The 124758-nt window shown below is 43.3% G+C and overlaps 2 protein-coding genes, 1 long non-coding RNA gene and 1 pseudogene across 4 annotated transcripts; 2 read left to right on the top strand and 2 right to left on the bottom strand.

The window, feature by feature from the left end:
* Positions 1-8455: 8455 nt before the first annotated feature.
* On the top strand, positions 8456-21604 carry LOC146894790 (uncharacterized). 2 transcript variants are annotated; one of them, XR_015001205.2, is made up of 3 exons: positions 8456-8734; positions 15972-16432; positions 19267-21604. It is a non-coding gene; the product is annotated as an uncharacterized LOC146894790 (long non-coding RNA). The 2 variants fall into 2 exon arrangements; XR_015737833.1 differs by lacking the exon at positions 19267-21604 and having other exon boundaries at positions 15972-16836.
* Positions 21605-22308: 704 nt separating this feature from the next.
* On the bottom strand, positions 22309-79350 carry Ints7 (integrator complex subunit 7). The gene is made up of 20 exons (XM_048439401.3): positions 79042-79350; positions 74095-74224; positions 73265-73411; positions 68145-68282; positions 60372-60418; positions 57827-58026; positions 57303-57425; positions 48931-49048; positions 45247-45381; positions 43955-44052; positions 40490-40729; positions 38534-38671; positions 37193-37399; positions 32909-33103; positions 32066-32169; positions 30585-30653; positions 28937-29069; positions 26923-27021; positions 24971-25156; positions 22309-23590 (listed from the first exon to the last, which is right to left on the bottom strand). Exons 1-20 carry the CDS (start codon positions 79133-79135, stop codon positions 23297-23299), a joined length of 2895 nt encoding a protein of 964 aa, XP_048295358.3. The 5' UTR covers positions 79136-79350; the 3' UTR covers positions 22309-23296.
* Positions 79351-79465: 115 nt separating this feature from the next.
* Dtl (denticleless E3 ubiquitin protein ligase adapter) lies at positions 79466-120109 on the top strand. Its single transcript, XM_048439403.3, has 15 exons — positions 79466-79654; positions 85005-85130; positions 85752-85850; positions 86567-86628; positions 86707-86827; positions 91056-91121; positions 92240-92352; positions 94259-94332; positions 95901-96001; positions 96236-96340; positions 100314-100426; positions 106425-106514; positions 109232-109367; positions 116083-116921; positions 118210-120109. Exons 1-15 carry the CDS (start codon positions 79603-79605, stop codon positions 118306-118308), a joined length of 2196 nt encoding a protein of 731 aa, XP_048295360.3. The 5' UTR covers positions 79466-79602; the 3' UTR covers positions 118309-120109.
* Positions 104324-104878, bottom strand: LOC125403802 (dynein light chain 1, cytoplasmic pseudogene; annotated as a pseudogene).
* Positions 120110-124758: the final 4649 nt, after the last annotated feature.

A 124758-nucleotide genomic window follows, 5' to 3' on the forward strand; every position in this document is an offset into this window, starting at 1 on the left:
CCTGTAATATGCTTTATATTATAATAAGCAAAAAATGTTTCTTTTTCTTAGATATATATGCTGGACCATTGTCTGTTTTTATTTGTGCAGGTATACCCATGATGACCATAACCTCTTTGTAGTGAGGGGCTGCGGGCAGGCCTGCTTTTCATCCTGCCCGGCTCCCGCACAGCTAGCTTAGCCCCAGAAATAATAGCACACAAATTGTATTCATTTAAGCACTGCCTGGCCCATTATCTCTAGAGAGTTAGTTACTGACTAACTCTCATATCTTGATATTAACCCATTTCTATTAATCTGTATCACACCACGAGGTGTGGCTTACCGGGAAAGATTCAGCATGTCTGACCTGGTGGCTGGCTCCATGGCATCTGGCTCATTGCCCTCTTCCCAGCATTCTATTCTGTTTACTCCGCCTACCTAATTTTCTGTCCTATCAAAGGGCCAAGGCAGTCTCTTTATTGACCAATGAAAATAACACAATAGACAGATAACCCTCCTCCATCACCTCTTATAAATGTATGATTACTGAATGAGCCTTTTCTGAGCTCAAAGCAGTTGCCTATTGAAAACATGAATAAGTGTCAGTGGTGTGGTGCATATATTTTAATTTTGAAAATTCTGTAAAGTGGAACACATCTCCAGATCTCATTCCTTTGAGTACCCTTTGGGTTACTCCCTGCAGGCAATGGTGATTGGTTATGGAAAGAGCAAGTAGGACATCTTTTATAATCTTCTTAGCTTGTTGCCACGTAATAGGAAACTCATCTTTAAACCTTTGCTACTGACATGATTTTTTTATGAAATTCTGAGGCCTTCAACACATTTCCAATCAATAATTGATCAATTTCTGCATTACCTGTGCTAGAGGACCTGGCAGACCCGTATGGAATCATATGTGTGCTATGTATATAGGACAAAGCCTGTTCCTGATTATGTCTTGCATCTGAATGAATAATGAAGTCAATTCCATATTATCTGGTATAAATTCAACCATTTCAATATGCAAGACAATTCTTTCTGCATATTGTGAATCAGTAACTATATTGAGAGGTTCTTTCAAATCCCTTAGTGCCATAAGAATAGCATATAATTCTGCGTTCTGGACAGAATTATAAGGGCTTTGTTCCACCTTACTTAATTCTTCTGATTTTTAACCTGCCTTCCCTGATTTATTTGCATCAGTATAAAATGTACAGGCTCCAGTTATTGGTGCATCATGTACAATTTGGGGAAGAATCCAAGAAGTTCTCTTTATAAGGTTAAGTCTATTGCTTTTGGGATAATTGCTATTAATTTCTCCCAAGAAATTAGCACAAACTGTTTGCCATGGTTCATTGTCTTCCCATAACTTTTTATTTCATCAATAGTAAAAGACACTATAAACTCTGCTGGGCATATCCCTGCAATTGACAAAATCTCAATTTACCTTTTATAATTAATTCAGAGACTTTTTCCACATAAAATGTCAGCTTTGCCACGCCTCCTACATATATCTGAAGGTTGAGTCCTCCTATTCTTGCCATTCCCAAAGGAGATATTATTCATAGGAATCCCTTGTCAGATGCCCTATTCTACCACAATTAAAACATTTGGCATTTTGATGTCTCCTCATACCACTGGAAATTGCTTCTCCTACCCAAACTTCAGTACCATAGTCAAGTGTCTCGACATTCATTGTTTGCAAGATTCATTCATCCATTGGTGCTGATCTGACCTTTAAAGGTCCAAGGATCTGGACCCAGAAGCCATCTGAGATGTTTAATGAGAAAATATGAAGGACTGCATTTAGCGGCTACCCAGAGCCACTGCCTGAGAATTCTATACCCATAAGTATGGCGTGGAGCCTGATGGCTCTGGCTGGAGCCACTGGAGAGTAGATCCCCATGAATCGGGTACCAACTGTAGATGCTAACTCAGTTCAGGAAATAACCAGGCTACCTAAAAGATAAATGTAAAAATGTAACATGAGGGCCAGCTTGTTGGGGTTTCTGTCCCGCCCGGTACCCCACAACCGGCAAGTCCCAAAGAAAATCAATCACACAGAGATCTCTATAAGTTATAAAGCTGATTGGCCCATTAGGTCAGGCTACTTATTAGTTCTTATAACTTATGTTAATCTATTATCATTATCTATGTTAGCCCATGGCTCAGTACCTTTCTCAGTGTGACAGCTCACATGTTGCCTCTTTGGTGATCTGCGCAGGAACTGCAGAGGAACCTTCCTGCTTCCCAGAATTCTCCTGTTCTCATTGCATCACCTCTACTTCCTGTCTGGTTTTCCCACCTATACTTCCTGCCTGGCCAATCAGCATTTTATTAAAATACATGATTGACAGAATACAGACAATTCTCCCACACTATTTCCCTCTTTTTTTTTTAAACAAAGGAAAATATTCATAGTCCATTTGTTGGGAATGTGGGCGTAGTATTTCAGGCTACTTCCTGCTGGTTGGGGGCGCTGATAATCTTATGGGGACCTAAAGAAAATTTAGAGTTATAATCAAGTCCTGACTGGAGTATCCTGTGAGTCTTGATCATCTCAGGCAGCAGTCTTGAACCTGTTCTGGATGAAGAACTCTGTCATCTGGGCCATCTGTTCCTATCGGAGATTTCTCAGGTGGTCTTCCTTTATGGAACCTGATTTTTCTAAACTCAGAATGAATCCACAGCCTCTTATTTTCTGTGGAAACAAAAGCAAAATCTCTTCTCCAAAGTAACATACCTTTTGACTTCAGTTTTGAAGTCAAGGTATTTTCAAAATACCTATCTTGGATTAGTTCAGCAGCATTTATAAACAAAAGTCTTTTAGCAGCTGTTGCTCCTTCCTCATCAATCAAACAATTCAAAGAGAGCATAATAGCATACAGTATCAAGATTCTCTGTGTATTTTCCATCTTTATGCGGCTTTATTTCAACCTCTATTTCTTTTATTTTTACTTTTACTTTTTGAGACAGGTTCTCTGTATATCTTTGTCCTGGAATAACTCTGTAGACCAGGCTGTCCTTGAACTCACAGAGATTCCTCTGTCTCTGCCTCTCCAGTGCTGGACTCAAAGGTGTATGCTACCACACCTTGAACTCACAGAGATCTGTCTGTCTCTGTCTCCCAGGCATTGGGATTAAAGGCGTGTGCTACCACACCTTGAAGTCACAGAGGTCAATCTCTACCTCTGTCCCTTGAAGTCACAGAGGTCAATATGCCTCTGCCTCCTAGGCATTGGGATTAAAGGTGTGTACCACCACACCCTATATCTCCCTTTCTTTCTTTTTTATTTTTAATGACTTTAACCTTTTAGCCTGCATATATTTTTTAACACACTGTAAACCATTTAGAAGTTTTCTTCGTCTTTGAATCTCTCTCTACTGTATATCTCTCTTTTTTTGACCACATGAGTCTTTAAGGAGAGGACTAAAACTGTGGCTTTTACGGCTGGAATTAGCCCATTCCTTAGCTTTCCAGCCTCATGGCTGAGGTACCGACTGCAGCCATTTTTATTGCCACAACTCTATGGTGTTTCAAGGTCCCTGCCAGCAAGCAAGCTGCAGCATTCTGCTCACATATCACACTCAGTCAGACTGCCTGCCTGAAAGAATCAGAGTTTGCCCTGACAGGACAGCCCAGAAAGCCGGCATTTTAAAACAGTGCAGCTTTTTTCCTGCTGTGGCTGAAAACTGAAAAGCATGCATTCAGCTTTTCATCAACACCGTTTAAGTTTTTCGTGGCAGGATCTCTTAATGAGCTGCAGGGTTTTGCAGCTAAAGCTGAGTCAGGAAGCCTCTCTTAGATGAGAGCCTTGCTTGCCTCTAGCAAACAGAACAGACCCGAGAAATTGCTGCTACCAAGAAAACATGCTTTACTCTATTCTTTTCCAAACTTTCTCAGGCTTTCTGTGGATGCAGTTATCCACGTGGGCGCCATATGTAACATGATGGCAGGCTTGTTGGGATATCTGTCCCTCCTGGCACCCCACAGCTGGCAAGTCCCAAAGAAAATCAATCACACAGAGATCTCTATAAGTTATAAAGCTGATTGGCCCATTAGGTCAGGCTACTTATTAGTTCTTATAACTTATGTTAATCCATTATCATTATCTATGTTAGCCCATGGCTCAGTAACTTTCTCAGTGTGACAGCTCACATGTTGCTGCTTTGGTGATCTGCGCAGGAACTGCAGAGGAACCTTCCTGCTTCCCAGAATTCTCCTGTTCTCATTGCATCACCTCTACTTCCTGTCTGGTTTTCCCACCTATACTTCCTGCCTGGCCAATCAGCGTTTTATTAAAATACATGATTGACAGAATACAGATAATTCTCCCACACCAGATAAACAATTATATTTTATTTATTATAAGGAGAAAATTCATGAAATTGGAATGAGAAGTCCAAGCTCAGCTGTGCATCAAGGGAACCAGAGAGAGAGAGAGAGAGAGAGAGAGAGAGAGAGAGGACCTGGGCCGTCTGCCCATTTTTCTCTGGGTCCCAGAAAGCCAAACCCTAATTTGGTCCCACCTCTTAAAGAGAATAGTTAACAAGGCTTCCACCTGGATGTAAGAGAAGAAGGTTTGTGCTACCAGGAGCTCACGTCTTGACTATCCCGGATTTGTCACCAACTCTTCTTTCTTTGGGCTACTCCAGAATTCCTCAGAAGTTGTCTGTCTGCTTGCCCATCTCTCTTTCTCCCCATTGCCCTGGATTTAGTTTTTCTACCAACCAAGCATCTTTTAAAAAATACATTTAAAAAATGTTTTATTTACTCTTATTGTATGTGCATTGATGTTTTGCTTGCATATAAGTCGGTATGAAGGAGTCAGATCCCCTGGATCTGGAGTTAAAGACAATTGTGAGATGCCATGTGGGTGCTGGAAACTGAACTCAGGTCCTCTGTAAAGCATCCAGTGCTCTTAACTGCTGAGCCATCTCTCCGTCCCCAACCTGGAGTCTTAATGAACAAAAGCCCTCCAAAAGTTTTCCTCTATATGGTACAACATCTTCCCTCTATAAGGTACAACAGCCTCCCTCTATACAGTACAACAGCCTCCCTCTATACAGTACAATAGCCTCCCTCTATATGGAACAATGGCCTCCCTCTTTATGGCACAATAGCCTCCCTCTATACAGTACAATGGCCTCCCTCTATACGGTGCAACAGCCTCCCTCTATACGGTACAATGGCCTCCCTCTATAAGGTACAACAGCCTCCCTCTATACGGTACAACGGACTCCCTCTATACAGTGCAACAGCCTCCCTCTATACGGTACAACGGCCTCCTTCTATAAGGAACAATGGCCTCCCTCTATATAGTACAATGGCCTCCCTCTATACAGTAGAACAGCTTCCTTCTATAAGGAACAATGGCCTCCCTCTATATAGTACAATGGCCTCCCTCTATACAGTAGAACAGCTTCCTTCTATAAGGAACAATGGCCTCCCTCTATATAGTACAATGGCCTCCCTCTATACAGTAGAACAGCTTCCTTCTATAAGGAACAATGGCCTCCCTCTATATAGTACAATGGCCTCCCTCTATATAGTACAATGGCCTCCCTCTATATAGTACAACAGCCTCCCTCTATATGGTATACTCGACTAAAAGGACATCAGAAAAAAACAAACAAACCAAACAAACAAATCCCTCGGGCTCTTTATATCTAAAAATTGTCTTTCTCCCTCATCTTGATAGCGTCGGACTCTTTTCCACCACCTTAGCATTGCTGTGCTAGACTCCATTACATGGACCTGCCCCAGATGTGCAGCTGTGGGTTACAGTTGTCTGAAGACACAGGGCCGCATGATGTGGGAAGCAGTAGGAAGCCAGATATTGCATACCTGGGTTACTAGGTGAGCGATCTTCATCTCAACTGTGACCCCACAGCCACCCCCGGAAGCCTCGGGAGCTCCCAGCGGCAGCAGGGCACACCCTTCCCAAGGAGGTCCAGGAGGGCAATCCGCCCTGCCTTGCTATTGGGAAATGTTCAGCCAGGCCAGGCTGAGCGTGGTGACACATGATGCTTGTGACCTTTCACCCCCTTTTCAGACTGCTGCATCCGTCTTCTCCTCCCTGTCCGTCTACTTGTCCTGAATCCCTTACTCCCCAGCACCCGGCTGGCACATAGGTTCTGCTCCCATGGTCCAGTGATGATGGACTGGGAGAGAACCGGGTGGGTCCTGCAGGGGGGCTCCATCTCTTTTCTGCTGGCACCAGGCCCTTTGTGTCCTTTGTCCCCCCTCACCAGCTGCCTCCCCTCCAAGTGTGCCAACCTCTGCCTGGTTCCCTTTCCCACGGTTTCCTGCTCTGTGTCTGGCAGGGTTTGAAGGTGAGACACAGGCTGGTGTCAGGAGAAATTTCCTAGACAGATTTCCAATTAGAAAATACTCTCAGGGCACTCAGGAGGCAGAGGCAGGTGGATGTATACGAGTTCAAGGCTAGCCTGGTCTATAGAGTGAGTTCCAGGGCAGTCAGAGCTACACAGAGAAACCCTGCCTCAAAAAACAAAACAAAAAAAGAAAGAAAGAAAAAGAAAGAAAGAAAGAAAGAAAGAAAGAAAGAAAGAAAGAAAGAAAGAAAGAAAGACAGAAAGAAAGAAAATACTATCGGGGAAGGGAGCCCATGCCCTCAGAGTGAACTCAGTAAACAAAGAGAACATAAAGTTATGGCATCTTAGGCTTGGGAGACTCTGTGGACTCTGCTAGTTGGGGAAGGTGATCCCTGTTGGCCCCCGTCTAGCCATTCTGACTTCATTTGCCCCATGGCTAAGCTGGACCATGGAGACCATTTGTTTCTGTGCCCTGCTGATTCCCCAGGGGTGATAGGGGAGTTCAGCCAATCACATTCTGTTTTGGGGGCGTGCCGCCCTTAGGCTAAAGCTTGCCTATAAACCTAGCAAGCGCTCCTGCTATCTCTCTCTCTCTCTCTCTCTCTCTCTCTCTCTCTCTCTCTCTCTCTCTCTCTCGCCGTATGGATCGTTTGGATTCTGGTCTAAACTGGTGTAAGTCTTACTTCTGCTTATTAAAGCTGTATATTTTGTATTAAGATAGTCTGGGGACTTTTTCATTACCAATCGCCCTGCAGCTTCACAGGGGCCTCACTCGTGCCTGGCTCTCCCTGATGTTGTGATGACAGGACGTACAGAGGCCCAGGCTGCTGGAGGAAGCAGTAGATGATGTCCCAGTATCACTCGCCCTACTTCACACACAGACAACGCTGTGATTAGAAAACAGGCATCAGGTAAAGGCCTGTGCTTGTTAGGTTTTTAGCTAGCTAGTTTTATTTTTGAGGTGGGGTCTCCTGTAGCCCAGACTGGCCTCAAACTCGTTAAGAATGACCCAGAACTCCTGACTTCCTGTCGGTACTCAGTACAGAAGCCTCACTGCTCTGAGCCATCATTCCCACCTGTGCAGCACTGGGGGTCAGACCCGGACCTTGGTACATCTTAGACAAGTCTCTGCCACTAAGCTCCACTCTGGATCCTGTGTCTTCTCTCTGTTCTTGTGTGTGAGTGTGTGTGTATATGTGTGTGAGTGTGTGTGTCTATGTGTATGAGTATGTGTGTATATGAGTGTGAATATGTGTATGTGTATGTGTGTCTGTGTGCATCTATGTGTGTATGTCTATGTGTCTGTGTGTATCTATGTGTGTGAGTATGTCTATGTGTGTGTGTCTGTGTGTACCTATGTGTGTGTGTCTATGTGTGTTGAGTATGTGTGTATGAGTGTGTGAAAGTGTACGTGTAAGAGTGTGCATCTGTATGTATGTGTGTGCATGTGTCTGTGAGTGAGAGTGTGTGTGCATGTGTGTGTGTAGACCAGAAGAGGGAGTTGGATGGTATGGGAGGTCCTTCTGTCTATGTGTTGCTTTTATTGGTTAATGATTAAAGAATTGCCTTGGCCTATAGCATGGGTGGAGGAAGGCCGAGTCAGGGAGAAGCCATGGAGTCTCTGTTGGAGACAAGACATGCCAAAACTTTGCTGGTATGCCACAATCTCGTGGAGATGCACAGATTAATGGAGATGGGTCAAATGAAGAAGTAAGAGTTAGCTAATAAGAAGCTAGAGCTAATGGGCCAAGCAGTATTTTAATTAATATAGTTTCTCTGTGGTTATTTTGGTTCTGGGCAGCCAGGACGGTGGCCTCCATACAATGGTTGGATCCCTTAGTACTGGAGTTAGGTAACTATGAGCTGCCTAATGTGAGTGCTAGGAACCAAACTCAAGTCCTGTAGAAGAGCACAGGCACTCTTCACTGCTAAGTCACCTCTTCAGCTTGTTTTATGTTTTGCGTTTCTACGTGAAGAAAGAACTAGCGGTTTAACTCAACGGTAGTGCCAGAGCTTCCTTGTCTGAGGCTCTGGGTTCTGCCCCCAGCGCCAGAACAAGGAAATGAGACGGAGGAGGATGGAGAGGTGACTCCGCTCTTCTCCATGTTTGATTTTAATGTCTTTTCTCGGCCCAGCCCTCCTCCATGTTGGATGTGTCCATCCTGGGGCAGTACCCTCTCCAAAGTCTTCCTGACAATGGACACTTTGAGAGGTGTCTTGGAATGACACCATTTGGAGAGATTTCTGAGGGGAGCCCACGGTTGCTTCTTTAGACCCCTCATCATGGAGTAGACATTCATCAGAGCCCCAGCGACTATGCTAAGCCCAGGAAAGGACCACAGGACCTTATGGAAAGTACAGAAGATCGGGGAAGAGGAGACAGGAACCGGGGGACCGTGTGACCCAGCACACAATGGTGAGCTCGTGGGATGTCCCACAGCCCACAGGCCTTTCGGGGAGCTCCTCTGTCCACGAGGTTTTTCTCGGGGAACCCACTGGTCACTCTGCTTGTCTCTGAAAGCTCTCCTGAAGGCCTGGGCGATGGACTTAGAGAGAAGGGAAGGACTGAATTTTGTAAGGACTAGCAATCTCATGTTCCGATCTGCCAGCCCATGCCCTCCACACAAGTGTAGCTCAGGATAGCCCTCCACCCGCCAGCACGGCTCCCTGTCCATCCTCTCAGCTGTCTGACCCCAAGAGGCGTGGCTGAGGGCTGAGGGCTTCAGATGCCTTGCGCACTGACATCATCCCAGAAGGAGGCTGGATTGAGGAGAAGGGGCAGCCCCAGACACCCTGAACAGGAGTTTGCAAGCCTGTTTCCGGCTGTGTGCTCTGTTACGTGCCCATCTACATGTAAAGGGCCCAGCACGCTGTGGCTTCTGCTTATGTTTCAGGGCGTTCGTCATAAGAAATACACCTTTTCCATCCCTGTGGCCTATCTCAGCAAGTAAGCAGTAGAAGTGAGTCCATTTCTTACTGTAGGCCTATTAAAAACTAAATCTTACAAATGTTTTCTTTACTTAAGTAAACATGTACCATTAAGGGTTTCATTATTTTTTTTTCAGTTTTTCTACTTTGTATTTTATTTTATTTTTTTTCTCAATGTTTATTAAAATATAAAAGTCTCCATTTCCGCCCCTCCTCCCAACACTCTCCCATTCCCCCCACTCCCTCCCCTCCTCCCTCTCCATCCCCAATAGCAGTCAGGGTCTCCCGCCCTGTGGGTAGTTCAAGTTCCTCCCCCCTCCCTCCAGGTCCAGAAAGGTGAGCATCCAAACAGACTGGATCCCAAAAATCCAGTATATGCAGAGGAAACAAGTCCCAGTGTCATTGTCAATGGCTTTTCAGAAAGACTCCGGGCCAGCCACATTGAGAGAATCCGGCCTCATTCAGAGAATCTGGCTGGATTACATGCTCGCTCAGTTCCAGACAACTGGCCTTGATGAATGCTCATTAGATCAGTCCCCTTGTATCAGTGGGTGATTGCATCCCTCGCGGTCCTGATTTCCTTTTTCATGTTCTTCCTCCTTCTGCTCCTCGTTTGGACCTTTGGGGACTCAGTCCGGTGCTCCAATGTGGGTCTACGTCTGTATCGCCATCCCTAGTCGGATGAAGGTTCCCTCTGATCTTGCCTTCCTTGCTCACATTCTCTTTCCTTCTGCTTCTCGTTTGGACCTAGGGAGTTAAGTCCAGTGTTCCAATGTGGGTCTCCGTCTCCAACTCCATCCATCGCCATATGAAGGATCTATGGTGATAAGCAAAATATTCATCAGTATGGTTATGGGCCAAGGCCAGTTCAGGCACCCTCTCCTCTGTCCAGAGAACAATCTGAGGATCTCTCCTTGGACCTGGGATCCCATTTATAATCAAGTCTCTAGTAAACCCTACACTGACTCCTTTAGTTGAGATATATTCTTCCCTGATCCCATATCTATCCTTCCTCCCTCCACCCCTCCCAGTCCCCCGAGCATTCCCCATTCCTCCCCTGCTCCCTTCTCTCTAACCCTCTCCCCTTCCAGCAACCCTCCCACCCCCTCCCAAGCACCCGAGGTTACCTGGGACTCTTGTCTATTTCCAATCTCCAGGAGGAAAACTACCTGAATTTTCTTCAGGTTCACCCTCCTATCCAGCTTCTCTAGGATCACGAATAATAGGCTCGAAGACCTTTAATTATGGCTAGAAACCACTTATGAGTGAGTACATACCATATTCCTCTTTTTGGGTCTGGCTTACCTCACTCAGTAAAGCGTTTTCTATTTCCATCCATTTGCATGCAAAATTCAAGATGTCATTGTTTTTTACCGCTGAGTAAAACTCTAATGTATGTATGTTCCACACCTTCTTTAACCATTCTTCTATTGAGGGGCACCTAGGTTGTTTCCATGTTCTAGCTATTACAAATAGTGCAGCTATGAACATAGTTGAACAAATACTTTTGTAGTATGATAGGGCATCTCTTGGGTATATTCCCAAGAGTGGAATTGCTGGGTCCTGAGGAAGGTTGACTCCCAGTTTCCTGAGAAACCGCCACACTGATTTCCACAGTGGCTGCACAAGTTTGCATTCCCACCAACAATGGATGAGTGTTCCCCTCACTCCACATCCTCTCCAGCATAGGCTATCATTGGTGTTTTTGAGTTTGGCTATTCTGACAGGTGTAAGATGGTATCTCAAAGTGGTTTTGATTTGCATTTCCCTGATCGCTAAGGAGGTTGAGCATGACCTTAAGTGTCTTCTGGCCATTCGAAGTTCATCTGTTGTGAATTCTCTGTTCAGTTCAGTACCCCATTTTTTAATTGGGTTAATTAGAGTTTTAGTGTCTAGTTTCTTGAGTTCTTTGTATATTTTGGAGATCAGACCTTTGTCTGATGAGGGGTTGGTGAAGATCTTCTCCCAGTCAGAAGGTAGCCTTTTTGTCTTACTAACAGTGTCCTTTGCTTTACAGAAGCTTCTCAGTTTCAGTAGGTCCCATTTATTCATTGTTTCTCTTATTGTCTGTGCTACTGGGGTCCTACTTAGGAAGTGGCCTCCTGTGCCTATATCTTGTAGACTACTTCCCACTTTCTCTTCTATCAGGTTCAAAGTGGACAGATTAATGTTGATGTCTTTAATCCATTTGGACTTGAGTTTTGTGCATGGTGATAGAAATGGATCTTTCATTCTTCTACAGGTTGACATCCAGTTATGCCAGCACCATTTGTTAAAGATGCTTTCCTTCTTCCATTGTATACCTTTAGCTCCCTTGTCGAAAATTAGGTGTTCATAGGTTTGTGGGTTAGTATCCGGGTCTTCTATTCGATTCCATAGGTCGACTTCTCTGTTCTTATGCCAATACCAAGCTGTTTTCAATACTGTAGCTCTGTAATAGAGTTTGAAGTCAGGGATGGTAATGCCTCCAGAAGTTCCTTTATTGTATAAGATTGTTTTGGCTATCCTGGGTTTTTTGTTTTGCCATATAAACTTGATTATTTTCTCGCAAGGTCTGTGAAGAAGTTTGATGGGATTTTGATGGGGTTTGCATTGAATCTATAGATTGCTTTTGGTAGAATTGCCATTTTTACTATGTTGATTCTCCCAATCCAAGAGCAGGGGAGGTCTTTCCATTTTCTGGTATCCTCCTCAATTTCTTCAAAGACTTAACGTTCTTGTCAAATAGGTCTTTCACTTTCTTGGTTAGAGTAACCCCAAGATATTTTATGCTATTTGTGGTTATCGTGAAAGGTGATGTTTCTCTGATTTCCCTCTCTGCTTCTTTATCCTTTGTGTATAGGAGGGCCACTGATATTTTGGAGTTGATCTTGTATCCTGCCACGTTACTAAAGGTGTTTATCAGCTGTAGGAGTTCTTTGGTAGAGTTTTTGGGGTCACTTATGTATACTATCATATTGTCAGCAAATAACGAAAGTTTAACTTCATCCTTTCCAATTTGAATCCCCTTGATCTCCTTATGTTGTCTTATTGCTATTGCTAGAACTTCAAGCACTATATTGAAGAGGTATGGAGAGAGTAGACAGCCTTGTCATGTTCCTGATTTTAGTGGAAAGGTTTTGAGTTTCTCTCCATTCAATTTGATGTTAGCTGTCGGTTTGCTGTATATTGCTTTTATTATATTTAGGTATGATCCTTGTATCCCCAGTCTCTCCAACACCTATATCATAAATGGGTGTTGAATTTTGTCAAATGCTTTTTCAGCATCCAATGAAATGATCATATGGTTTTTTTCTTTCAGTTTATTTATATGATGGATTACATTGATAGATTTGCGTATGTTGAACCAGCCCTGCATCTCTGGGATGAAGCTTACTTGATCATAATGGATAATTTTTCTAATGTGTTCTTGGATTCGGTTTGCCAGTATTTTATTGAGAATTTTCGCGTCGATATTCATGAGTGAGATTGGCCTGTAATTCTCTTTCTTGGTTGTGTCTTTGTGTGGTTTTGGTATTAGGGTAACTGTAGCTTCATAAAAGGAGTTTGGCAATGACTTTTCTGTTTCTATATTGTGGAATACGTTAAGGAGTATAGGTATTAGCTCTTCCTGGAAGTTCTGGTAGAATTCTGCATTAAAACCACCTGGTCCTGGGCTTTTTTTGGTAGGGAGATTTTTGATAACAGCTTCTAATTCTTCGCGACTAAAAGGGTTTCATTATTAATTATTTTTTTTAAATTTATTTTATTTATTTATTGAGACAGGGCTTCTACATATCTGTGACTGTTCTAGAACTTACCGTGTAGACCAGGCTGGTCTCAGATCCATCTGCCTCTGCCTCCTGAGGGTTGACACTAAAGGTGTGAGCCACCAGGTCCAGCCAGGACTGGAATTTTAAAAATAACTCAATAATTGTTTTCATCAAGTATTAAATAAATATAACATTTTTACCTTATATAATAATAAAGCACACACACAAGAAAAATAAAATATCCATGAAGCCATCATCCAGTTTTACACTGCTACTGCCCCAGAAGGCCCTGTGACTTGTCCAGCTCCGTCTTCCTGAACTGGATTTCCCCAGCCCCTCTTTTCTTTGGACACATTTAACAATGCGTGGCTTAGTACTGTATTGCTTCCTGCATAAAAACAGAACCCCACTTACATGCTCTTATATAACTTACTTTTAAAAAGCCTTACATTTATAATTATAATCGAGTTCATTCATAATTAAAAATTAAATTTGTTGTTTAAATTTGTACTTCTTATATTGTGTGTGTGTGTAAGTGTGTGCATGCGCACACACGCTCCTGTGCTCTGTTCATTAACCATTTTTGTACTCAGACCATTTTTCCATTGGGTTGCACGTCTATTTATTGTTGAGTTTTTGTTGTTGTTTTGTCTTTTTTGTTTGTTTGTTTTTGTTTTTTGAGACAGGGTCTCCCTAGGTAGCTCCTCTAGTCTGGACATCACTATGTTTTCAGAGTGTCTTGTCTTAGTTTCCAAGTGCTGGGATTACAGGCGTGTGTGTGACCACATCTAACCTGACGGCTGATGGGCACTGTAAACATTTCCCCCATGGTTTCCTGTGTTGGTTGTGGTGATTTTTGTCATACCTGCTGTGTGGGCCAAGCGTGAAGACACGGGCAGTTCCGTGTGTGCAGCCCAGGGTGATGGGACTGTTCAGATGAATTTTATTTCATACGGACGCAGAGCGCCCGCGTGGCCCTGTGTTTGCTAAGCAGCATGGGAACTCACGTCTGCTTTGCAGATTTCAGAGACAAGTGTGGTGGGAGAGCTTCCTCCACCCAGAGATGTTTCTGTCCTGCAGAGCAAGGAGAATGAACTGAGTGGTGTGATAGCCAATTCTTTGCTCTTTCTAGAAAAAGTAGAAAAGGGTAGCAGTCACTGTAGTCCCCCCCACCAGGAGCACTGCAACGCTGTCACTGCTGAGGACACCTGAGGGGCGACCCAGTCCCCAGAAACACAGAGTGAGTCTCAGGCAGGGCCTGGTGTGTGGCTCCCTCCCTTGGGGTTGCTGACTGCTCCGACTTTTACAATTCTCAAGCCTCATTCCAAAGAGCTTTTGTGGTTTAAATCAATGTGCTTCTGGGAATCAGCCCTTATTATTTCCTCGTTCACATTAATTGCCTCACTCTTACACCACTGTGACACAATGCCCTTTGTCCTACAGCGTGGTGCAGAGTGCGAGTTCTTTCAGGGATCTCTGAGAGCTTTCTAATTAAGACCCACAACCTCAGGGCAGAGGAGACACTGAAAGCTAGAAGCAGGGACGGAGCTGTGCCTTGGCCACAAAGGAGACAAGCCCAAGTCCAGCTGTTCAAGAAGCAGCCTCCACTGCCTCTCAGACTGCCAGGGCCACCCCAGGGGATGATGTGCCCTTGTGGCCCTGCCTAGCATCAGCTGCTGTTGACTTGAGGCCCAGCAGAGCAGTACCAGGAAATGGTTAGGCAATAATAGCTCTCACATTTATAGTCAGTTGTCAGGGGCCCCGGCATGGAGGACCAGAAACTACATTCAATGCTAGATCATTTGAATCAGACTCCTAAGTAATTAAATATCACCAACAGCCCGGCTATATGCCAGGCACCATCTAGGCACCAAGAATGCCAAGGTGTACCACCAACACCTCTGTGAGGAATCATCTAGGAAAGGACACAGGGAAGTGTCAAGGAAGGGTGGGGGCTGGGCAGCTCCAACTCTGGGGGCACTGGGAATGGCTTCTGGAAAGGACTTTGGATTTAGTAAAGAGTAAAGATTGCTACATCGTGCTGGAAAGAGGTAGAGGGAGCCGCCCCTGCACACTGAGACGCAAGTGGCCCAAAGGCTCGGGGTGTGCACTGTCCTGGGATTCTGGGAATGAACTGGGAGTCAACACGTCACAAGTGGCCATGGCCAGCCCGCTGCCGCCTTATTCTGCAGCCAACATTTACTCCTGGCGTTTCGCAGTGTTTTGGATGTTACAGTGCTGGCTGTTTTCCCTTCTTTGCCTTGTTGCTTTAACACTCCACTCCCCCAGGTATCCCTCAGGCTGGGAAGACCTGGTGTTGGAGACCAGGCTATTCAGGAAGCCTTGGGCAGGAACTATGCTGGACTACCTTCTGTTGGCATAGGCAGAGAATAGGAGCTGGGGCACTGGCAAGGCTTCCTATTACTGGGCTAGTTACCCAGATAAAGGTCCTGAGAGCCATAATTCTTTGCAGAAACTTTAGGTGAAAGCAGGTGGGTTGGGGGTTCGAGGGGACGTGCAGTAACAGGGTAGTGACAGCTTGGAGCCTTAGGAATCTTGGTGCCTCTTATGGGCTGGGCTTACAGAGATGAGGCGAAGCCACTGCTTGGCTTCCTCTCCTTTCTCCTTATTATGAAGCGTTTATCTAGTTATTCTTTATCAATAAAATCGTGGGAGTCAGATATCAGGTAAGAACCTGATTGATCAGAGAAACGATGGAGAAGGCGCCAAGTGAACTCCTCCCTCCTCGATCTGAAAGGGCAGAGCCTTTTTCTCAGCCCCTTCCTACAACTTCTGTGTCTCTCTGTACATCCTTGGTCCTCCAAAGCCTCTGTGGCTGATTTTGGTCGGCTAGTAGCTATCTCCGCCCTCTGATTCAAAGTAAACTTTATTGTCAGTCTTGGGAGTGTCAAGAGTGTGATCAAAATATCCCACAGCGTTGTTATTTACTTTTGTCCTCTCCACATTCCACAGGGTCTTCTGAGTGGTGGGTCACAGATCTTGGTTGATGGTGTCCTTTTCACGCCTCCCAGACCTAAGCACCATGGATGAATAGATTCCCGATATCATGAGCGTCCTAAGGGACTGAGTGTGTCACCTAATACCCCGAGGACCTTGTTGTAGCAGGGCCTCCGTCAACTCATGAGACCGTCGCTGGACTTCCAAAGATGACGTTCTACATTCTGACCAGGAGGATGCTGCTGCCCGAGGCCAGTGAGGGTCAACTAGCACCAGTGCCTGCTGCTTCTCTTGGGTGTGCCTGTGTTGTGTGCACGTGTGTGTGGTTGTGGAGGTTTTCTTCCTTAGTCACCCTTACTTAAAGACAGGGCCTCTCAGTGAAACGGAATTCAACAGCATTCAACGGCATCTAGACTGGCTGGCCAGCAAGCCCCAGGGCTCCTCCAGTCTCTCCCTCCATGGGGCTGGGACTACAGGTATTTCTGGAGGCCCAGGTTTTCTGTGGATGCTGGGGATGCTTGTGTGGCAAGCACTTTATTGATTGTGCCATTTCCCAGCCCCATTTTCCACCTCTTTCGCTCCTTCCTTTCAACAAGGCCTCGTTATATAACCGAGGCTGGTTTTACAGTCCTGCTTCTGGGTGTGCTGGGGACAGTTGTCCGGCATCACACATGGCTTAAAGGAGAAAGGTTCTTGAAAGCATTAGCTTTACTACGGGGCACTTCATCCCATTTCAGACTCAGCCCTTGGTACACTGGGTCTGCACTGGCCTCTCGGGCATCTGTGAGCCATGCCCTCTCGGGCATCTGTGGACCATGCCCTCATCTTTACACTGGTGTGGTACCCAGAACACTAATAAAGTTTGTCTCTCTTCCTCTGACAGTGAGGGGAGTAGCAAGAAGCTCACTCAGAACAGCCAGCATGCGGGGTCGGGGAGGGAAGGAGCATGGAGAGCCAGACGAGTCTGTGCCTAGCAACAGGAAATAGTAATATTAGCCACCACTCTGTCCAGCGAGGCCAGCCTCCAGGGCCCGGTGGTCTGAGCAGTTTGGGCAAAAGTGAACGAAGCAGGCTGTGGAGGAACACGGAGAGAGAGAGACAACCTGGCAGAGGAACACGGAGAGCTGACATGGAGAGACAACCTGGCTTTTCTGGGCTGGAAAAAGGAGTTGAACAAAGATACACAGCACGCTCATGCTGTGCCCAGGGTGCTATTTTTGCAGTGTGGTCACACCTGGAGGGTGTCAAGAGCGAGTGTGGCTGCTGTGCTGGATCTGAGTGTGCAGGCTCTTGAAAGAGTTGTCTTTGAGCTGCACCAGGAATCTAGTGGCAGAATCCCCCAACCCCAAACTGGAATGAATTAGGACAAGATAGAAAGTCATTTGCGCTCCAGGAAGGTGTGAGGCTGGGAACCAGGGTGCTGGGACTAAGGGGGAGGGAGTGCTGTGGACAGCCCCTTCTTTCCACAAGTAGGCCAGTCCCTCCCTGTCAGGGTACAACTCACAGAAACAAGGAACAGCTTCCTCACCCTACTCTCCCCAGCAGTCAGGGACCCTCCCCACCTCACCCTACCTCCAGGGCTGCTCTGTGCATCTTCTTTGGGTCCTTCCTTCCCTTCTGGGCCACAGCCCTAGCTATTTGCTCTAAGGATAAGTAGTCTCTTGGGTTACTTATATCTGTCTACAGGCCAGACCCCTCTGGAGGGCAGGTACTTGGTGGGGAGACTATACTCAACCCCCCAGGTAGTCCCGGAACAGAAGCCTTCAGCTGAAGCCTGCACGTGAGGGTGTGGGACCAAGGTCATATTGTTTATCCTCCTGCCTTCCCAGGGGCCTTGGGAAACTTGGATGGTGGCTGGGCAGACCTGTCCTTCAGGAACACATGATCTTTAGTATAGATCTCCTCCACAGACTCCCAAGCTGTTCCTCACCCTCAACCTATGTATCTCTGTAGAAGCCGTCTCCTCCTTTCACGCTGTGTTTGGAGGGGATAGCTAACTGTAAAACATGAGAATGGAGCTGTTGTGATGTTAGCAGTGCAGGATCTACCAACTAGCTGTGGGTATAAGCTGAGGTGTCTGGAGATACCTCAGACCCAGAAAGCCCCAGTTAGCTGGCCGTGCTGGCGAAGCACCTATGGCCCCAGATCTGCCCAGGGCTGTGCCCACAGTTAAGTCTGAGGAATGGAAATGTAAGAGCAGAGAATATATTCCTCCCCAACCCTGGGTCCTTTAAATGGCCCAGAACATTCTTGGTTTGATGTGGCTGATGTTTCTTTCCATGAAGCCTCTTGGTTACCAGGGCACATGGGAAAGGTGAGTCAAGGTGAAGACTCCAGACACTAGGGTCTGCATGGTACCTAGCATGAGTCTTCACAGAGCTTTATGGCAGGGAGTTACTAGCTCCACGGCAGATGACACCAAGAGTCAGAGGTGTGAGATGGGAGACTCCAAGAAGTGCCTGGGGCTGCTGAGGGGCACAGGACATCAGAGGATATCAGTGACCTATGCCACCATGTACCCAAGACTCCATGTTCAAGCCAGCCCTCTCAGTAGCTGACTCTACACACTTTAGGCATGATGTTGGTCACGGAGGCTAACAAGAGAGCTTGTCTGGAAGATTTGGCTGAAGGTCTTCCAGGAGGTACAGAAAGGCCTTGGGATGTTCACCATGAGGCAGTTGGAGACAGGAGAGAACCCAGGCTTTGAAGGACTTCCCATCTTCCCCAAACACAGAGGTTGGAGGCATGTTCAAGAGCGAGGAATGGCTCAGAATGGACAGAGGGAAACCTGGGCATGTGGGGCTGAGCAACACTGCAGGAAAGGCACTGGCTGAGTGGACGCACTGGCTGAGTGGCTTCCCAGAGCGACCAGCAGCTACCTGGAGATCCCCATCCAGAGGGAGAAATCAGCCAGGTTCTGAGGAAGCAGGTTTAGTCAGCTGTCAAGGCCAGAGGAGGCTTCTCATTAGCACCTGGCTCACCCCAGGGGTGAGAAGCAGCAAATGGCATGGCCCTGACCTCAAAGAGCTCGTCCACCACTGTACCTCCAGCATCCGGTACTTGGTATGTGCTCGGTAGTTAATAAGTTCAAAACTGTGGATCTTGTTGGCCAAGCTTTGGGCACAATCTGGGAACTAGCTGAGTTCACAAACTTTTGCTTGGACAAAGCTGCTGTCTAAGCAGCAGAGTTGGGATGCCAGCGAGTGACTTTCCCTGCTCAGCGGGAGGCGGGAGGTGGGGCAGTGCTGAGGGCAGGCTCTTCCCTAACAAGGGCCCTCAACTGAGCCCAGCTGCGTTTCTTCCCTGACAGTGCAATCTTAGCCCGGCTAACAGACTCTGGAGCATCCCAAGGGACACAGCGAACATTGATAGATCTGATGATGCCCACGTGGTCCTGTGATTACAGTCTCTTGCAGTGTGACACTGAAGGGCTCAGGTCACCCAGCAGTCTGGCAAGAGCAGCAGGCATTGCATCAGGAGAGCGGCTCCAGCTGTCTCTATGAGACACTTTCCAAGCCAAAGGAAGGAATGTCAGCAATGGCCGGTTTCCTAATGCCCCGTGATCATCTCTGGCTACACGGAGGATGCTATTAGGATTTCAGAAAAGGGTTGGAGAGATGGCTCAACGGTTAGGAGCTGGCTGCTTTTCCAAAGACCCTGAGTTCAATCCCCAGTACCCACACAAGGCCAATTACCATCTGTAATTCCAGTTCCAGGGGATCCCAACACCCTCTTCGGACCTAGCTGTTCTTCAGGACCGAGTAGCCAGTGTGGCCAGTGGCTGATGGAGCACTTCCAGAACATTCCCACCATCACCACCTAAGGCTGGCTGAGTTCTAGATACCAACAAGCAGTAACCCAATTCTCCAGAGTCACGTGTTAAGGTAAAGAGTGACGCTTACAGTTTGGCAAATCGCCGCCACCTAGGTCATTCTGAGCTCCGCAGGTCACACAGGAAGACCTCATCTACACTGGAATATAACCAGTCAATGTATCATCATGGCCACTGAAGATGGCCAGCAGAAACCACTCTGTATGATTTTTTTTGTATATTTGCTTTAAAATGCTTTGATTTATAACAGGCAGTGGTAAGAAACCCCACTTTGATTATTTTATCTTATTATTCAGTGCAGCCTGAAGTGTGTTGACAGGAAATTTAAAAACTGACCCAGCCAGGCAAAGTGCATGTGTGCAGTGCCAGCACGAGATAGGTGAGGAGGGAGGCCACAGTCACCTCCACCACAGGGAAAGCTCAAGGCCAACCTGGGCCCTCAAATCCTGGAACAGGGAGGACAGTGACAACACCGCAGGAATGCCCAGAGCAAGCGGCACACCTGCTGCGTGGCAGGACACTGGGTCCTCCCGTCCGTGCTGGCTGGTTTAGGCCAGCTTGACTTCAGCTAGAGCCCTCAGAGGAGGGAGCCTCACCAGAGGAAATGTCTTCCCTACAGGGCTGTTGTTGGCAGGCCTGGGGACATTTTCTTAATCAGTGATGGATAAGCGAGGGCCCAGCCCATTGTGGGTGGTTCATCCCTGGGCTGGTGGTCCTGAGTTCTCAAGGAAAGCCGGCTGAGCAAGCCCCATGAAGCACGCCAGGAAGAGGTGCCCCTCCATGGCCTCAGCTTCAGCTCCTGTCTCCAGGCTCCTGCCCTGCTTGAGACAACCTCAGCTTCCCTAAACAGCCTGTGATTCAGGATAAGTAAGTCAAATAAACCCCCTTGTCTCCAGTTGCTCTTAGTCATGGTGTTGCATCACAGCAACAATAACCCAGTACTTAGCTTTTCTAAGGCCACAAACTTAGGTAAATTCGAATGTGGGCAGTGTGGGTGCAAGGACTACGCCCTCACAGCCACGAGGCCGCACAATATTTATGACCAAATTGGGAAACACGCTTATTTCCTAACTAGCATGCTCATTTTTTTTTTAAAATTCTTTTCATTCATCAGTGTTAAAAATATAAACGCGTGCTGTCCCTGAATAACAGCACAAGGCACGCTGCACTGCAGAGAGCCAGGCGACCCGCACCTGGGTCTGCTCCACAGTCAGTCACTTTTCCACTCCCAACTATCTGGACCTGCTTTGATTTTAATTGTTTTCCAACCTTGTAGGGGGTCCCAGTACACAAAATCCAAGAGTTTATAACCACAACTATCAAAACCTCTTTTTTGTTTTCTTTTGTGTTTTTCATGACAGTGTTTCTCTGTGTAGTTCTGGCTGTCCTGGAACTCTCTGTAGACCAGGCTGGTCTCTACCCACCCCAGCAACCCCCATGCTGGGATTAGAGGTCTGCACCATCATGCCCACCTTATCCTTTTTACTTTTAAGTGGCCTGGATTGCGGAGGGAATTTCAGGTCTCTAGCACTGTTTCATGTAGAATTCTCCAGAAAGAAAACAAATATAGTAAGCCACCAATTTCTTTTGTGACCTCCCCACATTTTATGTTATTAAAAGAGGTTTTGAGGCCGGGCATGGTGGCATACACCTTTAATCCCTGCACTCAGGAGACAGAGGCAGGCAGATCTCTGAATCTGAGACCAGCCTAGTCTACAGACTGAGCTCCGGAGTAAGTCTGAGTGACACAGAGAAACCCTGTTTCAAAAAAACAGAAAAACAAAAACAAGCAAACATAAATTGGGAGCATGGGGAGCTTGGGAGAGGGCTGAAGGGGAGGGGAGAGGCAGGGAGGGGAGCAGAGAAAAATGTAGAGCTCAATAAAAAATAAATTAAATTAAAAAAAATAAAAGAAGGTGTGCGCCACCACAAAACGTCTTTTCTGAGGACTCAGTCAGGCTCATGGTAGAGTAAGTGGGATGGCGTCCTTGGCCCTTAGCTGATCAGTCATCGAAGACATTATTTCCCCAATTTTTTCATCTTTAGTTCTTCAGTCACCTGATAAACCGAGTTAGACTGAAGGAGTCTAGCCCGATTCAGTCATTTTGTAAAGAGACTAAAGTCTGACTACAGACACAGACGCAGACTCACTGTAGAGCCAAGGTGGAACACCGACTCAGCAAAGGACAGCGGGCTCCACACAGGTCTTCCCTGGAGCTCTGGAAGTGTCCCCAGACGCTGACCAAGTGCAGACTGTGCCCTCTGTGCTTTTGGTGGCTCTGGGACATCACTTACAGTGGAAGCTGTAGACTTGCACATGCTATGACAAGCAGAATTTGCTATTCAGGTGCAACATCTCATAAAGCAAAGTGACCTCAGGGGAACCCAAGTTGTCAATCACTTCTCAGCCCCAGAGGTAACGTGACAGGAAAAACAAACAAAAACCCAAACAGCATTTAAAAACAGCAACTAAGTCTTCTATCAGAATGTCTGTGGAGAGAACAAAGTAAGACCCAGGCATAGAAATGAAGAGATTTATTCACATAGGAATCCAGGTCTCACACTCTCAGTGGCTGCACTGCACCCCACCCACTGACCACACACACCGCTATCGGCAACGCTCAGGTCTAATGTCTACTAACCGTGGTCTCCAAACACTGAGCAATTACAAAGGACAGCTGAAGATGCCTGGTATAAAGTTCAAGCATGTTGTCACACAGTTTTCAGCCAGGACTAAAACACGAAAAGGGCTTCTCTGGCTAACCTTCAGTCGCTGTTCCCTGAGCATCCCACTGCGCATCCCAGCCACGCAGACTGCTGTCTAGACATCAAGTGCAGAGTCTGTACCTCGTTCAGTAGAGACAGGGAAGGATCTGTCCCTTCTACATTAAAATGAAGACATTATATGGGAGCCATGTTCACTTCGAGAAAAAATGTAAGACGTCTGCGTTATAGTCACATGTCACAAAAACACCAACACACTATATAGAAATTAAAGACCAAAACAAACATTGCTCTGGTGCAGGAGACGGACAGGAGGTGGCAACAGTGCAGCAGGAGCCAGAACTGTGGACCACAGGTTCCCAGTCGAGAAGGCAGGGGCCACAGATTTCCAGTCTTTTTTGAAGGCCTCAGTCTCTGGCCCTGGATGAACCCTGCACGCACTAGACAGGATTTCCCACTCCAGGTCTGGGCTGGTCAGCACAGTCATTCTGGTAGAGACCCAGTCAAATCTCCCACTGATCTGTGACCACCCTTGGAAGAAAAGCTCACCAACTAGAAAGAACACTACAACAGAAATGCTAAGTGTGAGGCAGAAGACTGGGTTTAAGAAGTGAAAAAGATGTAATCTTCTGACTGGGAGCCAGGTGATTTCTTAACCACCAGAATGCCCCATTACAGAAATTAGTGAGTGATGGATTTTACACTGTGACATTTACACTTAATGCACATGAAGATACAGACTCTTCTTGCAGCTTGATGGCCGTGCAGTGTGCTTGGAGCACACTTAAAACCGGGTGTAGGCACTGCGAGGCTGTGGCTGTGGCTGTGGCTGTGGCTGCTGGGCTTGCTGCTGCTGTAGACGGATCTGCTGGGAATAGGGATCCTCCAGGGATTTGACAAACATGGTAGTTCTGGGGCCAGTCTTCCACACGATGCCATTGGCGTCTCTCACCGAGGACTCCACTGTAATGCTGTGTGTTCCAAGGACAGCGAAGTTCAACAGGAACTGGGTGCTGAAGTAATCATTGTGTGGCTCAACCCTCTGCTCCATCTCATTGGTCACGCTATCAATGGGGGTCTGGAACACAGGAATTGTTAAACATCAGCACGAGCGCTTGCTCAGTGTTCTCCAGGAGCCAGGCCCTGTCTGAGGACAACCTACATGAATTCTCATTCCAGTTTCCAGCGATCTGAGATCACTCAACCATGTGGGTATTCTAAACACAGCCCATACAGTCCTCCGGGCGTCATTCCCCAAGTATTTATGGGGAGGTTAAGGGCTCCGTATTCTGTGTCATCAAACAAAAGAAAGATGGGGAGAGAATGGAGGCTGGGCCTTCTCAGAGTAGTCAGCGTGCAGGGTGAGAGGACATCCCCCAAGAAAAGGAAGTGACGATGGTGACCACGCCAGTCCTTCCCACAGCTTTTTAGCCTAAAATTCTGATGATAAAGAAATGCTTGTGTGTGTGTTTGTGTGTATACACGTGCACAAGCATGTATATGGGAGCACATACGCATAATGGAGGCCAGAGGACAATGCTGCGTTTTTTTCCTCAATCACAGTCCACCTTTATTTTCTGAGACAGGGTCTCAGTGAACTTGGTTCTCATGGATTTGGCCAGGGTGGCTGGTCATTGAGTTCTAGGCATTCACTCAGGGTTAGCTTTTTACATGGGTTGTGGGAATCAAGACTCAGGTCCTCGTGGTTGCAAGCAGGTACTTTACTCACCGAGCCATCTCCCCAGCCTTGAAATGCTCCTTTTAAACCTTATTTCTTGTTCCATAGACTTAGACAAGCCAGAGTAGCCTGGGCACATACTGTGGATTAAACCAGCACAAAACTGCAAAGAAATGTCTAAGCAAAGAGACAGCGGTACTGCATGTGAACATGTGCGCTAGCCTGGTTTTGGATGGCAGTTATTAATCGCCGAGTGACGCTGATGGGGAACCCTATGGGGCAGACGTCACACAGCACATAGCCTGACTGATGCTGGCGAACACTTACCTACTTCGTGACACCTCAAGGAAGAGAACTCCCAAGATTCCCTGTATGCGCCACAGAGGCAGCACCCCTCCTGAGGAGGAGGTGGGTCTTATGAACAAGGTTTCAGGAAAGGAAGCAGGCATGAGGAGGTAAGGTCTCTGAGTTGAATGGGACTAGGCGGGGTGGGAAACCCGACCAGGGTCACATGGTCACATATTTCTTGCTGTGTGGACCTCAGATAGTTCCCACACTGCTCTAAGAGTCACAGAGCTTGTGCTTTGATCCCGGCTGGAATGCTTTGCCCACTATCTGGTTCAAGCAGAGAAAAAAGAAACACCGAGTAATAGTCTGCCCAGGCCTCAGCTGTGCTGTTGTTATTATGACACCCGTCCAATGGAAGTGAAGTTGTCAGAACAGAGGAGAGCCCCACCTGGGGCCAGCACGCTGCACACAGTTCTTCCTCACGCGAGTTACCTTATAGTCTTGGCTGGATTTACTCTGCAGTGTGGAAGAAACACTCAGACACACAGACTGAATTCTGCGGAAGAGTCCTGGTTTGGAGCCATGCTGAACAACGCCTTCCACTTTCAAGGCCAGCTGCTGGTTATTCTGGACAGCAATGGGCTCTGCTGGGTTCCGGGGAGACGGTGACAGCGCAAGCTGGGGAAACAGTAGCGTAAGTGCTGACAGCCTGAACCAAGCTTCCTTCAACACCTGGCTGCACTGAGCACAGAAGCAGACGAACACACAAGCCATTCCAGGACCTCCCTGCAGAGGAACTTCCCACGTCAAGTTTCCCTTGGGCTCCTTTTCAACACCTGTGCCGTGTGAGGGGCGCAGGCAAAGGTGCTGTCTGCCAGGGCTCTGCTCAGGGAGGGGGATGTAATTAACACTCCCTAGGTGAAAGGCTATGTATAATTTTTATGTCCACTGGAGACCTCTTTATTCTAGGAAAAAAAAATCTGTGCAACTGTCTTAAGTAATTTAAAATAGACTGGATTCAAATGCAAACAAACTTAAAATTCTAAGACAATTCACAGAACTAAGTTAATATGTTATTTTTTTTTTTTAAAAAAAAGTTTCCACAATGAACCCTGTAGCATGACTAATAAAAATCCAGAGACAGAAATTGAGGTTCAACATGAAGGTCAGAAAAGCAAAGCAGCCAGTCACTGGCTCTTACCTCTCTACCTCAGTCTGAAATGGCGGCCTGCCTCCAGGAATCTCAGAATGAGACTGTAAGTGAGGCATGCACCACTATCGCCTGGTTTCTATGGCAAACTAGTGTGGCTACTGGGATTAAAGGTGTGTGTCACCACTGCCTGGTCTGTAAGGCTGACGAGGGTGACTGTTTTTCTCTCTGAACTTCAGGCAAGCTTTATTTATTAAAATACAAATGAAACGCCACTACAGAACCCAAGCAATTTGGGTGTTGGGGATTGAGCCCGAGGCCTCAAGGTTGCTGAGTAATATTTTTAACTTACAGCTTTTCTTTAAAAGCACAGTGTAAGCCCCAGATGCACCTCAACTGTAGAAAGCTCAAGTTTGGCTAAAGGTGAAGGGAAGGAGTTTCCTGACAGTGCTGAGCCGCTGGCCTTGTCATCGACTGTGCAGACGCTTGCCTTAGGCCTGCTCCCTTCCATAATCAGCTTTTCTGATGATTAAGGTCTTTTTGAAATGCTAGTTCCAACCAAAAACATTAAATGGATGCAAAAGTTCACTGACAAGCAGAATCCAAGCTCTCTCTGGGGACAATCTCCTTCTTTCCCAACAATTCAAAAATAGCTTTTGAATTCTGAGTGGCTGAAGTCTTTCAATGCACTAACTCTCTTTGTGGGTTAGTTCTCCAAACTCATCCTCCAAAGGCAAGAGTGACTGGAAGGTAGGTTGGGGATGCTGCACTGGCCTGCTCTGACCAAAGCTGGGTCTGCTCTCACACAGACTCAGTTCAAGATGCGGGCAGGCAACTGCAATAGACTTCTAAGAACTCATTTCTGGAGTTAAGAGACAACGATGGGCTCCCATTACCCCAAGGCCTGTCTGACAGTAACTTTCAAGCCCCTATCCTTCGTCAAATCATTAAATAAAGGGGGGAAAGGCAGCCAACTAAAGTCTTAGAACTAAATTTTTGTCTATGCCAAAGTGAAGATACTAAACCTTAGCTAAGTCCCATTACATCTTCAGAAGCTAGCTAGCTGATTCTTACTACATTTGTGTGCGTGTGTGTGCGTGTGTGTGTGTGTGTTGGGGTGTGGGTGCCATGCACACACATGCAAGTCAGAGGACAACCTGTAGGAGTCACTCCCTTCTACTGTGCAGACCCTGGGGACTGAGCTTGGATGTCAGGTGCTGTTATTACTCAATAAAGCCATCTCTCCAGCCCTGCTTAGCTGGTCTTTAAACCTTACGGGTTCTTTCTGCCCTACCTTGATGCTGGTGGACTGCAGTTTCTGAAAGAAGTATCTCTGAAATGAAAGAGGAACTTTCAGCAAGGCGATGATGGCATTGCAGAGGCATGCTGTGTGCTGTGGGAAAGAGAAAGTCAGCTGAAAAGAAACCTGCAAACTTACAACTTAGCATGTTCAGGGCAGAGCTGGAAACACATGTGCTCATACAAATGCTTCAAGAGCACACACCATTCAGCAAGAAGGGGCAACGTCCAACAAGCACACATGAACTCAATCATTCATGTCAAGAGATGCGATCAGTGGGCTGGAAAGATGGCTCCAGTGGCTAAAAGCACTGGCTGCTTCTCCAGAGGACCTGGTTTCAATTCCCTGCACACATGGAAGCTCACAACCATCTGTAACTCCAGACCAGAGGATCTGACACCCTTCTCTGGCTTCCTTCAGGTACCAGGCACACATGTAGTACACAGACTACAGTCAAAATACACACACACACACACACACACACACACACACACGCATACACAATTACAGATTTCTACCTTTTATTTTAATTTATTTTTTTTCAAATTAGACTTACTAGTTTTATTTCTATGTGTTTTCACCACTGCAGCATGACAGAATCACATGGAAGCTTCTAAAAAGTGTTCTCCCTTGCCTTATGACAGAATCATACTGATTAAACCTGCCAAAGGCAGGCCGGGTGTGGCACACACCTTCAAACCCAGCACTTGGGAGGCAGAGGCAGGTGGATCTCTTTGAGTTCAAGGTCTACAGAGCTAGTTCTACGACAAAAAAAACAAAAACAAAAACAAAAACAAACAAAAAAACAAAAAAACGGGTTGGGGGTGGGGGTGGGGAGGCTGGAGAGATGGCTCAGTGGTTATGAGTACTGGCTGTCCTTCCAAAGGGCCTAATTTCAATTTTCAGCACCCACATGGTAACTCACAACCATCTGTAATGGGATCTGATGCCCTCTTCTGACATGTAGGCATACATGCAGATAGAGCACTCATAACTAAAAAAATGCATAAATAAAATTAATTGGAAAAAAAAGAATAAGACAAAAACAAACAAAAACCCTACCAGGCTGAAAGTATTGTAAGCCCAAGTTGTATTCAACATGTGTAAATACACTGAACATGATACAGAGTTTAGGTCAGCCCAGGCATTTTTTTTAGTCACTATTTGGGCAAAACCAGTCATCTACCACAAAGCCTGTTTATAAGGAGGTAGTGAGTACATCGTGTCGCTTACTCAGTGCTGTACTGAGACGGACCGCACCTCTGAAACTCCACTGTCTGCACCTCTATGGGGCTTAAACTCTGAACTCAGGTACCACCTACACGTGCCGGACCTCCAGCCTCACTCCGGTACCACTGTACAGGTGGTAGACCTCTACCCTAACTCCGGTATCTCTGTAGGGGTCCAGGCCTCCACCCTAACTCTGGAACCACTGTATGTGTGCCGGGCCTCCATTCCAGATTTGGAGTCAATGGTCTTTGGGGGTGGTCAGGAAGGGATGAATTTTTAAAAGTTCCCAAAGTGATTCTAGCTTGGCGACAGAGTTAAGAATTACCACAACTTCAATTTGGTTGTTTCAAAAGAGTAAATAAAACATACTGGTCTGCACCTAGGCAAGTCAGATTTGATCAAAGCTGCCTGCACCTGGACACGTGAGACTTGATATGTTAGTGTGGTCATCAAGTCAGGAGACGGGCTAAGTGCTGCCATGGATGGGTCTATTTAATCCTTATCACTGATACCGTGCTGGCTGAATGCATAAAATAGCTTCAATAGTGAGAGCGTAAAAATCAACAAACAGCCCTGCGACTTCAGAACAGTTACTCTAAGTGCACAGAAGTCCAATGACAGGCACAGAGTGTGGGTTTAGCTAACCTCTTTGTGTGACATTTTTAATTTGCATGTTCCTTACAACTATGTTTTAATAAAAAATAAAAGTGTTGGAGATGTATTAACTAAATATCCACCTTCTCAATGATAAAAACTTAGCAAAACAAACGCCACTTGCCATGTGGGAAACGGGGGCGTATTTCCGGTTCAGCGCCTCCACCTCTTCCAGGACACGGCTGTACACGGCCATCATTCTTCTCTCGTACTCACTGTCTGCATGGGCAGCCCCAGTGGATCCATACTCCTGGAAGCTGAAGCAGAGACCTGCACAGTTAACCCTTCAAGCAGTGATCCCTTCAATACCGCACACATTTGCTGAACATGGTCCACACTCTCACTTCATCTTTTAAACACGGAAATTGTTTCCGATCACAGATGAGGAGAATGACATTTGGAAAAGCGCACCTGCCTCCATTTGTACTACTGTTCACCGACAAGCTGGAATTTAAACCCAAACCGGACTACAAATGTAATTCTTAACTACCCACATCAAGGTCTTTAAATTTGTTAGCATATGAGAAAAAAGATACTGGAGAAGGGGAGCAAGTAACATACTTAAAAGACATCATATAAGAGACAGATGGGAATTCAGACAGAAGAGCGGGCTAACAGACTCGGGGCGATGGCTGAGGGAACGGTGTCAGCACCAAACAAGCAGGAGATTCTGGGACAGAGCATGCTGGGAAAGCTTAGCACAGATTCCTTCCTGTCCTGACAGAGGGAAGGAGCAAAACTCTTGAGTCCTATATAAACTTGAAGAGGGCTATCTGGAAGTGGGTGCAGCGTAGGTGATTTACACCAGGCACACACCCGTTCCTTTAGGTCCTTTCGGAGCTACTACTGATGTGTAAGGCACTCAGCTAGGCACACCAGACAGCGGGGCCTGGGAAGGAGGGATTGTGCCTACAGCTTGGGCACATGTTCCTAAGTGAGAACAAATGCATTCTCAGAGTTAGTAGTGAAGAATGAGACATTGTAGTCACATCTGCCTGACTCCGGGGCTCTGTTCTACACTTTAAATTTCATCAAGAAATAAACATATTACAATGGATGCAGGACGTGGAACAAAAACAGCTGCACCACTGAGACTGACATTCTAACAGACGGGACTGACGACCTGGTGAGCCAAGCCTGTGTGCACTCTCAGCTTCCCTGGCTTCCCACAAGGGTGACGTGCAGAGTGAGACAGAAGGAAGGCTCTCATGGTCGTCTTTAATGAACACGACTATTCTGAATAATTAGTTATTGGGGGAAGGAAAAGGAATTTTTAATAAAGCAAATAAGGAGCATCTTCTGGTTTGGGGAAAGTTCAACTTTCAGGGGCTGGAGAGATGGCTCAACAGTTAAGAGCACTGGCTGCCCTTCCAGAGGACCAAGGTTCAATTCCCAGCATCCACATGGCTGATCACAGCTGTCTGTAACTCCAGTTCCAGGGGAACCAACACCATCATAGAGACACATATGTAGGCAAAACATACACACACACACACACACACAAATGAAGTTCAATTCTGAGTTATTAACTCAATTCCCAGGCACAGCATATTAAGCCAATTTTGTCTCTCAGTTTTCTTTCTAGGTCAATGCTGTAAATGCAGAGGGAAGCAGCTCCTCTACATCTTGTCCTAGCTCTCTGACCCTAGGCAACCAGGAAGAGTTCTCTGGCTCTCTTTTCTTTTCTTTTCTTTTCTTCCCAAAACACTACTGTGACTGATCATTTATAAAATGCATTTGCAATTTTATAAAGCAAGCATCATTCAACTCACCTTGCTGACTCTGGATCCAAAACCAGGGCTTCTATGGCATGAGATATCAGTAAGCAGCTCTGCTGCTGTCTAGAGCAGCGTTAAGTCACACAGGAGAACACACAGACCTGCCTCAAGCTTTCTGCTATCAGAGTATTAAATGGTAAACATGAGCACGGCACTTTTACAGTTATCCACTCCATGATGTAGGGGGCTTTTCCCCTTACAGCGTACACGCTGTCTACACCAGCAATTTAAACCCCTTTCCAGGCAGGGTGTTTCAGATCCCAGCGTGGGACCCCACCCCTCAGGGACTGAACCCCGGGCCCTGTACATGCTGCACACACGCTCCCACCACTGAGCTACCGACGTACCCCCACCTTTAAACTGCTCTCGTAGGGAGCCAGTTGTGCCACACAGTTCTGAGCCTAGCACCCAGGAGAAAGAACCAGATGCATCTGTGTGAGTTTAAGGCCTGCCTGATCTACACAGGGAGTTCTAGGAGAGTCAGGATTACATAGAGACCCTGACCCTGTCTTAAACATTTTTTTTAGGGGGGGGGGAACAATAAGGTCTCAATTCTCCTGCCTAAGCCTCCCAAGCAGCTAGGGCTACAGGCACACCCTTTCATGGCCAATTACAGCCCTGTTGATTTTTACTTTAAATAAAGCAGCACTTCCTGGGTGTTTCAAACAATGAAACAACAATGAATTTCCATTGATATAGGAAAGGGGGGGGGGGGAGGAAAGAAGGAAGAAGGTACGAGAGAGAAGAAAGGAAGCGAGGAGGGCCAGCTGCTGAGTTTTTGTTTGGATGGCACTCAGTTGTGATCTGAGTGTGTGTGCAGACTAGCCTGTATGCACTCCTATGGCAGATGATCCTGAGCATTCATTAAGCTTCAATCAATCAATCAATCAATCAATTAAAACTCCAACAACTACGAACTCACAAGTCTGACAACTTCAGAACAGTTTTCCCCTCTTTCCAATGAGATTGGGAGTTGTAAATAAGAAAAGATGAACGGTTTCCGGAGGATCAAGAGAACAGATGTGCTGGTAGCCATAACCAAGGGGACAGCCCAGGGTTGTTAGCCACAGCCATGTACTATGCTGTGGCTGCTCAAGCGAGCACAAGGTTCCTGGTTCGACTGGCACTGTCCTGAGAAAGGCCTTCCAGAATTGCTGGCTGGTTTCCACCTCCTGGCCCAACCAATCCTCAGTCTCCTTAGCACTGGGGACAACAGGCTTATGCCACTACCCCAGGCATGACTCAGGGCTGTGGTAGATCTTCCTAAGGTGGACTGGACCACCAGGAAGCCAGCCCTTTTAAAAAGATTAAATTTAAGAGTAGAGCTATGTGCTCCTATTGAATTTCTAAGGAAGAAATTACCAATTAATTGTAACAAAATAAGGATTAGCAAATTTGTATTTTTGATTGAGCAAATTTACTCTGTATTTGAGAGAACACGTCAAGAACAAGGTCTTCCGAGTGACAGAGGATACAGTTCCACGTTCCTCAGAGTTGCTGAGTCAGCATCAAAGGATGCCTGATAGAGATCTCGGTACCGGGAAGCAAGGTTTCGGAACTCTTCCATGGATTGCTTCATCTAAAAAGAAGAGGAAAAACATAAAAATTAAAGCACAGAAAACTCATCCTCAGTAACAGTTCAAATAAAAATTGTGTTATCATTTTCATAACTTTATTATATAAAATCAACAAAGATGGCAAAGGAAGCTATACATGCTCACGGTGTGTAAGAATTTGCTAATGACATCTATACATGCTCAGTGTGTAATAATTTGCTAACGACGTCTATACATGCTCACGGTGTGTGATAATTTGCTAATGACGTCTATACAGGCTCACGGTGTGTGATAATTTGCTAATGATGTCTATACACGCTCACGGTGTGTAATAATTTGCTAATGACGTCTATACATGCTCACGGTGTGTGATAATTTGCTAATGATGTCTATACATGCTCACAGTGTGTGATAATTTGCTAACGATGTCTATACATGCTCACAGTGTGTGATAATTTGCTAATGACATCTATATATGCTCACAGTGTGTGATAATTTGCTAACGATATCTAGAAACAAGACACTTGTGTTCCGGTCTCTTCAAGTGTCACTGAGATAACTAATGCTATGACTGACATTCCCAACTCCCAATGTCACTCCTTCTCTTGGGACCAAGGCTGTCTAAACAGCGCATCATCCTAACCTGCCACACAGATGAGTAAGTATCTGACACACACCACTGATTTTAACCGTACAACCTTTCATCTTCAAAAATTTCTGAAATCCAAATAACATCCACAATAGAGAGAAATCAAGACATGCCTGATTGGAGATCCTGCCGCACCTCTGCAGATCATTGCCTAAGGTCATGGCAATTGTGGTGGCGATTGCAGGGGGAGGGCTTGTCTTCAGGCTGTTACAAGTACAAATGAGCTGCGAGAAGGCTTGGAGAAGATCGATCCTGAGTTTTACAAATTCACACTGAAAACTTAGAGGGTTCAGTGGTGTGCTGGCAGCCTGGAATAAAGGAAGAAGTTTAATACAAAGTAACTCGCCACTCTACTCAACCAAATCTAATTAAAATATGCCCAGGAAAAACTGCACTTGAATGGAACATGAACAGACTGTTTCTTGCCTTTTCTCCTTAAAACATCCCAGGACAGCACAACAGCATAACAGTTATCTACACAGCACTTGCTGTGCGAGGCTTGTAAGAAAGCTGAGATGGTGAGAGCACAGAGAACCTGGAAGAGCTGCACCCGTTTAATGGGGGACGCGCGCATCCAAGGACTTGGACACCTGAGGCTGTTTGAACGTCTTGGAATCTGTCTTCCTGAAAGCCAAGGGAGGACTGCATTTGTCCCAGTTTATGCACAGGTCATAGTAACACTGATGGGGAAATACCTACACCACAATGAGAATGACGTAACAACATCAGAGAAACTCACCGTTGTGGCATCGCCTGAAAACCTTGTTGACATTCAGAGGTTCCTCGCTGCCTGCACTTAGCATGCAGCTTGCTAAATAAATTATCACCAAGACACCACCTCAAAAGATTCAAAGACATCATCTCCCCAAATCTTTCCACTCTCCTACCTTTCCAGTCTGTGGTTTTCATCACCAAAACCATTACTAGTGTGCCGAAAAGTTGGGCAGTGAGGAAAGGAAGATAAAGCAGACAGAAACATGCTTCTAGACAGCCTCACTGCCTCAAAGCTGCCTTATAGTCCACAGTAACTTAAAAGAGTTTCTGAGCTGATGCTGTAGAGAGAACACCAGAGAGTGGCTTGTCACACACAGATGCTCAGGAGGACGGAAGCACAAGAGGGAAGTGTGCAAGAGCACAAAGCAGCAGTCACAGAGTGGGTAGGGGTTAAGTCCCAGCAGCACAGGCAGAGCTATCACAGCCTCCAACTGGTTAGCAACTGTTCTAGGGAGAACACAGCAATGTGTTTTCAATAAAAAGCATATACTAGAAATGTGCTCATTTAATAGTAAACAGAGGCATGGTGGGCACATCCTCTACAAGATGGCTGTTTCGAATACACTGATGTGGTTTCTTAGCGCCACCTCACACTATTCTGCTAGCAGGGAAGCTGGGCACGGGAGCTGGGGTCTGGGAGTCCCGATGGCATTTCCATCTGGCTGAGCTGCGCACAATGTCCTCAGTGGAGCTACCTACAAAGGACAAACAGAGCTTGCACAGCTGCTCCTGCATCCTCTATGGAAGCACACATTTGCCTGCACCCTTCTCCAACTGCAAGGACCCTTGTGGCACTGTATGCGACGGAAAAATATCTATCCTCAATATTTGGCTGTATTGACGTTTTCAACCTTTCAATATTTTGTTCTAGTTACAAAATAGCTTGCATCAAGACACTACAGAGACTATTTCAATTGTGTTTAACGTCTTAGGTTTTATTTGCTCTTGTAGTAAGATGGAAGGAGATCCCCTATTTCTTCTGCCTCTTTACTACTACTTGTAAATTTAAAAAACTTATCAATGGGCTCATCTGAGAGATGGCTCAGGTCAGCAGCACTGGCTGCTCTTCCAGAGGACCCATTCACATGGCAGCTCATAACCACCTGTAGTTATAACCACCCAGTCCCCGGTGGTCAGGACACCCTTTTTTAACCTCCTTAGGCACACAGGTGATCCACAGGCATACATGCAGGCAAAACACATAAAATAAAAATAAACCTAATCAAAAATTAGTATTTTTACTTAGTGTGTGTATGCCCTGTATGTGTGAGGTACCCAAGGAGGTTAGAAGGCTTCAGATCTCCTAGAGCTAGAATTACAGGCAGCTGTGAGTTACCTGTTGTGGGTGCTGGGAACCAAACTTGGGTCCCTTACCAGGGCAGCAAGTGTTCTTAACTAAGTTATCTCTCTTACCCTACCTGTTATTATCAACTTACTAGATGCTGAAAATACTAGAAGAGACAGGAGCACAAGTAAGTTTATATGACAGGGATATATAATTGAAAAACAAAAAGCCCTGACATTAAGGCTCTAACATGCATTCTAAAACCAAAGGAGAAGCCAGATGCAGTGATCGGAGAACGCTGGCCATGCTGGGAAGACGGGCGCCTAGGAAGCCACTGTATGAGTTTGTATGCTATGCGGAGAGAAAAGCAGCCTTACTGCGGAACACACAGCCAGGAGCACAGCGCCTGCACGGCGGACATCTGAGAGACACAGTTTTGGCTATGAGAGTCTGACCACCGGCAAAGAGAGAAGGGGACATCATTTACTCTTCTCAACTCTGGGGCCAAACCTTAGATGAGCTGGGTGTTAAGTTCAGCAGAAATAGCAAATACTGGGCACAGTCAAAACTGCCCCAAATACTCCCCAAGAAAAGGAAAAACAAACTTCCTTTCACCCCGGGCCGAGGTAAGCAGTTGGCAGGGTGGTCCCAACTCACTTCAGTAGCTGTTCCCTCCCGACTATTCCACCTATTTCACCATTATGTGAATCTAGTTACCTAGCAGATTCTTTAAAATCATTTTTATTTTCATGTGAATGAGTGTTTTGTCCACATGCATGTCTGTGCGCTGTGTGCAATGACTGCAAAAGCCAGAAGAGGGTGTTAGATCCACTGGAACTAGAATGATAGAGGGCTGGGAGCCACTGTGTGGGTGCTAGGAACCAAAGCTAGATTCTCTGAAAGAGCTGCCAGGGCTGAGCATCAAGACACTGCCTAGCACTTTTTACCACTGAATAATCTCCCATTCTACATGAACTAGAAAAATCAATTTTATTGAGCCAAACCAGTAATTTTACCTTTAAATTTTCTATGGCATTTATTAACCTATCAACCTTTTCCTTCTCTAGAAGGTCAGGAGAGAAGAGCTGCCCTTTGAAATGGAGAGGCAGCTCAGGACTTAGCTGGGTCTGGGGTATGAGAGGGACGCATGAGTGGGGACGAGGGAGGAAGGGTAATGGTCTTTAGATATGCTTGTTTTAAATACCTGACAATCAATTTTAGTAGATCTCAAAGGTACCACACAGTCTGCATAGCTACAGTCTCTCTACGACATTGATTCTTAGTTTCATTTGGCACACTGCTTTTGGGATGGCCCAGGCTTAATAATAGTTAAAATATGTTATAAACATATGCAAATAGGTCCCAGCTCAATATATACATTTTTTTTAAGTCTGTCACAATGCTCTAAAAATGTTTAATGCTGAATAAATAACCTCCTCACTTTTAGGGAGAAATGCCCTTGACTAATACAGAAAGCACTACTTTAGGGAATATGTTATTTAGGGATGCAACTCATTTCAAGAAACTGGTGAAATTTCAAAGAATAAGAAAAATTAAGGACCTCCTTTTTGAGATCTTTTCTTGGTAGACAGAGTAAGCGTTGTAGAGCGTTGATTTGGAAACCACAGAGGATTAAAACAGTGGTGCATTAGAATTTTCAACATTTTCTTTCTTATTATAAAACAGCAGTTCTCAACCTGCGGGTCACTACCCGTTTTTTGGGGTTGAACAACCCTTCCACAGGAGTCACCTAAGACAACTGGAAAACAGAGGTATTTACATTGTGATTCAGAACAGTAGCAGAATTACCATTATGAAGCCGCAATGAAAACACTTTTACCACAGCATGAGGAGCTGCATTAAAGGGTCGCAGCCTTAGGAGGATGGAGAACTGCTGCCAAGCAAGACTTCCACGTCATCACAACGACAAAACACTCACCTAGCAGGCACAAGGCTCCAGGTTCAAGCCCTAACATTACAAAATACCCTGCAAACCTCTACTTATGAGTGGCCAGACAGGATTGGAGAATGTGCCTGTGCCTGGTAGTGGCACTGGGCCAGCTAGTATTTTACCAATTGAGAATCTGGAGGAAGAGGCTATTTCTACTCCACTTAACTTTGTCTGCCCTGATTCGGCAATTGTCAGAATGTGTGGTACCCAGTGCTTTATGAAAACGAAACATTAACTTCCATTAGTCTAAGAACACTAGCAAGAGTCTTATTTCTGTGCACATGTATTATTCTGATAATACCACCAGGTCTCACCAAGTTGTCAAAAGAGAATAACCCAAAGCAGAAAGGATAGCACCCACACCAATCATGACAGGAAGGGACTCACTGTTAAGGAGGCGATCCCTTTGTGGTAGAATTTCAAAGATTCAGCAATGCAAGAAAGTGCTGAACTGAAGCTCTCCTCCTGCAGCCCAGTGAGACACTGCTCGGCATGCGAGAACTCCTTCAAACTGTTCAGCCAGAAGTAGAAGTGTTCCGACGCAACCTGTGTCAGCAAACTCTGGTAAAGCTCTCGGGCCATGTCATGGTTGCCCTAAGGAAGTAAGGGGCCAGAAGTGAGGCTAGGTATTCACACTATTCCTATAGTAGACAGCAAACCCAGAACAAGTCCAAATATCACGGCTCATATTACATAATTCCTTGAGAGAGTCTAAATACTTCTTCAGAAAAACTACATCCAGTTGCTTTTATAACATAACGCCTTAAGTTCTTTACTAAAACAGTTCCAAAGAGAAAACACATGGAGTGAACTGTAACTCAAGTCTAGAACAGAGAAAATGTAAGTACTTGTGTGTCATTCTGCACAAGCTATTGATGGGGCTGAGTTAACTGGTGGTCGGGGAATGTGCGTGCAATGACCCTGCGGTGCCAGCATGCCATGCCATGGCACTGAACATCCGGCCAACAGTGCTCCTCCCTGTGGACGATGGCAGGAAGCGGAGCACTGCTTCCACCACTGTTGAGGACAGCCGTGCTCCTCACTCTGTTCTCTGCACTCTGCCTCAGGTTTCTGGTCTGACTACACTTTGAATTTCTTTAAAAAAATTCAATGATCAGGTTGGAGAAAGAATGGTAGGCCAGAAAGAGGAGGGGGTGGTGGCCCTGGTTCCGACAACCTGCAGCAGTACAGTGTGCACCGACACGAAAGACCACTGCTCATGAGGAAGGTTGTTAGGTGCTTTCCTTTGGCATCCTAAGAGCCCATGAGTAACAAGAACTTCTTGAGAATGGCCCCATGGGCTCAGAGTCTGAACACCTTAGGGAGCGAAATTGTCTGAAGTGATTACAAGGGTTAGGGGTGTGGCTTTGTTGGAGTAGATGTGTAGGGAGTGGGCTCTGATGTTTCAGAAGTCATGGCTCAGTGTCTCTGCCTGCTGCCTGTGGATCGGGATGTAAAGCTCTCAGTTACTTCTTCAGCACCTTCCTGCCTACAGCCACGCCTGCCATGATAATGGACTAAGCCCCTGAAACTGCAATCAAACCCCCAGTTAAATGCTCTTTTCTAAGAGCTGCCTAGGTCATGGTGTCTCTTCACAGCAGTAGGACAGTGGCTAGGACAACTTCCATCTTTACTTGGGTTCTGACTATGACAAGGACCACATCATTTTAGGTATGTGCACTGACATCCCACCAAGCACCATCATTCAGAAGGGAAAGAAGCCCATACCATTCTGGACGCCTGCCTGGCAATCCGGTATACAGTCCACCCACTGGAGACGCTTTCAAGCTGCTGCTTGATTACTGCCTTTACTTCCGCAGACAATGCTTTCTGGCTGGCTACAAAAATCACAGTAGCCAAGCTTACCTAACAGACGACAAGTAAGAAAGACATGTAATTTTACTCAAAGACAAAAGTTAGAGATCACCAAAATAGAACAGAATTTAAGACCAATGACATGGCTAAGCAGGTAAACATGTCTGTTGTCAAGCCTGATGAACTGAGTTCAATACCTCAGACCTGCATGGTGGAAAGAGAGGACTGACTTCTGAGAGACGCCCTTGGACCGCCACACATGAATGTGCACACCTACACAAAGTAACTGAATAAGCATGACAAAAAGGAACAAAATGGGTTCTCTTTTGACATTATTTCATTCATCATTTTTAAGCCAGTAAGCAACCTTTTTCATTAACTCAGAGCACTATTTATAAAGCAAGAAATTAGAAAAAATGCTCACAACTGAGAACAAATAAATTATGATACGCTCACATAGCAAGCTATGTCAGTAAAATGCAGAGAACACTATAAATCACTAGCAAGATGGGCAAACCATGAAAGCTGAATTGTAGCATGACGTTCACATAGAGCTAAGATAAGTAAAGCAATCCATATATCACTTTGGGGCATCTACTGAGGTTATCCAAGTACAGCACACAAAGAAAGACGGAGGAGGAGCTAACGCAGGGCTAACCCTGACCGCCAACTTGTTTAGAATCCCATGTGTGCTGCCTGGTTTACGTCAACTCGATAAAAACTGAACTGGAGGAACTGAGAGAAAGCCTCTATAAAATGCAGGCAGGTCTGTAGAGCATTATTTCAAGTAGTGATTGAGAGGAAAGGGCCAGTACATTGTGGGCAGTGCTATCCCTGGTCTAGTGGTCTTGGGTTGTGTAAGAAAACAGGCTGAGCAAGCTATGAGGAGCAAGTCAGTAAGCAGCTCCCCTCCATGGCCTCTGTGTCAGCTCCTGCCTCCATGTTCCTGCCCTGCTTGAGTTCCTGTCCTTACCCTCTTTATGACAAACAATAAGAAAATGTAAGCCAAATAAACCCTTTCCTCCCCAACTGGCTTTTTGGTCATGGTGTTTCATTTCAGCAATAGGAACCCTATCTAAGGCAGCACGGAACCACATCTCAGGATGCAGCTATAAAGGTGTTTCCAGAAGAGTATAAGGTGAAGGTGGGGTAGATTTTAACTATATAATAATACTGTTTTCTTCTCTTTTGAGACGGGGTCTCTATATAGCCCTGTCTGTCCTAGAATTCACTGTGTAGACCAGGCTGCCCTTGCTCTTAATCCCTAGTCCTGGTATTAAAGGCAGGTACCACCATGCCTGGTCTAGCACTGCTTTCTTCAGCTAAGTTATAGATGCAAATGTTTCACTGTATTCTTTCAGGTAAAATAAATAAATAAATAAACCTTCCAAAAAATCAAACCCCTATGTTCTGCATTTTAAAGTTTCTTTTAGTAATGCTGATAAAAAAAATGAGAGAGAGAGAGAGAGAGAGACGTTAATTCAAATTGGCCATGGCATTCTGCAGAGTAAGAAACCCCGGAACACTCAGCACTAAATGGGATGCCACTATCAAATCTTAGGGCTCAGGGTACCCTTGGAAGAGGAGGCAGAAGAATAACAGTCAGAGGGGACGGAGGCTCCAAGGAGACAACTCTCTACAGAATGTGCAAAGCTCATGTGAACTCAGAGACTCATGGGTCTGCAAGGGCCTTCCACATGCCGAGCACGCGCTGTACCACTGTGCTATCCCCAGACCTACATGATGACTCTAGCCTGCCATCTGCTTGCTTTGCTTTTCAACTAAGGTTTAACAGCAGTGCTGGCATTCTTAAGTTCTCAGCAGACTGGCTCCTAGTCATTTATAGCAGGCTTAAAAGCGATTCTTTACCAGAAGTTCCTGTTGCTTGTCCGTGGCTGATCGTCCAATCACCTTGTAGAGTTCCACAAGGTCACCAAGCATTCCATCACCCAGTACTGGCAGCTGCATGGCAATGGCTGCCAGGCAGTGGCACATGAGAATTCGGGCAGTATCCTGAGAGCTATGCAGTTGAGTTAGTAGAGTGTCGACCACTGACCGGCTCAAATGAGGCCGGCCTTTGGCCAGCTTCACCATACAGTTGAGAGCAATCTGCACACCAAAGAGAAAACGCACTGGTTATTGGCCGAGGCTATTAGTAGAGGGCTGCCTAACATCATGACAGATATTTCATGTTTGATTTCAATGGTGGTCTCATCTCACATTTTATGAACCTCTTAAATATATTTTTAATGGTTTCTATACTTAAGACGAAAATTCCCAGGCATGATAGCACACACCTTAAATCCCAGCAAGCACAAGGCAGAAGCAAGCAGATCTCAGCAGATCTGACACCAACCTGGTCTACTTAGTGAGTTCTAGAGCAGTCATGGCTATATAGAAACCCTGTCTCATAAAAAAAAAAAAAAAAAAGTGGGAAAAAAAAACCTTTTAAAAGACAGACTCTTACTATGTAATCTGGCTGGCTTAGAACTTAACTCTGTAGATCAGGACAGCCTCAAACTCAGTGTGGGCAAAAGGGAATCCTCACTCACTGTAGGTAGCATTGTAAACTGGTTCAATCATTGGAACTGGTGTGGAAAACTCTCAAAAAGCTAAAAATAAATATGACCCAGTTACACCACTCCCTGCAGATGCCCAAAGGACTCAGTATCCTACCCCATGGACACTTTCTCAGACATAGACACTGCTTCTCTATTCACAGCAGCTGAGAAATGGAACAGGAGCATGGTGCATACACGCTACCAAATACTACTCAGCTGTAAAGAAAACGACATCTTGAACTTCACAGGTGAAGGGATGGTGCAGGGTCATATTGAGTGAGAAACTGAGACCATAAAGACCAAGACTGCATGCTGTCATCTGAGGCATCTAGCCCCAATCCTTTAGAGGTGAGCACAGACCCCGGAGAAACTACAGAGAGGAGAATAACAGGATACAAGTGGTCTAATCAAGAACAGGAAATTTCAGGAACTCCTGAAATAGAAAACAGGGGGTGAGGGGCTCTGGTCAGGGAGAAGTGAGAATAGGTAACAGTCTCCCTAGGGAAAACACACCGACTGGTTACTGAGTACCAAAGACCAGTCCTGAGTGAGCAGACTACATTTATATATTTAGGAATATACATATAAAATATATAATAATTTCTATATATAAATATATGCATATTCCTAATAAATTTATATGTACTATAATTCTAATATAGTCCTAAATATATAAATATATATATGTGTGCATGCACCAACAATTAATGAAAATAGGCCATGTCAATTATCCACCTAAATAAAACAAAATAGAAAAACCTACAACACATGTAAGTCTATCTATAAAAATACACACAAACTTCCAAAGTATGGAAGTAATCAACAGACCTGCTCAGCTACGACACCTATGAACCACAGCAACAACCAACAGGGTTCAATACACCTAGGATGCAATGGTGGCATACCCACCTTTTTAGTTCCCACTGGTTCTCTAATTAAACTTGAGACCCTTCAACAAGAGGGAAACCCAGCCAACTACCCAGCTAGTAAAGTCACGTACCTTGGATGAGAACCTATAACCACCACTTTACTAAACCAGCATAATCCCTAACTACCTTTCGATATCCTTATACCCACAGATAAGAGTGGTCCTCACCCCTCACCAAGAGAATGTCTCTTTACAACAGAAACAACAACAAAACAACAAACAAAATGCACAATTATGGACCCAGTCTCAATGGATACATCTACAACTACCACACCTAGAGCTCAGAGAACACTGTGGGAGAGAGGCGGAATGAGAGGTAAGTGCCAGCGGATCAGGGAGTTGCTATGAGAATGTATCCCCTCAGAAGGTCAGAAACTACGCCCATGAAGTCTCACCAACATGCCTGCCTAAACATGACCTGAACAGGGACAACAACAGACATGCTAACATGAAATGGGGAAAGTCCAAGAGGCCTCAGCCCTAAACCTATAGGTGCTTAAGAAATGCTGAGAGCAGGAGAAATACTCTCCCCCAGGTAAGAGCACACCAATCGGTTACCTAATGCCAAATGGTCAGCCTTGGAAAGACACACATAAGTAACAGTATACATATATGCATGCAACAACAATTAATGAAAAATAGAGGTCATAAATTTTGAAGGGAACAGGAAGAGTATACGGGAGGTTTGGAGGGGGAAAGGAAAGGGAGAAATAGTATAATTATATTATAATCTCAAAAATAAAATTAGTAACATAACAACAAAGACAGAGCTTACTGATACAGCTACTTTGCTAGCCAGCTTGCTAACAAGGATCCTGTTTTCATCTTCTGAGCTGGAACTACAGCTGGGCCACCACATCACCCTGGCATTCGTGAGTTCTTGCTCGCACAGCAAACACTGTAACTGCTACGCCATTTCACCAGGTCCTAAAGGTGAAAACTCTTAAAGGGACTAAATTGTCTATGCTCTGGACACTAATAAATGCTTAGACATTAATGGCTAGTAATTTCACCTGGTTTTTATTTCATGGTTTTATCAGGGGTACCTCAGATTAAAACGTGTAAGAGATCAGGAGTTCTGCCTATTTATGTTGCCAGTGAGCACCATGAGAGTTCACAGCAATTTAATAAACAGCTCACAGCAAAATGCAGCAAGTCTCAGATTTCTATTTTGACTTCCTTTTGGGCTATTAGCAATCAAACCAAGCTAGGCATGGTAGTACATGCTTCTGATTCCAACGCTCTGGAGTGCAGGGATGGGAGAACGGTTTCAGATTCAAGATAATCCTGGGCTACATACATAGTAAGTTCCAGACCAGCCTGAGCTACAAAGTGACCTTCTTTTTGTGGGTAGAAGCTGGATTTCAAGACAGGGTTTCTCTGTGTAGCCCTGGCTGTCCTGGAACTCATAGATTCACCTGCTTCTGCCTCCTGAGTGCTGGGATTAAAGGTGTGTGCCACCGCCCAGTCATAGTGACAATTTTCTTTGTTTTTGCTTTTCAAGACAGGGTTTCTCCAGGCAACAGCTCTGGCTGTCTTGGAACTTGTGTTGCAGAGCAGGCTGGCCTTGAGAGCCAGTGCTGCGATCACAGGTGTGACAATTTTCAAAGTGAAGACCAACAGCAAACTTTTAAACCAGGGGTGACAAACTATGACCTGTGGGCTAAGTCTAAGTCCTGTGCTGGTGCAGTGGCATCATCCCCTCCAACCTTCATTTTGTTCATGCTGCTCTGCCCTGTAACACTGTGACTGAGGAGCTACGACAGAGTCTTAGGCCTGTGTCTTAGGGATTATTCCTAGTGAAGCTATGGAAACAGGAAGCGTACTAAGTGATGTTATCTTCACCTTCACAGTAGATTGAGCACCTGGGCTGTCATCCTGACTACAAAGCACCAGAAGGGATTCCAGGCCGAAGACAGCGTCTTGCTCCAGGGACAAGAGATCTGGAAGAAAACACTGGATTTTAGGGTGATCAGGAGGATGAGCACGCGCGCGCACACACAGAAAGATACATCAAGTCTAAGACAGGAAACAAAGATGTAAATCTAACAAAATATCCTGTATGAAAAATTTAAAGAATAATTTTGCAAAAGCACACTGTTTCTGAAATATAAAGATTATCTTCAGATACCTTCTTTAACTCCACTGCATTACTGACAATTATAAAATATTCACATTAAATCAACAGGTAAAATCACGAGAACCTGAAATATTACTACCAGCTCAACTAAGGAAAACACTAGGAGCAGAGACCCAGGCTCCATCAGACATATGTATTTTCAGTTAGTCTAACAGCCTTCAGCTTCTCGTGAAAGTCAGCCACTCTTACAAAGTTCTGGCCCTAAGAAGCCAGCTCTAGGTGTGTCCTGCAGCTGCAGCACCACACCAAACACCTGAAGGTGCCTGGGGCTGTAAACACCACGCGTAACTTAGGTCACTGAGAACGTACTGCAGTTTCCTATGCATCGCATCCAAGAAATGTTTTTTACTAGACTCAGTTATTCAAATCAACCAAATGGTTAAGAATGTTTCCCAAGTTACTGCAGGACCTTGGCAAACTGAAGAATCACTAGGACTAGGAGCACACGTTGCTGAGGCAGGAGGAGGAATCGTGAGCTTGTGGCCCTCAAAAGGTCAGCATGAACACTATTCAAAATGCACGTCCCATTCTTGGATGCAGGCATGAAGAATTTCTAGCCTATAAGTTAAAAAGGTTCCAGGAAGATAATATAATACACCCTCCTTATTTGTGCAAGTCAGCTCAATGTTGCATGTCCTTAGAAATGAGTTCTGTGAAAATGCAATCATGTTCCTGAGAGCTCAACCACCACTAAGTGAAAGCACTTGCCACCTGGACAATCCGAGTACTTTTCCAGATGCTGTGTAAGTGAATCTTATGCGGGCTATCCCTGTCCCCAGCACCACACACCACAGTACACAGAGGAAGGAAATGGGCAATGCCCAGGCAGATATTCCAACCCCACACTGCAATCGTAAGTGCTCACACGGGTCAGGCTGCCCTAGGACACTTGCTTTAGAACACTGTAGATGGATGCAACTGCACATCAGTGCACACAGGCTGAAAATAACGGACACAACCACACCCACAGAGCCCTGTCCAGGCTAGGCGCACTTACCTTTCTCTTGACAAGACACGGTTATATTAGTTAGCACTCTCACTCCATGAGCTGCAATGCCCCTGTTGCTATGGTAACAGCACTCTTGGGCTAATTTGACTAAATCGGAAGATCTGGGGGAAGAACCTACATTTCCTAAACGAGCATAAAAAAGCAACATAGATTACAATTCATTCATATGGTTCAAGGAAGCAGTCATCCTGGAGGTTCAATTTTCTGTTTTATGAGAAAATTTCTAGTAAGCTAACAGCATTTTCTGCCTCAATTCTATTAACAACACAACACGACCATTTTCTTGTGCTTGGTGAGGGTAAATTAGGGTGTGCCATCCATTTTTCAATGATTGCATTTAAAATCAATATAGGACTTTCCCCATAAAAACATTAATGAAAATTGACCAAGAAACAGCACAGAAGCCAAGACAACTGCAGGCTGCATCACCGGAGCTGGATTCTCATCCAAACGATGACCCCACTGTCATTGTCATCTCAGATAGAGCAAGGTCAAAGAACACTGTGCTTGCTTTTCCTTGCCCCAAATTGCTGGTTTTACCTCAAAAGGTTCACATAAGAATCCATGCCATGACCACACACGCAGCTGTCAAAGATACAGGGATTCTGTGAATCAACCCGATTTTTATACAAGAAACCAGTTCAAAGACTTCCAGTTGCCATTAGCAGGGTCATAAAACTAGCTAACCACGCGGAACTCTTCCACACTATCTCTTAAAACTCAGATTCCCGCGCCTGTGTTTAAGTCCTACACAGCAGATATTTTAATTTACAAATTTGAAGCTCTTGGTTGTAAGTGGGTGAGCCACAAGAAAAATCAGATCGCTGTCTTCTTCATTCCTCTTATGACTCCTGCTCACTTCAACTTGTCTCTCACACCAAGAGGACCTCATTTCTTGAGTATGAAGTTGACACTGTTGAAAATTACAAGAGGCATGAGCCAAGGTGATTCCAGACAATGTAAGACATGGAACCACTTACTGACTGGATGTGACAGTACTAGTTAGATAAAATCTTTGCGCTTTAAGATGGACAAAATATTACAAATTGAAACTACACAGATTTTTTTTTTTCAGAATTGTGGAAAATGAACTCCTAGAATGATGAGCTATTCTTTTTCTTGCCCATGTAATGTTTTATAACTTTATTTTCCCCCTCTATTAAAATTTATTGTAAGAAAACTTGTGATGGGGGAGGCAGAAAAGCCCAGAGGAAATCGAAGCTTCTCCAAATCTCATAAGCCAGCATAACTATTGCTGACTTTTACAATACTCCTTGCATAATTTTAGTACCCTTTATGCACATCTATGGAACCCGAGATTCTATACATCACAAGGATATACAGATATTGGCAATTATCATGCTTTTAAGGCATAAAATCTATTTTATTTTTATTAAATCTACCTACCTACCTACCTATCCATTTATTTATTTTGAGACAGAGTCTTTTTATCCCTGGCTGTCCTGAACTCAGAGAGATTCCCCTGCCTCTTGGCCTCCCAAGTGCTGTGGTTAAAGGTGTGCACCACCATGCTTGGTGATTTTTTACAAAAAAATTTAAATTATAACTCATTTAATTCTCCTAAGCAAAGTCACATGGTTCCAGAGGGAACCTGTCAGCTAAAAACTAAGAGTAACTACTGATAGAAAAAGAATAATGTGCCAGGCAGTGGTGGCCCACGCCTTTAACCCAGCACTCAGGAGGCAGAGGCAGCCAGATCTCTGTGAGTCTAAGGTCAACCTGGTCTACAGAGTGAGTTCCAGAACAGCCAGGGCCACACAGAGAAACCCTGTCTTAAAAACTCAAGGAAAGGGGCTAGAGAGATGGCTCAGCGGTTAAGAGCATTGCCTGCTCTTCCAAAGGTCCTGAGTTCAATTCCCAGCACTACATGGTGGCTCATAACCATCTGTAATGAGGTCTGGTGCCCTCTTCTGGTCTTCAGGCATACACACAGACAGAATATTGTATACATAATAAATAAATAAATATTTAAAAAAAGAAAATAAAACTCAAGGAAAAACAGAACAAAAGAATTATTTATTGGAAGCAAACTGGGTACTGATATGCCGTTCATAGAGAAAGCTATGACAATCTCTCCCACCCCACGTGATTTTCTTGTTTTATTTTTTATCAAGGGTTACTTATTTTTTCACACCTAGCTGGGCTTTGTCATATGATCTGCTTTGGCTTATAAGTCAATGAATGAAACACAACACTAGCTGAGAGTTAAACAAAGGAGAAAGAACCTTCAGGCCCTCTCAGTTAAAAGCCTTCACCTTCTAGAATCCTTAGGGGGTTCAGTGACCTCTTTCTTCCACTGGGGTCAGCTATCAGACATTCTGCATATCAGATATTTATATTATGATTCACAACAGTAGCAAAATTACAGTAGCAAGAAAAATTATCTTATTGTTGGAGTCACCACACCGTGAGGAACATTAAAGGGTCGCAGTGTTAGGAAGGCTGAGAACCACTGTTCTCGACCACTAATGTGGTGGCCTTTGACTGTCCAATCCCATCGCGTCTCCAGAGGACTGCACCATGAGCGACTCTGGAGACACCAGAACTACTGGTGGAATCCAATTAAAACTGCTGACTGACGGAAGAGGTGTAAAGACAGCGTCATAGCTTTAAACCATAGAATCGTGTAGTCCTTGTTACACAGAACAGGTGACAGCAATTAGCTCACAGGACCACTAGAAAGACTGCAACCCTAAGGTTGGAACATGGAAGGGGAGGCCAAAGAACAGCCAAGATCAAAGCCCCTAGACCCATACATAATCCACCCACACACTGTGGCCTCACTGTTGGTTCTAGGTCACGGTTCATATGGACACACAGGTTCCATGGCAGTTCCTTGCAGAAAATGAATGTCTCATGTTCACCATTGATGACCATAATAGAGTCTCTCACACTTCCACTTATTACTGGTCCCCAATCCAGTCTGTTGTATGGTGTAGGAGGTCCTTCTATTTGTGTGTTGCTTTCATTGGTAAATGAATAAACAAACTGTCTTGGCCTAGTTGATAGGGCAGAACTTAGGTAGGCGGAGAAAACAGAACTGAATTCTGGGAGGAAGAAAGCTGAGTCAGAGAGCCACCATGGAGCTGCCAGGTCAGACATGCTGAATCTTTCCTGGAAAGCCATGACCTCATGGTGATATACAGATTATTAGAAATGGGTTAAATCAAGATGTGAGAGTTAGTCAATAAGAAGCTAGAACTAATGGGCCAAACAGTGATTTTATTAATACAATTTCTGTGTGGTTATTTTGGGGGCTAAGCCAGCCGGGTGGCCAAGAAGAACAAAGGGGCCCTCCTTGCATCAGTTGTGGGAACCATTCGTCCAGACCACATATGGATCAGCACAGCAAAGGAGATGCCGAATACCCAGAGAGCGATAGAAACATCATGCTTTCAGCTTTTGTCTGGACATGTGGCAGGAATGGAACAAGTAAGTGTACATTAGAGTTATCTAATTCAGTTCAAATTAACTGATCAGAAAAGGTAAGCAGTCCCTCCCTAGGTATTAATAAGTGCAGCCCTAATCCAGGCATAGGCTTCTACTACCATCGGTGCTAGTTAAGATACCATCCTCAATAAATCCCTAGCACACAGCAGCCCCAAAGGGAAGTCTTCACAGAGAGGAGCCCTCCCACTGTCTGTGCCGTACCTGGAACCACACTGAAGTAATGTCTGATGGCGATCGTCCCTGACAGTGTGGAGAGGACAGACAGCATCCCCAGTTTTAAGCTGTCATAGGGAGTCTGGAGGGCACATTCACAGAGTGCCTGAAAGGCAAAGGAGAAATGAACACAAAATTTAACACATCAACACATGCATATTTCTATACTCTCAAACTTATCTATGTTTGTTAGCTTTAAAAAAAGGGCATTTTTTCCATGATAAAAAAACAAAACAGATCAAACTATAAAATTCCTCAGAGGACCCTCTGAAGACGTGATAATCAGATGTAATGTCATGTTCTACAACAGAAAAAAGACAAGAGTAGAAGTCAGAGACTCCCAGAGAACGCAGTGCGGAAGCAAGGATAGCATCAGTATTAGTCCGTTTATCTTTCCCCTTTGTTCTTTTTTCTGATTACAGTTTCCCAGCGCTGAGGTTAAACAAGTGTTCTACTGCTGAGTTCCCACTCACGCCACACTAGCCCATTCCTAACAATGGTGCTGTACTAATGTGAATTACCAATAAAAGGGCATGGGCATGGGCGCTACCTTCTCAGTCCGCTGACAGCAGAGCCAGGGTGCTGCACAAACACGACGAGGACCCTTTTCTCACTGCGGTGAACTAGGAGAATGTGCTCAGAGCACAAGGGCTCTACTCACTCTGGGTGATGTGGGCCTGGATCACAGAATTAAACTAATTCCTAAATTTCAAAAAATAAGCAAAACTTACAGGGAAAAACTAAAATAAAAATTATGCAATCATAAATGTAGTCAGGTCCCAATAAAACCTTTAACTGGATTTGGGGAGAGATGTGATTTAGAACGTCTAATTACAAATATTACAAATATTTTTGAGACAGGGTCTCTCTACATTGCCTTGAATGTCCTGGATCTCATTATATAGACCAGGATGGCCTTGAGTTCACAGAGATATTTCTGCCTCTGCCTCCTGGGTGTTGGGATTAACGGATGCACCACCATTTCAACATGGAAAAAAAAAAAAATATATATATATATATATATTTAAATCTAAAAAAGTTCTGGCAAGAAATAGATGCAAATATATACTAGAATTTAACACATGTTAATGACATTTCAAATCAGATGAATCAATAAAGTTGAAGGAACTGGCCAGTTATCTGGATAAAATAAAACTAAATTGTTTTCTTATGATTAAGAAAGAACACAACTATAAAAAGTATTAAGTCAATGTGATACCAGGTGTGGTGGCACAAGCCGTAATCCCAGCACTCAGAAGGCAGAGGCAGGTGGATTTCTGTGAGTTCAAATGGCACATCAACGGAGTAATGACGGAACCAACCCTAGGTCTACAGAGCTAGTTCCAGGACAGTTTCATCTACACAGTGAGCTCCAGGAAGAAGAGAAGGTAATTTCAGAGGATGGACAGAAGATAGGAGATATGAAATCCAGAAGAAGCGGTCATTCGACATTTGGAGTCTAAGGTACACTTAGACCACACCACAATGCTGGTTCTTCTGGTGGTGGACTCTGTGATTTGAGTCACAGAAACCTTTGAATTCCAACGTCTTTACCTATATGTGAGGGTAAATATTTATAAAAATTGTTGGTGGGAAAATGCAGGAAGTTGGACACTGACGGCCACTGGGCAGAAGGGCTGTGAACAGTAGAGGCACGGCACTCAATACCTTCTGTAGTTGAGGGATTTTGCCACGAGTGCATTAGCATTAGAAAAACTGAATCAGGACTGGGATGTGGCTCAGTCGTAGAGTGCTTGACAACTATGTATGAAGACAAAAGAAATAAAATTAAAATTAAAAATAAAAGTAGGGCAACATCTAATGTCTATAAGATTGAGCCAGTGTTCTGTAACCCGAGAAACTATGAAGCCAGAAAACACAGAGGCTGAGCTCAGCAGGCTGGGTGGACAGGTGGGAAGATTTAGTATTATGAATACCGGTGGCCTTTTTAAATGTCTCAACAAGAGTAACAGGGAAACAGATCTAAATGCAAATATATAAAAGAAAAGAGGAAGTAATTTACAAATACTGCTTTTGAAGTCCAAATGAAACACTTTTAAAAGTAACTACTGCTTTAAAACTATAGTTTTGATTTATTTACTTATTCAGCTACTTAGAGCATCCCACTCATTTGCTTTGGGATCGCCTGCACCGTCCTGCCCTGCGGTACCACTCATTAGCTAGTCCACTGTCAGCTGGTGCCAGGGGATACAAACTACATTGTGTTATATGCATACAAGTTATGCCTTAAAGTTCTGTCTGTGCATAGAAGACATACAACATTTTCTAACTATTAACATGACAAGTGAGGTATTTTATGTAATTTTATGTAATTTTTAAAAAGAATTCTATCATTTGAAAAACTAAAGAGAAAACATGAGAAAATATATACTGTGATAAAATGACTTACAATATTATCATCTTATCCGTCATGGAGCACTTTATCAGATACTTACTATGGTCTCAGTAAGTACAAAATGTCTTAAAGTTTCATTGATCCAAATTGAAAAACAAAACAGCTCCACAGAGCAAATCACAGAGCCTTAGAGGTATCACGTCAATCACATTTCAATGATAAAATATGGTTCACTATCTAGTTAAGGACATTCCCTATACATCTTACCAGGATCATTTTTAATATCCACAGAGGGGTCAAACAATTGATTCTCTTTAAATGGAACCTCTTTCTCACTCACCCTATTCCTTTTCTCCTGATGATCTGGTCTGAATCCCCCTCTATTCTGGCTCAACTCCCTGCTCCAGCAGAGGCCCTGTGTGGAATTCGCTGTTCTTTGCATTAGCCTCTAAATGCAGGTCTCTTCTCTATCCTGAATGGGACTGGCCACCAGGGACGTGTTCCAGAAACATTTTATAAAAAGATCATAATCAGAGTTGGTGAGAAGGCTGAGGAAGAAAGGGCATGTGCCAGCAAGACTGACGACCTGAGTTCAGTCCCCAGAACCCACAGTGGAAGGAGGTGACCCAATTCCTGTAAGCTGTCCTGACCTCCACATTCATGCCATGGCATAAGAGCTTTCACCCCGGCCAACATATAAATATATATTTTTAAAAGGCTACATTTCTTATAATCCCACCTATATAGTCTATATAACAAAACTGTTTTAACTTTATTATTATGTGCATACATACGTGTGTAACATGTAGGATGGATATGTCACAGCACACGTCTGAAAGTGAGAAGTCAACTTGGTAGGGTCTGTTCTCACCTTCTACCTTTATGCAAGTTCTGGGGACTGAACTCAGGTTGTCAGAGTTACAAGACAACTGCTTACTGCACTGGGGCAGACATTAAATTGGGTCTGGAGAAAGACTCGCTGTATAGACAGATCTGAGGAAGAAGTGGAGTGAAGAAAATGTTACGTATTTCAGTCTGTAGCAGTGGAAAAGAAATGAATAAGCGTATGAAAAAACCATCAAATTATGGACCCAGAAAGCAATCTATAAATAATGTCACAATAAGTTTTAAAAATGCATTCCAAATTAATGGCAATGATAATATCACACAACATAATGTATAGGATATAGTCAACATGTGAAACAGGAAACTGATAGCTCTAAGTGTTTTCATTATTAAGCAGGAAGAATGAAAACAAAACACTTGAGGGCTGGAGAGATGGCTCAGAGGTTAAGAGCACTGACTGCTCTTCCAGAGGTCCTGAGTTCAATTCCCAGCAACAACATGGTGGCTCACAGCCATCTGTAATGAGATCTGGTGCCCTCTTCTGGCATGCAAACATATATGGAAGGAATGTTGTATACATAATAAATAAATAAATCTTTTTTTTTTAAAAAAAAAAAAGAAAGAAAAGAGAATAAAACACTTGAAAAGCACAAGAAAGCCAAGTTCCTGGCAAGTGCAGGCCGCATGGAGCACAGTACAGCGCACTGGGTGTGCACATTCAATCCAACCCCAGCACTGTCCAAACCAACCAATCAGAAAGGAGGCAACAGGAGGGCACACTCAGACAATAGTAAGAATAGAGTATCTGTAGTATAAACTTAAGCATTATGAGCTTCAGAGAGATGACTCTCAGGCAACTGATTCACAAGGAGGCAGGAAATACCACAACAATGACCAGAGTAATGGGAAATGGTCTCAGAATGTTTCCTAGATAGTCTCAGACTCGGTGACTCTAAGGCACACTAGCTGTGCCCTGAGGGAACAGAAATCTTCTGTGCTGGTTCCCAGCTGCTACAGAGCATGGAAAGAGAAAGCACCCAGCTCGTTTTATTAAGACTGTGTAGTCCCAACTCTAAAATCTACTAAAGTCCAGGAAAAGCAAAGGTTCAAAATTACCTTGCTCACCATATAGCTTTTCAGACAGCCTTAGAAACATGTTTGCCTACGTAGCCAGGTGGTGGTGGCATACACTTTCAAAGATCTCTGTGAGTACAAGACCAGCCTGGTCTAAAAAACGGGTTCCAGGACAGCCAGGGCCACATAGAGAAACCCTGTTTTAAAACAAACCCCATGTGGAGTGAAAGAAAGGTGGGAAGCGGGGTGGTGAGGTGGAAGGGGGAACCGGGATTGGCATGTAATACAAACAAATAAGAAAAAGCACCCCCCTGCCGTCAAGGAAGGAAGGTGGGAAGGAAGGAAGGAATACATTTGCCAGACATCACAGCACACTGCTGCTCTCAAATGTCTCAACCCCCTGGCAATCCTCTGCTTCTAAGTGCACTTGTGTTTCTGCTTCTGCAAACCTCTTTCCTTTCATTCTCATCCAAGCACAATCATTATTTTTTCCTAATTAACAAAAATGAATAAATAGGGTTGCAAGACGCTCAGTGGTCAAACACGCACCCTCAAGCCTCATGACAGGACTTCAGTCCCTGGAGCCCTCATGGTGAAAGGAGAGCATCAATGCCCACAGGTCACTGTCCTCTGACTTCCACATGCACACACATGCTCATCCTCCCACACAGATGAATATGAAAATAAATGAGTAAAACCACAGGTGTTTTCTGTTTTGCTTTTCTAAGTTGGTGCCACTTGTCTACCTACCCAGCTTCAGTAACGCCATCACCCTGTTCTCTTCCTGACCCTGTGTGAAGTAGGTGGAGTCACCCAACACTGGACCATTCCAGGCTCATCTACTCAAGGACACTGCCCTTGTCTGCCTCCTCTCCTGGCTACTTCCATCAGTATAAAGCAGGGTGTCCTCTTCCCAGCTGGCAACAAGCCGCAAAACCATTCACGTTGGTAGACAAAGCTGGGCTCCAGTCCCCTGGGAGAATGCAGGTGTAGCACGGGATGACTCTACACTCTGACTCACAGCCAAAAGGTCAGGAGCAACAGTACCTCATGACTAACTTCTGCTTTATTATAAAAAACTTTGGAATAAAGAAATCCACATTGCATTAGTCAGGTCCAAGGTCTATACAGCTGAACAAACTTCTACTCAGAACAGTCATTCTGAAGCTGTGGAGCTTCACACTGGATTTTACACTTTCTCTATCTACTCATATTATGCATTATCCACCAACAAACACTGAAAAACCCACGACAGAGGTAAGGCTAGGACAGCCTTTAGCTTTACAGTCTCTCCTGGCACTCTAGTGTCCATGAGCAGGCTGCTCCTAGCAGGCTCTCCAGCTGGAGTCTCTCTCGCTGATGTGGGATTCCCCTCTCTGTGCTGTGATTACCATCGGTTAATAAGGAAACTGTCTTAGGCCTGTGATATAGTAGAGTAGAGCTAGGTGGGGAAAACGAAACTGAGTGCTGGAAAAAAGGAGGCAGAGTCAGAGAAAAGCCATAGAGCCGAAGACAGACATGCCGGAACCTTAGGCCACAAGCCTCATGGTAAAATATAAAACAATGGAAATGGATTAAATTAAGATGTAAAAGCTAGCCAACAAGAAGTTAGAGCTAATAGGCCAAGAAATGATTTAGTTAATACAGTTTTCTTTGTGTTTATTTTGGGAATCTGGGCAGTTGGGAAACGAACAAGTGGCTTTCTACTACAAATTGGCACCAACATAGCCAACTAAAATCCACTTAAAACCTGAGAGAGTTTAGGGAGGAATTCTAGGCACAAAAAAAAAACCCCACAAAAAACAGAGTTAAGCATTGCTTAATGCAGCAGCTCCTTTAGGAGAGGTTGTCCTGATTTGCAGTAGCAAAACAACAACAACAAACGGTGGCTCTCTGCACTGTGCTGCCAGAGTGAACTCCGGCTCTTTCACGAGGCCAAGCATTTAAACATAAATGGGGTTTCAGGGCAGCGTGCTACACGTTGCTTGGTGGCAGCATGGGCCAACTGGTTACCAGAATTGAGGTGGTGAGGATGGCTCCCAACAGGTAATCTCAGGCACTGAATGGACTTCTGGGCTTCAGCCATGTTGGACTGGGCAGAGCAAGCAGGCAGGGCAGTATTTCCCCTAGCAATGCCGCCACTTAGGTTTTTAAGAAGCGCTTAGCATTTTAAGAAGTTGTTCTGGTCAGAAAAGAATTACAGATATTCAATAAAGACAAATTCAGATGGAAAAGATGTCTAAGTGTGTCAGTGTTGGATAAATGAACGTAGGCTTGGGAGAGAAAAGAAAAATAATATAGACAGTTATAAAAAGAAGTAAATGGTTAAAAAAAGGTAAAGTCTTTAAAGAGAGAGTACAGACAGTCGTAGATTAAAAGGAGTAAAGAAAAAATAAGCAATCTAAGAAAAAAGAACATATACAGAGTCTGGATTATGTATATTATTGTGTTTTCTTTGAATTATTTGACTGCAGAGAGACATTTGATTCTGGGGACTGCTAGACTAAACCAATATATATGTTTTAAAAGTTTCTTGACTTCAAAATTTGAGTCTAAGGATATGTTGCTTTGGAAAAGAGGTTCTTTTGCTTCCACAGAGGATGAGAACCTGTGGAATCCTTCTAGACTATTGTAGTTTGATGGACAAAGATCTTCTGAAAGGTCACCTTGAGCACCGCCCAAAATTACTTCACCACGAAGCAGTTTGGAGAGAACTACACCCAAATTCCCAAATATTGTTTACAAATGTTTCTTTACATTTAAAGGGGGATATGTCATAGAGATTTGCATTGGTATGGATATTGCTCTATTGGTACAAGTTTTAGGTCAAGTTTGTTATATGTATATTTCTGCTCTTAAGAAGATTGTGATTGTGCAGTTCATTTAAAAATGTAATATATAATTAAGAAATATAAGTTAATAGATAATCATCTATAATAGTCAAGCTTGTAGTCATGTTAGTTAGATTTTTCTAGATGTACAGAGATGTATTTCAGATAGATAGGCATTCTTCAAATCTTTCAAAGACTACAGAATATGACATTTAAAACGTTTAAGAACTTAGGACTTTTCATGACAGTGAGACGCATCTGCTCCTGGCAGCACCAATCTACTTCAAGAGGATGAGGGGCATTGCATCAAAGAGGCTCCTTATAGCATTGGTTAGCCATTTGGGCAAGAAACTGCTCTTGCCTGGACTGCTTGATGCTATGCTATATGAACTGGACATGCAAGACCCACACAGAAATCACTGCTGAACTTGCCTAAAGGTGAGACCGTCCTTCGGGGTTCCTGCTTCATGAAAAAGTCTGCCAGATATTCTGCAGGAAGAAAGTGACTGACAAACTGCCAATATAGGCAGACCTATCTTTGAAATTTCCTGTTTCATGAAAAAGTATGCTGGATGCTATGGGCCTGTAGGCTGAAAATGGATGCCCCAACAGTACAGAAGACCTTTGGGTGGCTGTCAAGGTAGCTAGATGTCTCTGTCAATTCTAGAGTTTTGGAAGTTGCCTACAATGCACTTCCTGTTTACTTAGGTAGTATAATATCCTTCTGGAGTCTTTGATGGATTTGAAGAAAATATATAGTTATAGTTTTTCTTAGTTATGATGAAAGATAAAGTAGATATAAATATTGTTAACTGTAAGTCTTGCTTGATACCTGTTTTGTTCTATGTAATTTTACTATGTTAAAGTTAAAACCTTCCTCTTCATTGTTTGGGGGAGGGTAGGGACTGCAGAGATGGCTCAGCAGTTAGGAATAACTTGCAGAGGACCTGTGTGTGATTTCACACACTGGGTGGTTCACAACTCCTGGACATCCAGCTCCAGAAGGATCTGACGCCTTCTGGCCTCCTATGTCATCTGCACTCATGTGAACACTCAACTGTCTGATGGCAGAGGGACTAAAATACATGCGGCAAGACCCAAGCTTACAAAGATTTTGCTCTGACTTGGGTCTCCGGAGGTTGTTTGTTAAAATTTAAACCACATTGTTAAGTTGTAGGGGTAGAAACTTCATCTGAGCATGGCACCACCCTGGCTAGGTAGTTTAGTATCTCTTTTTCTTAAGTGCTATGTACCTGAATATTCTCCTTACTCCAGGTATGTGGTGTCTTATTAGCGAGTAGCTTCAGATCCTGAACAGTGAGTCTCTTCACTGCTTTCCTGGGGTCACTCTTCAGATACTGCAACAGAAGCTGAATCTGCAAAGACAGCAAAGTCACTCCGTGAACAGCGTCACACCCAAGAGTCAGCAGAGAGAGCGCTGTGCAGACTTTACCTCAGATCAGAGCTCTCACCACCAGCTAAGGACCAAGGTTTGGACCACTTCCTAATATATAAATGGCGCCATTTAGCTGGTAAGACTCTAGCAGAGGATCTGGCATCCTTTCTTTCCTACCAACAATATGTCCTTCCACATAATTCCTGATGCTTTGTCCTCTAGGGCTCACAAGAATAGGACTATAAATATAAAAAAGAGAAATTCAACTGGCCCTTACCAAAGAGACCTTAACATTATTAAAACTTAGGGTTCCTTCTTATTGTTTATCATACACTAAATGTATACATTCATAAAGAAGCAGGAAAATAGAATGGAGATTACCTGCTTGGGTGTGTCCACCAAGGAGGAAGCTGCAAGCAGAGTGAAGGTGTGCAAAGACACAATGACCATTTTGGTGGAGGGATAGGATGTGACCAGCTGCTGTAAGAGCTGGCGGGCACTGGAGGCCAGGATGGCATCATGGTGCATGTGCTGGAGGATGGGGATCAGCTTCAGCTTCAGGTCCACGGGTGTAGCTAAGCCTGAGCACAACAAACCATCACTTAATGACAGTTCACACGGGTTTTTTTGTTTGTTTGGTTGGTTTTCTGGGTTTTTTTAGTAAAAATTAGAAAGGTCTAATTAGCAAAGTTTTATTAAAACCAATTAGTACAGCAAGGCAGTGGTGGCTCATGCCTTTAATCCCAGCACTTGGGAGGCAGAGGCACGGGGAGTTTCTGTAGACCAGGCCAACCTGGTCTATAGAGTGTAAGGTTCAGGATGGCCAGGGCTACACAGTAAAACTGTCTCAAAAGACAAACAGTACAATACATCATAATGGTTGTAATATTGAAGATGATTGTACTAGAACTAATGAGTAAGTTCAGTAGATTTTTCAGGAACTGTCTTTGGAGACAGAGTCTTCCATGCAGCCATGGCCGGCCTGGAGCCTGCTATATAGACCAGCCTGGTCTTGAGTACACAGAGCTCTGCCCCTGCTTCCTGGTGCTGAATTAAAGCTGTGTGCCACCATGCCTGGCACACTGCCTTTGAAAGGCACAGTAGGGACCAACAAGATGGTTCTGCTGCTTAGTTCCTGCCCCTGGGCCCTAGAGGGCTGTAACAATTACTGGGACTTGGGCAACATTAGCCACTAGCATAAGCTACCTAGACCTTAGTTTGGTAAAACTCCCCTTGAATTGTCTTAAAACTCAGAAAGTGTGCCCTGTCTTCAGATGAGATCATAGGAACACAGCAGGCATTTCATATCCACCTGCTGAGGGGCTGCAGAGACGGTTCAACGGGTAAGAGCACTGGCTGCTCTTCCAGAGGGCCTGGGTTTGATTCCTACCACCCAAATGATGGCTCTTAACCTTCTGTAGCTCTAGTTCCACAGGATCTGATGCCCTCTTCTGGCCTTCATGGGCACCAGAGATGCATGTGGTGCACAGACATCCATGCAGGCCTAACACCCTTACATATAAAATACAAATTTAAACAACCAAACACGAAAACCTGCTCAGTGAATGGCTAATTCTTTCTAACATCACAAAGTTAGACTCACAGGGACACCATTTTGGTGAAGGAAGAAAAGACAAAGGAATAAAGGGACAGGCTAAAGTTATATGTTTCTTGTTCTCTGAGTGTTTTTAAAAATTATTTAAGTGAACAAATTCTCTGTTGTTGGGGCCATTTGGAGTCCTGGCCTCCAGCTGCTCTTCCCTGCTAGAGAGCTTTACTTTCCTTCTGATTTGAGTTACTGAAAGCTGTGTCAAAGTTGTTTACCAGTTCTGCTTCACGGGCACATGTTGCCTTGGCCTTGAGGATCAGAGGATAAGGTTTTCACCTGTGGGCCCACTTGACTATTGGGTATAAAAGCCTCCATGGTGCTACTGATTAGTGGGCTTCTTACCAGTGACTAGAGGTCCGTGTCTCTGTCTCTCCGTCTGTGTGTCTTTGTGTGTTTCAACCTCTAGCCCTTTGCCTGAAGCTCGGAAGCTCGTGAACGGTATGGCAGTGCATAGAGCGCAGACAAGCCTTGAGCACTGCACTCTGCCTTTAAATTACATATAAAATAAAGCTTTCCTAGAGCATACTCTAGAGAGGCTAGACAGCACAAGGGTTAAAAGTAATAGACTTAAGACCAAAGGCTTGATCCTCCTGAGCTGTGTAACCTTGAACAGATCTCCTTTGTGTGGGAAGATCTAAGGTATCACCAAGCTGCAGGGCACAGCAATACCCCTTCTCAGAGGGCAAAGAACAGTGTTCCTGAGACACACAATGCAATAGCCAGAGGTGCCTTAAGAATGCTTTAAAGATAATATGGGATTAACACGTGAGCTACCATTGAGGTGAAACCAGGTCATGATACAGAATCGGGACCTGATTTTAGTTACAGGTGAAAACCCTGGAGGGTGTCACTGGAGAGAACCCTTGGCTCTGGGTTCCACTGCACTGCTAGCCTCTCACACGTCACATCCTCTCCTTCTCTGGGTTCCACTGCACTGCTACCCTCTCACACCTTCCTTCAGGTTTCGTTTCATTGGGCTCTGTGATCAGCTCAGGTAAAGCACAAGTCCTCCTGCCTTCCTCCCTATGCCTGGGACTCTCTCCCGACCAGTTTTCTCTCAGCACTTTATCTGTTCTGTCTACTGGACCGGTCATGGCTCACGTAGCACCTAACCTCCTGACTAGAACTCAGGTTACTAACAGAAAGGGCCTTGCTTTATTTCTGTACCCTACGCACTTCAGGCATTTTTGGCATATAGAAGATACTTAGTACTATTTTAAATAATGACTAGCACAGTAAATACCTAATAAACATGAACAACCATGATTAACAAGATGCCTATAAGTCTTTTCACATTACCAAATAAAATGTACATACCTTGAATCATTTCACTGATTTTGTTGCATATTCCTACAGCAAAATCCCTTTGGAAAGAGAACATTGAGATAATTGGCAACAACATTAAATCAAAAAATTAAATGTGATTAAGTTTTATAAGTGCAAAGAACACAATTATCACAGAAGCAATACTCCAAAATCATAGCTGAGACTGCAGGCTCTGGCAGCATTCTTCTTGCACTAGAGAGAGATGCAGACCTGTGGGTGCTGCCTCAGTCTGAGTCTTAGCAACCTTGTCTCAAAGAATTAAGGTCACTACTACCACACATTGGAGGATGCATCTTAACATGCAGGCTCTGACTATGTAATAAAGAGCCAGTTCCTAGCACTAAAGTGGCTGAGATGCACTAGGAAATACAGACAGAATCTTCAGACACCAAATGACTTAAAAGAAACTATGTTCCAAGACATGGCTTCTTGCCTCTAACAGAAATATCACCAAAAAAAAAAAAAAAATACCATGAGCACTTGGGATAAAATGTTATGTAATATGGGAAAGATATAATCAAACTTGGCTACACAGCCCTAAGTGATGCGCTGGACATGGAGTACAGTTTGCAGTCAATGAAAAGACTAAGCAAAGTATTCCCTGCTGCTAAGGTACAGTCTGTCGAATTTACACCAACAGTGGAGTTCTCTACATACTAGACAATGTGAAGACTTTGTCTCTTGGCAGCTAATGCCATGTGCGCTTTCTTCTGTTTTCTAGAATGTTCTTTGTTATTTTGTGATGCTGGAAATCAAATCCAGGACTTCACACACACCGAGCAAGGCTTTTACCATTAAAGCTGCATTCCTGGTCCTAGAAATGTCTTGTGTGATGAATCACACTTGTATTATCTTAGATCACCTATCCTAATCTGCACAGCCTTGGTATGCGCCATTCCATTAAGGAAGATTTCCCTGTGGTCAGTGTGAAAACATACCAAGTTGTACAGCACTGTCACTCAGCCACTGCTGCCAACTTCAATTCGGCTGTGCCTGCTGCCATCCCTCCTAGAAAGGCGGGACAGGGAAGGTCATGGGATCTTTATCTGAGCACCCAACCACCACTTCCAAACAGTTACACTCAATTCTGTCCTAACTGCACATGACCTTGGAGCCTCAGAAGGGGCTAGAGTGTATGCTGGAAGAAGATTAGGGGCAGGGGACTCCATCTGCAGGTATGGGGAAACCATCACCCCCACTGGATGAGACTTTTCCGTGTGGTCCCTGTGAGGCCACCACACTCCTGTTCCGCCCTCGCCCAGGCTCTGTAAGGAAGCCCAAGAAGCGCAGTGGTTCCTCAGGGGACTCTGGTGCAATGGAACTTAGGACTGTCTTTGGAACCTTACAGGACGGAAGATGCTGCCCAGCCCCACCTGGGAGAAACTTCCTAAAGATACTTTGCTTTGCTTTGTGGTTAAACTGAAATCTTTTTCTCAAACTTTTCTTTGCACAATTAAGCAAAACCTTCTTGTAAGAGAAAACAAAGTATTTTGTTATGCTTACGGGAGAATCACTGGTTTGAAAGAGAGAGATTTGTTTTCTCAGTCCATGGTTATCCTAGAGATGGAGAAGCTGTAAAGATGAAATGGGGTTCCTAACTCAGTCCATGCTGAATCTACCCAGCAGTTTACAGCCACCTCTAACTCCAGATCCAGGGATCGGCTGACTGGATCCGAGGACCTCTTTTGGCCTCTGTGAGCTCCAGGCAAACACAGCAGGGTAAAGTGGCAGAGTGCCCCAGCCATGCAAGCAAACACCCGAGCTGAGAGGCTGCTCACGGTGCAGTGCCCATGGCAGTCAATGAAGAAAGCAAGCACTTCAGTCTCCAGCTGGGGGCTAGGATGTTTGTGGACTTCCAGAACCTTACCACATGACTTCAGAATATTTTTTTTCACAAGTATTATTGACAACAAACACTTTTTGTGTTGAATTTTTCACAATCAGTAACATTTGTTTTAATCTCATGGTTTACCCAGGAACAACACTGGCATCATCCATCCATCATGTCTACTGAAACGCGACTGATAACAATCCCGATGAAGTAGCAGGAATCAAGGCAAAGGTGGCAACTGTGCCAGTCACTGTTCTTCCCTGCACACGCACACTGAAGAGAGCACAGCCAGCTCTATGTAATGTTCTTAGCAAGACTGAAACAGCTCATTGCATTAAATTTCAAAAACACATAATGGTATACTACAGGCACAGTACTGTAAACACCAACTTTTTGGGTTATGATATGGTGTTTTTTCCTGGGACTTGCCTTTTTGGCTAAAGAATTCTCTTGGAAGATGAATTAAAGTTAGTTGGTAACTTTAGGCAAATAACAGAGAATCTTTTATGTTAATTAAAGTACTTACGAGTTCAGCAAAAATTACAACTACAGAAAAAGTACTTTTCACCACAAGCATGAAAGTTTAGAAACTGGTGGTGCTCTTCGCAAATCAGTGCTTGTATGAGGGACATCTGCAAAATCTCAGTAATGCAAGTGAACCACTTTTCCTAGCAGACCAACTCACAAGGTATTAAATCACTCACAACCCTAGGAAGGCCTTCATAAATCTCTCCTCTTTCCACTACTATCTGGGAGACTGGATTTTTTTTCACATACTTTAAATCAAAATAACATAATTTGACAGATATTACTGCAGAAGTAGATGAATGAGAATTTAGCCAGGCTTTAAAGACATTTGTAAAAGTGTTAAGGACACTTTTCTCACAAAATGTTTTTTAATAGTTTCACAAAGATATTTTATATTAACCTATTGTGTATCTTCAGGTGGGTAAACATTTTAAAAATCAGCTCCTTAAATTTCTAATAGAGTAAGTATCTGCAGACACATGTTTTCAAGAATGTAAAGGCAGGCCAGATGAAGGCAAGCACACTGAAGTTCTAGTAACTGGGAGCTGAGGCAGGATGTTCCTAAATTTGAGGTCAGCCTGGACTACACAGTAGACACCGTCTGCCCAGAGTCCCACACTCCTGGCAAGAGTATAAAGCCGGGCAGTGGTGGTGTAAGCCTTTAATCCCAGCACTCAGGAGGCAGAGGCAGGCGGATCTCTGTGAGTTCGAGGCCAGACTGGTCTACAAGAGCTAGTTCCAGGAGAGACTCCAAAGCTACAGAGAATCCCTGTCTCAAAAAAAAAAAAAAAAAAAAGAAGAAGAAGAAGAAGAAGAAAGAAAGAGTATAAAGGAACCCCTTTGCTCTCAGTTTTGGCCATTTACCACCTCTTCAGAGAGGTCTCACCCGACAGACCTGAAGCAGCCTGTGGGGGCCACTGCCAAAGCACCAGTTAATTTTAAATGTACTACCAAAGTTTTGATTTTTTTAAAAAATCTGTTACTAGTGTTTAGAATGATATCTAAATATAGTGGGCTGTTGAAACATGGTTCAGGAATGGAGTTTCATGAGGAGAATTCTGAGCACGTGTAAGAACACACCAAGAAAACAGAACAAGAGTCTTGTGATGTGTTTTTCTGAAAACATGGAATTGTTTCTAGACTGTAGTTTCATGCTCCTCCCAGGTGTAGTAGATGGGAGTTGAGGTTGCTTGCTATTGTTATTCAATTGGATTTTTAACTATCCTTTATATGCCTCTATGGAGAAAGAGGCTTTAGCCAAGTATGACTTATTCTTGTGATTGTACACAGCTTGAAGAACTCATGAGAACTTTTTTCAGGTGACTTTTCTTAACCCTCAGGGTATAAATTGTGTGGAGCTCGGAATAAAGTTGGCCACTGCAAGAGACTCAGTCCACCTAATTTGTGAGCTCTATTCTACCAGACCCCACCCCTTCAGAGCAGGGACAGTGGATATGAAGTAACTACACAAACATTTTAGAACACTCCAAACTTTAAGTCTGGTCTCAGTCCTCAGTGTTTGAGTCCAAACACTGCAGAGTAGGAGACTGCTGACTTTCCTTTTTGGGTCTAATAATAAACTCTCGGTGTCAGTACTGAAACTGCTGAGACTAAAGAAGTCACCTGATGCTCTGGCCTAGTTGTACACCCCACCCATGTCCCCATCAAGTAAGGTCTGACAGCCAGGGCAGACACACCTGCATCATACCAGTGGGCTGGTGCCATTGGACAACTGTCCCCTCTGATGAAGCCAGGCTTGTTAGCTAGTGACTGGAAGACGTCAGCACTCTATGTTCACCTCAACCCTGAAAGTACCTGGAGCTGGACAGTTCCTCCTTTCCGAGCCAGGAAGAACCCTTCTACAACACACAATCTTAACCCTTTGAGAGCAAGTGAGATACAGCTGTAGCAGCAGATTAAATAAGTTCTCCTCCTCCTCCTTTTTCAAGACAGAGTTTCACTATGTAGCTCTAGATGGTTGGAACTTGCCATCTAGGTTGATCTTAAACTCATATAGATCACTTGCCTCTTCCTCCTATGGTCTGGGCTTTAGGTATACTCCTCCATGCCAGGTTAAATAAAACATTAAGGTTTCATTTGGCCAGTTACTCTGATTTCAGCAAGACCTAGAATGGACAGAAATAGTACAAAGCTACCAATGCTGATGGAGATACATGATCTCAAGTCTTCAAGAGAACCATGATCTCAATTTCTTCAAGAAGAGACAAAAACTGATCTAAAAATTATGTATTTTCTTAATTTACACTCTGATACATAAGTGCTTCAGGATTTCCTATTATACACAAGTATATCTTAACTGAGAATAGTGTTATATAGTGATTTCCTCTGAACTGAAACACTCTGTCTTTAAGACTAAGAAAGTAAACAAAACTTAGAAAGCTCAGGAGGCATACAACTGACAAGTATCAGGAAGTTCCTGAAACTCAGGAAATTCATAAGCACACATCAAGGTTATATAAGCAGAACTCTGGATCTCCTACTGGCTCAGGCACAGATGTCCCAGGGACGCAGCTTTCCTGAACCATCACCCTCGTTTGGGCGGGCTTTCCGGGGGATGCTAGCCGAGTTATCTATGCTCTTGTATGTAATCCCTTCACTCATACTCCTATAGGTAATCCCAATAAACTCCTCAGTGAAAATTTTTTTTTTGTCTGTCACCAGGGTCCTATCTGGGATGAATAAATGTTTACCTAAAAATGACCCTCATACATAAATTTAATCACTAAATTATCTACTTATCCCAACTGAGACTGAACTCAGAAGCTGCCTTTGGAGCCACTGGATGAGCAGTTGCCCTGGTAGTGTCAATCAGAAGATAACTGTCCACAGCACAGCCCCTAAGCAATGTGAGTTCTCACTCCATCACTCACTCACTCACCATCAGTAACAAAAAAAGATGGGGATGGGACGGGCAGTTCAGTGGGTGCTGCTCTTCCAGAGGAACTGTACACATGTATGAAGCTGTCAAAGAATAAACTTTTTAAAAAGTACAGAGAGACAAACCTTTGGTATATATCCTGGGAAGCCTAACCATAAAAATAAACATTTTACCATATAAATAACAGAACAATTAGCTCCCCTGAAGGTTATCAGTGCACCATGTTCATTCTTAGCTAAGTTCTTAGAAATGAATGCATGTGTTCATGGCCTTTCATACATATCACCAGAAACGGTCTTCAGAAAACAAAGTTAGTTTTGGTTATCAGTCAGGGGATTATTGACATATTTTTTATTACAAATAAGCCCAACATGGTAATAATACCATATTAACATTTTATTTTTAAATTTATGGGGCTAGGCTGGGTTGAGGAATGCAGACCCTCAGACCCTGAATCTTCTGTGACCCCTTGCCTGCCAGGGTAAACAACTTTTTTTTTTTTTTTTTTTTTAATGCTTGTAGCTGCTCTGAGCATGAGACCCTTATGAGTTCCTGATGGCAGGGGAGTGGTTTCTGGTGGGCTTGCAGGTGAAAAATCCCAAGAGTTAGGGTGTGGCCATTAGTCAAGGAGAGCCCTATATAAGCTGCCCTGGAACACAATAAAAGGGGCGTTCTTGTTTCAAGGATGACTCGTGTCTCTGTGTGAGTTTCAATCTCCAGCCCTTGCCTGACTCGCGAACTGTCCTGTGGTAGACAGGCGGGACAGTACAAGCCAGGGCACAGAGACAGACACCTTTAATCCTAGCACTTGAGAGGCAGAGGCAGAGGCAGGAGGATCTCTATGAGTTTAAGAACAGCCTGGTCTATATATTTGAGTTCAAGGACAGTCAGAGATACATAGTGAGACCCTGTCTCAGAAAACAACCAACAAAATTATGAAGCTGGAGAGATGGCCCAATGGTTAAAAGAACTTACTGCTCTTACATAAGACTCTAGTTCAGTTCTTAGCATCCACAACCACCCGTGACTTTAGCTCCAGGAGATCTGATGCCCTCTTCCTGCCTCCACAGGTACTTGTATGCATATGGCTTACAACACAGAAATAATAATAATAAACACTACTGAACTGGGGATATAGCTCCGATGGGTACTGTCCTGCTTGAGGATCTGAGCTAAACCCCCTAAAGATACGCTGAAAAAAAGCCAGTCACGGTATGCCTACAATTCCAGTACAGGGTGTTAGGACACAGTCCAAGAATGATGTCGTGTGAGAGGAATTCTGAGTACTTGTGTGAAAACTCCAAGAAAACAAGACAAGAGCCTTATAATCTCAGTTTCTTCAATAGACAGAATTTGCTCTTGGAATGTTTTCACGCTCCTCCCAGGTTTAGTGGGTAGCCGATGTGGGATGTCCTTCTGTATGCTGGAAATATGGTTTTTTTACCATTGGTTAATAAAGAAGCTGCTTTGGCCTATGGCAGGGCAGAATACAACTAGGCGGGCAACTGAATACAGGGAAAAAAGAAGGAGGAGTCTGGGAGACACTGGTAAACATCAGAAGCTGCCGTAGGAGCAAGATACGAGGTAACACCATGTCCATGTGGCAATACATAGATTAATAGAAATGGGATAATTTAAGATGTAAAAATTAGTAATAAGCTTGAGCCATCATCTAAACAGCCTGTAATTAATAGTAAGCCTCAGAGTATATATTGAGGAACTAGTGGGCAGGAAAGAAGCCTCCAGTCACAGGTAGGAGTGAGCTCACTCCAGCTGTTGGTATTTATAAGCCTCTATGGAAAAACGTGTTTTGTCACGTGCAGCCTGTCCTTGTGATTGCACACCTTATTCAGGTGACTCTTAGGTCTCAGAATATAGAGTTGGTTATTGTATGAGTCTTTAGTCTGCCTCATATTTAGATCCTGCTTGCCCAGGTTCACTCTACCAGCAAAAACAGTAAATGTCGGGAAAGGCACACAGGAGGATCCTTGGAACTGTTGGCTGGCCCGCATGGTAAGTTGCAGGCCAGTGACCCTGTCTCAAAACAAAAGGGTAAACATCATTTAAGAACTATGACAAACCTGAGGTTGTCCTCTAGTGTCCATACATACGTATACACAGGCATTCATGCAACACACACACACACACACACACACACACACCCTGTTCTAAGATAGCAGTATAGCATATGACATCCTGAAAATGTCAGTTTATAGTTGAGCAATAGAACAATCAGAAAGTATCATTTTGGATCATGGATGTATTTGTGGAAGGCTCTTCAGTAGACATCAAAGCTAACAACCGCATCTTCCTCAAATCAGGTTATGAGGACTTTGTCTTTTTGGGACCAACATTTGTATTTTCTTCCCCTAACATGTCTGAAGACTTCTTGGAAACACACCTCATCATTTACATCTTTCTTTATCCTTTAATGACTACAGATATTGATTAGTTATTCTTTCAAAAACTCCCCTGGGAGACAAATTACTAAAAGGCCTGGACTTACTTTGATTGTGCAGAGAAGTTTGCGGCTGCAAAAACAGCTGCTTCAACTTCTACGTTATCATGGGAATCCAAACTCTGCCGAATACTGTGATGGGCATTCTTCCTCTCAGGGATGATTGACGCCAGACTTCCCAGCATCCTACAGAACAGAGAAACCCAGACCAGAAATACAGTTAAGGAAAAGGAAGGCAAGCTAGATATCAACTCAGAAAGTTTAGGTCCTTCTAGAAACTTCAGGCTAAAATGATTGACTTTAGGAATCTAGCAATGACTCAAATCTAAGCACATCCAAAAGCTTAAGTACAACAGAAATATTAAAATAGCTCGCCTCACATAAGCTAAACTTCCCCCCCCCCGCCCCCTTCCTTCCTGGCCCTGGACTGGAATTCAGAGTTTTATCCGAGCTAGGCAAGCGCCCACCACTGAGATACATGCCCTCTTCCCCGCCTTTGACACATAAAGCTACATTTCCAAAAAAATCATTCTGAAGTACATCTCAGGTATCAGAGCCAAAAAAGAACCTTTTGAATTATTAAAGCATCCCAATGTCAATCTTTAGAAACACAAAATATCTGCTATTAAGCAGAATCACAATGTCAGCAGACTTGCCTGCTTCTTTATCCCACATCAATGAATATCAGCATGATGCTTTTGTAAGCTACCACATCTCCAGAGGTGGAGGCCGCCCCCTGCAGTTCAAGCCAGTATCTGCAATAGTGCGGAAAGTAAAGCCTAGAAAAAACACAGGGGCCAGAGACAGTTCAGTGGGGACCTGTCACCACAGTTGCCAACCTCAAGTCAGTCTCCAGGACCCACGTGGTAGAAGAAAAGAACTGAATCCTGAAATCTGTCTTCTATCAGCAAAATAAAAAAATGTAAGTCAGGCAGTGGTAGTGCACACAACTTTAATCCCAGCACTGAGGAGGCTGAGGCCTGGTCTGCAGAGCAAGTTCCAGAACAGTTAGGGCAACGTAGAGAAACCCTGCCTCAAAAAGTCAAAAAATAAAAACAACCACATGAAACAAAACCTTTTGCAAAGACATCCTCAGAGAGAACACATTCATTAACACGTGTCCTCTGCAGAGTTTGGTTTCTTCCTTAACACAATACTCCTATTAATGCTACTGAATTGTTTCTCAATGAGAAATTCATACGAAAGCAGGTGAGATGGCACATCTTCAGAATCTGTGTAAAGGTGGAACAAGAGTACCAATTTTATAAGAGTTGTCCTCTGACCTCTATACATGCATGTGTAAGTACACACTCATATACAGTACACACGTACACACACACACACACTTCTTGTCTTTTTTTTTTTTAAAGAAAATAATTGGCAAGGCATAGTAGCATATATCTTTAATCTTAGCAATCTGGAGGCAGAAAGAGGTGGATTTCTAAGAGTTCAAGGTTAGCCTGGTCTATGGGGCGAGTTCCAGGCCAACCAAGGCTACACAGTGAGACCCTGTCAAAAACTACACAGAAACAAAAACCAAAAATGTGTGTGGTGCCATTTACATCAGAGTTGTGGCAGTTCATTAGTGTGTTAGGACCACAACAGTCATTTATGTAAGATAGTCATGCAAAAGGACTGATATGCAGGATACTAAAGAAAACAAAAACAAAACAAAACACCTGCAATCTAAAATAAAACAGCACCACAAAATCTAAACAATCTAACAAAGGAAAATGGACAAAAGGCAGGAACAGACACTTCTTTGTTTGGGAATATTATTTTAAGGTGTGTTACACTTGCTGTGGAACATTTGTTTAACGATGCAAAGATGTGTTGTTTTTGTTTATGTTGCATTTGTTTAACTCTGTGAAGCTGTGCTACTTTGCCTGCCTAAAACACCCGATGTTCTAACAAAGAGTTGAATGGTCAATAGCTAGGCGGGAGAAAGAACAGGTGGAGTTTGCAGGCAGAGAGGATAAACAGGAGGAGAAATCTGGAGAGAGAGAACGTCGGGGGACAGCCACCCAGCAAGACACAGAGCAAGAGTGAAAGTAAGACAGAAGTGAGAGAAGGAAACAGCTCAGAGGCAAAAGGTAGTCGGATTAAGTTACGTTAAGAAAAGTGAGATAGAAAGAAGCCAAGCAAAGGCCAGGAGTTAACAAAATTAACAGTGAGACTCTGTGTGATTGTTTGGGAGCTGAGTGGTAGGCTTCCCAAAAAAGAAAAGAGGTGAGAGAATAAAACATCCACATACACTTTATGAATGGCCAAAGGCACATGACCCAGTGCTCCAGATAATAACCACCAGAGCAACAGAAACTTAATCCACTATGCACCATAGGAATGGCTAAGAGACAGAAAGCAAACAAATACATAAGACCTAAAACCTATGATTTTACTCAGAAGGGCGTGCAAGGGATTAGGGACAGAGCTCAGGTGGCAGAGTGATTACCTAGAATACCCAAAGGCCTGGGTTTGGCCCCTCCACCCCCAGGCAATGCATAATCCAGCATAGTTGTGCACACCTATAGCCCAGCACCTGGGAGACAAAAGCAGGAGGATCAGTAGTTCAAGCTCATCTTTGACTACAAAGCCACATTTGAGATGAAGACAGTCGGGGATGCGTGAGGCAATGTCTATAAACAAAAAGGATGAATGCTGATAACAGCTTTATAGTAGCAAGTACTGGAGACAATGTAGGTGTCCTTCAAGAGAACAGACTACAAAATTAGGCTACAGTTATACAATGTTAAACTTCTCATCACCAAAAAGGGCATGACTCCGTAATAGTGCACACCTGCAGTTCCATGGGAGGCTGCGACAGATCAGTCGTCCAGGTCAGACTGGGCTACAGAGGGAGAACAAGTCTCAGCTTGCCAGCACCCCAAGAGGAAAATTACTGATACACATGGATGGGTTAATGCTGAGTGGGAGAAGTCTTATACTAATGGACATTCATGCAGTAAGGGCACATAAGGCTCCCTAAGAGGAAAGTCACAATAGTGGCTACTCTGGGGAACTCGATGTGACAAAAGATAACTCTCTGGAAATTTGTGGAAAAAATTCCAAGACTATTAATTATTCTCTAGAGAGAGACTTTGCCACTCTCATACCATATTGTCACTAGCCATACATGGTTGGGGCTATTAATAAACACATACACTTTCTTAGTATTTGATTTTTCACTTGACAAAACCTTACAAGCTGTGGCTCTCTGGTCCCGACTGAGTGGCTTTCTCCAGACAAGGCACAGGGCCTGCGGGAACCTTTCCCTTTGCTGCTCCTTCAAACACCAAGGCTACTACAAAATTTCAGCTCAAATTTCTTTTCCTTAATATGTGTTTCAAGTGCAACTCTTGATGACTACAAGGCAATATTTTGTCTATAAAATGTATCTCTTAAGTTTACTAGAAATTGCCAATTTTATTGGCAGCAATAGTCCCTACGGGCCCAACTGCTGGAACTCAGTGAAGGACAGGCTGCACATGGAGTGGAACACTCAAGTACCAACTGTGTCAAAATATTTAAACTACCTCCAAATGATGTGAAAAATATACTTTAGAATTTTATTATTCTCCTTCATCGCTTCTGATAAAAACTAAAATAATACATACTCATGGAAACAATTCAACATCACGTCTCTCCAATCCTTAATTCACTGACCCTCCTAAGTAATCACTGTGGACAGTGTTCCTTGAGGATTGAAGTAACAGACGATGTACTCACTAACAGGAAGGACCTGAAGGGGATCACATCACTTGCTCTTGAAAAGATCCTGGGTTCAAGTCCTATCACCCTGTACCACCAGTTACAGGGGACTGGACACCCCCTTCTGGCCCAAAGGGTACCAGGCATGCATGTGGTACATAGACACACACACAGGCACTCACATACATATAAAAATCTCAGTCATTTTTAACAATACATTCGTTTCTCTGTTAATACAGACAAACTGTTCATTTACACAATATTCTATCAATTCTATTGAGATATAATCTTCCTCAACCTTTTATTATACAAAATAATGTGACAATCATTCATATACATCTAAACAGTAACTTTTTTCTCTTCGGCTAGATGGGGTCTTTCTGGTCTGAAGCCTGCTATGTAGCCTAGGCTGGATTCAAACTCAGAGATCCTCCCAATATCTTAATTTTAAATTTCCCACTGGCTACAGTCTCCAGATCCCTAGCCCTTTTCTTTGTGGTGCTGGGAATGAACTTACTGCCTCAAGCATGCTACACTGAATAGTTTGCTTTGGGTTTTTTGTTTGTTTGTTTGTTTTTTGAGACAGTTACTCTGTGTAGCCCTGACTGTCCTAGAACTAGTTCTGTATACCTTGAACTCAGAAATCCACCTGCTTCTGCCTCCTGTGTTGGGACTGAAGCCGTGTGCCATCACTGCCCAGCTGGGTAGCTTCTTAAAGATAACACTCAATATTTTGAGGGGGAGGCTTATATAGCTCAGGTTGCTCTTAAACTTACTGTTTAAGTGGAATGACCCTGAACTTCCTGCCTCAACTTCCCAGTGCTGGGATGACCGCTGTGCACACCACACCCAGTTTCAGGAAGGTCTGTAAAGCCGGGAATTGAACCCAAAGCTTCAGGAGGACAGGGAAGCACTTTTACCAAGTTAGCTACATCCCCAGCACCAAGAACTGACTTTAAAATAGCACATGATGTGCGACTTAATCAAAAGGCAGAAGAATGACAAAGCAACTAATTCTGAACAAGGAAATACCAATGTTTGACCCAGAAAAATAAACTCAGGGAGGTAGTGACATCCTGGTTACAAGGACTGTACGGGCAGGGAAAGCTAGAAAGGAGACTGATACTTTAACCAAGTTCCCCCAAATTATACACGTGATTACACAAACAGAACTGAAAGAGAATGAAGACAGGCACGGTGGCATAGACATGGAATCCTAGCTATTGGGAGGCGAATACAGGAGAATCCCAGTTCAATGCCTGAGGAACTCCAGAAGTTCAGAAGTGCCAAGGCTTTGCTGTACTGAAATCCACCTCGTTCTTACGTGAGAGCTCCTACATAGTGGGGTGTTAGAAACATGAGCAAGGCAATTTACAACCAAAACAGCATTGTGGATGTGGACCTGGATTTACAGGTAGGGACGGTTACCACGCTTCTTTGATCACACAGTGACACAGTACCGGAGAGTGATGGCTCTTGCCACGGGGTCATTGCTATGAATCACCGAGAAGACCCTCTTCACAAACTCATCCACGTTGAGAATCTTCTCCAGGTGCTTTTCACTCTGCTGGGTGACTTTGAGAACACACAGCCTCAGGAAGTTGTTTCTAGAAAACATGGAGAAGGAAATGAGCTCACTCTAGGAAAGGGGCACGTAACAGGGTCAGCGCAGTACGAGCAGCAAATGCTTTCCAGGCTGCCACTGTCTGTCTCACCACTAAGAGTGCTAAACTGTACCTGATGGATCCCAACCTAAAGCAGTTGCAATACCTACAGCACTGCTGTAGTGCCAGGCCCAGGGCATGGGTGACGTCCCTCCTCCTCTCCCAGGTCTGACCTGACACACATACGGGCACATGAAAGCACAGAGAATAGGAGAAAGAGGTGGGAGAGGAAGCACAGGGACAGAAACGAGGAAATGGCCTTTATTCAGTGCTGCTTACGTAGTTCAAAAACTGCACACACATGCATCTCATGTGCAAACCACTAAATGAGATAGGAATTTCTTAAAACAATCTGTACAAAAAAACCCACAGATTCTTATAAAATATACATACAGTATCAGAATAAGGTTGTTCTGAGTTATCTTGTTCCCTAAAGAAACAATTAATTACTCTCTGAACCTTAGTTTTTATTTTTGCTAAAAATGTCATTAAATTTTATACCAAAGTGCGGTGCAATGCAATCTGCATCTACCAAGAGTACCTAAGTGGCAGGAGGTCCTAATGGGCCAGAAGGAAAGAGAGCACAAAACATGTCCTTTACGACACCAGGCATTACAAAGACTTACCCAACTCTGAAAACATCAGCTAACTTTAGGAACGCTGAATTGATGAGAATAGGAAATGGGTACTTCTGGAAAAGCCTAGGAAAGCGGACAACTGCTTCACACTGTTCCCCGAGTTTGCCAGACCTCAGACCTAGTGAAAAAGCACAGGAGGAACTAATGACAAACCTGCAGCTCCAGGCAGAAACAGCAAACACTGACTTACACAAGAGAAGCACCTCTGTGACTCCCATTCAAACTGAAAATGGAAGGCTGGGCAAGACAGCATGTGCCTCCAACCAACACTCAGAAGGCCGAGGCAGAAGGACTGCAGCTCAGACAATTTAAAACAATTAAAATGGCAAACAATTATTTGGAGGCTGGGCATGGTGGCACTTACCTATAATCACACCATGTGGGAGGCAGAGGCAAAAGAATCAGTTCAAGGTCATCCTCAGCTACACAGCAAGTTTGAGGCCAGCCTGGGCTGCTTAAGACTGTCTCAAAAAAAAAAAAAAAAAAAAGCAAAACAAGTGCTTTAATATAAAACTACCCCAAAAGCAAAACCAAATAGCCCTCAAACGACTAATAAATAATTCAGTAATTTCACACACTTTCTCTTTAATTTTCGTTTTTTATTTCATGTGTACACAGAAGTGGTTGCAGAGGGCAGAAGACATTGTTTACCTGGGGCTGGAGCTACCCGTGGTTTTAAGATCCCGATTTGGGTGCTAACAACCTAACCCTGTTGTCTGGAAGAATAGCATATGCTTTCAGCTACAGAACTGTCTCTTAAGCTGATTCTCTTAGACACACAGCAATGAAAAATAATTTTTAAAGTGTCTTAAGTTAAGACTATTCGGGAGTATAAGCATCAGTGAATTTAAAAGGACTGAAGTCAGACAGGTTTGGTGGTATAAGCCTGTATTTCTAGATGCTCAGGTTGAGGCAAGAGGCCCACAGTTAAAAACTAACCTAGGAAACAGATCAAGTGCAGGCCGGCTGAAGCAACTTAGTAAAAACTCTGCTTCAAAAGGGGGTGGGGGGCTGAGGCAGAGTTCAGTGGTAGAGCTCTTGCCCCGCACTCTCAAAGCTCTAGGTCTACTCCCTGGCACAAAAAAAAAAAAAAAAAAAAGAAAAGAAAAAAGAAAAGAATACAACGAGCAAGCAAAAACACACACCATTCATGCTCTCTATCACAATGGAACTGAATAACAATCAGAAAAAGAACACAATCTAGAAATCTTCCAAGTATTTGGTAATCAAACACTACATTGCTAAAGAGAGGAAAGAACAACTCAGAAGAAGAAAATCTATTAACAGAATGAAAATGACAATACAGTTTATATCAAATATTCATGTTAAGAAGAGATTCCAATCAATAAGCTATAATGTAACATGCTGACATATAATAATGCAGTCTGTATGTGTGAAAATACTGGTTTAGAACAAATAAGAGCTTTTGAGCTAAACAAATCACAGTCATACATAAAAGTGAGGCTGTGGTTTCAGTAAGTGCTGAAAAGGGGCCTTGGATTTCAGATTACTTTATGTGATTTAGTCCAGTAAAGGGTCACCAACCAGACTACCATGGAGAACTAGCTGATGAACCTTGTCTTTGCCCCAGTTCTACTAACTTTAAAGGTTCACTTGTTGTAGGGCCCGGGTCTGCCCTTGTTCCTGGGGTTCATCTTGAGGACAGTTTCTGGTCAGCCAGCTAAAACATTCGGTTTGTTCCTGTGCTCCCTCTGCCCCTCCTGGTGACTGGTGCAGGGCATTGTTTCATCTTTGGGATGGTAATTTCCCACCTGCCTGGGGGGAATTCCTTGTGCAGCAGCTAGGTATATAAGATTTTTCCCCAAAGCTGAATAAATGGCATTCGGCTGATCTCATTTCGAATGACCCAGGTCTCTTGTGTGTTCTTTCAATCACCAGGCCTTTGCCCGACTCCCGTACGGTACAGTTCTGTGTGGGGTAACACAGAATCGGGTGTTACAACTTGTCAATGCTGGCAGAGTAAATTTAGTCTGGTAGTAAACACTCTCAAGAAAAATAATCTGAATCCATATGGTTTGCATGTCTATACCCCCACAACCTTTGACAGGGCTTCTCTGTGTAACAATGCTAACTGTCTGGAACTCACTTCATAGACCGGGGCTGGCCTTGAACTCAGAGATCTGCCTGCCTCTGCTTGTGTTGGGATCAAGGTCACATGATACCACACCCGTCTGTTCACCTGTCTACTCGTAAATTCAGCTACTATGATGGGGGAGTCAGTCACCTGGCACACACACAGTGGCTGAAGCCCTTCTCTCAGGACTGTGGAGTCACACCCTTGCTTACCCTAACACCAACATTCATGCCGACACGGGCTACAGGACAACAGCTGTTTTTGTCATTGGAAGATTAAGATGTGGGAAATCGGGTGGAGACATCCCAGGGGAAATCCTCCTGTCTCTCACCCAGTTCTCAGAGTTTAACTGGCACCCCACCAGGACTTTCCCACAGCACTGAATTCGGCAGGCTCGCCAGTCGCCAGTCGGTCCTCTACAACCCCTCTCTCCCACTGCTTGTGCAGTAAAAAAGGCAATGAGTCACCACTTCCCACTTTCACCTTTCCAGAGTCCAGCGACCATGAAGGCAACAGGTTGAGTAATGTCAGTCTTTCTCTCTGTGTGAAGGAGACCTTGCGTATTTTCATCTGGACAACTTCCAATCGGCTGAGGGAAAAATCCTTGGTCTGATAAGAATCTACATTAGGAAAAGCTATGCTTATTAGAGTAATTTGTGAGACTTTGCCTTTAGCAATGTCCCCGGGCCCAAAAGTACTCTGTTCCTGGCTCTTACAACGCATCTCTCTGAGCTTGAGGCTCATCTATAAAACATGCACCATTTACTGCTTACTGTAAAGAGTTGCTTTACTACTCTTCTTATAAAAAGGCCGTATTAACTTTCCCTTTATAACTTCACCCTTTTCTTTTAAAGATTCTGATTTTTCATTATGTGTATGTTGGGGGCAGTGGGAGGTACATGTGCATCTTCAGCTTCCTGGAGTTACAGGCAGGAACGGAACTCTGTCCTCCTGGAAGCACCAGCAATCTTTTTAAAAACGTGAAAGTTATTCTTACTGTACACACCGGCGTGTGTGACTGCAGGCACAGGAGTACAACAGGCAGAAGACACTCGCAGGTGTCAGTTCTCTTCTTCCATGCGGATTCCAGAGCTCAGTCAGGGGGTTACCTGGTAATCCACCTCACTGACAAGACGGCATACTTTTTGGAGGCATACTTTTTGGAGGTAACGCTAGATGTCTCTTTTTTTCCATGTCCCCCTCCGGATCCCTGTTCTACATTATCTACTCTTAGCATGGGACAAGACCAGCTACACTAACATGATATAAAATACCTTTGAGAAGAAAATTATTATATAATATTTAAAGAATAAAGTTCCTATTATAACTTTATATTATATAAAAAAGACAAAAAGACCTGTAGCTTGGTAAGAGTAAAAGCCAAAAAAAACAGCAAAATATCAACTTTTGTTTCAAGAATATGTACACCCAATTTGAAAGTTGTGACTTATTTTTGTACATCAAAAGAAAGTAAAGGCTCTCTTTAAAAATCTAAGAATAATATCGGGTGTGGTGGCATATGCCTTAATCCCAGCATTCGGATGGCAGAGGCAAAGGCAGGTGGATCTCTGTGAGTTTGAGGTGAGCCTGGTTCCAGGACAGCCAGGGCTGTTACATACTTAAACCCTCCCTGTTTCTGGGGAAAAAATAGAATCTAAGAACAGGCCAGGGATACAGCTCAATTAGTAAAGTGTTTGGCACTGAATACACCAAGGATAGTGGTGAACACCTATAACTCTAGGGCTTGGGAACCGAGGAATGAGGATCAAGTCTGGACTTCATGAGACCCTGTAGAAAAATGTGAGATACTCTCACCTATAGCAGCCCCACATAAAATCCCTAAAGATTCAACAGGCACGTTCAAGTCACAGAGCTGCAAAGGGATTAACGTGGATTTGAGGGCAGATCCTTACAGAGTATCTAGTCCAGTCCTCCACAGGTTATACACTAGTTGTTTTTCAAGACAGGGTTTCTCTGCGTAGCACTGGCTGTCCTGGAACTCTCTCTGTAGACCAGGCTGGCCTCGAACTCACAGAGATCCGCCTGCCTCTGCCTCGACAATGCCGGGATTAAAGGCGTGCACCACCACCGCCCGGCAACAATAGTTATCTTTATGGATAACTACCTTTATGGATAACTATCTGCCCTTGCCTCCTTGTCCGTGTCTAGGAACAAAGGCGTACCTCTCCAGCGTTTAATAAATGCATCTTTCGCATACCACTGACATTTAATATTAGTGACACTGCTACCAGCTCAGACGTGCAGGTGATTCGAGGCTAAATGATAAAGTCGCTTTCCATAATCACATTAGTAGAACTGGAATTAAACTCCTAACCCCGAAGTTTCTTCTCTTAGCTACCTGCACAAGAGAAGCTAACTCATGGAACTTGTCTGTAGAGAAAGAGCGCACCCAGTCATGTTTGCCAGATGTCCCCAGCCATGTGGAACCTGTTTTAGAACTGGTAATGGGCAGTCACACAAAACAAATCGCGGTAAAACGCTCCACGAAATCGTAAGGCTCTCTTGATGAAGACCTCATCTCCAGTGAACATTTTTTAAAAATCATCTCAAAAATCATCACTGGTAAAAATGATCTCGTTGACTGTTTGGAAAATAGGCAGACTGTGCCCCCAAGTGGTCAAAAGCGTCCTCGCGGGCCCTTGGTACAGCTGTGCCAGGCCAATCCAGCAGCCCAGCAGGCGCCGCCACGCTTGCTCCCGGGGTGGCCGCAGCGCTTTCCGCCCCGCGCAGCGGCGCATGCGTCCTTCGGGCCTCTCCTGCCGCCGCCGCAGGGTGGCGCCACGTCCCGGCGCCGACGCTTCGCCCGCTTCTGCCCCTACCTTTGTCCAGCTCCATGAGAGCAGAGTTAGCGTCCAGCTCCTGCTCGCCGTACCCGGCATCGGCCAGAAAAGACTTGGTTGAGTTTGACGCCATGACCGGAAGAGTTGCCCGACTCGCCTCGTCACCAAGATCGCAAACTCTGCCCCGGCACCGCCATCTTCCCCCGCCACGGTCTCGCGGATTTTTTTTTTCCTCCCCCTCCGCGTGCCGTCAGGCAGTGTACGCATGCGCCCCGTTCGCCCCGCGGTTCGCCAGCGCCTCGGTAGGGCCCCCCGCGCAGGCGCTCAGGGAGCTCCTGAACCCTGGGTTCCCGCGGCCGAGCGAGGAGGAGGCGGGGCTTCGAATGGGGCGGGGCCTCCGAGGCGCCAGGACGCGGCGGCGAGAGCCAATCAAAGGGCATGACGTCAGTTTGGCGCGGAGTTTGGCGGCCGGGGCTTCCAGTGGCGGGAGTTGGAGGCAAAAGCGGGTCGCGGTGCGGAGGCTGCCAGCGGCGGCTCGAGCGTGACTCGGGGGCGATCTTCTCGGCGTTTCCCTCGGCGGAGCCTTCTCCTCAGGCCCAGATGCTCTTCAACTCGGTGCTGCGCCAGCCGCAGCTCGGCGTCCTGAGGAACGGTGAGTAACGGTCCTAACTGCCGCTGGCCGACCGCTCGCTCGGCGCGGCGGGAACCACCTCCCCCGGGCGCTCCCCCTTGGATCGCTGCCCACCCTGGGCCTCGAGGTCTTCCGCGGCGAGAGCGAGCCTGGGGGAGCGAGGGCCGCCGATGAAGATGATGCACTAGTCCCCTGCGGACGCTCCTCACCGCGGGCGAGCTCGTTGAAATCGGCGGGGAGGCCAAAGTCAGGACGGTTTGGGTGATCGGGCCTCCCGGGCCCCCTGGCTGCTGACGTCAATTTCGCGCGCATGCACGGGGCAGTCGGGGGCGGGGGGCGCCCTGAGGCCAGCGCAGTGCAGCGGTCCCTGCAGAGCCTGAGTGCTCCCTGCAACTCTGATCAGGCTCCAGCGCGCACGCTGCTGGGGAACTCAGTCGGGCAGAGGAGACGCGACGTCTGCTTTTCCAGACTCAAAGCCCCCCCCCCCCGCCCCATCTCTGCGGGGTCCGTAAAGTTCTAAACTCCGGAATAAAAGATGCCCGTAGCCACACCCACGAGGTTACCCCGGGTAGCAGACTGAAGGGTATTGTTCCAGATGTTTTTTTTTGGTTTTTTTTTGATGCACGCGGTAGATCCAGAAATGGGATTGAATTTGTTTTCTCACTCCACGGTGGAATTCGGCCATATTCTCGTGTTAGCGTATAGAAAGCTGATTTCCTACAGTTCTTAAGGCAGTCGTACAGAACATCTGCAATCAGACGCGATGTGTCCTTAAATAAAATCTTTGAAGTGGGCCTAAGAAAACAGTGTTGAGAAGATGAAAAGGTTCTTAATGTCCTGCTCCCATCAGAAACTTTGTATTCGTACTTCTTCCTTGGACACCCCTGTAGTTAGGCTCTGCCCCTCTTTCTTCCTAGGACTTCATGCAAGTTGACTCTTCCCGGTGTTGGGAATGGCCGCACTACACAATGGCTGTGAGCTGTCTTTAGAGTTTCAATGCCGCCTTGTTTTTATGTGACTGAGGAAGGCTATTCAGACTTTCTTTGTGGTACATTTTCTCTGTCCACTTCTCTCCTGTTCACAGATACTCGTTCAGTAGTAGGCACCAGAGTTCATGTGTTGTTACCTCCTGAAATCAGTTGCCTCTCCTTTCCCTCCAGTGTCGCTGTGCCACCGCTGGTTCCTTCAGCCTTTTCCCGCACCTTGGGATTCTGCTGCTGCCCCCACTCTCACATTCCCTGTATTTTAGATTAACTTTTGTAAAGACTGTGTGGGTTGATCTTCACCCAGACAATCGGGCATACAAACATCTTGGTGCCCCAAACTGAGTTGGTTTTTCCTTAAAACCCGTTACCTACTTTGGGCAGTGATATTATTTTAAATATCCCCAGCCAAAGCTTGAGAGTCACTCAAAGACTCCATTTTTCTTACTATTACACGTTCAAAGAGTTTCCTCTAAGCGTGCTTGAAACTCTCTCCTTTTCACCGCCCACCACGTCCTGAGCCTGTCCCGTTTTCACCGTCCATTTTTCTAGATTGAACCCTGACACTTTGCTCTCTGTGTTATAACAAGCCTCCAAAATGTGTTTTTTATATCCTTTCTTCACTGATGTTTGTAAAATGGAAATATGATTACTCTTGTAGATTTTAAATCACATCTAAAGGTTTTTAGTATAATCTTAAAAACGAAAAAAGTGTAATTTCTAACCTTATTTTGTATGTTAGCATCTTGAGATTTAAAATGCTGTAAACTTTAACTGCATCTGGCACTATAAACACTATAGCAACTTGGTAGTTGTGTTCTCTAGTAAATATGAACAGACTCTAACTATATGGTTGTATTTTCTTCTGAATTTATTTTTTATCCCCCCCATTTATCCTATTGTAATGTGTCCTTGAAAAGTGTGGGGTTTTTTTTTGAATTGTGTGTGTGTGTGTGTTTGTTTGTTTTTGTTCTTCAAGACAGAGTATCTCTGAAACTTTGGAGCCTGTCCTAGAACTAGCTTTTGTAGACCAGGCTGGCCTTGAACTCACAGAGATTCACCTGCCTCTGCCTCCCTAGTGTGCTCCACTACCTTGAAAAGTTCTTATCACTCTTTCATACCCCCATCAAAAAAACAAGTAAAGTGCTTTTTTCTGTGGTTTTAATACTAATGAGTCCTGAAAGTTTCCCTTGGTGTGGATTATCACCATGGCTACTAATAGTAGGCAATTGTTAGAAGCTGAATAACGTTTTACGATGTTTTAAGCAAAAAGCAAAATTTTATTGAAAAATGCATCTTTTAAAGAAATGGATTTATGATATAAGATATTCTTATGATATAAGAAATATGCCTTATGATATCAATTGTCTCATAATTAAGATGTCACTAATTTTTATTTAAAAATATGTCATGGACACTTAGAAGTCTATCTTGCGACAGTGCAAGGTGTGTATGATGCAGATGTGAGACCACCTTCTTTTATAAAAACAGAAGGGGAAGAGACAAAGACCCCAGGAAAAGGAGTCCCCCACCCTCTCAGGTTTTGGAGATGATGCTGTGTGGAAGCTGTGGAATGTCAGGGTGGTGATCCTCTGGAAACAAAAGGCCTTATATCTTGTATGGCCCTTGTTAGCTTTCCATTGAGGAAAGAATGGACTTGTCCAGATGAGTGTTGGGGGCTGGGCAACACTACAGGTTCATGTTGTGGGGAGCTGCAGAAGTGATGGCGTAAACTCAACAAGTGGCTTTAGCCACTTGTTGCTTGAACATTAGTGCAGGTGAAGAGGCAGATTTGATGGGTTAGCTTAATTGTGAAGTTCAGAGCATATTGTAGCTTCAGTTTTACTTGGTTTCCTTTTGAATTTGTGTATTGTAGCCATTAGACTCTAAAAATCCCACACCACGTGTACATTTCTTTAGTAAAATTTCCAATTTACTCTTTTAGATAGCTATTTGTGAACCTAACATTCTTTTCATGGTCTTTCACAGATTATTTACAATGATATTTGTTGTTAGAATTATGGAGCAATGTCCCCATGAGCAATTATTAAATTTAGTGTAAGTTCCTTTTCTCCTTTCTGCTCATTCCTTCTCAAACTAGATTTGGCTGAGGTCCTACTGGGCTAAGCTGTCTTCTCTGTGAGAAGAGTTCCCTCTCTCGTCACGTTATCATGTCCTTCTGCTGTGCAAAAGAAAGGCGGTCATGCGTCCCCATCTGAGACCTTGCAGCATGTCTCAAGATGTACAAATTTCTGGGTGTCCATTACTGATTTTTAAATAAACAAAAATGTGAGAATTGACAATGCCCTAAGATGGGAGTTTAGCATTTGCAGTGGTCTCAACTTGTCAGCTCCTTAGTCATTATTACTTGTTGAATAAATGTTTCTCTTACTGAGGCTGAACTTGTTCATCTAAAAACTCTGAAGTGGAATGGGCGGTAGTGGTGCACTCTGCAGCACTCAGGAGGCACAGGCAGGCGCACCTCTGAGTTTGAGGACAGCCATGAACTACAAAACAAAATAAAGTTTTTGACTGCTAATATGTTCCAAAGCTTCAAGAGGCCTGACCAGTAAAATCTATGCAAATCTGAAACATTTCTTGTCCTCAAGTATTTTGGATAAGAACATTCAACAGAGCCAACCCTGAGGACATGAATGCAGAAGAACCGGTCCTACCCCTCGCTCATTGCTGTCAGGGTGAATTAGCCAGGGCGATGCTGGAGAACTTACCCTGGTGATGAGGACGGAGAACTGGGGGGCTGACCCAGGCCCAGAGCCAAGGGTATGAATTGGTCCACCCCAACACCCACTCTATCTGTGGTCTGCTGGAGCAGTCTGCAGACCCAAAGCTCAGGATCTCCACAATACAGGGCAACAGCAGGTTATCCAAGGAGTCTCAGTGAGTGCCCAGCATCAGAGGCCTCAAACCAGACCAGTGACTCTTTGCAATGAACACTTACAAGTAAAGATATATGCACCAAAGGGTTTACTGTGTGACTCACTGTGTCATATATACTGCAGCTTCCATGACAAGATTGTTAAGTTTCTTTCTTCTTTTTCTTTTAAATTTTGTTTTAAGGGGTGGAGAGATGGCTCAGTGGTTAAAAGTACTGACTGCTCTTCCTGAGGACCCGGGTTCAATTCCCAGCACCCACATGGCAGCTCACAACTGTCTGAAAATCCAGTTTCAGGGGATCTGGCACCTCCACACCAATGCACATAAAATAAAGTTAAATAAACCATTAAAAAATTTGTTTTAATTTTGGGGAGCATTGCAGGGGCAAAGGGTGGATGTGAAGGGACGGAGAAATGAATGGGATCAAGATACATGATGTGAAAGACAGATTGAATAAATAAAAAGAAAGTAAAAAGATAAACTAGTCATAGAACAAAAGGAATAGTCAACCTTTGCATACTTAAAATGAACCAACCTACATGTTAATATAAACTAAATTTTGGGTGATGACTTACTGTTTTAGGATCAAAACTTGCCTTCTTTCTGAATGAAATGAAATTTTAAGTCATTTTCCGAAGCCTCTAACCTTGCTTCTTTTAAGTCTTTCTCACATAAATTAAGATACTATGAGTGGGTTCCTGTTAAAATTATAGGATCCTAGAATTTCACTCTTAGAGAAAAAGAAGTTAAATTACTAGCGAATGTGGTAATAACTACAGTAGGCAGGTTGATACAGTAACCCTGTGAATGTTGATTGTATATGATTGCTGTTCACTTGAGAGTTTCTCATTAGAGAGTCAAAATGGCCTTGTCGTGGAAGGGAGTAACAGTTTAATTGTTAATGCTTTACAATTTAATTGGTAATGTTTTGGCTATTTGCTAGAAGTCAGATCTCTTTAATGTACAAGGGCACTGGTGATAATCATAACTAGTTTTCTACATTTAAGGTGGTAAAATCCAAGCTGGATGTGGTGGCGCATGCCTTTAATCCCAGCACTTGGGAGTCAGAGGCAGATGGATCTCTGAGTTCAAGGCAAGCATAGCCTACATAATGAGTTCAAGGACAGCCAGAGCTCTGCATAGTAAGACTCTGACTCAAAAAACCTATACACACACACACACACACACACACACACACACACAATTGGCCTCCACAGAACTTAGAGTTTGCTTTGATTCCCTCCCCTTTTTTTCTTGGAGAGTCATAGATAGTGAGTGGATCTAGGTTAAAAAAAGTTCTATATGAACGAATATTTAGCCAGGTATGGTAGCTCATACCAATTATCCCCATCATTTGAGAGGCAGAAACAGGATCATTGCAACTTCATGCCTCAAGAGACAGGCCACAGAACTAATGACACTTATCTCTAGATTTGTGGGAAATGCTAAAACATGTTTACATTTTCATTCTTAAAGGAGTTGTCTTGTTTTAGGGTGGTCTTCACATTACCCTCTGCAATCCCTTCTAAGTGGTTATCAGTGCAGCTGTAATGATGAGCACACATCGTATGGAGAAACAGGAGCTCCTGTTCCTCCTTTTGGATGCACTTTCTGTACAGGTAAGGGAATGACTGCGCTGAACCTGAGCAGAACTTTATTTCCTACTTAGAGGGAAAATACACTTTGAAAGAAAAGTAACTTTGGTAGATATTAAAATTGTTCTAAGTGTTCAACTGTGGTTTATAAGGTAGATGTTTTTAAAATGAGTTTTTCAGTCATCTTAAAAATGTGAGCAGAAATAGAAGTTCTTATCTCCAGTTTTATAGTTTAATATAGTTTTTTTAATAAAAGAGAAACACCACCAGCAGGCTTGACCAGCTGGTGGTCTGTGTCTTGCTTTTCTTTGCCATTGGCCAGTATCACTCTTGATTTAGCCCTTTTCAAGTCAGAGTATCTGGAGACAATTTTGATGGTTTTTGAGTTATTTTTTGTCTGTTTGTTTGTTTTTAATGTGTGTGTATGTCTGTGTGCCACAGAGGCCAGAAGAAGGCCTGGGATCCCTAGGAACTGGAGTTACACACAATTGTAACCTGCCATGTATATGTGGGACTCAAACCCCAGTTCTCTGTGAGAGCAACAAATGCTCTTGACCTCTAAGCCATCTCTTCAGCCCTGTTTTGAATCATTAAATCTGTTTGTGCTCATTTGGAAACTCGTCGTGTGCTCTTTTCTCTATTCAGCTCCCAGTATGGAGCACATATTAGCAGTTGCCAATGAAGAAGGCTTCGTCAGGTTATATAACACAGAGTCACAAACTAGCAAAAAGACATGCCTCAAGGGTAAGTCTCTAAGTTTTAACACTTTTAATTCATAAAGCCTTTGGTAAATTACTATTAATGTAGATGTAGTGAACTTAGGACACAGTTTTAAGATGGTGGTCCTCCTTGGGTGGAATACATACACATGTAAGATCAGTGAGCCATAAGTTCCTCCACAGGAGGAGGGGTGAAAACATGCATACCTTGAATGTCAGACTTGTTAGGACTTAAAGGTTTAGACCTAGGGAGTATTTGAGAAGATTCAACTTTAGAGAATGCTTCTAGTACGCAGACAGTTATTTATTTCAGGGAGGGCCTTGGGTAAATGCATGCCATGTTTTCTTGAGTTGGAGGCCAGAGGTTGGAGTTCCATGTTTGCCTGTAGTAGTCGGCCTTTCTTTTTGAGACAAGGTCTCTCACTGAACTGGACGTCATTGTTTTATAATACTGCACCTGGTATTTGTGTGGGTGCTGGGGTCTGGCCTCAGGCCCTCTTCTTATGCAGCAAATCCTTTACTCACTGAGCCGTCTCCCCAGCCTCAGTGGCTTTAGATGGCAGCTCTCACATGTGTGGGGAGATGTTTGATATCTGTGACTCCATAATGCACTTTGGTCCATTGACAGTAGAGTACTAGCCACTGTCTTATCATTAAAACTTCAAGGTGTTTAAACTTCTGTTAGTATCACTGTCATAGCACACAGTCTGGATATGTCACACTTGCATTTTCTTTGTTTAGAATGGATGGCTCACTGGAATGCTGTCTTTGACTTGGCCTGGGTCCCTGGTGAATTTAAACTTGTAAGTGACTTTTATTTGGCCTGAGTAGATGGAGAAAAAAGATTCTTTCTTAAATTTAACTATATTATTTTTTGGAAGGTTACAGCAGCGGGTGATCAAACAGCCAAATTTTGGGATGTGAAAGCTGGTGAGTTGATGGGAACATGCAAAGGTCACCAGTGCAGCCTCAAGTCTGTAGCTTTTTCCAAGTTTCAAAAAGGTAGGTTTATCATTTTTTCTCCTTAAAGGTGGGAAAATACAGTGCCATAGTTCTTCCTGCCTTTACCCTGTCAGAGTTGTTTATAATCTAGCTAGGAGTTGGGGATTTTAGTATAACTAAAAATCTTAAATTTTTTTTTTCATTTATTTATTTTTTAATGTGTATGGATGTTTTGCCTCCATGTATGTCTGTGCACTGCATGTGTGCTGTGCCTACAGAGATAGGAAGAGGGCTTGGATCCCCTGGAACTAGAGCTAAGAAGGTTGTGAGTCACCATGAGGGTGCTGGGAATCAAACCCAAGTCCTCTGGAAAAGCAGTGCTCTTAACTTCTGAGCTCTCTTCAGCCCCTTGTTTCCATTCTTAGGTCGTTATCTCCTGCTTGTCCTAGGAAGTTAAAAAGTCTTACAGCAATTTTGATTTTTTTTCTATGACCAACTTTGAAGATGGATAAGATAGTATTATTGTTAAATATTTGGGTTTTTTGAGATAGGCTCTTACTATGTAGCCATGTAGACCTTACTACGTAGATAGGGTCTCACTATGTAGCCATGAAGACCTTACTATGTTAACAGCCTGGCCTGAAATTCCCAGAGATTCCTCTGCTTCTGCCTCCTGCATACTGGGATTAAAGGCATATGTCATTGTGCTTGGCAAATACCCTGCTTTTAAAAGGAATATTTTCATTTATACTTAGGAGTATTAAACTGAGCTATTTAGTTGGTTTTTGGCAAAGTTAAATTTTTTGTATTATTTTCTTGAGACAGAGTCTCAGACTACCCAGAACCTTGTGGTGCTCCCACCTCAGCCTGCTGAGTTAGTATTAAGGCATGCACCACCTCTCCCAGTTCATAAAGCTTCTTTATTCTTTTGTAGTCACTGTTAAGCTGAAATTCTGAAGACTCGGTGTATGTCATGAGTTTCAGTTGCCACATAACTTTTCATTAACATGTATGTTGTGTGAAATTAAAAATGCCTATCTTCAGCCAGGCACTGGTGGCACACACCTTTAATCCCAGCACTTGGGAGGCAGAGGCAGGTGGTTCTCTGTGAGTTCAAGGGCAGACTGGTCTACAAAGCAAGAAAGGGAAGCACCATATCTTTCAGTGCCTTTGCTTATTTTTTAAAAGTGTACATGTGGATAAGTTTATGTCAGCATCGTGTAGAAGAAAAGGCATTGCGTTGTACATGGAGCTAGTGGGCTTCTCTCCTGACTGCTAGTCTATGAGTTAGCCTAATTGGAAACTGCCCACAAGTTCCCGTAGTTTGGTCAGTGGAACGGGTTAGGTGTTAGCCTGCACAGAATGGCTTATAGCTAACATTTTTTTTTTTAAGACTTTGCAATGTCATTTTGATTGGGTCTTCATTTCTTAATTCAGGTTGATTAGTATCTAATATCATTTAATTAATGAAAGTAATTGTGAGCATTGAAAGATGAGGTGTGAACTTTTAAGTTTTATAGTAGTATGGTAGAAAAGTTCCCTGGTCCAGTCATTCAGTCTTAAGTGAACAGGGTGCGAGTGATCCTAACTGGACATGATGATGCTAGTGAAATTTGTCTCCCCTGGATGGCTACCTTCTAAAGGTTGGTAAATGAGACATATGTACACTTTGTTTGACCAGAAAGAAGATAGCGTTAGAATTTCTGGTAGATAATTAAAATTAACTATAAACTTATTACTAAGTCTTCTAAAAGTTTGTATATATTTGAACCTTTCTCATTCTTTAGTTTGAAGCCAGTTCCTCACCCTAAGTCAGTGATTCTCAACCCAGTGAACATTGGTTAGCTGAAGATGTTTTAAACATGCTAATTAATTAAAGGGTAATCTCTGGGAAGTGAGCCAGGTGTTTTAGGTGTGGTTTTTTTGTTGTTGTTTTTTAAGACCTCATCACAGATTTAAGACCTTGCACAGCTAAGGTTGAGGAATGTTTTTATAGCTTTTTAATTTAAACTTATTTTGAGAATTTCATCTGAGCACTTTATTTATTACATCATTTCTACCCCTTCCCCTCCAACTCCTATATAACTTCACCTTCTCAAATTTATGACCTTTTTAATTATTTTTGCATGCACATGTGTATATGTATTTGTCAGGTTTCTGTAGCTGTGTGGTCACTGCTGATCTTACAGTCAATTTCTGCTTGATCATAGGCAACCCTCCCGACAATTTTGTTTCTTGATTTCCTCATTATTAATCACGGTATGATAAAGCTTATAGCCATTTGGAGACAAGACCCAAAAGTAAAGAAAAAGTTCTATGAATTTTGAACTTTGGTTGACTAGGAAAGTGGGCCATATGTACAAACTGGCTATAAGAGCACTTCATGGTATGGTTAAGGGGAAGGCTTTATTCTACATAGGAGAGAGAACAGCCAGAGAGACTTCTGGAAGAGTCTAGAACAGAGAAAGTAGAGATGGAAGAGCAGAGATAGAGAGAGAGGTGAAGAAAGAGGAGGGTGGACAGAGATAGCATAGCTGAAATAGCAGGGATATACGGAGACTGAAGAGCTGGGGGTGGGAGGAGGCCCCTGCGCTGGGGAAGTTTAGGGTAGAGGAGGTAAGAAGAGCTAGAATGCTGTCGTGGACTTTGAAATGTATGAGGGACCTGTGATACTGTGAGCCTGGAGACCAGCATGAGTTTTCGCATGCTGATAGCACCATAGACAGCCATTTGTCCTTCCTGTTGGGTTTGGGGGAAGGAGAGTTTCCTTTGGACCTTACAGTATGTACAGTACAATCTACTGAGTCCTTTGAGAGTTGCTTATATATACACATGTATTTAGGAATGATCACTGGAGATTAAAAACTTATTGGGGGCTGGTCCATAGAGAAAATTGATTTCCCTCTCTCTACAACCATTGATTTCCTGTAGTCTTCATCTGAGGATGAAGCCTTGTGAAATTTTCTCTACCCATGCTACGTGTTGGCTGATACTGTCGTGTGGTCCTTGATTAGGCAGCCACATTGTTGAGATTTCAAAGGTGCAGCAGCCGTTATATCTCAAAGATGCTGTTTCAAAGCAGCTGTTGTGCTTGTCTGGCCCTTAGAGTCTTTGACACCCCAGCTCCTGTCGTGTTCACTAGACTTGTGTGTAGAGCTATGCTATAGGTGTGCCCGTTGAGTGTGGGCACACAGCACTTGTCTGCATTTTGGATAGCTGTGGTCTCTAAATAACTTGCATCTGCTGCAAAAAGGAGCTGCTTTGATGAGGGCGGAGACCACATTTACCTGGCTGGAAACCATATCACATACCTTAAAATTTGCTTATTTAAATCAGTTTTTTGGTTTATTCAGAGTTGCGCAGTAATTGATACAGGCGGGCAGTGACTCGTTTAGTTTATTAACCTCAATCACGTCATCCAGAGACGCCACTGAGTTTGGAGACAGAAGTAAAGGTTCGCTCTCCAGCCTCCTTCTCGAGCAGCTCTTCCTATGACAGAGCCCTCTACCTCCAAAGGAAGGCGGCACATTTTCCTAGTGGCATTTAGTTTGACTCATTTACTGTGGTCTAGTCACTTGATTTAGTTAATTCCTACAAAATTATGTATTTTTGTTCATTATCTACAAAGCTCTCACGCTATTTTGGCGCTTTGTGCAATTTATAACTATTATAACTGAGTTAGTTGGTTAACTGCTCACTTTTCCATATAAGAAGCAGAATTTCTTTTTAATTTTTTTTTTAATTTATACACACATTTTGCAACAAACCTAGGGTCTTGTGTATACTGGGTGAATACTGTGCTACTAAAGCCATGTACCTAACTTTCACTTTACTTAAAAAATAAAACCTTACAAATAGATGTAAGCTCGATGTTCTGTTCCATCCCGGTGTGTCCTTCCGTACTACCCAGAGACAGTCTTTTTACAGATCGTATGAGACTGCATATTCTCATGCTTGGACAATACAACTTGCCAAATTGGAGTATGGGCTTTATAGTCATTCTGCTAAGAATACTTTTAGGAGTTATTTATCTTTTCTCTGCCCATTTCTCATCTGTAAAATAGGGAGAGTGATGCCCACCTACTAGATTGACAGAAAAGTCAAGATAATGTGTGAAAAATATAGCATAGTTTATATTACGTAAGGAAGTAAGCTCTTCTGTGTTAACAATTGCTTGGTCATTTTACTAGACTCTCTAGTACCAAATACAGGACTTTTGGAGAAATTTAAATGGAAATATGTCTTTGACTAGTTTTGCCAACATCTTGATGAACTCTTTTTCCCACAGCCGTATTCTGTACAGGTGGGAGAGATGGCAACATTATGATCTGGGACACCAGGTGCAACAAAAAAGGTTAGTTTTCTATTGATTCTGATAAATGTGGTATCACCTATGCTTAGTAACATAAGATGCTCAAAATAGAATGGCAATGTCAGTGTTCTCATCAGACACCAACAGGGGGCACTGTGTTCACAGTCCTACCGTTCTGGTCATTGCTCAAATCTCAAGATGTAATTATTACAAAGGGTTTTTTTTTTTTTTTTGCTGTTATTGTTTTATTTTTTTGAGACAGGGTTCCCTGTGTAACAGTTCTAGCTGTCCTGGAACTTACGTTTTTAATCTCAATATTGTCTCTGAATTATAATTCAATTTGCCTAAATTATTGATAGAATTGAAACTACTAATGCATAGGTTCACTGAATAAAGGTTTGCTTAGGGTGTTTTGTTTGTTTTTAATTTTCCATTTTGGGGCCGGCAAGACACCTCATCAAATAAAGGTGCTGCTTGTCATCAAAGCCTGACTGCCTGAGTTGAGTCCTCACATGGTAGAAGGAGAGAACAAAGTTCCTCAGGTTGTCCTCTGACACCATGGGATGTATTCCCCTCCCTCACCCTTCACTAAAAAAATACATTTTCCCTCTTAGTTTTAAAGAAGTGGATGAAATTAAAGCATGTATTGTGCTGTAGTGGTGTAAAGCTTGTGGTCATTGATGTGCTTACCGCTAATTTACATATTGATTTAAAAATATTAATAAGCTATTTTGTGGAGCAGTTTTAGCTTCATAGCAACATTGAAGTGCTCAACACCTATACATACACAGCCTTCGCAGTATCAGCACCCTACATTCATTTGGTCATAGATTTTTCAACTAGTAAATGTTTATTAACACTTGCTCACCCCGAATCCATAATTTGCATTAGGGTTCATTCTTCATGTTATATATGATATGGATATTAACAAGTAGATTATATGTGTCTTCCATTCTAATACATAGACTAGTTCATCGCCCTAAATTAAGTCTGTGCTCTGGTGTTCATATCTGCTTCCTCACTAAGCCTTGCCTCCACTTTTGTTTTCTAACTGTCTCCATGGTTTAATTAACTGTTTTATATTTTACTAGTTAGCCACAATTTTGAGGTCCTGTGTAAAAATGTTCAACATTAAAATCAATTTCCTTGGAACCTTTCAGATGGATTTTATAGACAAGTGAATCAGATCAGTGGAGCTCACAATACTGCAGACAAGCAAACCCCTTCAAAACCCAAGAAGAAACAGAATTCAAAAGGACTTGCTCCTTCTGTGGTAAGGTTTAGAGAAGTACATATGTAACTAGGCTTTGTTGTTGGGTTTGCTTGTTTTTGAGACAAGATCTCCATGTATGCTTCAGCTGGCACATGACTTCAGTAGCGCGGCATTTTCCCAGGACAGCTATGAAGGAGCAACGAAAATAATGTTATGGTCACATGAGGAACAGTATTAAAGGGTCACAGCGTTAGGAAGGTTGGGAACCTCTGCTCTAAAACAATGGTTTAAAAAATGAGAACAAACTGAGTCATTGCTAACTACTTAAAATGAACATCTTAAGTAACTGCAAGATCTTTTCCCAATCTTGAGGATGTAGGTTGAGTGCTTAATAAACCAGAGGAAGTGAGTGAATTGTCACCTGGGAGCGGGGGCTGTACCCTGACTCTCAGAACTAACAAGCTGGCTGACTAACATTGTTTCAGCCACCCAGAGCCAGTCCTTGGTATGCATGACGCCTTATTACAATCTTTGCTGGCAGGTACTCTTGCTCCCTGCAGAGTATGCAGGTCTCATCTCTCCCAGTGTTTTGAGAATGGCCTGCAGCTCTGTTATTTACTCTGGGCTACCTGGGTCTTCCCAGGTCCCTGAATGTAGCCTAGGAAGAGTGACTACTACTGGAGCTGGTAGTATTGGGGTGGGGGAACTGCCATGCTTCAGGAGGTGAGTGGTGCTTCTTAGAGCATTGAGGGCAGCTGCAGGCACGTGGGAAGTCAAGTTCAACCTATAAGAACTCCCAATACCCCTGCAGCAGCCTGGCCTTTTTGTCTTAGATGGCTCATACATGCCTTCAAATATGACCATCTTAAAGCCTGACACTGCTACAGTGTATTAAGTAGACAGGAGCTCAAGCCATGCCCGTGGTACATCTTTTTTCTAGAAAAGGACATGGCCGTTGATTACATTAATGCAGTTTTCTGATGTTCCTGGTATGTAAGGTCTGAATAAATACTTAAAAGTGTAACTGCTAAACTGTTATGACTGAAGGCTGCATCCTTCATTGGATTGACTGCAAGAGAACTTGCGGGGCAGTGGCCCTTGGGAGATGAGGCTCTCCTAACCTGCACCTTCCCTGCACATGTAACAAATGGCTTGCACAGAGAGATCAGAGGAGCCAGTTACTTACAGGAGCCAGTTCTCCCATACCATGTGGATTCTGAGTATTGAACTCAGTTCTTCAGGCTTGGAACTTTTACCCATTAAACCATCTTATCAACCTAGGGAACATGTGGGTGTGGTTTGTTTGGTGAGGGTTGTTTTTTGAGACAGGATCTCTACATTGCCCTGGCTGTCCTGAAACTTAATGTGTAGACAGGTGGGTCACAAACTCAAAAGATATCTGCCTGCCTCTTTCCCAGTGGGATTAAAGGCATGTGCCCTTTTTTGTTTTTGTTTTAATTATGACATCCTTTTTCCACTTCCTTTTACTTCTCCCCCTACTCCCTGATTTCCCTCAAAATCATGGCTTCCTTGTCTTTGTTATTGTTGCATACATATACACATACATACATACCTAAATATATAAATATAACCTATTCGGTTTGTTGAGCATATGTGATTTCAGGGCTTTCTGCATGGTATTGAATAACTGCGAAGAGGAGTCCTTCCTAGAAGAGACTTTCTCCTGCATTCAACATTCCTTAATTTCCTATAGTTCTTTGTCTGTGTGTGGGGCCCTGTGAAATTTCCTCCTTTCATGTTAGCCTGTCTGTTAGTGTTGTGCTGGGGTCTTCTTTAGGCAGTCATATTATTAAGGTGTCTTAACAGTGAGGTTTCCTGGCATTTCTAGAAGACACAATCTCACAGCAGCTTTAGGAAAGCTAGTTTTAAGTACCTTGTTCTCACACTGGTGAAGGCTGTGATGACCAAAACAGAATTTCCTTCTTTTTCTCTCTTGTGCTATTAGGATTCCCAGCAGAGTGTTACTGTGGTCCTCTTCCAGGATGAGAACACATTAGTCTCAGCAGGAGCCGTGGATGGGTAAAAGACTATTTCTTCTCCTTTTTCCCCAGTGCCTTTTGAGAGCTGCTGTAGTACCTAGTCTCATTAAACTGATTATATATGTGCCTTTCTTTCAACATTGTGGATGCTGTAGTTGGGACGAAGTTTACAGGTCACAGTAGAAAATAAACAGCCAGAACTCCTCAAATAATTGTGATAATTCATGGGCTATGCTTAGTACATAGGGGCAATGTTTGCTGCTGGGGGGAGGGGGTAAAAGCTTGCTTGTTTTTTAATGGTACACTTAAGACCTATCTGTGTATACTTATCTATGATTGATCTAAATTTTGATGGCCAAGTAACTCTGTAGTGCTTATTCATTTCTTTTTCTACCAAGTCCTGTAGAAAACAGATTATTTATGTGCAGGAACTCTTTAAAGTATACCTCTTTGCCTATTATATTTCCAAATGGATTATTATATTCAAGGTTTGTTTTATTTGGTTGTTGTTTTGGTTTTGATTTTTTTTTTGTTTTTTGTTTTTTTCTTTTCTTTCTTTCTTTTTTTTTCTAGACAGGGTTTCTCTGTAGCCTTGACTGACTATCCTGGCTCTCGTTTTGTAGACTAGGCTGACTTTGAACTCACAGAGATCTGCCTGCTTTACCTCCTGAGTGCTGGGATTAAAGGTGTGCACCGCCACCTGGTTCTTTCAAGATTTCAATTTTAAAATGTCTTACTAATTAATATTTCTATTTACTGTGGGCATTAAAATCCTTACATGAACCAAGTTCTTAAGCAAGAATGGGGAGTTACCTAAAGTTACCTCTGTGTCTGAATTAATATGAAAGCTTGCTGTTTATTTCTAAAGACGCTGCTGTTTTATGCCATGTGTATAATTTCTGATTACCCACAAAATAGAAATAAGGATGAAGACAGTTACCCCAGTAGGTGAAATGAAAAGCATTTTCCCCTTTTCACGGGAAAAAGTGTTTAGTTAAGGAGTTATGTGCAGAAATAGGGCATAGGAGTATGTACCCTGCATTTCAGGGGATATGTGCAGAGTATTAAAGACTTAGGAAGTTTTTTTTTCTAGAAGAACAATGAAATAGCGACAATCGGCATCTAACTCCATTTTCCTTTTCCCGCTACCCGAAGTAAGTGCCAGTGACTCATCACTGGGTCAGATCACATCTGTTTCCGTTTTGTACAAACTGTAAGCTTGATGTTGCAAACAATAGCATGAGACAGTTAAGTTGAATTACTAGTGAGATGTCCTCAGTGCAGCTGGGCAGTGTGCCCAAGGAGACAGATTAAAGTCATTTCGCACTCACATAAGTGAGATTGTTGGAAAAGGTTTATACTGGTGGTTCTTAACCTGTGGGTTGTGAGTCCTTTGGGGGTCAAATGACCTTTCATGGGGATCGTCTAAGACCATCTGCATATCAGATATTTACATTATGATTCATACCATTAGCAAAATTACAGTCATGAAATAGCAGCGAAAATCGTTTTATGATTGAAGTCACCACATGAGGAACTGTTGCAGCCTTAGGAAGATTGAGAATCAGTGGTCTAGATAATCTATAAGATTCTTATCTTGGTTTTTAGGATAATCAAGGTATGGGATTTACGCAAGAATTATACTAATCGGCAAGAACCCCTAGCGTCTAAAACTTTCCTGTACCCAGGTACCAGCACTCGAAAACTAGGTGAGCCTCTGCTTTGTCTGTAGGTTTTGGGGGGTAAAGTGTGAATTTCAATTAAAAAATTGTTTTAATACCAGGCTAATTTTCAGCAAAGACTTAAGAGACAAAGTATATGGTTGTGAGATAAAATCTCGATATAGTTTTGATTTCTGTATGTTATAGAAATAATTATCCTATGGTATGAACTGTTTTTCTCCCCACATTTAGCCTTGTTGACATCCTATTAACTTTTTCCAGGGTATTCAAGTTTGGTTTTAGATTCTACTGGCTCTACTTTATTTGCCAACTGCACAGATGACAACATCTATATGTTCAACATGACTGGCCTAAAGACTTCTCCAGGTAAGATATTAGTCATTCAGATTTTCTTATTGGGGAACTAATACTTGCTCTTTGCTAATGATAAGTCAGTAGTGGTTTTCGGTTTTTGTTTTTGTCATGTTTTCTCAAAATAAACATTAGCCACATAATGATGGACTCTGCCTTCTTTAATTAGTTCCTGTGGTATTTTCATGAGTGTATGTTTCTGTGACCGTTTCACAAGTAAGCAGACTCCTACCATGTGTGGAGAGTAGTGAATCTCCTGAAGCCTTGTCCTTTGGCCTATGTTTAGGGTTATCATTAATCTCTTTTTAAGGTTTACTTACTTATTTTTGAAGATTTATTTGCTTATTATGTATACAGTGTTCTGCCTGCATATATATCCTTGCAGGTCAGATGAAGGCATCAGATGGGTGGTTGTGAGCCACTATGTGGCTGCTGGGACTTGAACTCAGGACCTCTGGAAGGTCAGTGCTTTTAACCGCTGAGCCATCTCTCCAGCCCCAGGTTTACTTATTTATGTGTATGAGTTTTTTGCTTGCATGTTTATATAACAGTACATGCCTAGTGTCTGTGGATGTTAGAAGAGGGTATCAAATCCCCTAGAAGTAAAGTTGTAGATGGTTGTGAGCCACCAAATAGTTGCTGGGAATCAAACCTGGGTCCTCTCTAAGAAGCAATGCTGTAAACCATTGAAACATCTCTCCAGCCCCTAAGATTATTTTTATTTTCTGTTTAATAAACTTGCAGAATAAAGAAAACTGTTCTCAACTTTTTGTCCTGTTAAAATTAGAGGATTGAGTTTTATAGACTTCCCTGATAGTTTTCGCCCTCTCAATATTGGATGAAGACGGTTATCTCCTCGGGTGTTTCTTCCCTAACCTGCCTTTTTTAGTTCTTCTTTTCTCTCCCTCACGAATATAAAATTAGGGGGTAAGTGTGGTGGTGGTGGTGGTGAAGAGATGACTCAGCAGTTAAGATAAGAGCGTTTGTTACTTTTGTAGAGGACTCAGGTTCACTTCCCAGTACACACATGGCAGCTCACTTCTGTCCAGTTTCAAGAGGTCAGAGATGCCCTCTTTGGCGTCTGTGTAAGATACCAGGTGTGCACAAGGTACACAAACTTACAAACAAAACTCTTATACACATAAAATAAAAATAAGTAAATATTTTTTAAAGGAATATAAGAATAGAGTCTGAGACTAGTGAATATTTTTCATAAGAAATTCATGTTTCTAAAGCACACCATAAGGGGTTGTAGATTGCATGATTTTAGGATAATAGTTACTTAAGCAATCTACAAATGTATTAATGCCATGGTTCTTTCTCAAGTTTAGTTTTATTAAAAGTCTGAATTCCACACGACATTCCCAGAACTACTTCGTTCCCAAATGGGCTAATAAACAAGAAATCTTGAAATACTATGGAACTTGGGTCACTTTGGTTGTGCTTTTAGAGAAATTTCCAAATATTTTTCCTAACCATCTTCCAGGATTATTCCCTCTGTAGCAGTGACCTTTAAAATCAGTGAGGGAATCTAGCGCTCTGGTAGAGTGTGTGCCTAATGTGCACAAGGTCCTGGGTTCAATTCCCAGTACCACACAGAAAGAAATGAAAGAAAAACTGCCATGGCCTAGAATGGCTCCTTAGCTGGTAAAGTGCTTACCGCACAGACATAAGGATCTAGGAGAATTCTGAAGCTTGTTGACCCGCTAGTCTCGTGGAATCGGTGAGCTCCAGGTTCAGTGAGAGGCTTGTCTAGGGGTAGAGGTGGAGTAATGAGGAAGACCTCTGATATCATTGACCTTGTCTTCACACAGTGTGTTACAGCTCACAAGGTAAAATCTAATCCTGGTTCATTACCAGGTATATACTACTCTTTTATGTATGTTTTCCTATAGTGTAGCACAGGAAAGGATCTTGACTGTAGTTTGCTATTTCTGCCATGAAATACTTCTTAATAGTTTGGTAACCTTTTTCTGCCCTTTTTTCATGGATAGATTGGTTTGTTAGAATGCTAGCCATGTGTGGTGGCACAGACTTTTAGTTTAAGCAGTTGGGTGGTAGAGGTAGGTAGATTTCTGTGAATTTGAGGACAGCCAGAGCTATATAATAAAGAGACTGTTTCTCAAAAAAAGTAAGTGTGCATGTCTCTGTGTGTGTGTTTGAGAGAGAATATATTAAATGTGTGTATAAAAAGCATACTTCCCTTCTCAAGACTTTGGAAAGAACCAGAACTTAATGCTTGAGAGATTTTTTTTTTATTCGTAGTATTGTAATATATTAAGTAATAGTTATATCCCATGCCCAGTTCAGCATAGAAAAACTAAGTTAATGCCAGGCATAATCACACATGCTTTTAATTGCAGCTTTGGGACACAGAGGTAGGAGGAGCAGGAATTCTGTCTCCACCTCAAAACAACAAAAGAACCAAAGTGAACGAATTATAATTTAAGCTATTGTAAGATTTTAGGAGAATTTATGCCATATTTGAAATATTTGCAGTGTGCTTCATACCAGCTTTTCCAGCAGAGGGTAATAAAAACAGGGTTTGTGGGAAATTCAATTTATAATTTTCTGTTCATAATTTAGTATCGAAAATGACTCATTTCCGTTTTGGAACAGTGTTCAGAATGAAGGAGCTTCTTTATTTAGGTCTTTATCATAGTGAGAGTTTCTTTTGTTAGTTTTGTTTGTTTTGTGTGTGGTTTGTTTGTTTGTTTTGTTTTTTGTTTTTTTCAGACAGGGTTCACAGTGTAACCCATGCTATCCTAGAACTCAATCTGTAGAACAGGCTGGCCTCAACCTTTGAGATCTGCCTGCTGCTTCCTGAGTTCTGTGATTAAAGGCATGTGCCACCACTACCCAGCTATCATGATGTGTTTATGATATATCTAAATTGATTGGTGTTGAACTTTATTTTTATAGTAAAAACTCTGATGCAGAGAATATTTGATAATAGGGTTTCTATTTTTAAGCGTGTATAGGTGTTATGTCTGCGTGCACACTACAGAGTTCTGCACAATTGTGAGCTTTGGTGTGGGTTCTGGGAATTGAACACAGGTCCTCTGGAAGAGCAGCCAATACTCTTAACTCTGAGCCATCTCGGCAAAACCATGTTTTGTTTTTGTTTTTCTTTAAAAGATATAAGTAAGCAGTTTTTCTATTTGGAAATAGAATGGATATCTGTGAGCACTCAACCAAAAGCCACTGAAGTTTCTACTGCGCCTCCTTCCCTCTGTTAAGCATTCAAATGTGGTTGTTTTGTTTTGTTTTGTTTTTTTGCTTCTGATTTATCTGTAAATTTTCTGGTAACTGAGCTTTCTCCTTTAAATTTTCTGTAATGTTCTGATGCCATCAGTCTTAAGAGCACATTGTATAAGGTATGGCTACTTGCTCTTTCTCTATGAGAAATCTAACCCAAATTGAGTGACTTACAGATGAACATACATTGTGCCCCTCTAGGTCTTCCTGTCATTCAGCCTGTTAAAAAGAGTTGAGTTAAAAAAAAAATAATCTGCATCTCAGCCAGAATTCAAATAATTCTTTTCACTGACTTTTACCTTTTTGTGCAGCAAATATTTGGAGTTTTATACTGTTTAAAATACTAAGGTCTAGCATGATGTGAGATGTACCCTCAAGAAGTTTACAGTCAGTAGAGAAATAAGATCAGTATGTTATCAATGGAGAAAATCCTCCTATAGGATAAGGATATGGGCACTGTCTACATTTACTATAGGATTAGACATCAGCATTCTTTTTTATGACATTGTCATATGACATTTGTTCAGTTCCATGCCAAATAGTTTCTATTGAATTCATTACATTGGGTCTAACACAACCTTCATGTTCTGTTTTTAGTACTTAGCTCCCTAGTGTATGGTAGATTGAAGCAATGATAACACTTTTATGAGTTGTGTGTGTCTGTCATTTGCATTCATTGGAATTACTGAAAATGATATAAACCAAGTGATTTGGTTTTCTCCTCTGGCAGTGGCTGTCTTCAATGGACACCAGAATTCTACCTTTTATGTAAAATCAAGTCTTAGTCCAGATGACCAATTTTTAATCAGTGGTTCGAGTGATGAAGCTGCCTACATTTGGAAGGTAAGCTGTCAAATATCCACAAATAGAATGCTTTTGTCCAGTATGAGGTGTACTTAGTACAAGCACACACTTCTGACTTTTTGCACCAAGTGTTTGCAAGATCATTTCTTGCTTTGCACTTCCTTTTCTGAATACCATTTATTTTAAAAATGGCATTCTGTGTCCTGCTGTAGCACGATTAATAAAAACTCAGAGACAAATATTGGAATTTAACCTGAAGGCCAGAAAAGCAAAGCAGCAGTTATTGGCTCTTACCTCGACCTCAGTCGAAAAATGGCAATCCTGCCTCCAGGAAACCTCAGAGTGAGACTGAGACTGAGAGCTGTCTCCTCCTGTTTTGTATTCCTCTCTAGTTCTGGGATTAAAGGTGTGCACCACTACCACCTGGTTTCTATGGCAAGCTAGTGTGGCAACTGGGATTAAAGATGTGTATCCCCACTGCCAGGTCTGTAAGGCTGACCAGTGTGGCTGTTTTACTTTTTTGATCTTCAGGTAAGCTTTATTTATTAAAATACAAATGAAAGATCACTAAATCCTGCTTCACAGGAACCATTATGTACAACTGCCCATTCTGCTCTATCTTATCAGACTTCCTTAAGTGTCACATCCCATACTTGATCTTCCATAGAGCTGCCTGCAAAACAGTTGTTAAAAACTTTTGTTATGATAACTATTTTCCTTACTCCTTTTTCTTATAGCAATATCTAGCCCTTGGGCCATTAAGCATGTTCAATGTTTCTTTACTGAGGTTTCTGTCTCACCCAGTCCTGCAGTCATTCAGTCCCAAAGAAATACGCAGAGGTCTACATTAATCAAACTGGTTGGCCTACTAGCTCAGGCTTCTTATTAACTCTTATAACTTACATCAGCCCATAATTCTTGTCTGTCTTAGCCACATGGCTTGGCGAGGCAGTCACATCTTGCTTGCTGTGTCTGGCTTCCTCACCGTCTGGGCGATGACTGCAGACTGAGTCTTTACTCTCCCCAGAATTCTCATTGTCCTGCCTATACTTCCTGCCTGGCTACTGGCCAATCAGTGTTTATTTAAAATACAAGTGACAGGGTACAGACCATTGTCCCACAGCAAATGTTCAGCAGAAATTTTAAGACAATTCATTTTCTTTTTTTTTTTTAATTTATTTATTATGTATATAACATTCTGCCTCCATGTATGCCCACATGCCAGAAGAGGGCACCAGATCTCATTACAGATGGTTCTGAGCCACCTTGTGGCTGCTGGGAATTGAACTCAGGACCTCTGGAAGAGCAGCCAGTGCTCTTAACCACTGAGCCATCTCTCCAGCCCCCCTCATTTTCTTATTTTATAGAGTGTCCGTTACTGTTTAAGTGATGTGTACATCTTAAAAACCACATTTTATGTATTCATATTCTAAAACAATTTACCATAAACCAAGAAACTTAGGTGATGTTAATAGAAAAGTCCTGGGGAAGGAGCTGAAAAATGACATGCTCCCCACTGACAGCTTTTAGTGATATTTTCTCAGTGGTCCCAAGGTGAGATGCCATTCTAGCCGAGACATGTATGTTGGGCTCCTCTCTAATATGCATATTTCTTATTGGAGTTTTAAATGAGAATTTTCTTATGAGTATGTACTTGAGATGTATATATATGAGTATATATCTTACAAAAATAGTTTTAACCTGTTTACTCTTCTAGAGTTTTTTAAAATGTGACTGTGTAGTAATAGTTACAATTGCTTCTTGTTTGTATTTAAAATTTTGAGTTTCAAAGTTTTGTTCTTTGTGCTTTCTGTTTCTTCCTCACTGTCTTACTACTTTTATTTCTCTAACTCCCTACTTGGTTACAGAATTTTACTCATTCCACAAGCCTGTCATTTGGGATTTCTTTCTTGCAAGAAAACAACTGAAATTTTAGATGTATCAGATAACATAATAAAATGGCTAGTTCCATAAAGTACACGATTATGTATGTAACCAAATATATACATTTAAATCTTCTTGCCAGTTTTTAAAATTTCTCTAGCACAGGGTCCTTTTAAAATGGGAATTGAGGGGCTACACACTAGGTGCTTACTTTAGTTTCTAGCCTATTCTTACTAGAGATCTCATCTATAGCCACCACACGTGGTTGACCCTAACTCAATTCCCAGGCTTGATTTCGTGTCACCACTGAGTGACGTGGTTCAGACAGGATGTCCTCCTGCCTGTCCACACATAGCTCAGTGTGCAGGCCCTGATATTTGAGATCTTGGCAAGCTTACTGCTCTTAAAATTGAATTTGCCTAGTGAGATGTCATTTCTTTTTTTCCCTTATTAAAGGAGGAGTATAAACAGGAGTCCATGCAAGCTGAGTATCTAGACCACTGAGGTGTCTTGTAACTCTGCTTCATGTCTAATAGGTTAGCTTAGGCTTTCGTATTCCATCTGTTCTGTGCTGAAGCCTTCCCATAAGGAAAGAATAAGAAAGGAGTTTGTATCTTCCAACAAGAATGAATGGCCTTTGTGGATGTCTCATGCTACATTAAAAGAAAAATGTATCATCTGTGGACTCTGATACTGAGGTCCAAAATTCTAAAAAACAAACAAACAAAAACACACAAACATTGAGCATTCTGCTTTTTAGTTTCTTCCTGCCCCTTGTCCCAACCTGTACCTCCACCCCCGCTTCTCCTGTCTGTCCCTGATCCATCCACTGAATAATACTGAAGTGGTTATAAATAAACTGATTTGGCACGGCCATTCTGCCGCTGACCAGTGGAACACTGAGCCTGACACTTTAGGAAGTGTAAATGATCTCATGGCAAAAATAAAGATTAGATTTGGTTTCCAATTGGGCAGAGTAAGGAGATTTTGTGAGGGAAAGTGCTGATGGATTTTTTTGTATGCTTAAGTACTCAAAGTGCTCTATGTATTCTAAAGGTTAGAGCCATTTGCTTCAAGAGGTGTCTCATAATAAGTTTCCTTACTACTCAAAATGGAAGCTTTTTAAAAATTAAATAATTATAGTAATGGTTTTTAAAGTAAATTGAAGTTAAAAAGTTACTGGAATTAAAGTGAATTCAAAGCCATCTGAATTTCACGAGGAAAAAATTCATCTTATTTAAAGTAGTCATAGAGGTTGGGTATAGTTGTGCGCACCTGTAATTGCAGCACCTAGACATTAGACACAGGAGGATTTTGAGTTTGAGGAGAGCCTGGGCAGGGCAAGACTATTTACAAGAAAATACAAAGACGGATTTGAGAGTTGAAAGTATAGAACAGTGTTAGAATGCTTGCCTAGCATGAGTATGATCCTGTGTTTGGTTCCCTAGCATCACCAAGTAATATTAAAGTGTACAATTCAGTATAAACACTAATTCCTGAATGTTACACTAGAAAGAAACCACGTTATCCTGTAAGTCTGTCTTCATAGTCGCTCCTTAACAATTTCCACATTGTATATTCTTTATCTCTCCTCTCTGGATTTTTGTGTATTTGAGACATTTTATATAAACTGTATCACATAATACATGGCATTTTGTGTTTGACCTTAATTTAGTATATTATTCAGGTTCAGACATATTGCACAATACTTCATTTCTTCCAAGTGCTGAAGAATATTCTACTTTATAGGCAAGCCATATTTTATCTGCTTAGCAGTTAGTGGTCATTTTAGATGTTCAGAGTTTTTTACTCTTATTTAAACTCTGCTGTCACCATTTGTATGTTTTTACTTGTGCGTATTTTCTATTCTCTGAGAAGGTATATGCCAAAAAAATAGAGTTAGTAAACCATATGGTACTTAAATACATATCTTTTTTTTTTTTTTTTTTTTTTTTTACATCTCAAACAGATTTATTTTTAAAGGAATGGCCTAAGGGAGGAAAAAAAAAAGGGTACAGAAGTATGGCCTAGAAAATAAATACAAATGTAAGCTGTTTTACTAATTATTTTATAACCACAAACTCGTACAGAGGATGATGCTCCGCACAAAACACAACAGATTCAAACGAGGTGTTCCCTTAGCAAAGCTAAAGAGGCAGTCTCTGGTATTTGGAATTTAGGATGCAGTCCTTGTTTTTGGATGGATCACTGGGTGTTTGGCACAGTCCATGCTTTTAACCAGATTTGAACAGAAGAATGGCCACCTGACCCAGGTAGAAGTAGATGAAGTGTTTGGTTTCATGTGTCCCATAACTACCGAAGTTCCGCCCCACAATGCAGTGCCAGGTGGGGTTGTACTTCTTGTCAAACTCCTTCTTGATATGGGCCGCAATATCCTTTTCTATGTTGTACTTCTCCGACGCCTGAGTAGCACACTCCACCGAGTCCTGTTGCATCTCTTCTGACATGTCTGCATTTTTGATCACCGCCTTCCGGTCGCACATGGTTGCCGTGGAGCAGGGGCCAGCCGGCTGCTGCAAGCTCCTGAGGAAGGTGCTGGCGCCTCTCAGGCAGCAAAGAAGAGCCGGTCGCTACCGAAGCCGTGGCGCATCTGCATGTCTTTTTTTTTTTTTTTTAAGGCACCTTTCACCTATTTTTTATATGTAAAGTACCTGGTTTATTTATTCAATGAATAAATGCTGACTTTATTGCTATTAATATTGCTTCTTTAGTAAGTTTTTACAAGGGTTCTTTTTCTTTGAGGCCCTGTAGACAGAACTAGGTACATGCTGTTGGCAGGTACTTGGTTGTTCTTAAGACTTTAATATTTTGTATATACAGTTAGGTTCTCCTCAATACTGTGATAGAGAAGCTAAGGAATAGGCGAGGTCATAGGATGGCAAGAAGAAGTAATGTTCACCAGAGATGTCCACAGATGTGAGGATTTCCTCTCCCTTTAATTGGTTTGAATCTTGAGTAAAGAGAAATTTAATGGACTAGGGTCCTCACAAACAGAAAAAATTCTGACTGCTGGGATAGTAAGAAACTATTCTTATAGTCCTTTCTAAAGTATATTTTTCTTTGAGTGAATAAATTATAGTCGATGGCATTGTAGAACTAGGCAATAACATCTATGTAGACTGAGGGAAAGCTGCCTTATCTGTTAATGCATTAAACTTTAACTTAACAAGGCAGATTGAACTCTGTCCTTTGTTTTTGCCATTTTAATCATTGCACATTTGCCAGGTAGCAAAGATAAGGAGTAGTAATGATTAAGTTAGATAACCCCATGAATCAGTATTAAGACTCTTAGCTGTAATTTGAGAAACCTGTTAAGCTGACTTAGTCACTGTCACAAATATTCTTTCTAAAGTTGCCTCTACTTCATGCAAATGATCTATGATTCAGAGCCTTGGGAAAATAGAGAATGCATTCTCCAAGGTCCTTGTTCTCCAAATACATGTACTAATAATAGCACCGTGAGCTTGTCCTCTATGTCCTGCATGCTCTGAAAGGTATTGATAGCTCTGGAATGAGTTGGCTGTACAGTGCTATCAAGTGCCTATCACTGGAAGCATCCAGTGATAGGATTCTTGGTGGTGTGTTCAGTCTGACTTCTCAATACATTAAAGACATTATTAAATTGTCCTTCAAACAAATTGACTGAAAAGTTTGAATGAAAAATTAAAAATTATAGCTTACATCTTCAAATTAAAGGTTGTCCTATTCAAAATGAAAGATGATATTTTGGATTTTATTATAGTAAGCGTGCTTGCCTTAGGGGAAAAACTGGCCTCTTATTCTAAAAGAGCTGTTTGCCCATTTCAGTACCTTCAGGATTCAGTTGATTTAATATTCCTCAAAGTAGCTGACTGTAGAAGATCTAGACATGTCTATGCAGTGTAAAGACAGGACTAGGTTGAAAAGCAATACCTGGAACTGAATCTTGGCCCAGAAAGCCCAGTGGCTGAGGGGCAGTGCCAGCATTGCATTTTAGTTAAAATAAGAGCTGTCCTCTGTCTGGATCCATAGTCCTGATTGAGTTTGACTGTTGAACTAGACAACCCTAAAGCCCTGAGACATAGTTAAAGAGTTCCTGACTGCTGTGGGGACTAACACTGTTGTACTGACATGTTCTCTTTGGTTTGGCCAGGTTTCCATGCCCTGGCATCCTCCTACTGTACTCCTGGGTCATTCTCAAGAGGTCACATCTGTGTGCTGGTGTCCATCGGACTTCACCAAGGTTTGTGGATTCATCTCCATAATTGGTTTTAGAAAGTGGATGCTAGATTTGTGTATTTTCCCTAGGTTTATTTGAAAATGATACAGACTTTTATGTGTAGTCATTTAAAAGAATCCAGGACATGTATCTCTTTCTCAACACACACTCACACACACTCTTTTCCCCTGCTTTTTTCACCAGTATGAGGAATTATTATATACTAAAGAAGTAAAGTTAGATTTATAGTTCACTAAGTCATTCCTTTTCTTATATATAGAATGAAATTTTGAATTAAAGATTCATTTTAAAATCTGAAATGAAGGTCTAGGGAGGTGGCTCAGCTTAAAGAGAACCCAAGTTTGGTTTTTAGCATCCACATCAACATCAGGTGACTTCTAGTAGTCCAGCTCCAGGAAAAACCAATGCATCTGTCCTCCATGTGTACCTGTTCTCATAAGCACAGATACACACACACACACACACGTAACATGAGGGCCAGCTTGTTGGGGTTTCTGTCCTACCCAGTTCCCACAGCTGGCAAGTCCCAAAGAAAATCACACAGAGATCTCTATAAGTTATAAAACTGATTGGCCCATTAGTTCGGTCTTCTTATTAGCTCTTGTAGCTTATATTAACCCATTATTTTTATCTATGTTAGCCACATGGCTCTGTACCTTTCTCAGCTGGGCAGGTCACATGTTGCTTCTTTGGTGGGCTGGGCTGGACTGGGAGGAATGAGCTTCTTCCTTCCCAGAATTCTCCTGTTATCATTGCCCCTCCTTTACTTCCTGTCTGGTTGACCCGCCTATACTTCCTGCCTGGCCAATCAGCGTTTATTTAAAACACGATTGACAGAATACAGACAATTCTCCCGCACCCCCCCCCCACACACACAGCTTAAACTATAATAACGCTGGAAATAGAAACCATGTCTGTATATAGAAAGTTTTGTTGCTTGTCTTGTTCTTGACTTTAGCTGTTTTTTACTCTTCCAGAGACTTTATGTCTAATGCATTTGCATACTGTCGGCATTTCAGAACTTCTGGGTTGCTCTTAGGACTTGCTTGTTTGTGTATCCCTACTGCAGTTCTTTGGTTAGCTTCATGAAAGCTCTTTTTTATAAGCATACACAAGAACAGGTTTCACTATGACGCTTTCATGTACTTAGAGTCTTATTCTTGCTCATATAGACCTTTCTTAAACTCATTGCTGTAGTTGTTGATTAATCTCTCAACATTCTCTCCAAAATCCCGTGTAATTTCTAATGGAATGCCTGCTTTTTACACAGGTTATCAGATACACCGTTGTATTTTGTTTGTTCATGTTTGGTTTTTTTTTTTTTTTTCAGTTTTGTGGATTTTTCAATTTTATCCAGAGAGAACATCTTGCTGCTATATAGTTCAGAGCTTTGAACTCTGTCTTTGAACACTGTCTTCCTGCCCTGCCCTAGTCTTCCAGGTGCTAGGACTGCAGGTGTGCATCATTGTGCCCAGCTTTTAAGGGTTTCTAAATAAGATAAAGAATGTAAAGGAAACTGGGGATGTAATGACGCACGCCTTTAATCCTAACACTTGGGGGTTCAAAGCCAGCCTGGTCTACAGAATGAGTTCCAGGACAGCAAGGACTGTTAGACAGAAAAACCCTGTCTCAAAAAACAAAGATGATGTGAAGGCCCATATGTATTAAAGATGCCTAGAAATATGTAATTATTGTCACTATAGCACTTGTGGCATTCCAATATTTTTCGTTGAGAAGTGAAATGTGTGTGTCTTCTTTTGGCCTCCCAGTAAGGGAAGGAAAATGTTGCCTGTCTCTTGGGGGCCACGACTTAAGAGAACATGTGTTCTTTTTTCCTCTCTGTTAGTGACTGAAATAGAGAAATTATATAAACAAATGCTGGGGAACAGCTCTGGCATCAGTGGCCATTTGCCTCTAGCTCTTCAAGCTGGACTTTCTCTGCCATAAAAGGCTCGGGACCAAGATCAGGAATTGTCGGATATTTTTAAAGGGGCAAAGGTTATTTTTAACTTCTTTCAGCCTAGTGAACTTTTGTTTTCCTGGATTGCTCCTTTACCTATCTGAAAAAGCATCTCAGAGGTTTGGGTTTATTGTACTCTTCTTGCTGGAGTCACAGGCTAAGTCTGATCTGGGAAATGTCCTCATTGCTTTAGAATTAGAAGAAAGCATACAGAATTTAGAAGAAAATTGTAGAAATTAAATAGTGATGCTATGTACTAATTGACCATTTCACAGAAAGAATAAAAAGAAATCTTAATTACATATGGTTATATAAAGAGTGTTAAAGACATGAATTGCCTGGCTTCTTGAGAGACCAAAAGGAAAATGAGCCTAGTGACAGTGTATTTGAGAGCCCTTTGCTGTTGCTGTAGAGGACACAGGCTCAGTGCCCAGCACACAGCCGTCTTCATTTCCATAGAAGATGCTCTTTTCTGGTCTCTGCTAGCACACATGTGTACAGGCAAAGCACACTTAAAAAGACAAATCTTTTTAAAAATGAATTACTGCTAATAAGTTTTTCACTGGAAAATACATTTTAAAAAGAAACTGAAATTTGCATCGTTGTGAAGCTGGGGTGATTCTCTGAAACAAGGGTGTCGTCTGTGCTGTGTCGCAGCAGACAAAATAAGTGGCCGTTTATGAGCCCTTAGGGCACAACTAACTGCTTTAGATTTTGTTGTTGATCTTTGAAACTTCATCATTCTTCTATTGGTTCTTAGATTGCTACCTGCTCTGATGATAATACCCTGAAAATCTGGCGCTTGAATAGAGGTCTGGAAGAGAAACCCGGAGGCGATAAACATTCCATGGTGGGCTGGACCTCTCAGAAGAAAAGAGAGACGAAAGCTGGCCTAGGTAAGGGTGGCATGCATTTTCCAGGGTTTCTTGGCTTTTTTAGTTCAGTCCTACTGAGTGCAATGGGGGGCTAGATTTGCCCTTGTTTTGTAATACTTTTAAAGAAAAGCACTATCCCTATTCTGGCATTTCTTAGAGAGAGCTGCCCTCTTTAACTGCCCTGCTTTGTTTATCATCTATGAAGGTCTCGTGTATAGTGGTGGGTTTAGTCAGCAGATGGTCATGGACTATCATGCACTGTGCACTCTTCTTAGTTTTGTTTAGCAATGAGGTACAAACATCTTACTCATGGGTGGCGATAAGTAAGCAGAAGTAAAATACATGAAGTAAAGGAGAGAAGAATGGGAATGTGCTGTCAAGTGTCTCTCTGATAGAGTGGCCTCTCTTAGGGAAGTGAAGTCACTGAGCCATGCTGGTGTTCGGAAGACTACTCCAGGCAGACAGCATGGTGAGCCTACTTTGCCGCAGCAGGAGTGCACCCGGCATGTTTGCTCGGCCTCCAGAAGGGTCATGCTGGCACAGAAGCAATGAGGGACAGCAGGAAAAGTTCATGCCTAATGCCAAAGTCATCAAACTGGCACATGCCTTTACTCCCAACACTCAGGAAAAGTGTGGGTTTGAGGCTAGCATGACCTTGTCTCAAGAACAAAAGGCAAAGCATTAAAGAATACATTTAACAATTTAAAAGCTGTTTAAATTCTGGGTATATTTATTAAAAAGAACCCACAGAATATGCCAAAGGATAACATGTACAATATAAGGGGAAATTTTTAAGGATGGTTTTTGGGACTTTTACTTGAGGCTGCACAGGATGGAATTGTCTTAATCTAGATAGAAATTGATACAGATTTAGGAAGGAAACTAGAGTTTGATTTTGATGTAACATGACATTGTTTTATATCCAAAGGGTGTCAAGGAGACAGTTTTAATTCTGCAATTTAGGATGGGGATGGTAAATTTGGGGTGACTTGTGATATAAGTGATAACAGCTGTAGATAGAAAAGCAAATAGAGCAAGGAAGGACCTGAGCTATTAGACACCAGCGTTTCTTTAGAGGAGATGGTGCTACAGACTATTGGTCAGACACTGCCTGAGCAGGAGACCCAGCAGAGTATTATGCTAGACACAGGGTAAAGTAAGGAAATGATGTGTGTGGCTTTGACCAGATGATTCCAACATAGAAAAAAAAAAAAAGACCTATGAGCTTACCTTTGCTTTCGCAGTTTGGAGCTTATGGAACAAACAGCCTTGTTGGAGTGATGGTGGCCTAGCTGGTCTGTCAGGACAGTGAGGAAAGAACTCGAGACACTGATTGTCACCCTTTAATTGAGGGGGTTTATTACAAAGGAAAGGAGAGCAGCTCAGGAGAAGATGGTGTTTGATTGGGTGGAATCAAATGAGAGTTGATGACGATTCTACCGTGTAAAGTGCTCACGTACTCTCCAGTTGTAGAGCAATGTAGACATGGACTGCTCTGCTGTGCTGTCTCCTTTAGGACTCCACATAGCAAGTACAGTTCAGTTGAACCAGCCTTCAGTCCTTGGGTGATGGTGACATCACTCCAAAGATGGTTGTCGAGTAACGCAATGTAGACATGGACTGCTCTGCTGTGCTGTCTCCTTTAGGACTCCACATAGCAAGTACAGTTCAGTTGAACCAGCCTTCAGTCCTTGGGTGATGGTGACATCACTCCAAAGATGGTTGTCGAGTAACAACCTGATCTAGGTGCCAATGGCTGGTACGCTTGCCATTTGGCCCTTAAGCCTGCTTCCAGAATAGACTGGCTGCTGTTGACCACATTACCATTTTTGAGAATGCTATCTTTTTTAATGCTATCTGCAAGGCATAAACTTCTTCCCTCTGACCTACTTTGTCCAGCCAGCACCAGCTCTATTGCTTACTGTTCTTTAACTGTACTCTAGTTGAAGATCTCACAGCACTGTTGAGGTTCTCAGTCTTGGATAGGCATCAGAACCACTGGTGGAACTTTTGAAGACTGTATACATTGTCAGTCATGGATTTTGTAAGTTTTGTGTAGAGGTCAAGTGTTTGTATTTTCGTAAAGCTCTAGGTAAGTCTGTTGTGCAGCAAAGATTGAGACACTGGTCTAGGCATTGAGTGACAGGATGATTATCCTAATTGCCAAGATAACTCTGACTTGTTCAAGCTCAAGTGTTTGTTGTCGTTTGGTTAGACAGCAGGACAGTTACTGTCAATTTCCTAGTGCTTCTGTCACCACCTTACTGTTAGCAGCCATGAAGTTCCGCATTGTTTAATAATTCCTTACTAAGCACTAAATCGTCATCCCCCTTCTCTGGCCTCACTAGGAAGCAGGTGCAAAACTACATAATAATTACTGTCACCATTTCTCCTGGCCATACTAGTGAAGGGCTCTGGGAACCCGTGTCTTCTGTGACAGTCTATGAATGTGGGGCTACTGGATCCTTGAAACATGGGGATTTTTGCCTAACAAGAAAGAGGCCAAAAATACACATGAACCGAGACAGGGGTGTAGTAGTGCACAGCCTGTTGAGAAAAGCAGTGAGTCTTCCCTGTTGCAGGACCCTAAAGTAGTATGTGTAGGACTGAAAAGGTAGCAACCAAATGGCTAACTTTTGAATAGAAAGAAGCTACAGGTTGAAGAGTAGTGCACTCTAGAATTCTTCAAAGAAGCCAGAGTGAGGGGTTGTTTTCAGGACAGATCTGTAGCTCCACACATGATAGAGTCCTTGTCCAGTTTGTCCAGTTTACACAAAGCCCTGGGAGAGAGAAAAGGAAGGCTTTAGACAGGCAGCTCGTCAAAGACTGATGTCCTAGGTGAAATAGAGAGCGGCAGGTCATGAAATGGGTCGGTGGTGTTGTAACGCAGTTAGAGAGTGCAGTGCACCTGAGTCCTGAAGAACAAGGTGCAAAATGTGTGTGTAGACAGCGTGATCTGTTAGTGCTTGGTTGGGTTTAAGCTACTCTGCGTATACCTTTGCATAAACTGATAAACACATGGGAGGTTATGGCATGCACAGAATACACATAAAATGAGAATGTTACCTCTGTCTATCCTTTATTCCAAACCCTCACTGGAACTTGATATGTTACTAGATATGTCCTATTTTAGGACTTCCTGTACAAATACACACATGGCTGTTTAGATGGAGGACGTGACAAGCTGGACTGAGCAGTACAGCCAATGACAGCTTCTTCCTACTGTGGTATCCAGCTGTGCCTTAACTGGAAGGACAAATCCACTTTAGTGAAGTCTAAGCACTTACTTAAGGGAAAAAGTTGAAGAAGTATTTATAAAATTCCTCTCTTGAGCTGTCAAGATACCTTAGAGGGTAAGGGTGCTTGCCACCAAGCCTGACAACCTGAGTTTGTGAGTGTGATAGGAGAGGTCAGTTCCTACAAGATGCCTTCTGTCTTGCACCCTCTGTGTGTGTACATAATAAACTTTTTGAAAGTTATTTTTAAAGAGAATTTTGTTTCAAGACAAGACTGCTAAAGTAGTGAAGACGATGGGATAATAAACTAAGATTGGTACTGGTAAACTTTATTCTTTTTAAAGATTTTATTTATTATATACAGTATTCTGTCTGCATGTATCCTTGCAGGCCAGACGAGGGCACCATATCTCATTATGGGTGCTTGTGAGCCACCATGTGGTTGTTGGGAATTGAACTAAGGACCTCTGGAAGAGCAGCCAGTGCTCTGAGCCATTTCTCCAGCCCAGGATCACTTCTTTTAGGGATAAATTTTTTCACGTAGATCTAGCCAGATTCTCGGAATTTGGCCGGATTCTCGGACTGTGGCTGGCCCGGGGTCTTTCTGAAAAGCCATTGACTATGACACTGGGACCTGTTTCCTCTGCATATGCTGGATTTTGGGGACCCAGTCTGTTTGGACGCTCGCCTTCCTGGACCTGGAGGGAGGGGGAGGGAGCTGGAGCTTCCCACAGGGCAGGAAACCCTGACTGCCCTGGGGGACGGAGGGGAAGGAGGGGGGAAGTGGGGGGAGTGGGAGGGTGTTGGGAGGGGGGGCGGAAATGGAAACTTTTATAATTTAATAAAATTTACTAAAAAAAAAAAAAACCAACCAAGCAAATAAGCAACCAATAAATATAAATAAAATTCAGTATCAAAAAAAAAATTTTTTTCACGTAAAAGGAAAAGTTGGATGGGTGGTCGTGACTAAATCACATACTAAGTGATTGTGCCAAGTTGTAAGTCTTTGTGTTTCTCTTTGCGAATCCTGTGAGGGCTTTACCTTCAAATTAGTCAAGAGGGTTTATAAGAAAGGTATTGTCACTTAGGAATGAAATAGCACTAACAATCCACATTCCTAATACAGTGCACTGTTGTCCACTGTTACATGTTATATTGCATCTTAGTGTGCTGCCAGAAATGTCAGTGGGGTCTGTTTATGTGTTGGTGATTGTAATCGAGACTGCTTTTTTGTTTCCTGGCCACCCAGACCTGAATAATCACACAAAAACTATATTAATTATAACACTGTTTGGCCAATGGTGTTTCTTCGCTTTCGCGGCTACATGGCTGACTCCACCTTCTTTCCTGCTCTTTTTTTAATTTATTATGTATACAGTGTTCTTTCTACATGTATTCCTGCAGGCCAGAGAGGACACCAAATCTCTTTATAGATGGTTATGAACCACCATGTGGTTGCTGGGAATTGAACTCAGAACCTCTGGAAGAGCAGCCAATGCTCTCAGCCACTGAGCCATCTTTCCAGCCCTTCCTGCTCTATCTCTTGGATTTCCCATCTTGCTCTATTCTGCCCTGCCATAGGTCAGTGCACATTCTTTATTAACCAGTGGTAATAAAACATAGTCACAGCATACAGAGGGGAATCCCACATCAGGTCACATAGTAAAAGGCAGGTTATATTTCTTCTTTTTCCTTTGAGACAGGATTTCATGTTAATTCTTTTAGACAATTAAATTTTTTTGTTTTTTATTTTTCGAGGCAGAGTTTCTCTGTAACCCTAACTGTCCTGGAACTCACTGTATAGACCAGGCTGGCCTTGAACTCACTGAGATCCACCTGTCTCTCGAGTGTTAGGATAAAGGCATGCACCACCAATTGCCCAGCTTGAAGGTTAGAATATGTTGGTAAACATTTGCCTAAAGACATTTCCTTTTGTTTTGTTGTTTTGTTTTGTGTCGTGCCCCCACCCACCCACCCAGGGTCTCTCTGTAGCTTTGGAGCCTGTCATGGAGCTTACTTTGTAGACCAGGCCTCAAACTCACAGAGATTTGCCATCTCTGCCTCACAAGTGCTGAGATTGAAGGTGTATTGAGATGAGTCTAAACATTGTAAGACCCTGTTCCAAAAGAAGTGTAAATGGATAATGGATGTGGGTGGGGATGTACATTGTTGGTGCTCCTATAAATTTTTTCCACTATTTTAGGAAAATGGTGCAGCAGTTTCTCAGAAAATTAAAAGTAGAACTCCTATATCATCTGGCAATCTTCTTTTGGGTGTACAGCCAGGGGAGATGGTCAGTGTGTGAAAGAGGCAACTGTGTTCACAGTCATGCAGGCCATGATCATGCATGATATCCAAGTACAGAATTGGCATGAGTGTTACTACCAAATGAATAGAGAAACTTGTGCATCAGTAGTAGAATCCTGCTAAGTGAGGAATTTTAGATCGGAGGAAGGGATCAGATTATTTTTGAGTCAGAGTTTTGCTGTGACCTTGACTAGTCTTTCTAACACATGGTTCTGCCTCAGCCTGTAAGTAGTAGGAGTCCAGGTATATTCCATCATACCTAGACTGTTCAGCCTTTATAAAGGATAAAGTTATGCCATTAAAAGATCTAAGCAGAGCCAGGTAGTGGTAGCACACACCTTTATCCCAGCATGCAGGAGGCAGAGTCAGGCCGATCTCTGTGAGTTCCAGGCCAGCCTGGTCTACAGAGTGAGTTCCAGAACAGCCAGGACTATTACACAGGGAAACCCTGTCTTTAAAAAAAAAAAAAAATGTAAAAGAAACACTTCGTGCCCTTTGATCTCATTTTGTATTGCAAGTTAGAAATATGCTGTGTGTCACTTGCATGTTGCATGGAGGGGCCTGCTTGTTTGTCACAGTCACCTGGCCAGCTTACACCTGAAATAACCACACAGAAACTGTATTAATTAAAACACTGCTTGGCCCATTAGCTTTGATTTCTTATTGGCTAACTTTTACATCTCAGTTTAACCCATTTCTATTAATCTGTGTATCACCACGTGACAGTGGCTTACTGGGAAGGATTCGGCATGTCTGTCTCTAGCAGCTCCATGATGTTTCTCTCTGCCTTCCTTCTCCCAGCATTCAGTTCTGTCTTCCCTGCCTACCTTAGTTCTGCCCTATCAACCGGCCAGGGCAGTTTCTTTATTCATTAACCAATGAAAGCAGCACATGGACAGAAGGACCTCCCACACCACTTGCACACACTGAAACTGTTAGAAGTGGTCTGCTGGTGCTTCAAAGATTTTATCTTTCCTGGGTTTTGCAAGTGTGTGTTTTATATCAGGGTGTTTGGGGAGCAGTCATTTAGAAAAGAGGTCGAAAAAATGCTAGGGGAGTGTGGTGGAGATGGGATGATTTTTAGGGACCTACTTCCTGGCAAATCAAATGGCATAGACATGATTTCCCTTGGTGAGCATCCAAGGACTGTGCATCATTTTCTTTCTGATTTTCATGCTTCTCTTCATTTTCAGTAATGGTATCGAGTAGCCAGAGTACTCCTGCCAAAGCCCCCAGAGCCAAGAGCAGTCCGTCCATTTCCTCTCCGTCGTCAGCAGCTTGTACTCCAAGCTGTACTGGAGACCTCCCTCTTCCTTCAAATACCCCCACGTTCCCAGTCAAAACCACCCCTGCCAAGACCCGGTCTCCAGTCGGCAGAAGAGGCTCCACCTCTTCTGTGTCTCCCAAGCCACTCTCATCTTTCAAGATGTCTCTTAGAAACTGGGTGACCCGAACACCTTCCTCGTCACCACCCGTCACTCCACCTGCTTCTGAGACAAAGATCTCGTCTCCAAGAAAAGCCCTCATTCCTGTGAGCCAGAAGTCATCCCAAGCAGACGCTTGCTGTGGATCTAGAAATAGAGTGAAGAGGCGTCTAGACTCGAGCTGTCTGGAGGGCGTAAAGCAGAAGTGTGTGAAGAGCTGCAGCTGCGTCACCGAGCTCGACGGCCAGGTGGAGAGCCTCCATTTGGATCTGTGCTGCTGCCTCTCCAGCAACCAGGACACCCTCAGCAAGGACTCCACAGGTCCTGCCAAATCAAGCAAGATTGAAGGCACTGCTGCTGCAAGCATCTCGGAGCCTCCTTCACCTGTCAGTCCTTATGCTTCAGAAGGCTGTGGAACACTGTCCCTTCCTCTGAGACCTTGTGGAGATGGGTCTGAGATGGTGGGCAAGGAGAACAGCTCCCCAGAGAATAAGAACTGGTTGTTGGCCATGGCAGCCAAACGGAAGGCTGAGAATTCATCTCCACGAAGTCCATCATCCCAGACACCCAGTTCCAGGAGACAGAGTGGAAAGACGTCACCAGGCCCGGTAAGCCTTCAGGGTGGGAGGATATGTGTCCTATGTGAAGGGGACCAAATGCAGGTCTCAGATTAACTTTGTGCTGAATTAAACCCTTCATCTGCTCATACTCCTTGGTCTTACTGCTTGATCCACTGAGGCCTTCTCACCACCCAGGGTGTCAGTTCAGAAATATCTCTCCTGGGATACAGCATGGCATCTCTTTTTTAAGTAAAGTTGTTTTTCTTGGGAAACTTGCCAATACCCATAAGTAGATTGTTCAGCTTGTAATTGAATTTTATGATCAAATGAAACTTAGGTATTTCAAAGCAATTAAATTACAGATTCCTTGATTTTTTTTTTTTTTTGGCTTTTCCCCCAAGTTTGTGATTGTCTTGCATACACTAATATTCTGAATACTTGTGTCTCAGGCAATTCAGTGTAATGTTACTGATCTTTTAAGTCTCACTTCTCATTGACTGACATTTAAATGGATGGTGTAGTGGAAATAAGTGAACCTTCAAAGCGTATGGCTTACAGTGGTGAAGACTGAAGTGAGCATTGGGTGAGCCGTGGACACCACCAGAGGGACAGGGTGCTGTGTGTCAGTGTGCAGTTACAGGAGGGGTATTGGGCTCCATTCTGACTCACAAAGGAAGATGATGGGAACACAGTCCATAATTAGGGGCAGAACTTGGGTATCCTTAGGCTAGTACTAGTAAGGTGGGTGTTCTACCCCATTGGATGTCCTTAGCCTAGCCTGTGTTTCTAGGTAAGGCTGCTTACTATGCAAGCTGAAACAATATTTTACTACAGAAAATGGGAAATCAAACAAAGTTTCCTTCCCTCAAAAGTAGGAGTGCTCTGCTCCTAGCCAAAAATTAGTCATCAGTGTCTCTCCCATGGTTTTCCCCGACCCTCATGACCAAGGGTGAGGTGAAAATTATTTTCACTAATAATACAAATCTCAAAGCTTTAAGAATGGTGCCAGTCTTAATCTTTTTAAGTTTTGGGATTTGTTGTTTTTACATTTTATTGACTTGCAGGTTGTCACTGTGTAGTCTAGACTGGCTTTTACTTTGGGACTTTCCTGCCTTAGCCCTTCAGGTGCTGTGATTATGGGAGTGTGCTACCATATACAACTAATGTTTCTTTATCAGAACAATGCTGCTTTGTTGGGAAACAATGGAGAAGTGCTATCTGGTTTATCAGTGGAGGGGGGGCGATTTGCTCAAGGGAATGGAAGCTGTAACTGAGACACTTACTGAGAATTTTGAACTTTAACTTGGGAAGTCTCTAACTCTCCATTGTCTTCTAGGTCACCATTACTCCCAGCTCCATGAGGAAGATCTGTACATACTTTCGTAGAAAGTCTCAAGATGACTTCTGTAGTCCTGAACACTCTACTGAATTATAGATTCTAATCTGAAAGTTCACTAAACTTGGGTCTACAACGATGGTGGTGAAAGTGACTTTATAATTTTGCTCTTTAAGAAAATGGTCAACTTTTCATTTTGGAAATTTTAGCAGACTTAGGTCATGCCGTCTAGTGTACACAGCTTCCTGGGTGAGTGCTGTTTCAGTTTCACGGGATGATTCGTCATCTGTAGCCTCTTCTGGCTGTCTGTGATAATGACATCGGCTTATGGAAGCGGAAAGCACGGCCTCTAGTTATCCTGAAACTTCTGTGTAGTGGAGAGTGCGCTAGTCCAGCACAGGATGCCTTAAGTGAGCATGATCTTATCTGAAATATATAATCTGTTCACTATACTTTTGTTTGTGTGTTTTTCAAACTGTATAAAATGTGATATTCACATAAGTGCATTCATATTGCTTCCATGTTAAAATACAGTATATTGAGTTGAAATCCTGATTATTTTAAATACAGTGATAAATGTCAGCTAAGGGGGAAGTGGGAGAAGACAGAAAGCTGGACAGTCTATGAAAGCTGTGGAGGCTCCATGGTTTTTATTTTGTTTTAAAACCAGATTTCAGTCACAAACCAGCATTGCTTTTGGGGTGGCGGTAGGGAGTTGCAAAGCACTTCCTTGAGAGAGATGCTTTGTAAAATCAGACATTATTCACTGAAACCAGGACTGACGTTTAGGTATGTAGAGTTCTCAGTTCTCTGAGGTTTGTGACTTTTTAATGTCATCAGAATTTTACGATAATATCTTACTCGTATTTTTATAAAAGATGTTAGCTCTGAACTGAAAATCCAGAACCTGGAAAAATAAGTCTTGTTTTTTTTTTTTTTTTCATTTTTTACAAAAGACTCTAGCTCTCTGGCAAAATAAAATAGCACTTTATCTAAATAGTTAGTACGGAAGTTGTGTCAGCTGACTCTAAGTACCATGTGAGATACTTTAACCCTTTTCCCTTAAAGGCTCCCACGTCAGTCCTCATGAATGAGCATCATTATGTCTCCCTGTGAAGCCTCTCGGAAAGAAACTTTATATGTTCGCGGAAGGTGTCCCCTATGGTTAGGAAAGAGGACTGGTTAAACTTCTATTTTTGTGATTTTAAATATTTTATTAAAAACTAATTTGCTGGGCGGTGTTGGCGCATGCCTTTAATCCCAACACTTGGGAGGCAGAGGCAGGCGGATCTCTGTGAGTTCAAGGCCAGCCTGGTGTACAAAGCTAGTTCCAGAACAGCCAGGGCTGTTACACAGAGAAACCCTGTCTTGAAAAAAAAGAATTAAAGGAAGTCAAATTACAGTCAAAAGCACACATTAGCTGAGTGTTGAGGAATCTGTAGTGATGTTTGCTTGTTAACTATTAAGCAATAGGGAGGTAGTTTTAATGATGCATTCCTGCTAATGATGTTGGATATCTCTTGCTTTGAAAGCCAGTAGTAGTCAGGAAAGCAGGTGATTTGTCCAGCAGCGCCGCAGAGTGAAGCTGGAGTCAGTGACTGTCAGAAACTTCAGGCTCTGCTTGGGAAACTAGTATCACAAATGGGCGCCAAAAGTCACATGGAACAAATTAGTAATTATCCCTGCCCTTTTTTAGTATCGGACTTTGAGCTAACTAAATAATAAGCCTTGTATCTTGTCTGATGTCTTTTCTCAAACTTTTTACATTGGCCTCGACACAATCCACACAAAAAGGAGTAATAATCTAGAGTTCCTTTGCTTGCTTGTGAAGTAAATGTATTTGTTTGCAAAGACACAATCTAATTCAAACTGAAAGGTTCTAATAAACGTTTGCCTCAGACCTTGGACTTCTAAGATGGCTTGGGTTACTTAGTATGCTGTTTTGAATAAGAATGGCCCCCACTAGTCTCCTGTGTGAATGCTTAGTAGACACCAGGGAACAGGACTGTTTGAGAGGATTAGGAGGTGTGTGGCCTTGCTGGAGGAAGTTTGTTACTGGGGGTGGGCTTTGAGGTTTCAAAAGCCTGTGTGAGTCCCAGTCTGGCTCTCCTCTCCCTTCTCCCCCCACCTTGGCCTGTATATCAGTAGCTCTCAGGTCTCAGCTACTGTTCCAGCTCTTCTGCTTCCTGCCATGGTAATGGACCAAGCCTCTGAAACTGTAAGCCCAGTCAAATGCTTTCTTTTATAAGAGTTGCCTTGGTCGTGGTGTCTCTTGGTAGCAACAGAACAGTGTCTGCAGCACTCGGTGAAAGAGCATGGGTAAAGTAGTTCTTTGTCTAAATAAGTACTTTTGTCCCAAACTTTCCCATTTGGGTACATTCCAAGCAATCTGGCTATGTTGATATTAGTTTCTTTTGGCTTTTTTGTTTTGTTTTTCAAAGCAGTGTTTCTCTGTATAGTCTTGACTGACTGTATTGGAACTTGCTCTGTAGACCAGACTGACCTGGAATTCAGAGATCCACCTGCCTCTGCTTCCCGCATGCTGGAATAAAAGCATGTGCTACCACCTTCTAGTTTCTTTTGACTATTTCAAGACTTGCTGTGGCTGTTGAATAATTAGTCTCTTGAAATATCTCTTAATGTGGGCTCTTAAATTGGCCTATGGACCCATGAGTTGGCTCTCTGAGCCTGAGAACTTGAGTCCCTGTCCCCAAGATCCACCTGGTAGAAGAGAGAACCAGTTCCATGAACTGTCCCTAACTGTCACGTGATCTCCTCAGTGTGTATATTCACTACAAAGACACCACACACATTTTTTTTCTTAATATTAGCCTATGACCATATTCTTAAAGAGATTACATATCTGGTCAACATGTTTATTGAGAGCTTATAATACACAGATGCTCTTAATGCTTTGCCTAATCCCAAAAGAGTCAGACTTCCTTTCGTACTGCTCACAAAGCAAAGGTCAAATAGACCCACAGAGTCAGCTCACAGCTAGGCAGTAGAGAAAGCTCACGGCAACAGGCGTGGAAAGGAGCCAGAGATAAATGTGTGAGGAAGTTCTCAAGGGCGCAGTGCAGGCCCTCGCTACCACTTGCATGTTTGTGTCACTGCTGCTCAGAGTTTCTGAGGGACCTGTGCCTTGTTACACACTGACCGTTGTTCTCGTCAGATCTTGAAATATGGGAAAATTTTGATTTGCTGTTCTTTAGATACTGGTTAAAAGTTATAAGCAGCCTGCACACATTTTGTTGAACTTAAAATGAATTTAATGCTTCACTAGTGCTGATGCCAATACTAGGATAGCCTTTTTGTTGTCTAAAATTATATTTTTAAAAATGTGTTTTTATGTAGGGCAATATTTGCATGCTAGTGTAGGGGTTACTAGAGAATGCTGGTTGATAAACTCAATCTTTAAGAAAATACTTATCTGGAAGGAGGACTCAGAGTTAAGTGGATTAGGTGCTTCAATCATTGGGACCAGAGTTCAGATCCCCAGAACCACACAGTTTCTGGGTGGTTGACTAATGCCACCTTGCTGTGGGATAATGCTCCTGTACGCTGTAAATAAAGCACTGATTGGCCAGTAGCCATGCAGGAAGTATAGGCGAGGTGGCCAGACTAAGAGAATTCTGGGAAGAGGAAAGGCAGAGTCAGTCACCAGCCACGTGAATAAACATAGACAAGAATCATGGGTTAATTTAAGACATAAGTATTAGTTAATAATAAGCCTGAGCTAATAGGCCAAACAGTTTATAATTAATATAAGCCTCTGTGTTTTCTTTGGGAATGAACAGCTGCGGGCCCAGCTGCACTGAATGTCTACACTAGCTGGGTGTGGCAGCCCGCTAGTAATGCAGCTCTAGGAAGGCAGAGAGACAGGATCCCCAGAGCAGCCTGGCTAGTGAGACTAGTGTAATGGAAGAGTTGTGGGTTCAATGTAGAGACCCTGTCTCAAAGAATAAGGTGGAGAATGATTGAGGATATCATGTTATCCTTGTGCTTCAATACATACATGAGAAAATGTGTGCATGCATGCCATACACATGCTAAAAAAATCAGAATAATGTGCTACAAGTGTACTCACAGTAAGCACCAACACAACCTCTGTATTAGTAAAGAGACTCGCTTGATATCAAACCTCATTATCTTGTCTGCTAAGCCAGGGAAAGAATTTCAAGGATACAGAAACATTCCATTTATACCCATTTCTCTGCTTTCTGTAATTTGCCACGTGTCTTTCTGTTTTGATAATCTAAATTTGTAATCAAGCGATTTTTGTGGCCCATGAGTAGCAACAGCATTTTGCAAAATGCCCTTGATTGGAAGGCTTCCCGTTTCACCTACCCTTAGTATTCACCACTGGGTACAAGTCGTGTGTGTGGCACCTGGTTATCACAGGAAGTTACTTTTATTTATGGCGTTTCATGAGCCCAAGGCAGCACTTAAACAAAGATCAGACTTCCAGGCCCTTTGAGAACTTATTTGTGAACAGCTAAGTGTCAAGGACCGGTCTCTTCTCTATAAAAATTTAGAATTCAGTTCCTTGCTACTCATGATACCTGTAGTCCGTGTACCTGAAATGTTCCTGTTGACCTAGATGGTCAAGCTGTTAGCAGTAGAGCTGTAGTCCTGTTGAGGTGGCGGGACTGGCGTTTAAACGGCAGGCCTGGCCGGGCACGGTGCTGCACACCTTTAATTCCCACACTTGGGGAGGCAGAAGCAAGTAGATCTGAGTCTGAGGCCAGCCTGGTCTTCAGAGTGAGTTCCAGGACAGCTAGGGCTGTTACACAGAGAAACCCTGTCTTGAAAAACAAAAGAGATAAAGGGCAGGCCTAGTGGAAAGAAGTTTGGTGGAGGGGAGCACGCCCTTGAAGGAGATATGAAACTGAGTCAAACCTTTTCTCCTGTGAAAGTTGAAATGCCCTAAGTATTTTGTCACAGCAACAAAAGCTAATGTGTGTTTCTTTTGCGTGTTTTTATTATGTTCTTTATAACATGATCACTTCCTAGCTTGGAATCCGAACTCTGTTGGCTCTGGGCAATGTCCTGTCTGTACGGTGGGTTATATGGCTCTTGAGCATAAAGTGTTTATGATGGTGCTTAGTGCACAATAGCAAACATTTACGGAACTGTTACTATCGCCATTATTCTCAAGGCAAGGAGGATAGCTATTACTGCCCACATTTGATGGTCAGTCCTGTTCTGTTTGCATCTGTAAAGTGTGAGTATAAGGCAGAATCAGCTGTCCCGGGCTCCCACAACCCCTCTCCAGTCAAAGACGTGTGCTTCCCCCTACCAGGTGCTTGAGGTCTTGGCTTTGTCGCACCATATTCACATTGAGATTCCAGTGATTGCTGTAATTTTAAAAAGCAGCATGAAGGGCTGGGTGGTGGTGGTGCACACCTTTAATCCCAGCAGAAGCAGGCGGATCTCTGTGAGTTCTTGGCCAGCATGGTCTACAAGAGCTAGTTCCAGGACAGGCTCCAAAGCCACAGAGAAACCCTATCTCAAAAAACCAAACAAAAAGCAGTGTGATAGATAAAGAGGCCATGCAACAGCTCACGTGTAGGGTTTTATTAGGGGAAAGGGAATGTAAGAAAAGGAAAGAGGAGGGAACAGGAGCAGCAGAAGAGGGAAAAAAGCAGAGAGAAAAAGGAACAGACAGAGAGATGGGAGGTGGACAGGGTCCTTCTCAAAGGGAACACAGTGAATGTGCACAGGAGGTGCTCTTAGTGGCTACGGCTAAGGACACATCCCTTCCGAACCCCAAAGGCAGGCCAGTACAGGTGCCTGGATACTAACAGATGTTCTCATGTGCTGCCCACAGCCAGGGTTAAAAGACTGTAAACTACAGCTCTGTATCAGGGGACAGCTGTAAGCCCCAGGCTGCTCGCAGCTCAATGTCTTTCCCGACTCGGCCTTCAGCTCTGCTTCCTGTTGCAGGTGTGCCCACTGTAATGGATTAGGTGAAAATGCTGCAGGTCCTCAAGCGGCCGCAGTGGGCAGCGGGTCCCCAGGGGCAGCAAGTCCCACAAGGAGAGACAGGCATGCCACAAGATCATGCTGCAGGTCTCCGAAGGTGGCTGGTCCCGGGCAGGGAGCCACACGTGGGCGAGAGACAGAGACATGGATAGGCATGCCATGCAGAGTGAGGTTGGATATTTATTTGGAAGGTTATGGAAGGGAAGGGAAGAAGTGGAAAGTCTCTCAGCATGAGAGAGAAATTTGATAACTTGTTTTTGCCCTCACACATTTATAACTTGCAGGTCTTGTATTTGTATTTATATTTTACTGAAATTTGTTTGGTAAGGTCCTTGACAAAACCTCTCATCTGTCAAACTCCATCAGAGATCTTTGAGAAGGATGAAATTTTACTTGAGTTACTGATTTAAAAACAACAGAGAACAACTTGGTTGGTTGGCACCTGCTCAGGGTCCTCCATGGTCACTGAAGGTCGTATTTGCCTTTTGCTGTTTAGCACAGGGCCTGCCAGGCTCCAGAAGATCCTGTGGGCTAAGAAATCTGTAGGAAGACAAACCTAAC

Source organism: Myodes glareolus, chromosome 5 (assembly GCF_982192425.1).
Source record: "Myodes glareolus chromosome 5, mMyoGla1.1, whole genome shotgun sequence".
Lineage (NCBI taxonomy): Eukaryota > Metazoa > Chordata > Mammalia > Rodentia > Cricetidae > Myodes > Myodes glareolus.

Coding starts and splice junctions, on each gene's coding strand:
- Ints7 (XM_048439401.3), bottom strand. CDS start 79,135: ATGGCGTCAAACTCAACCAAGTCTTTTCTGGCCGATGCCGGGTACGGC. Junction 57,426..57,826: donor TGGTGGACACACCCAAGCAG/GTAATCTCCATT, acceptor CTGTCTTTGCAG/ATTCAGCTTCTGTTGCAGTA. Junction 29,070..30,584: donor TTGGATCCAGAGTCAGCAAG/GTGAGTTGAATG, acceptor TCTCTGCTTCAG/CTTCCAGGAGTATGGATCCA.
- Dtl (XM_048439403.3), top strand. CDS start 79,603: ATGCTCTTCAACTCGGTGCTGCGCCAGCCGCAGCTCGGCGTCCTGAGG. Junction 86,828..91,055: donor TTTTTCCAAGTTTCAAAAAG/GTAGGTTTATCA, acceptor TTTTTCCCACAG/CCGTATTCTGTACAGGTGGG. Junction 100,427..106,424: donor AAGCTGCCTACATTTGGAAG/GTAAGCTGTCAA, acceptor TGGTTTGGCCAG/GTTTCCATGCCCTGGCATCC.